This window comes from Cibotium barometz, chromosome 3 (genome assembly GCF_041138505.1).
Source record: "Cibotium barometz isolate CiBa-2024 chromosome 3, ASM4113850v1, whole genome shotgun sequence".
NCBI classification, from domain to species: Eukaryota; Viridiplantae; Streptophyta; class Polypodiopsida; order Cyatheales; family Cibotiaceae; genus Cibotium; species Cibotium barometz.
Window position 1 is genome coordinate 59539573 of NC_141048.1, and position 125447 is coordinate 59665019.

General features: G+C 44.5%; 1 protein-coding gene and 1 pseudogene across 1 annotated transcript; one reads left to right on the top strand and one right to left on the bottom strand.

Annotated features, from left to right (window-relative positions):
- Positions 1-35393: 35393 nt before the first annotated feature.
- LOC147640330 (RNA-binding KH domain-containing protein PEPPER-like) lies at positions 35394-114512 on the top strand. The gene is made up of 7 exons (XM_086779275.1): positions 35394-35821; positions 72984-73091; positions 73187-73414; positions 113323-113381; positions 113462-113756; positions 113858-113920; positions 114004-114512. Exons 1-7 carry the CDS (start codon positions 35474-35476, stop codon positions 114049-114051), a joined length of 1149 nt encoding a protein of 382 aa, XP_086635401.1. The 5' UTR covers positions 35394-35473; the 3' UTR covers positions 114052-114512.
- LOC147640331 (uncharacterized) lies at positions 82036-83140 on the bottom strand (annotated as a pseudogene).
- Positions 114513-125447: the final 10935 nt, after the last annotated feature.

Below are 125447 nucleotides of genomic sequence, written 5' to 3' on the forward strand. Positions count from 1 at the left end.
CAAAACACTCAAGAATACTAATTTATTAAATGGACTCCAAACAACATATTTACTAATTTTTTAACTCTTGGAATGGATTAATTGCTCCTAAACGAGAAAAACCAATCCATTAGTGAAGATTAGTCAATTCCAAGAGTTATTAAATATTTTTGAGAAATGTTTTGAGAGATTAAGCTACCCTAATTGATTGCTAACACACTTATGCAAACAAATCTAACAAAAAACATGAAAATCAAGCAAAAATTTACAATTTTCACTCTATGTTAAACTAAAAAAGAGAGCTAAAAATCACTAAAAATGCATTTTTTGATGCAATGGAAGTAAACAAAGCCTAATACACTATATGTGAAAGTCCTAGGAACATTAAAAACCAAATTAACAACAAGAAAAACAACGATTAAGTTAAAAATTAAGCAAAACAACATTATTTACAAAACAAAAAAAAAGAGAGCTATTCCTCACAAAATCACATACAAATCACCATCAAAACCACATCTTTTTCATGGTAAACCATGACTAAAGAAAATGGGCAATGGATAATGTGTAGATTAGAGAAATACGACGGATAAAGCCAAGGGATAGCTCTCCGGCACAGCGATGCCAAAAATGTTATGGGTTGCACAAACCCTCGTCGCAACATCCAATAAGAAGATTACCTAGCGAACCGCAAATATCATGGGGATCTTTTCGATGGCCGAGCTCGTAACCCTGGAGGTCTCCAAGCTTAACCACTCCTTGAGTAGCAATTTCAGCGTAGCCTCCCGCATGCGTTATCACCCCGCCCACATTGCACTAAGTGCACTCGTCCCTCCTTTCATCTCACTTCACTCACACACACTCACTAGCATGCATTAGAGAGAGATTAGCAAGAGGATTAGGAAGAGCCACACTCTATTGCACAATGGGAGAGTCCTCTGTATTATGAGAAATTTTCACTTATTATATACATGGCCATAAGTGTTCACACTCACTTAAACTATAGCCGACCAGGTACTTTAGGCTCATAAAAGGCATAGTGATATCACAATGACTACTCTCATATTATTTCCATGAAGTACATCACTTGGGACTTTATCCTAGCTTGCTATCACATGCTCTTGAAGCGGCAATCGCCCCCATAAGTATTCCGTTGGATGGGCGCCCGTCTAAGTTGTAGATTTGAACACCATTGCTTCATATCTTGAATGTATGACCTTTTGGTGTGTCTACCTTGACTCCTTGATGTAAGATAATGGCAGTAGCTCTTGTTAACCCTAGAAATGGGTTAACAACCACTAGTCTGCTTTGTTTTCTAAACAAAGACCAAATGCACAAATCTTGGTGGGGTCATCCATTCTTCCACAAGCTTCACAAACTTGTTCTATTTTTCAAGATATTGAAAAATTAGAACAAGTTTGTGATTAGAACAAGTTCTAATCTTGGTGGGGTCATCCATTCTTCCACAAGCTTCACAAACTTGTTTTAATTTTTCAAGATATTGAATTGGATCTCCGTTTCCATCAAATTTGTTCATTAGCTTAGAGATGTGGACTGGTCTTGTCCTGCCCTAGTCTTCGGCTCTTGGTAGGGGTGTTGTTTGCATGGCAACCCCTCTTTCTACTTCCCTTGCCATCATTAACATATCTTCTGTGCGACAGAGGTTCATAGGGACGTGGTTGCACATTACTCTCTACTCTTAGATTTATGGTCTCATACCCCATGGGGTTGGGTTGTTCTATTTCCAAGGGCATTGGTCCCATGTTTGAGAGACCTATGGACTGCATATTGGCATCTGATGTAGTCATCATGGGTTCTTGGGTGGGTTTCGTACAACATGGGGTTGGGTTGTGCTATTTCTAAGGGCATTGGTCCCATGTTTGAGAGACCTATGGATTGCGTATTGGTATCTGATACAATCATCATGGGTGCTTGGGTGGGTCTCATGCTAGCTTGAGGAATGAATTTAGTAGCTGTCTCTTTTCCCTTCCTCGTGTCCATTGTTCCTCATCCAAATGGATACGAACTACAAGTTTTTCTATATATATATATATATAACTCACATAAAATTAAATTAAATTAATCTAATACTAAAACTATGACTGAACTTATTTTTTTTAATTAATATTTAATTAACTATTTATTATTATGATTGTTATTTTTTAAGTAATCAAATATAAATGGAGTAAGAAATAATAATAATAGTAGTAGTAATTAAAAAATCAAGCTAATAAAATAATACTAAAATAAAAATTAAAAATAGAAAAAAGGCATGAGGGTGGTGGAGGGGTCGGGTAGGTTGCAAAACGCATGGAGGGGGGGGGGCGACATAGGTGGCAAGGGGTGTGGGGTCAATCCCTGGGACAAGAAGAATCAAATGAGAGATTTTTTGGAAAACCTAAGGGGATTATCTCTTCATCTTCTGTGAATTCTTGAGAATGCATCAAGACTCTCACCCATGCTCTAAAGTTAAGCACTATAGGATGAATTGGAACCACAAAGATGTCTTTAGCATTTCCCAGCTCTAGGCCATTGTGAAAAATGGCCATTACTAATGTAGGTGCATTGTGTCTAGACATCCTTTGGACCATCCACTCTATATCCTTATGTATAAGGGCAAACTCAAAATCAATTTCTTTTTCAGTGAGGGACAGAAGAAGAGGCGATGTGAAAAAGAATTGGGTTTGTACGCAGGTTTCTAGGTGCGACTGCTAGTGTAGCCATATGGCCTGCATGGTTTGCTATAGTATCTAGCAGCGTACCTTGGTCCCGTTCTCTTCGGGAGGACTCTCCTTTATTGAGTTCTGCTAGTCATAGCTGAGAGGACTCCAACTATTTGCTCTTTTCGTCTACTTCTGTTTTGAACCTGAGGCATTCCTTTTGTGCTTTTTCTAGTTAGGAAGAAAGTGCCTTTTGCTTCTCAATACTTCTCAGTACCACCTTCTTTTCTTCTTCTTGATGTTTTTGTAGTTGTGTGATGAAAGTTGTTTTTCCACTTCATCACAATGAGTAGTCAGTCTCTATGCGCTGAGTGATTACTTTGCTAACTTGGTTTCTGTCTCTTTGAGTTGTTGTTGAGAGATGCTTGCTGCCTAACTTCTTTCACTTACCCATTGCCTCTTTCTCTTTTGTCAATTTTGCATTTCTCCTTTCAAGTCGCTCCTTATCTCTTTTAAGTTTATTGCAATTTGTAGCCCATAATGTAGATGTTCTTTTTTCTTCTTCAAGATGTGCAAGGAGGTCAACTATGAGTTGATCCTGTTGTTTAGTCTCCTTTACCCTTGCTTCCAACTTGGTAATACGTTCCTCCTGCTGCATAATTTTATCTTTGTTGTCAACTTTCTGCTTGTAAAAGATTTCTGTAGTTTCCACTAAGGATTTCGTTAACCTTAATAGCTTTTTACTTGGATCCTCTTGTGAATCCTCGCTTTCCAATCCCAGCAAAGTTCAACCTATTCTTGAATCCTATCCACCTCAGGATCTTCACTATTTTCACTAGTCCTTAGCCTCTTCCAAGGTCTTGTAGAGGTTTTTGCTTCTTCAACCTATTGGGTGTCAAGCCTTTGTGTGTCCTCTGCTCCTCCTTTTTGCAAAGTTTATAAGATTGTTGTATCTTTTTCCACCTGTTTGCCCTTTCCTTTATCAATTGTAGCCTCTGTTTCCTTGTCCTATGGTGAATTTTCCTTAGAAAGTTCTCCTACTCAGCTTTCTTCATGTGTTGGATTTTCCATCGTGGGAGTTGGTATAACCTGCAGACCCCTTTCAGCAAGTGCCTTTGCTGCTCCAAAGATAAAAATCTTATGCAGTAAGAATGGATTTGCTATAGTATTCTTGTGTGCTCTACAGTAAGCTTGTAGATCCTTGTGAATTTGAAAACCCCAATCATCTTCTTTTCCAGCTGTTGCTAACATGTACAATGATCTTGGATTAATTATATTGTGTTTGTCTATGTACTTAACTTGCAAAAGCATGCATGGAGCCTGGCTTTCTTTTATCAGCATTGGATTTGTAATGACGTTAAAAGGTACTGATGCATTTGACCTTTGCCAATTCCTTAAGTACCTTTTTAAATCCAAGCTTTCCTTGTGAGTTTTATGTATCGGGGTGAAGTTGGCAATCGGATAAGTTCTCTATCAATGGTAACCTCCACTATGTGACCTCCCAATTCCACTATCCCCATATTCAACTCTGCATCATATATGTGCTGAGGAATTTCAAAATCTGAATAGGATCATAATCTTTTGTTGACCAAGAGCTTGCTAAATGTCCAAGTCCCGTGGCTTGAAGCTTCTCTTGTACTTTAGGTTCTTGTAGAATTGAGTAGCATACATATGAATAGTACACAAATACCCATTTTTGATGGTCAGGGCCGTATTTCATGAGTCACACTAGGACTCTTTCTCCATTTTCACCCACATCACCTAGCCAAGTTTTTAAATAGTTGTGTTGACAGCCCATCCTTCAGCATCCAAGGTAGATAGATCAGGGAACTCTGGCCTCCTCTTCTTCATAGTTTCTTTTGAGATTACCGCAGAGCTTTCGTGAGTCTTGGTAGACAGGACTTCTGCACTCACCAGTTTATGTCAGCAATTTGCTTGTTTTAATCATAGTGAGAAAGTACTAATATAATGAGATGTATCCCAAAAAGTGGTTTCTACCCCAAAACCCACAGAACTTGGACAAGGATTCTAAATAAAATTTGAAAAGTTTCCCACTTTTGTGGTGAGTTCTTAAGGCCCTTTACCCTTCTGATTGAAGGTAGTCAAAAATCTTGAGAGCTAGAGACTCACAAGATATCCATGCCCCCCCTGCCTAAACGTGTCACACTCTTACACGAGTGTGGAAGTAGATTGGGAATGAAGTATTTAGGTTGGGTTGTGAATTGAAAGTCTTTGGGAAACAATGGTAGTTCCAAAGCAGAAAGTAGTCAAAAAGATACTTTACCGACCAATTTCAGACGGAATTTTGGTCCAAAAATGATACTATCTAAAAATAGATAGTCAAAATTTTTACTTCGTAAACATCACCTCAGTGGTTTTGGACATGACACTCCAAATTATGTAAGATTTGTATATGAGTAGGAGCAAAAACTACTTGGTTTGGAAGTAAATAGTCAAAATGTCTAATATGGGTCCAAAAGGTGCTAAGTTTATGGGTCCCGGCCACCTAGTGTACAGTATAGAAAATGACCTTCAAAATAGGTATGAGATTTGGTAGGCCTGTGGAGGGTACTGAGACTTACATAAAAGTGATTTTACTTTGTGACCATCCCACATCATTTGTGTAATGCAGCTAAATCCGAATTTATGCAAAATAGCCTAATTTAGCACATAAAATGCTAAAAATAGCAAGTGAATGGTCTCAGATATAGACTAGGTTGTGCCTGCCTGTGTGGAATATGATAACGAACTGTCATTCCAAATCTTAAGTCATTCCGGCCATGAATCACTGGAATTTTTAAATTCTAGTGAATTCACATGCTTTCCCGAAATCTAAAAAATTTTAGCTCAACCTCCCCATATTTGCTATACATTATAATTATGATTAGAATATGTAAATGTAGGATCTACAAATTACATATACTTAATAATGACCAGCCACCATGAATTTGAGATCAAAACAGAGTAGTTATTGATGCAATTCATCTTATTTTTTGGGCAAAAAAAACATATTTTATGCATACAAATTTATAGAAAATAGCAAATCAAAGGCAACAGTAGATCGCAAAGCATAAGCAAGGCTAAAAATAAGCTGAGAATTGATAATTAATTTAGGTTTAGGTTCAACCCGAAAGCTTTGATTGAAATCAAGAGAAAATTTCAATTTTATGAGTAAAATATGTAAAAGAGAGCTTAAATCCAGCTAACCAACTTACTAGGTCCACAGTTTGATTCAATTTAGCAGTAGATTTAAAATTTGGGGTTGAAGAAAGTGAAGAAGCAAATTTATTTGTTCTATGCAGGCTATAGGTCGAGAATTTCCAAAATCACAGTATGCAGGCATGCATATTGTGTCGGCGGTCTACGAGAATTCCAGGCTCAATAGATGGAAGAAGATTTGAAATTCGGGGCTGAAGAAAGTGAAGAAGCAAATCGATTTGTTCTATGCAGGCTATAGGTTGAGAATCTTCAAAAATCACACTATGCAGGCATGCATATTGTGTCAGCGGTCTACGAGGATTCCAGGCTCAGTAGATGGAAGAATTCAAGTTTATGAGGGCAAAAAGTATGCAAATATGCATAGGTAGGGTGAAGGGAAGCAGTCGAGCTCTTTATGGCTAGTTTTATCATACAAATCTATATAGGCATCAAATGTATGTAGTGCCACGTAGTTGTAAACAAGGTTTTTTTTGCTTTCGGGGTAGTTTTCTTTGTTATCCTCCAAAGTAGGCTTTGTTACACTGAATTACTATTTATAGCAACTTCAGCTTGTCAGAATAGTTGAAGTTTTGACACAGTGTAACTATAGGATGCCCGGCACACTACTATCGGACCACATACCAAACTGACTTCATCTACATCCTCAAATGAGTAGGTGTGGACATCTGATGAGATAGTAAGAAGTAATTTGCCAATCTATGTCCGAAGCCTATATCAACAGCCCAGTTAAACATGTTATATATGTCCGTTTGACCCAATGTTTGATTTGTGGCTATATAAAGATCCAGCAGGTTAGAGGCCTACTGGAGCAAACTGACCTATATAAAGATCCAGCAGGTTAGAGGCCTGCAGAGCAAACTGACCTATAGAAGGTCCAACTTGTACCAAGCATGGACAGACTATTGGCCATGATGACTGATTTTCACTTTTTGCAGTTGTCTGATCCTAGACATGGCCCACGAAGTCGTTTGACTAACCCAGGTGCCCAGAATGCAACCAAACTTGGTAGGCCTATGAAATCTACATAGTTACATGGCTTTGTGTCTCAAACTAGCCAATTGTAAACAACTTTTGTGCTCATTGGTCAACCATGCAACTAGTTGCCAGATGGCATGCTCCCCATGTCTGAGAACATAGACAATATTGTCAGAAACTGAGAGGGTTTAGTATATAATAAGTCCATAGTACAATTTCAACATATCCTAGCTGACACTGCCAGTAGATGATGCCAAACGTTTCATTTGACCAGGCGTGGACAAGCAAATAGGCTTGTGTGCTTGAAATTTGTTCCCACTACCCATTTCACGAAAATATACTATTTAGGTCACCATACATTGTCAGATTGGCTCCTTATTTGGTATGCATGTAGTCCGAGAAGTTGTGGGCCTATGTACATGAGCATGCAACATTTCTCAGTGTGTGGAAGGGGTAGAAAATACCAAGCATGGGGACATCTATGTGCTTTTCCCAGCTTGAATGTGAAAACAGTGTCAGATACCCTTTGATCTGCTACTAGTTTAGACAACTGTCAATCAATGAATGAAGGCTTGCTATCATCTCACGTGCAAAAGGGCCTCTTTAGACCAAGTGTGGACATGCAGTTAGCCATGATTGCAGTTTTTGTCAAAATTCACCCCTAGCAGTATATTCACTTAGAGGCGAGTGAAACTTTGACACACATAGGGTCGTCCAAATTGGACAAGATTGGATATCCACATTGTATACCTGCTGTATGAGGTGTCTAGTGGTTCACAACACATATAAGTCATCAAGAGGCTTCCTACAGCCCAATTTTGAGAGAAATTTCCCTTTTAGTGGCTGAAAAACTATTCTTTCTATGTTTAGCATCCTACACCTATCCAAATGACTCAACACCGAAGTATCGGCTTCTATGTACTTGGTAGATGCTTTGTGTAAGATTTTACCTAATTCCATTAGTAGTAAGGATAGCAAACTACCATTTTGGAAAATCTTTTTATCTATGGCTAAAAATAGCATCTAAGCATATCCATTGCGACCAAAAGCTGATACGAGGCATCTCCCTGCATTGGGGAATAGAACTATGAAATCTCATGTGAATCTAACATGTGCCAGGAACAAAAATAGAATTTTTCTGCCTGAAACTTGACATCCTTTGTTTTGTGTGCTTATTCTGTGCTAAAGTATTCCTGTATCAAATCTTAACTCCATCTGAGCATGGGACCATCTAAAAATAGTAGACTACCAAAATAGTGCAATTTCATTGTATTTTGTTGTTAGCCTTGCCTACCAAGGGTAGCCCCTCGCTAGAGTTGTCTAAATGTCATGAGACTTGGTATGCCTTAGCTCCTTGATGGCTCTCCATTAGTATACAGGACACCATGATTGGGCACATTCAGGATGCCAAGTCCCCCAAGGAGGCGTGGGACACCTTAGTAAAACTCTATGAAACAAATACCAAGGCACATAAGATACAGTTGAAGAATGAACTTCATACTGTGGAGAAAAAGAGCATGTCTGTGAAAGAATGACTATGCATTGAAGATAAAGGGTATTGTGGAATCCCTTGCATCTATTGGTGTGTCAGTAGTAGATGATGATGATAAGGTGGAAGTCTGTCTACGTGGTCTCGGGCCATAATACAAGGCGTTCAAGATGTCTATTCAGACTCAGGAAAACATTCCCAACTTTACAGAACAAAAACAGTTCAGAGTAACAGGCCTTCTACACAAGTTCAGGTAGAGGACGAGGTAGAGGAGGCCGTGGACGCATCAAGGAGGTGGCCGAATAGGTAATCAGACTTATGGCCAGCAGCAGCAGCAACAACAACAACAGTCCCAGAATACACAACAACAACATCAACAATACACAAGTGGAAGAGGCAAATTCAGAGGACGTGGAAATTGGTAAAGGCAATATAATGATGCACGTGAATGCTTTTATTGTGGGTGGTAAGCTTGGACATGTGCAGGTAGAATGTTATAAGAAGCAGGCTAACATGCAAAATGGGAAAGTGTAGCAGAACAACTATGCATCCTCAAGTAGAAACAATGAGGATAATGAAAGGTTGTTTGTTATGCAGCATGTCGTGAATGCCATGTTAGAAAATGTTGAAGCAGCACAAAAAGATGATGTATGGTATGTGGATTCAGGTGCTTCGAACCACATGACAAGTCATGGGGAGTGATTCAAGGAGATGGAAAACCTTGAACGACCAGGTTTTGTGGAAACATGAGATAACACTACTCATCCAATTACCCATGTTGGAGATGTGCCATTGTCTATGCAGGATGGCAAAGTGAAGTACCTTGCAGATGTACTTCACGTTCCGAACATAACAAAGAATCTGGTTTCAGTTGGCCAGATGATTGAGTAGGGCTTGCAGGTTCGGTTTAACCCTGATGGTTGTTATGTTGAAGACTTTAAAGACAAGTGTAGGTTGAAGACTTTAAAGACAAGTGTAGGTTGGTTGCAAAAGGCAATAGAGTGGGCAGAATGTTTACATTGAATGTAGACATACCTGAAATGAGTGCTGCGATGTTTGCAAATGGTTCAGCAACTGTTGCAGACACAGACATTTGGCATAAAAGAATTGGACATGTGAATGTGCAGAGAATGAAGTCTATGCAGATTAAAGGAATTGTGACAGGGCTGCCAAAGTTTAAAGTGGAAGGTATGCAGAGAATATGTGAAGCATGCCAATTTGGAAAGCAAACAAAGCATGTATTTCCACGTAATAGATATGTGAGCAGCAAAAATGCACTAGATGTTGTGCATTCAGATGTATGGGGTCCTACGAAGACCATGTCTATGGGAGGCTGCAGGTATTATGTGACATTCATTGATGACCACACAAGGAAAGTGTGGGTATATTTCATGAAGAAGAAGAGTGAGGTGTTTACTCACTTTCAGATTGAAAAGCAAACAGGGAAATATGTAAAGTGCCTAAGGTCAGATGGAGGGGGAGAGTACTTCTCCAATGAGTTCTCTGAATTTTTGAAGAAGAATGGTATTCGGAGACAGTTTACATGCAGATACACTCCGCAGCAAAATGGAGTTGTTGAACGGAAAAACAGGCACATTGCTGAGATTGCGCGAGCATTGATGGAAGAGAAAAATATGCCGCATAGCTATTGGGCTGAGGCTGTTTCTACAGCAGTATACATCATGAACATGTCTCTAACTGCATCCATACATGATGTAACTCCAGAGGAGAGGTTTACTGGTAGAAAACCTGATTTGTCTCATCTGAAAGTCTTTGGATGCATTGCATATGTACATGTGCTAGATGAGTTGAGAACTAAGCTGGATCCAAAAGCTGAAAAATATGTGTTTATTGGATATTCCCTTGAGCAAAAGGGATGCAGGTGTTATAACCCTGCTACACGTGAGTTAAGGGTAAGCAGGGATGTTGTCTTTGATGAGATGAGCAGCTGGTATGCTGCTGAAAAAGAAGCTGTTGGGGCTGATGTGAGTGGAAGTGTGGTTGCACAGAATGCAGGTCAGCAATCACAGTCTTTGAGTGGACCAGGAGAGTCCTCATCTAGTGGGTCTGTTGATAGACCATGGAGTAGCAGGCTGCGTCGTAATACCAGTCCTGCAAATGTGATTAGTACATCACGTAAAGGAAAAGAGAAAGTGGTTGAGCCCCTTGGTATGCCTGATATTTCTGCAGGGCATTCTCATGTTGATGGAGAGTCTAGTGGCTTAGAGATGAGCCTTGATGAGGAGCTTGGGATCCCAGCTATGAGAACACCTGGTGTAAAGAAGGCTATGGAAGCCATGAATGAAAAGCTGCAAAGATCTGGGAGAGTGAAAAACCCTGTGCAGAGGTTTACCTATGATGGTTATGTGGCACATCACTATGCATATATGGCAAAGGTTGTGCAGGTTATAGAGCCCACATGCATTGATGAGGCTGTTGGAAATGTGTGTTGGGAGAAAGCTATGGATGAGGAGATGGACGCACTATATGGAAATGAAACTTGGGATTTAGTGCAATTGCCTGAAGGCAAGAAATCCATTGGATGCAAGTGGGTGTACAAAGTAAAACATAACAGTGATGGAAGTATAAACAGGCATAAGGCTAGATTGGTAGCCAAAGGGTATGCGCAGACGTATGGCATTGATTATGAGGAAACTTTCAGCCCAGTTGCCAAGATGGCAACAGTGAGAGTTGTGATAGCAGTGGCTGCGTCAAAGCAATGGTCTTTACATCAGATGGATGTAAAGAATGCATTCTTGCATGGGGATTTGCAAGAAGAGGTGTATATGTTGCAGCCACCTGGTTATGAGGATGTGAGTCACCCCGAGCATGTTTGCAGGTTGAAGAAAGCCTTGTATGGCTTAAAGCAAGCACCAAGAGCATGGTCTGACAAGATTTCTGAATATCTTGTCACTATTGGCTTTCATGTAGCCAATGCAGATTTCTCGTTGTATGTGAGACACGGTGATAGAGGGGTTGTGCTTGTTGTCATTTATGTAAATCATTACGGGGGACCATGATGCAGAGATCTTTGATGTAAAGATCTTGCTTAGACAGAAGTTTGAGATGAAGGATCTGGGGGAGCTCAGATATTTCTTGGGCATAGAGGTGATTAGGTCACCACATGGTATTGGATTACTGCAGAGACAGTATGGCTTGGACATGTTGTCCAAGGATGGTATGACAGGCTGTAAGCCTATTTCCATGCCATTGGATCAGAATGGCAAGTTGAGTGCAGATTCAGGAGAGATTTTGGAGGACCCTACTATGTATAGGCGCAAAGAAGGAAGCTTGATCTACATGACGATCACCAGACCAGATTTGAGCTATGCTGTTGGGTTGGTAAGTCAGTTTATGCAGGTTCCACGGAAACTGCATACTGAGGTATGTGAGGTCTCCTTTACATTGTGGACTATTCTATGAGACTGGGACATAGATATGTGTACATGGGTACATAGATGCTGATTGGGCTAGTAGTATCTCAGAAAAGAAGATCTACCAGTGGCTTCATGTTTTCTTTGGGGAGTGCTGCTGTGACTTGGAGCAGCAAGAAGCAGCCTACAGTTGCTCTATCCAGTACAGAGGCCGAGTACAGAGGAGCTGCTATTATGGCACCATGTGAGGTAGCTTGGTTGAGAAAGCTACTTGGAGATTTGGGTCTATCAGTGGATAGACAAGTTGTCATTTTCTGTGACAACATTAGCAGTATACAGTTGGCCAGGAACCCAATTTTTCATGCTCGCACGAAGCATATAGAGGTCCACTACCATTTCGTCAGAGAGAAGGTCTTGGCAGGAGACCTTGACCTTGTTTATGTCAGCACACAGGATCAAGTAGCTGATATCTTCACCAAAGCATTGGGTACAGAAAAGCTCTGTAGATTCAGAGCTTCACTTGGTGTACATGAGATGGAGTTGAGCTCGAGGGGGAGTGTTGAGATATCGAGCTCGTCTAGTGAGGCGGTGGACACTGATGACCCGCCTGGGGGATAGGCCCCACACTTACACCACTGGCATGGTTGGTGAGATCTTGGGTGATATGCGGCCAGTGGGATGATAGGCTGTGTGACAGCCATTCTAGAGATTGGCATAGTTATAGTGCCAGCTCATTTAGTTGGGTTCACACTATAGAGAACCCTCGTATGTATTGGTTGAGTACCTTTCATATTATGTGTACTCTTATCTTGTATATGGTGTGTTGAGTGTTGAGAGAAGCAGAAGAAGATTTTCAGCCTCTCACCTTGTGTGTTTACTATTAGGGTTTTGTGAGTGTGTGTGTGCTTGCAAGAGCTCAAGATCTCTTCCTCCCTGCATCTTTTCAAGAGATGCCCAAAAGTTTTGACACTACATGCACCACATCCCTCTATGATTGTGGGACTTGTAACAAGAGGAAGAATTGTATTTCAAAGCTAATCCATGAGAAGAGATAGAGCGGATGCATGTCTTAGGGGCAATTGATGCTCTCTCATTTGAACAAGGCACTCAATTGTTGACTCTGATGGTGGATACCCTCTCTTATGGTCCATTTTGTCTCTCTCATTCATAGTAAAGTAAGAACAAGCAAGAATCATCATGGGGAACTTCCCTTGCCTCTAAGCTTGGGTATTTTGAAGCCCTCCAAGCTCGACTAGTGGTAGCTCTCTCATACAAAAAATAGAAAGGAACATGCACTAAAAATTACTCTAGCTTCTACTCTCTCTCTCTCTCTCTCTCTCTCTCTCTCTCTCTCTCACCACTACGCACATATAAGAGCAAATAGATAACTTGAGAACTTGATAATCACAAAGGGGGATTGTGTTCTTTTATTATGAGAAAATGGTTATATACAATTGGTCCTTATTCACACCTAGGCACCTAAAACTCATAAGTTAACTAATTGAGCTTGGTCTCATGGCCAGCTTTCTCTAGAGTGTCTTTTCATGACACATATTACTAACTCTCATGTGTGGCGAAGAGTATCTAGTTAACCCAAAATGGGGTTAACATCCCCCCTACATGATAGAGATTTTTTCCTCGAAATATTTTCATAGCATGAGAGCGTGATCTCCAAGTTTGTATATGTAATGGTTACGGTGTTCTTGGAGCCTTTTAAGTGACCTTGTAAAGTAAGGTTATGGCATCCAAAAGCATATATCTACCATGTCTTCAAATTTTGCATGCATGTAAGATGGGAGACAATGAAGACAACGGTAGTAATGCATCATGACCACTTCATTGGGGCCTCGATTCATATCAAAATAAAGAACTTTGGGGTCGTAGGCCTCACAATGTTCCTTGGGTTGCTAGTCAATGAGTAGCACGATTAGCTTCATGAATCTACTTTGAAATTGGGTATTATTCTCGAAGCTCTAACTACAATAGTATTTATTGCCTTTACTCTTGGATGGCACTAAATGCGATGAAAAAAAATTGAATCTTTTGCTCTTTCTCTAGCAAACTCCAATGGTGTGCACCTTCTTCGTATAGGCATGTAAGTGGGATTGGGATTCAACTAAAGAACTAGAATTTCCCAATTGTAGAACTTACCATACTCTTCGATGTAGAGGAAATCCTTCTGCCATTCTAGCTATATTCCAAAAAATTCAATTCAGGGTTGTTGTGATATCATTTGATTCAATATTGACATAACCTCCCCTCTATGCACTAGATGTATCCTTTTCCTTCTCTTGAAACTGTGAATAATAATCTATGTGATCAAATGTATTTTTGATAAATCTTCAGGTTGGCTAACTTGGTGTGCTTGGCCATATTTTCCCAAAAGAGTGCCTGAACACCTACCATTAGCACCAACTCTATCACATCTACTAGCATGGGCGCTTTAATTAGATATGATGGCATCTACGATGTCTTCTATGTGGTGGTGTAATCTTGATCACTGGGGACTGATAGTGTTATTTCCATTTATTCCTTAAACATAAGCTTTGGCTTTAGTAGAGGATTATATATAATCTATGGCCTTATAAATTTTGATAACAATAGAGCATGTATTACTACTTGCCTGGGTTCTACACCTTTAGTAGAGTAGCTAGTGTGGAACTTCTAACATAAGGTACCAAAAAATGCTATTGCACTAGTAACTTTTCTGCATCTAGTGCATTACTAGAAAAGGTACCTAAACATGATGTAGTGCCGGTAATTCTTTGGGGTCTAGTGGTGTTAATCATCATGTGGAGGAGAGAAAGAAGTGTTAGTGTGTTGGTGTTTATTGGCATTGCTTGGTGATTGGGGAGTGGGGTAAGAAGGCAGTAATTTGGAGTTAAGGGGCGATTAATAGGGTAAGCATATTGGGGCATATAATTTAATATTGGCATTGCTTGGTGATTGGGGAGTGGGGTAAGAAGGCAGTAATTTGGAGTTAAGGGGCAATTAATAGGGTAAGCATATTGGGGCGATTAATAGGGTAAGCATATTGGGGCATATAATTTAAATCTTCCCCTTCATCTTTTTTAGGTGGTGGTGGTGCATTTTTGGATTGAAAATTGTTTCTTTGGCAACCCACTCACTTTGATTAATATGTGGATGATATTCAATATGCTCTAAGCCAAAATCATGGAATTAATGAAATAAGCATGGCCTCTAGATTATTATAAATGTATCAGTAGAGTTTAAGTATGCCACATGGGGGTAAAGGAGCTTTCATGAAGTTTAAGATATGTATGTGTATAATCGCATATATCTAACCACCCTAATGTTGTTTACTCAATACTAGCCTACATGATTTCACATGATTTTAAATTTGGTGGATGTTAAGTGAAGGTTATATGGGATGGGAAGATCTAAGAATTCCTCCCTAGTATCTAGTATGGTGGATTTTAGAATTACTCTACACCAAAATGCTAAAGTTAGTTACTATGGGATGAAGGGGGTAAGAGTATATAGCACTCTTATTAGATAGGTATAAATCTACATGAAATATAGACATTATAATAGTAGGATTGACATACCTCTATTTATTCTCCCTTATTAGAGAGGTATAAATCTACATGAAATATGGACATTATAATAGTAGGATTGACATACCTCTATTTATTCTCCCTTATTAAGGCTATATCCCTTAATGCAATGATGTCAATATTATATTGAATAAGAGAGAGTGATGAAAATATCAAGGGGATAGAGTTTGGGCGGTACCTTATGGGCAAGGTAGCAAGTGTGAAGGCTCTTTCAATGAACTTATTCATTCAGTCATTATTGGCATGTGTGGCTTTATATTTTATGTGCTATGTTGAAGCTGTGTAGACATTTGCTCATTATACTTTAGTATTTGAGTTATTGTTACCTCTGGAGTGGCCCGCGCTGCTTGTAACTTATCATATCTCTTATTGGTTGACTCAATATGCTGGGTGGATGCACGTATTTGTTTCCATTCCCACCCAACCATACAACACTTCCTAGCTATAGGCTAAACCACACCATGAGTATGCTTTTGCCCAAACTTGAGTGTCCCATACCACTAAGGCCCACCAATCTAGATGTGTGGCTCAAGCCATGGTCAAGGCCTCACTTGTATATTGATCCCTAAAGAGTCCTCCTTGGTGAGGATGTGCACTTATGAGCTAAATAGCTGAAAGGATTTGGTCCACTTTTTGTCCAGGTGTATACAAGTTTTTACCCTCAATGCCGATCTGTCAAATCTTTATCGAGTGGTCTTTTGTAGTGCTTCAAAAATATAGCAAACATACCCAAAATGAGCCAAGGTTTGGTATGCATCAAGCCAAGGTTTGGTATGCATCAAGCTTAGACATTGTTCTTGCCACATGTAACTCCTTGACTGCATATGCCATTGCTAGGCCCCTTTTTGAACCAAGTGTGGACATTTGTTTGGTCCTAGACACCTAAGTGCTCCAAAAACAGCCCCAACTTGTCGAGATCATAATTTGAGTTGTACAGCTTCGATCAGGGTGTTCTTGTAGTCTAAATTTATCTATTTATTCCAAGATTTCCATTGATCTAATCAGTTTGTAAAACTAGGCACTTTTACAAAAGTTATTGCTGTTCAGGGAAATTTATCCAAGATTTTGTGCTCAAAGGGCCCAATATGCAACATTTGTCAGGAGGGGGTTTTGAGGGCTTCGAAAATCTAGCAAACATACCCGAAATGAGACAAGGTTTGGTATGCATCAAAGCTTAGACATTCTTCTTGCCACATGGAACTTCTTGACTGCATTAGACATTGCAAAACCCCTTTTTGAACCAAGCATGGACATCTATTTGGTCCCAGACACCTGAGTGCTCTAGAAACAGCCCCAACTTGCCGAGATCATAACTTAAGTTGTACAGCTCCGATCGGGGCGTTCTTGTACTCTAAATTTATCTACTGATTCCAAGATTTCAATCGATGTAATCAGTTTGTAAAACTAGGCACTTTTGCAAAAGTTATTGCTGTTCAGGGAAATTTATCCAAGAATTTGTGCTTAGAGGAGGGCCCAGTATGCAACATTTGTTAAGAGGGGTTTTGAGGGCTTTGAAAATATGGTTCCCAGTGTTGTCTGATGACCATGGGGTTTGGTATGATTGAAGTACATACTATTGGTAACACACATGCTTAGCCTCATCTGATATTAACCTCATCTAGATTCTTAAACAACCAAGCAAGGACATCAGTTTGGCCCTAATAGAGCAAGGACATCAGTTTGGCCCTAATAGAGCAGTTTGTGAGAAAACTTGGCCAAGATACCCTAAACTTGCCTGGATCATAACTTTTGACTCACAACTCCGATTGAGGTGTTCTTGCAGTCAAAACTAATCTACAAATTCCAAGCTTTCCATTTCTGTAATTAGTTTACAAAACTGGGTTCTTTATCAAAAAAAGTTTCAGCTATTCAGGAAAATACAAGTTTTGTCTATATATCCAGTTAATTATAAAAGTACATTTAAGATTGTTTCTCTGATTTTAAGCATTGTATCTGCATTTGTGGTGCCCAGGCTACTGGTATTACACCTGGACTCATAGGATGGTTAGTTATACCAGAAGCTAGTGTAGCACTTGAGGGTAAGGCTTTTATCAGCTCTTCAATGACCTGTAAATTTGCCACAGCGAAAGTTATGTATCCAAAGCTCTTTTGCCTTTATCTTTTTGAACTGTGGCTATAGTTTTGTCTTTGTTAATCGAAAGCCATGTGGATCCACATGTCCTCTCTGTGGATCTCCATTGCGGGATCAGGTAATCTTCTCTCGGTCGGCCTATAGCCTTTTCTGCAGGGCAGCCACTTCCTTTCTCACTTCTAGCATGATTCCACTTTTGCTAACTGCATATAAGTCTACATCTGTGGGTTTCCATGTAGCTACATCTAACTTCCAAGTAGGCATCCACTTTAACACTGCCTTCCAATAGGTCTTGCTATTATTAGTGATATGTGTATTTTTAGTATAGCGAAGATCAGAGTTACTTTGTTGCCTCTTTTGATTTCTTTGAGGTTTCATTGCTAGAGGGCTCCATTCATCCTTTGCTGACAAGTGATGTACCTTCTTTTTGGGAACCCAAAAACAAGTTTTTTGCTTATGTGCAAAGCTAGATTCACTAAATGTTTTTGTGCCACCCATCAATATCCATTTACCATTGCATTAGACATATTTGCATTTAGAAAAACTGAGACTACAAGAGAGTCATTAGCAGAAACTTGGTCAAATTCCGGAAAGGTTTGAGCTTCAAGGGGCAACGATGTCGTCAAATATGGGTCTGGTTCTGTTATACTTATTATAAATTTTCCTTCTCTATCTAACATGTAGTGCTTAGGTTCCCTTCCTGAGCTGGACCATACTGTTGGTATATCATTAGTCAGATATATAGTGTTTACTCTAGAGGGGAGCATCATGTAGTGCTTAGGTTCCCTTCCTGAGCTGGACCATACTGTTGGTATATCATTAGTCAGATATATAGTGTTTACTCTAGAGGGGAGCATCATGCTCATGGTATGATCTTTCCAGTTAGGGTTGCATCTGAACTTGGCCATCCAGTTCCAACTTAGTATGATTTCTTCCGACATTTCACCTACATTCATAGCATAAAAACTACCTTCCAAAAGATCATTTGCAACATGGTAGAAAGTTGTTAATACACTCAAACATTTGGAATCATAACCATTAAATGAACTCAGAACAAGATTTGTTTCTTTAAGTTTTGGTTTTCCCATGTTTCGTAGGACATAACGTTTTTATTAGCTCCTGAATCTAGAAGACCCATGGCTAGGAAAAACTTACTTTGCGTTGGAAAACCTAACCAAAGGCATCTAGGAGCAACATACTCCTCATCATTATCGGGATTGTGAGTCAATCACTTAGCTTTATTTATATATATTCTATTTCTTAATTGTTTAACTTTTTCAGCTCGGCCTTGCTTCCAGTTGGGCTAGTCTTTTATTTCCTTTTTCTAGTAGTTTCCTTTGTTGGGTTTAATGCATTTCATTCAACATGGATTCAATTAGAGGTCCATAGAATTTACGCATTTTGCTTCCATTTACGAAGGAATCAAAGGGGATTCCAGCCTTTCTCAACCAAAGGTTGTAAATTCAGAAATTTGGAAAGGTCCCATACCCGTCAGTTTCAAATTTCGTTTTTTTAAATTCTTTTTTACTATGTACATAAGTACAAGATCACCTTCCTTAAATTCATGTTTAACCAGCAGTTTGTCAAACCAAGTCTTACAACGTAGTTTCTCGACATATAGGCCATATGCTGCTCTTAGCCTGATTTCATCTAGTTGCTTTAATTGGAACAGCCTATTTTGTAATTCATGCCCTTCAAGCTTTTCAGCGTGCTACCCTTAAAGATGGAATAATGAACTCCATAGGCATGATTGCTTCCAAACCATATACCAAGTGAAATGGTGTCATGCCAATAGTTGTTTTGTAAGCTGAACGATAAGCCCAAAGTGCAGCTGGAAGTCTATGTTCCCAATTGTTCCACTTTTCATTGACTATTTAAGTCATAATGGTATAAAGAATTTTGTTTGTGCTTTTACCCTATCCATTAGCTTGAGGATAATATGGAGAATATTTTCGATGCACAATCATGAATTCCCCCAAAAGGAAATTTACAACTTCATTTATGAAATGTGTTCCCCTATCACTCACTATTTCCAACGGGCAGCCATAGTAACGAGTAATAATATACTCATAGAACAATAGTTTGTGGGCCACAATGATATATCTAGCCCTTGTAGATTTTGTTGTTGGACTTATAGGACCAATAAAGTCCAAACCCCATTTTTGGAATATACCAAGAGACATGATAGCAATCAATGGCATTCTATCTTTGTTATTATGAGTGATGTCAAACCATTGGCATTCATCACATTGTTTAACAAATTCTGCAGCATCTCCAAATAGTGTAGGCCACCATAACCCAGCCTGAAAGAATTTATTAGCTGTGACTAAACCAATTTAGGCTCTTCACTAGGTTGAGCAAGATTTACTTGTTTGACCTCAAGAGGTCCTTCATATGAGGGTCCTGCTCTTTCTTCCTTGGTTCTCATAGCCTTTTCACCCCGTAAATAAAGTGTTCCCCTATGTTATAATTTATGAAATACTCAGGGATTTTGGACATGTCTTCTTCAAGCTGTTCCTCTTCCATATTTTTTGGTTTTGCTTATTTTTCAGCTTCTTTCAGAAACTTATTCTTCTTCTTTTTTTGGCACTTTGAGTCATCTTTTTGAAGGAGATCTATTCTGAAGATGTTTTTAGAAGGATCATTAGCCTCTCTGACTGACTCAAGGGTTTGATTAGGAGTGATTCGATTCAAATCCACTCCCAACGTTTGAACTAACTTATCATAGGATTGCACCGCACCTACATATTGTAAGAAATGATTTTCACTTTTAAGATCAAAGTGACGGCTTGGCCTAATCCTCAAAGGTTTGCTCCTAATTTTTCCTAATTTTTCCTAGTTTCTTTTTTGCTTTTCTTAACTTCTTATAAAGGAATTATTCACGATCACTTCTGCTTGAAGCTTCATCATCACTAGATATTTCCTTTATCAATAACGGAATTCATCATAAACAAATTAGCTTCCATGTTTTCATCTTTCCAGAATTTGGTTCCAATTTTTTGGGAAACTACATCCAATTTTCACACTATGTTGGATTTGGAATGGAGGCTATCTCATGGTTATGATTATTGATCTTCATTGCAATTTGGTTCAGATTAATGTCTGGGTCTCTATTTATAACATGTACTTTTTCAGTAAAAAATTTATTCACTAGACAATTAATATTTCCCTTGCACATAAGACATACACTAGTTATAGTGGATTCCCTTGAATGAGAAGTAGTATCAGAATCCAGATCTATTAGAGACCTAGTGATTGGGTGAGAATTATGATTAACCTTTGCTCTCCCTTAGGATTTGTTGGTGGAGGTAATTCGAGGATCACTCTGATTTTACCATCATCCGTGAAAATACCATTTTTATAGACTATATGTCCCAAGATCACTCCATGCTTTACCATGATTTGGAATTTCTCTGGATTCAAAGAGATTCTATAGAGTCTACATTTGAGAAACACCTTCCTTAAGCAGCTTAAGTGTTCATTCCAAAGTGATGCTACAGCCAAATCATCCATAAAGATTTCAAGAAATTCTCTTAAATAGTCTCGGAAAGCTGTACGCATCAGCCTCCCTTTGGAAGGTTGTTGGAGCGTTGGTCAAACCAAAAGGCATAACCTTGTAAGCAAAAGTTTCCCATACAGTAATGAAAGTTGTTTTATGTTTATCAACAGGATCAATTTGAACTTGATTGTAGCATGAGAAACCGTCTAGAAACCTAAAAGCCTCCTTTCTAGCTACCCTTTCCAATACATGTTCAGTGATTGAATGAAAAAGGATAATGGTCCTTAATTGTGGCGGCATTAACTTTCTTTAGGTCATCACACACAGTTGGTCCCATCTACTAGGATGGATTGCTTGGGAAGTTGGGGAATAGATGAAGAGATGATAGCCATGGAATCCTCCTCTTGAATTTATAGTGGAAAGGCTGCAACAAGTAGGTACCCGAAGGCTGCCCACTCCTCCCTAGATGCTAGCTAAGGTTAAAAAAAGATGTAGAACTATACTCCTTCCGTAGGTCAAGGGAAACGAGTGAAGATGGGAGGAGCCGATGCATGATGAATTAAGGGAGGGAGAGTCTAATGGATCAAGAACATGGTGCTACCACTAGTCTTGGGTAGGGACGGGATACAAAAAAATAGGGATACTACAGCGAGGGAGGGAGGGAGGGAGGGAAAAAAAACGCTAGCTATTAATCTTCTTATAGAGTGTAGAAGCAAATGCCTGAGAACCTCAATGCTCTGATACTATAAGAGAATAGTTAAAGGTAGCAAGTGAAAGTAGGGGAGAGACTTGGAGTAGCTAGCAATGATCCAACACTTGAGCAAAATGATGAATGAATTAAATGGCAAAAAGCCTATTCTTATACACATCATGAAGGGGCTGGCTAACCAGCATAAAAACCCATGACTGAGGACAAAGTCCATGACTAAGAAAAATGCCTAATAAAAGGAGAGAAAAATACCATAAAATATTAGATAAATATGTTGAATAAAAGGGGCATAAAAGGTATCAAACGAGGCTAAGATGATCATTCCAATAGTGCATTGATTAGATCTCATTTTTGACCTTAAAGGTGTAGTTTTCTATGAAATCTACATCCGACAAGACCATTGATGCAATCTTTAAATTGTGTGTTTTTTAAAGTGCTGCTATAATTGCGGGATGATAATGGATGGAGCCATCTCCTTGTTAAGAAATTGGATCCTCTTCTTTGTTACACCTCTTCTAGTTTGTCTAGTGAAATACTCATATGCTTTCCACTTTATAACCACCCCCACATCATTGACTTCACGCTGGGACAAGTCCCACATTCACCTAGCAAGCACTCTAACTTGCGCTACTTAGCCTCCTTTTCCTTTGCATAAACTATAGATGTCCACAACTCCCTCATTGTACCTTGCATACGTAGTTGTACATAGCCCTCATTAATTGGTAGGTACTACAGTTTGCTACATAGTTTTCTTCACTTGTGGGTCGACACACCTTGCATACGCAGTCGTACATGGCCCCATGTAGGGAGATTGCATCATATCTTATGGAGTTTACTACTGAATGAAATAAATCCACGCAAACATGGTACACACAGCAATAAGTGTTCCTCTCCTTCAGCTTCCTGATGAAGTATGGCTTCAAGATTTGGAAGGCATGAAAGCCAATGATGGAGGTTGGTGGATGTCCTTCTTTTGAAGTTCAAGTAGAACTCTACGTGCAACCATTCACATACAAATGATTATACAAAAGAGGCATAGATAGTTTGAAAAGTAAACCCATGAATGTGAACACAATAGAAGTCACCACTTAGAAATGTGTACTGTGTACAATCTACTGTTTGCTATGTACTATATAAAGTATTGTGTACACTGTGTACTATGCAAAGTATTGTGTACTATGTACGCAATACACAGTAGTCACACTGCCTACTTAAATAATACCATGGAAAATGAGTACGACAATCCAATTTGTAGATGTAATAAGAAATAAAATGACAAAGTACTATGACATGTGGACCCAAGAGTAGTGAGGTATTGTGTACTTAGGTAGTTGACATGTGGATTCTTAAGAGTAATAGGAGTACTAAGTAAAGATATACTACCATCATGAGGTAGTGTGTACCAAAATAGTACTATAGGGGTACTAGTAAAGATATACTACCATGCGGTATTGTGTACTAAAATAGTACTAGTATGGCAAGTAAAGTAGTATGTAATGTGTAGACAATACTATGTAGTGAAATAGTACCATGAGAAAATAAGATGGCAAAGTACTATGACATGCAGACCGAGGACTAGTGGCAGTACTATGTACCTTGACTATGTACCTTGACTGTATTTTCTCCTCAAATAGTACTATGGTAAAATGGTATGGCAAAGGATTCCCAAGAGTAGTGGGAGTATTGAGTAAAGACATATAACTCGAGGTTACTATTTTGCCTTGAAATATGGCATTAAAGTACTGAGTAAAGACATATTACTTGAGGTTACTATTTTGCCCTGAAATATGGCATTAAAGTATTGTGTAGATTCTCTTTTGTACCATGAATTGAAATAGTACAACTGCAAAAGTGCTATGGAAAACTAGTATATTTTTGAACTCTATAGCATAGGAGTTTTGTGTATTGAAATAGCATCAAGGGAAAGTAGTAAGAGAAAGGAGTATAACATATAACGTTTGTGAACCCGATAGCATAGGAGTTTTGTGTACTGAAATAGTAATAAGGGGAAAGTACTAAGAGAAAGGAGTATGACATATAAAGTATTGTTTACTAAGTACACTGAGTACACTATACTATGTGCTAAACTAGTCCTATGACACAATACTATGGCATATAAAGTATTGTTTAGTTACTGACTACATTGAGTACACTGTACTATGTGCTGAACTAGTCCTATGACACAATACTATGGCATATAAAGTATTGTTTACTGACTACATTTGTTGGAATTAGGGTTACAGGAAAGCACACAAAGCTTGGAGAAGAAGAAGCAAGAATGCACACAACACACAATGTATTAGATTGTGTCAATGTACAAAAGATAAGTTAGCCCTAGAATGATGGGCGTATATACAAGCCGGGGGAAAAAACCTCCTAAAGAGGGAAAAAGTACCCCGGCGGTCCTCAGTGTGTTCACACACATCACTACCTATATATATGGCAACAAATCCCCCCTGGGAGTGATGGTGTGAACGAGAGCTGGCACTCATGTATAGGGGAGTGCCATGCCCAAAGTAGATCAATCCACAAAGGGGAGCAAGCCCAAAGCTTTGCAGAAAGCTTCGAACTTCTCACGAGGAAGCGCCTTTGTGAAAAGATCGGTGAGGTTGTCCTGTGTTGGCACATAGGCCAAGCTGATCTCTCCTGCTGAGAGTCTCTCCCTGACATAGTGATAATGCACCTCAATGTGCTTTGTGCGAGCATGAAAAATTGGGTTTCTCACAACTGTCAATGCGCTCTGACTGTCCGTGAAGATAGAGGTGGCAGACTCCTGTCCAACACCCAAGTCAGCCATAAGCCGTCTGAGCCACACACACTCAACCGTAGCTATGAAAGCTGCCCTGTACTTAGCTTCACAACTAGAAGTGGCCACAGTAGGTTGCTTCTTGCTCAACCAAGATATGCATGAGCTACCGAGCATGAAACGAAAACCACTTGTGGACACTCTTATGTCATAGCAACCAGCCCAATCTGAGTCCGAATAAGCATGTAAATTTGGCGGGGGCAACGATCCCCCCCTTGGGATAAAACAACCCAAGATGTATGGTGCCACTCAAGTAGCGAAAGATGCGTTTAACTGCCTTCCAATGCTGAGACCCTAGGCTATGCATAAACCTGCTCACCTGTGAGACTGCAAACTGAATGTCCGGCCTCGTAATGCATACATAAATGAGGCAATTAACAGCTGTCTGATAGAGTGTGACATCAAAGTGATCTCCAGCATCATGAAGACTCAACTTCAAACCTGTCTCCATTGGAGTAGCAATAGGCTTGCAGTCTTCAAGGCCAAATCTTCGCAACAATGTCTCAATATACTTTGTCTGACACAAAGCAATACCTCCATCACACTGCTTAAATTGTATCCCCAAATAATGATGCAAATGCCCCAAATCTGACATCTCAAAAGAGGCATTCAAATCAGCCTTAAAATCAGCAATATGACTCTCATTTGGTCCTATGAGCAGCATGTCATCGACATAGAGAGCAATGATTAGATGTACACCATCCACACGTTTAACATACAAAGTGCTTTATGTTGGACTATTCTAAAACCCGTGTGCAATCAAATATGCATTTATCTTTTCATACCAAGCTCGTGGAGCTTGATTTAAACCATATAAAGCCTTTTTCAACCTGCACACTTTGTTTTCCTGCCCTCTTTGAACAAAACCACGAGGTTGCGATACATACACCTCCTCATGCAAATCTCCATTTAAGAACGCAGTCTTTATGTCCAGCTGATGTACATTCCAACCATTATGAGCTGCCAATGCACAAATGCTACAAATGGTAGTCATACGACAAGTGGGAGCAAAGGTCTCATCAAAATCAATGCCCTTTTCTTGAGCATAACCCTTTGCAACAAGTCTAGCCTTATAGCGATCAACAATGCCATCTGGCTTTCGTTTCAACTTAAAAACCCACTTACATCCAATGGCCTTTTTACCAATAGGCAAATTCACACAAAGACCATGTACCATTCTTCATTATAGCATCATATTCACTTTGCATTGCAGCCAACCAATTTTCTGATTTTTGTGCCTTATCAAATGAAAGAGGTTCTTTCTCTTCACACATACTAGACACAGCCAAAGCATAACAATCTGATGCATAAGAGGCATGCTGAAAACCTCAACGAGTACGGCTAGATATAGGTGTATCAATTTTACTATCACGCAAGGTTTACACCAACCATTTAGGCATACCTCTAGCCTGCTCATTTTCAGCCCTATCCTCAGAAATTACATCATGTAAACTTGCATCAGAAATAGGCTGATCTATGATGTCGTTTGATATCTGCATAGGTTGAATATTTGCCTCATTAGGACTTACATTTGAATTCCCACCTGTAAACAGAGGCAACAATGCATCAAATACATCCCGTGAGCTCACACCTGTCTCTTTGGTACATGATAACAAAGGCTGCACAGCATCTTCCACAAAAGCATCTCGACTAATCAAGATACGCTTTAACTGCGGATGATACAATCTGTAACCCTTGCTCTCAGCACTGTAACTAACAAAAATGCATTTGATAGCCTTATCATCCAATTTTCTGCATTGTTGCACAGGCACTAAAGCATAGACCAAGCAACCAAAGACACGCAAGTGACCAATAGAAGGCTTCCTGCCATGCCAAGCTTCGTATGGAGTAATAGACTCTTGACCATACATCATGCCATCTCCATAAGTGACCTGTTTTTCCTCTCAGCAACACCATTTTGCTGAGGGGTATACGGCACTGTACATTGGTGTTTTATCCCACGACTAGCCAGAAATGCATCAAACTCTTTAGACATGTACTCCCCCCCTTGATCAGAACGAAGGGTGCCCACAGTACAATTGGATACATTTTCAACCATAAGAAAAAACTGTTTGAAGCACAAAAACACTTCGGACTTTGCCTTCAGTGGATATACCCATGCATGCCTTGAGTAATCATCAATGAAAGTCATGAAGTACAAGTGAATGATGCAGTTTGCATAGGCCCACATACATCACTATGTACAAGTTGCAATTTGCAAGTGGCCCGCACAGAACCATCCTTTGGAAACGCAGAACGCTGCATTTTGCCCAAAATACAGCCTTCACAAACATGTTTCAATGGTGCCTCAAGAGGGGGCAATGAAGCAACCATATCAAGTTTCTGCAAACGTAGCAAACTAGCAAAGTTCAGATGACCAAAACGAGCATGCCATAGTTTTGCATCTGAAACTGCATTTGCTAAATCTTCCACACACTTGTCATAAGAATTGAGCCTATACAGCCCACGAAACAAGGTGCCAGATGCAATAATCGTATCACCAGAAGTCAAATCATGAACAGTACATCTGTCATCCACAAATTTGACTACAAATCCAAGTCTAGCAAGCGCAGAGACAGACAATAGATTCTTCTTTATCCCTGGCGCATACAAAGCATCTGAAAGTGTGAAAGTGCTACCATTTGCAGTAGTAAGCATAATTTTACCAACGCCCTTCACTGGGTAAGAAGCATTATTGGCACATGTGACAGTATTCCCATTAGAGACAGCCTCAACAAGACAAGTGAACATATCACGATGTGAGGTAATGTGCTTTGTAGCACCACTGTCAAAATACCACACATTAGCGTCAACAGAAACTGCCAAACATGCATCATGTACAGATGGGTCATATTGGCAATACATGCTAAACGCCCATTCTGTATCCTACACAACTTTTGCAGAATCTGCATTTGTAGAAGCATCCGCTATTGTGGCTGCATTTGACTCTTTCTTCTTTGCCTCTTTAGCCTTTAGCTTAGGGTAATTCTTAATGACATGATCATTTACCTTACAATAGTTGCACCTGGTCTTTTTCTTACCTTTATCAAGAGCCTTCTCAGACTTATTGTTGCTACCTGTGGTGGTGGAAGGAGAAGAAGTTGCAGACCTACTAATAGGAGAAGAAACAGTGGAGGGGGCTGCCTTACCACTTCTTCTCTGCTCTGCTGGGCAGCAATAAATGCTTGATCAACTGCACGTTGCCTGGCCCTGTTTTGCCTGGACTGCGCTTCTTGCAAGAGCTTGTTGACTAAAGTATCATACTTGACGGCATCAAGTCTGTCCTCAGCAAGAAGTCTCCATGTGGAAGCAAAAGCCTGATATGTCTCAGGTAAAGCATCAAGAACAGTCTGCACAAGAGAATGATCAGGAATAATCTCACCTGCAGAAATCAATTGTTCTTTGAGATCTTTAATCTCAGCAAGAAAAACATTCATGTCATCATCTCCCTGCATAATCTTCAATTCTAGCTCTTTACGCAGGTAAGAGATTTTTGCCTCGTTACGACCTGCATACAAACCAGCTAGAATATCCCAAGGCTGTTTTACTGTTTTAGCTGAACGAATATGTGGGGTGATGTTACGTTTGACATAAAGTGCAATCAAGGCATGAGCCTGCGCATCTTTACTGTCCCAACAAGCTTGTTCAGCAGTGGGTAAAACAGCAGCAACAGCAGAGCTGCTAGAACCTGCAACATCCTCAATAGATCCTACATCCAAAGAACTTGGACGTACATTCATACCCTGCACAATGTTCCACACTCCTTTTGCAACCAAAACATGCTGCATCATGTATGCCCAAAGTGGGTAGTTGCTGTCTCCATCCAGTTTGTCTTCAGCAGACAACATGCGAAATACATCATTGCTGCTATCAGCCATGGCCATGACTGAAACTGATGCAAAAGCTGCCTGTAATGAAGCAAAGACTGAACAGAAAAGAACTCGTGCTATGTAGCACGGTCCACAATAGAATATGTACGCTTGTTTTGCAGAAAACTGCACTGTCAAAATTTCTACAGAAAATGACGAAAACACTTGTACAGAACTTGCAATACAAAAACAGAGCCCGAAACGACCTCAGATGCGATTTCTGAGAATGCGGATCCCTACAGGCTAATTTGCAGAGTATAGGGACCTGCAAAAGCGATTGTGAAAGCTCACCTCAATCGGAGAACGTGAGTCGGAGGGTGCTGGCGGCGTAGCCCTGGGAGTCGATGTTTGCTCTGATACCAATTGTTGGAATTAGGGTTGCAGGAAAGCACACAAAGCTTGGAGAAGAAGAAGCAAGAATGCACACAACACACAATGTATTAGATTGTGTCAATGTACAAAAGATAAGTTAGCCTTAGAATGATGGGCGTATATACAAGCCGGGGGAAAAAACCTCCTAAAGAGGGAAAAAGTGCCCCGGCGGTCCTAAGTGTGTTCACACACATCACTGCCTATATGGCAACAACATTGAGTACACTGTACTATGTGCTGAACTAGTCCTATGACACAATAGTGTGGCTAAGTAGTATGCAAGTGAACCAATCTACAATAGGACTTTATAGTATTGTTTACTGAGTACACTGTGCTATGTGCTGAACTAATCCACTAACACGATACTGTGGCTAAGTAGTATGTAAGTGAACCAATCCACAATAAGACTTTATAGTATTAAATAGTACCCTTCTTATTGAGATAGCACCAAGGGAAAGTAATATAACAATGATGCATAGTAAACTATTGTGTCCACATTGTACTATGTACTATAATAGTGTTAAGACAAAGTAATATGGTGCATGTTGAACATGAATGTGCATAAGAAGCATTTAAAATGAGCTTCTTCTACATGTAGTAGTGCCTCTACACACATGTATTATTTTAAAAGTGCTATGTTATCTATTATACTATGTGGTGAAACTGTATTGTGTACTAAAATAGTACTATTGTTGTATTGTACTTACAAAGGAAACTATTCAATAGTAGAAACTAAAGGAAAATTATGATAGTAAATGAAATGCTTGAGAATATATATTAAGGATAGAGAAATTGGATATGCGTACCTCTGCCAGCTCTAGAAAGTGGATGGATGGGCTTCATATTGTTTTCTGGCAACCCACTTCCTGGAAATGTCTTTCTTATTTGGAGACACCTAGTATTGTGCTCCTAGAAATCCACCACACATTGCACAACCTCAGAGCTCAAACAGTCAATCCTTCATTTTCAACCATCTAAGGCCCACTTGAAATCCATGCTCTAAATGTCCACATGATGTTTCTTCAAATTCCTAGGCTGAATCTAAGAGCCTTTACACCCTTATTGTCACTTACTTGAACTGTGTTACTTGTGTTTGCAATCATGTGTAGTGCTACCCTCTTTGTTGCCAAATTGTCGTGACTATGTATGCCTTTGACAAGACTAAGAGACCTCTTCAAAGTATGAACAATCATGGTCGATACATCATGGACGGGAAGGATTGTTACATTCGTGTGTTGCATGTGTGGGTGATGCAAAAACTTTCCCAACACATCAACCTTTGTTACATTCATGCGTTGCATGTGTGGGTGATGCTGAAACTTTCCCAACACACCAACCTTTGTGTACAAGTCATGGTTGCACGTGACTTGTGTGAAATGCACACAAATGACAACGCCAAGTGCCACTTATTCCTATCAAAGCATATTAATTGCACACTACCATCTTGCTCCACTCCTACGTAAACACTTTTAAGCTTTGCCACTCCAGTCTCTACATTAATAACTAATTGAGAGCACAATCCACTTGACTTTGAGTGCTCCATCTTGCTTGCACAAAGGAAAATTTAAGAAAGTGCATGCGCACAACCCATCACCGCATAATCGGGACCATATAAGACCATAGAGGCCATGCGCACAACCCATCACCGCATAATAAGGACCATCTAGGCTATGCACACAATCCATCACCACATGTACTATATGGACCATATAGGCCATGCACACAACCCATCACCACACGATAAGGATCATATAGACCATATGGACTAGATAATGGTTATAATGAGCAACATTAACAACTACAATGAGCACTTGAAGAACTTCCATGCCATTTGAATCATACATGTGCTATATACACTATACAAACCATATGGGGACAGTAACAACTACATAAAGATTATATCCAACCTATTCCCACCTTATATGAACAATATATACCATATGGACCACATAGGAGCTATACTATAAGCATATACAGACCACATGGACCACATAGGAGCTATAAGCATATACAGACCACATGGACCATGCAACAAAGCACAATATGAGAAGAAAAAAAAAACATATAAACACCCATTCCAACCATATGTGGATCACATGGACTATACAGAGCACACCGGGGAAGACCAAGCATGTAAAGATCCCACACAACCCATTGCATAGATGATGTACAGACCACATGGACCATCCAAGGCCATTATCTATAGACGATATAACCCATTCCACTCATGTACGGACCATATGGACAATACTAAGATGTAAAGATTTCAAGTAGTCCATTCTAACCATTCTAACCATGTACGCATTGTAACCCACCATACAAGCCACACCAAGGTAACAACAAGCGTGTAAAGATCTCGAGAAGCTTGTTTCGAATATATGCGGATCACATGCATCATGCAGACCACATTGAGATGACATTAAGCATGTAAACATCTTAGTTAATCCATTTTGACCATGGATAGACCACATGGACCATGTAGAGCACACCGTGACAAGGCATACATAGATCACATAGAGCCCACTCCACCCATGTATGGGGACCTCATGGACCATGCAGAGCACACTGTAACAATAGAGAGAAGCATACATAGATCACATAGAGCCCACCCCACCCATGTATGGGACACATGGATCGTACAAACCACATCAAGATGACAATGAGCATGTAAAGACCTTGGGTAGCCCATTTTGACTATGTACATAGACCACGTAGACCACACAGAGTACACCGTAAGAAGACCAAACATATAGAGATCACATAGAGCCCATTCCAACCATATGCTTATCATATGGACTGTATAAAGCACATGTTAACAACACCTGAACCATATAAAGATCACATAATACAACCTATTCCCACCTTATATAGACCACATAAACCATGTGGATAACTACGCCATCCCAATCATACACATACAGATCACTTGTATGCCATCTCGATCATGGACGCTCTATATGGATCACTTTGAACACATATAAGCTATATCAAGCACATAAAGACCACATGTAGCCCATTGCCACTTTATGTAGACCATAAACACCATTGAGCTTGTCCACGTGCTACACTAACCACATTAAGATCACTAGTAGGCCATCATGATCATGATCATGCACATGTTATATGGATTATTTAGGCCATGTACGCACATATAAAGCCACACATACAGGACACATACAAACCATTTAGAGCATTTAAACGATACAAACAACACAAGGAATATATCAAGTAAATGTTACATGTATCCTATCCTAACCATACAGGCCTCACTACCCGTAACAATATTGAGCATGTGAAGATCTCGAGTGGCTTGTCTCGACCATGTACAACACATATGCACCATGCATATAACACCACGATGACACTGAGCATATAGAGATCACATCCATGTGCGGGACACATAGAGTGTTAGACCACACACCAAGACAACATCAAGCATATAGATATCACATAAAACCCATTTTGGTCATATGGACCATCCAAGGCCATGAACTATGACATTATGCATGGACATTATATAGATGATGTATGCATGTCCATGGTGCACATGATAGCATGTGTGTCCATGATGTGTATGTATGTCCATGATGCATGTATGTACATGCCATGTCACATTTTGACATGGACTCATCACATGTTGATATGGACACACAAGTGCCACATCATTAGGGTATTCCACATAAGCAAAACCCATGGAACCAAAGCTCACCAAAGAAAAGCTCGCTGCTAAATGATCATCAAATAAATTAACCCATAGATGTAAAATGTTGCTACATGTATTAAGAAGCTAAATGCTTACCAAATAAATTAACCCATAGATGTCAAATGCTGCTACATATATTTAGAAGCATTTTCTCATCATTGGGGTCGAGAAGGCTCCAAATAACCTGGCCTTTGTTTAAAACTCTTTATCATTGGGGTCGAGAAGGCTCCAAATAACCTGGCCTTTGTTTAAAACTCTTTATCATGCAAATGATAGTCAAGAGATTACATGAACAATACTTTACTCCAATGAACAATAGCATCAACATCTTAGAGAGGCTAAGGGAAGAACTAACTAGATTCCACCCAAAATTCTCAACTCATACTCTTCTCTCCCCTTCCTAATGATAATCTACAATGCTTATAAACTCAAATTCAAATTGCTAGCAAACGGGCATGAGTGCACTCTTCATAATATTGAGGATTGCTTATATCCTTAAGACATGCATAACCCCTTTAAAACGTAGTGACATAGAGCAAAAACTCTTACCCAAAAGATATTCTTACCAAACAACTGACTTTAAAGTACAGTGCTTTGGGATTTTCAAGACTTCTTCCACTATTTTTATGACATCTTATGGTTAGATGTTTTGGATCCCTTTGTCTTCTTCATTGCTCAATATGACTCTTCATAGTTGCCCCTTTGGTGGAGAATCAGATGTCGACTTCTCACAATACACCAAATTAATCCAACAACTTTTGTTGGAACTCGTACCTCCTTCTTATCTATGGATTTATCAATTGCCAATGGGTTTCTTAACATCATACCTCCTTCTTGATTTATCAATTGCGAATGGGTTTCTTTACACCAAGAAACATGATAAAGTTTCCAACCTCTCCTTCAAGGAATGTAAATTCATTCATAGGAGTAGCAATCACTCATCCTCGTGGGCTCATAAAGTCATCCTCTCCCAAATTTTGTACTACCATAATGAAACTCAATAGGCCTTTCTCTTCATCAAAACCCTTGTGTAAATGTTTTGTAACAATGGCTTTGAGAGTGCCACATTATAGACTGATCAAGTCCCTTCTCAAGTGAACCACTTTTCTTAGATGCATTGTTAATGTGCAACTTCTTCTAATAAAGGTATTGAGTTACAAAGGGCATTAGGTCCCCCCAATACATGGGGCCTAGTGCCCTTAGAACACTTGTATATGGATGACCCTTACTCAATGTGCGGGTTTGGATGGAGGTTTTTTCCACTGCTTCATGGATCTACTTATGTCCCCCCTCAACTATTAATTTTGATCTCGATGTTCTCTTGTCTATTTAAGTTATTAAAAGGAAATGTGGTTGGAAATATTTACAAACATGTCTCCTTAAAAACCCCTTGTATCTCTAACCAAACCACTCTTTAAGCTTTGTTGTATAACTATTGAAACCTTTACTTAAAAGCCATGGACATTAACCAAACACGTGGACCCTCACCATAGAACAAGTAACTACCCACCATGACCACACAGAAACAAGTGCAAGCACTTTGCATGATGGCTCACCACCTCCATTTAAAATGATCCTCGACTTAAGGTACCACTCGACTTGTAAGGACAATGGCCCCACAAAGATAACCTCCCATTAGTACACCTTTTGAGCAAGCCATCCCGTTCCAACATGGATAAAATGAAGCAAACAAGAGGAATGCATCATCCAAGAGAAGCTACTTTATCTCAACACTTCATGGTTGACAATCGGTGAGTGATTAAGCTTAATGGTATGATAAGCAAACTAGATACCCTCATTCAATCCTACAAGCTTCACTATTTCACTTTTTGTTGCTCTCGAATGGATGCAGGTACTAGGGGGATAGCTCACCTTTCAAACCCTAAATTTTTTTTGGGTATTTCTTAAACCTACCTAATCAATTCATCATTTTAATTTGAGCTCTCTCTCTTTGCCATTTCATTGTTACATTTTTTTTGTCATGTTTATGATAACACCCACTCTTTCACCCCCTTTGTGGAATGAGGGGGAGGGGTGGGCTAGACTCAAACCTACGTCCTTGGTGGAGAAGTGTGGTCCCTTAATCACCTAGCCATTGTCCCCAAAAAAGATGTTAAGCAAAACATTAATAAAATACTTTTTTGCGAATCAATTTAAAAAAGTAAGATGCTATGAGAGTTTAATGTGATGGCTTTTTCCTTCTCTTGAGTTTTTACACAATTCTAAGTTAAAATGCAAAATTATATATACTCTATGTAAATTGATGTTCTCAGAGCAATAGTGCTTGAAATCTATTGTTGTTTTTTATTGTGCTAACTTTAAATCCCCAAAAAAGATGTTAAGACAAGATATTAAAAAACTTATTTTTTATGGATTAATTTAAAAAAGTAAGATGCCACGAGAGTTCAATACAACAGCTTTTTCCTTTTGTCGAGTTCTTTAATGCCAAATTATATCCTTCTTTCATCAAATATTAAATCCGAAGTTGTAGATGTGTGTTGCACCCTTGACAATGATAAGGCATCGATTCGAAGCCTTGGTTGTTGATAGCAACCTTTGCTTGACACACTATCACTCTCATTGCATAAGATGGCTAGGACATGTATTGTTTGTTAGCAACAATGGAAGAGATAGCTCTTGAAAGCATTTAAAAAGTACATTGAGGATTTATACATAAATTTATTGTGCATCCAATTGGGCAAGGCTACACGCACTCTATGGCTGGGATGGTTCCCATAAGACGAGGGCAGCCCTATATGTGCAAAGGCAGTAAAATATATATAAAAAAAGAGAGCTAGGAGATGCTAGTACGTCCCCCCCAACCTACTGCTTGCTTTTTTCTTTTTTCTTTTTTCTTCTAAGAAAGAGAAACACACACATTCTTTCACCCCTTTGTGGAGTGAGGGGAAGGGTTGGGCCAAAAACAAAACCGCATTGCATGAGAAGGGTGCCACGTTAACTACTAGACCCCTTTATTCCCACTTTTAACTATTGTACCATAAGGCGGACTAATGTGAAACAGGTCGCACAAACACACACAAATAGGACGCTACTGCACCAGCCGGACGAATGTGAAACAGGTCGCACAAACAACAAACGATCCAAATGCTGCGCATCGCGGAACGCATTGCTGCTATCCAGACTCTGCATACATGGGCACATATGATCAGAGCATCCCTGCCTACATGGCCAACACATATGATCAGAGTATGTACATGGGTGCGTACGACAAGAGCCTCAACCCGGCTGTACAGTTCTTCCCCCGCCTGAACGCAATCCCGTCTCCAAAGGGCGTCTCCAGGAAGAGACCCTTGTCAGATCCTGATGGGGACAGTGGGCCCGGCCCTGCCAAGCGAGCTTCCACATCGCCTTCTGACATCGTCTACCGCCTCCTGGTTTCCTCTGGTAAAATTGGCAGAGTTATAGGCAAGCAGGGTGCCCGAATCCGTGAGCTGCGAGAAGCGTCCGGCGCTCAAATCAAAATCACAGACCCTCTGTCAGTAAGTCTGCCCAAACTTTGCTTTTGTTGATATAGCTGTACATATACATTTCTTGCTTTGGCATTTTTTGGGACATATGCACATATTTGTCATCATGCATACCATTCCTGCTGTCACGTATGTACTTGCCTATTTGGATTTTTCTATGTTGGATATAGGCTGCACATGCATAATACCATCATCACGCAGTTCATCTGACATACCTGCTTTGTCTAGCTGTGTACTAAATTTGGATATGTGGATGCATAGCATATCGTCCTCTGGCACATGAGATGGTAGCGGACTGCTGATTTGACAACATGGGCTGATCAATAAATAACCATTCTTGTCCACGTCGACACTGTTTGAGACCATTCAAACCCAAGTTCAAGAGAAATTGGTTTTCTGTCGGGTGAAGTTGTCCAAGCTCCCTCTACCCCCTCTTCCCACACAACCCCAAATCCCCCCAAAACCCCTTTCCAAACTTCTACCACCAGTGAGTCCTTGCTGCAGGGAACGTGTCTTGGAAGAGACTAGTGTTGGGATCAAGGTATTGCTTGCGTGTGTGTGTGAACCACCTCCTAGAGAGTGGTAGTGTCTTATCTGAGTGTGAACCACCTCTGAGAGGGGTATGAAATAATATCTAGATATTTGTGTGTGCTTGTCACCGAGGCAACCTTTGTAACTAGTCGTGTACTGTCTTCTCTCTCTAGCTCTCTTTCTCTCTCTATCTCAAACGACTGCTGCATCACAGTGCTAGTCGCTATCACTTGTGCACAACCTTTAGGAGAGCCACTCTGTTCGTATAACCTCCAGTCAACTACCTGCTGTTCATGATCAACTGGTTGTGCATGGAGTCATATTGCTGTCATGTCGATTCTAGCGCCGCCCGCCATTCTGTAGTAGATGCCTCTGTACAATTGTACCCCCCGTCACCTGCTGTGCGCCATCATTTGCATTGCATACTACTATTCGACATACCCTATGAGGTCTCACATGTTCATAGCCAAGTGTCAAATCCCGAGATCTCTTCGAGAGGGAAATCTGCAGAACAGCCATGAAAAGCAAGACAAAGCAACAAACCCTAACCCTAGAAGGCAAAGCGGAAGAGACATATCTGGGTGCAAGCATACTCGCCACCCAACCATGATAGCCGTGAGCGAGGCTCACAATCTTGGCCGTCCCCACCGAGCCACGAGCTAGAGCGGCATGCTCTCGTGAGTGCCCTGTCATCGTCCTCATCTGGTGTACTCTACCACCCGGGGTTGTCCCCCAAGGACGTCGGCCTCCCGCGCGATGGTGCTCCTACTCCACGCGCTATGCACTCCTGTGCTCCATCCATCGGTGTGTGCCCAACTGGTATCCCTCCCCCCAATAAATAGGGAAGGAACACCCAAAAAGCACACACTATCAATAGCGGACCAAAAAGCACATGTCCACCCACAACATATTACACTCTAGCTCGCTAATCTGCCTGCCCCTAGCGTGCACATGACATACTCCCCTTCCTCAAAAGAGCTCACTCTTGAGCTCAAGAAAAAGAACTCAAGGAGAAGTTGTCACACTCGCAACACTAGAGAAACACCCTCTATTGGTTGAAACCAATAGTCTCAAGGACAATCCGACTCAGAGGTCGACCTGCTCAAGTAACATGACATGAGCGTCAAGTCCTAGTGACAAAAGCCTAATCCGGAGCAAATGGATCATCTGAGTAACTCGAAGCTGACAATGCTACCAGTACCAAAGGTAAGCAACCATTGTCCTAAAGAGTTATCCAAAAACCAGAAGTATCTTCCATTTGACTACCATGCTTTCATCTTGATGTCCTCTATAATTCTGGTGAATGGTCTGGAAAAAAAAACACAAAACTGGGAAAACCTAGAACCTACTACTGAAGCCTGAACCAAGTGGAACACAACAGAAGTCTCTTCCCAAACAAGAGAAGAATCGATCTTCTAGAAAAGATCATCAATCTGTACTTCATCACCTCAGAAATCTAACTTCCCAAACAGATCTCAAAAGGTCTATGAGGACCTTGGACATGAAAGGAACAACTGTTCCAACAGACCTGGTTATGACAAGCTAGCATGTATCATAACTATCTGTATCAAAAGTAAAGTATCTATCCCTCAAAAATGTTGAGATAGCCTTGTGTTTGTAGGCGCAGAGTCTGAATAAAGGCTTGACAATTGGGTGTAGCCCCGTAACATGCGATGGATCATGGCGTCCCATACCACCATGATACACCCCATACCCGTGCTATGATTACTATAAAACACTAGTTTGTGGATCTGTCGCGATCTATCAGAAACAATAAATGCCAATGGCTGACCATGTGCCACAAATTGAAACCAGTTCTCAAAAGGAAGAACTCGGTCCAGGGATTAGACAACATCTGTGTACACAAAGAAGAACAACCTTGACCAGCATTGCAAGCAAAGCACCCAAAAAATCTTGGAAACCAAAACTTGCTTCCAAAACTTATGCGCATAGCGTAAATTTTTGAATAACCATGATTCAATAGTCTTGGTATAAGAATAGGCGGTTATACTTGGAATAGCGTGAATATCTGTACACACTCTTGCTATGGACATAAAATCAAAACCTTGAGGACTATAAGGCTGAAAATGTACATATTGGGTATTGTCGCATAACCGTCTTGTCATGCAATCTGACAGTGAAACTCAACAAGTAAACTTAATCTAGATGCCCTCTATCAAATATCGGTGTAGCCACAATGTCAATGTGTACTCAACTATTCCTCAATCTTACATATGTAGATAAGTCTTGCCTATGAAAGCCCAACAACGAAAACAATGGTCATTCCAATATCTGTAGGGTATTAGGTCTATGTCTTGCATGGTACAAGGCCATGACTAACTCTTGTATGTGTCTATAAAGTTCTTGGAGTAAAAACTCCCATGTGTACTCCAGAACAAACATGTGTACTTGCATAACACGGTACAACACTGTTGTTTTAGTGTTAAACCCTATCTTGCATGTGAAAAATAAACACATATCTCATAACACGCTGGTTCAATAACTAAGAACGAAACACGTGCCTCCGAAACTCGCAAGTACACCACAAAGTCCCTTTGTCCAGCTTTGTTCAAAAAATCATGCCATGCTTTGTTTTTTTATTATTATAAAAAAAACATCATGCTTTTTTCTTGTCGAGACTATCGAGCCATTCTTGGATCCACCAATGTGTATGCGGATTCGTACGTGAATCCCATGTATCACGAGCTTCTTGGAACCACTTGACAACTCCACGGTCATCGTTTGGTAAAGGCATGGAGCACCCATCAACTTTGGGTCTGATATCATCCGTAACGTGGGTAATGCCCTCCCGAGTATTGTAACATGTGGAAGCTTCGGGGGAGATCGGTAACTTCAATGCTCAGAAATCAGCACACTTTTTGCGACGGAATTAACGCACAAAACTGAATGAAGATGTGCAGAAAATAGAGAGAGAGAGCGAGAGAGGAGAGGACACAGTATTGGGTCCCAAATACCCTTTGTAGGGCCCCCACCACGAATGGTGTATTTGCTTTATTAGAATGATGTAAATCTGAAAAGAAAATACAGAAATCTTGACTTTTCTTGGCTGAGAAATCTCTGCCCTTGACCTGCAGTCCTTCACCCCTTTGCGTTAGCAACTCCTTGGCTTTTCTGGCCCTTGTTTGCCTTGGCTCTTGGTGAAATATGAGATAACACAAATGGTTTATGGCTCACCTATTTATATTACTTATAAACAGCAGTCGGCCATCTTTAGTTTCTGCCCACGACTGTAAATCCAGCATTAAATGCTAGAAAAAATCAATAAAAGGTTGCGCTTTTCTTCATGGCTGTTTGGGCATCATGCGCCTGAATCTATAGGGGCTGGGCACTGAATCTAGGCTGCTTTGGGGACTGGGCAGCTTGTATGGGCTGCCCCAAACTTGCCCTACAACCATCAGAATACTTGATGTGTTGTCGGCTGCCCCTGGCATGCCCCTAGGGCTGTCCTACAAGCTCTCCATGGCTGGTGGGTTCAGCCAGGGCCTTCCTGGCCCTCATGGGGTTGGTTTCACACTATCCCCATGCCCATACTAAGACTTGGGGTATGGCCCATGGGCTAGCCCCTTTTTCTAAAAGCAAACCCTAACTATCTACACAATGATCTGGCATCCGGTACCATACCAGATACACATAATCACTGACGTCATTCCAGAGGGAGACTCACAGCGCGGACTGGCACTCTTTTATGTGCAGGACAATGCACACCTGACCTTGGACTCCTATGCAGAACAATGCACACCTGATCTCGGACGACTGGGATGGATCCCTGGTTGACTCGTCCCGGACTGGGCTCACATGGGACCAGTTTACCATCCCAGGTCCTGCACCTTTTGTACAGATATGTCGATGTGGCATCCAAGTGCGGGATGCACGTGACATCCCCTTCTGCTTAACTTGACGGAAGCTGCATAGCCTCTAAATAATCTGTCAATAACGTCGGATAGTCTTCGAAAAACTCTTTGTCAAGCCATACTGCTTCATGGGTCCCTCGGTCCTGAAACTTCGTGAGGAACTGTCTTTGTCTTCGGCCTAAGCCATGCTTGAACGGTGCAGAAGGATTTGTTCTAGAACCATAACTTCTGCTTCATCAATAATATCTGGTTCCGCCTCGTCTTTGACTTCTGAAGGGATTTACGTGCATATGACTTTAACCAACTGACGTGAAACACATCGTGCATAGTCCAACTCGGAGGTAACTTTAACTGCATAGACACCTCATTAATCTTCTTCCTGATGGGAAAAGGTCCGAAGCTCATGAAAGACAACTTTGGGCATCGCTTGCCCACCTGCTTCAACCTTTGCTTCATAATCTGAAGATAAACCCAATCCCCTGTCGAAAACTTCATATCCCTTCTGTCTTTATTGGCGTGTCGAGTATAGGGCTCTTGCGCTTTAGCTAATTTATCTTTTACTGACTCTAAAATCTCCTGGTAAGACTTCGTCACTCTGCTCGCTTCAAGTACTAAAGACGAGGTCTTGGTGAACAATGACTGGAAAGGTCTTCCAAATGCTGCCTCATATGGAGCCCTGCCAATAGCTGAAGAAAAAGAATGATTCAAAACAGCTTGAACCAAAGGCAAATAAGATTCCCACTTACCTTGGTGATCGTGGACATAACACTTCAACACATCAAAGGCCAACTGGTTGTATATCTCTGTCTGGCCATTCGTCTGTGGGTGGAATGCATTGGAAAAATTCAATTTAGTACCAAAGTTATCAAACAATGCCCTCCAAAAATGATTGGTAAACTTGGCATCGTGGTCTGACACTATGATCCTAGGAATCCCGCCAATCGGGTACCAATGCCGAATGAACAATTGGGCAACATCCTCGGCGGTCACATTGGCCCTGCAAGGAATAAGCATAACAAATTTGCTAAATCTATCAACAATAGTTAAGCACTGCGTATTACACTTACTCGGATTGGGAGGCAGATTCGTAACAAAGTCCATTGAAATATCTTGGAAAGGACCCTCAGGAATTGGCAAGGGCTGTAACAACTCTATCTTCTTTCCACGAGGAGCTTTCACCTTTTGACAAATATCATAGCATTGTACATATGTAAACACATCTCGCCTCATCTTTGGCCAATAATATTGCCGTTCCAATTTCTCTAGAGTCGAATTTACGTCCTTATGACCACTAGTAATGGCGTCATGGGCATCATGGAGAAGAGCTGCCTTGAATGACTTCATGACACATAGTCGGCCTTTGTAGAAAAGCCAATCGTCGCATACCAGAAAGTGGCATGGTCCTGTGGCATCCAATGCTTGTTCCCACTATGTACCGAATTCCTTGGAATCCGCGTACGTGTGCTTCATGTCATCTAGTCCTGTACCAACAAGATTGAGTCTAGTGGTCTGAATTGAAGTTACTTGTTCCTTCCTGCTCAAAGCATCGGCCATTGGATTGGCCTTTCCTGGAAGGTACTCAATCATACCACCGAATTGTTGGAATATGTGGCTCCAGTGGTATTGTCGATCACTCCACTGTGCACTTGGCATTGTTTGAATCTAGCGTAATGCCTGATGGTTAGTGCTAACCTCAAAGTCACGGCCATAAAGAAAATGTTTCCAATGTTTCAAGGCCTGTATAACTGCAAGGAGTTACTCGATGTTTCAAGGCCTTTCATTAGTTATGTAAAAAAAAACGCCCGTAGGGCTACAAAAGAGATCTCTCCTGCTCCTAACAGAGAGAAGAGCAGAGAATACATCATGGCAGCCCGGGAGACTCTCCCTAGGTGCTGCAAAATACAAGCATCAGTCTAAAGGACTGAGTGGCTAAATCATACAATGGGGGGGGGGAAGAGCCAAACAGGTGGCCTGTAGTGCCAGCGGGGGGATCCCGTGTGCAGGGTGTAGAACGGGCCGCAGCGCCAAGTGGTATGAAAGGCCTGGCGCCGTAAAATCGCCTCATCCGAGTCTCCCCGGATGCGGTCGTACTGTCCTCGCAGGGTGTGGATCAACTCCTGCCAAATCCCCCGAACAGTCTCTGCTGGTGGCTCTAATCTCCCCTCAAAGGCCGTGAAGCACCGGGCCCTCCAGGTGAACCAGATGGTGAGGCTGCTGAGGAGCTCCCATCGTAAATCCCTCTCCTGTGTCCAGCTGTCGGACGAGAAATCCGGTGCCGGAACCAGGCGAGGCTGGCCCCTAATAAATCTGATGGCCTGACTGCCCTGCTCCATCTCATAGCCCATAGCAGGCCCTGACGAAGTCGACCAAGCAGCGGCACCCCACGTAAACATACCCTCTGGAGAGAGGGGGGCTAGAATACGCAGCATCCGCAGCCAAATCTGCTGTGCCTGAGGGCAATCCCAAAGGCAATGTCTCTGTGTCTCCATAGGGTGGCCGCATCGGACGCAGGCCGCCGGAAGACCGCTATAAACAAGCCAAGTGCCAACTGCTGAGCCCCTGTGGGCGACCAGCCACTGAAAAGCCGAGATCCTGCGGGCCTGTCGACTAGCCCAGAGTCGAGCCCAGAAATCCTCCAGGAACTCCTGTGATAGTCCCTGCAATCGCCAATGTCCCGCTGCCGCTGGAGAAACCGTCCTCCTCGCCGTCAAAATATGTCGTCCCAGCCGAACAGTATACTGGAAAAATGTGATCTCTGTGGCCTCAAGGGATGCATAAGGATCATGCCACTCGTACTCTCCGGGGTCCCACTGTAGCCGGGCCAAGGGGCGCGCTGCATATGCCCATATACGCCAATCCGGGAGCACGTCAGCAGGGTCGGGGTCAATATGCCACTTCCGAGAAGCGGCAGCCACTACCCGAATCCTCTGAAAGGTACACTCTGCAACCAAAGGCGACTCCACCTCCACTCTCTGGAGTCGGCCCTCATCCTGAATCTCATAATAGAGGCATCTGCCATCCTCAGTGCTAGCTCTGACAGCAATCAGGATCTCCAACTGTGTGAAGGCACCCATCCACCGTGGGGCCACTGGCTCGAGAGGTGTGAACCACTCCTCTGAAAGTGCCTCCTGAATATCATCCCTCATAATCAACCCCCCTCTGAAGTGACTCAGCCTCTCCACCTGGGTCTCCTCTGGTAGACTGCAGAAAGCCTGCCAGTCTCCAAAACTATGAGCTGGGCCTGCCGCTAAAGGTCCCCAGGCTAGACGAGGCCGAGAACCCAGCATATGACCCTGCTCTGTACGAACCGCTGGGCTCCAGATGAGCGGCTGCCTGGCCCGCTCCTCAACACAAGACGGAGGCCGCTGAGAGAGCCCCGGTCTCAGCAGCTCCCAAGCTCTCAGGATACTCAAAGCAAATCTGTCCTCCCATCCTCTACTGAGGCCTGTCCTCCTCATCTCTATGAATATCCAGCGAATCTCTGGTGCCCAAGTACCCCCTGCAGGAGGCGCCCGGGCCTGCAATCGCTGCAAGAGGAGCTCTTTCCAAGGCTCAGCGCCTGGAAGCAACCCCCGAACAATAAGCTTCCCTAATAAGGCTCTACTCTGATCGACTGGATCTATAATGCCCAAACCGCCCTGAGCCAGCGGGAGTGTAATAACTGCCCATGCAACCTTTGCCCGAGCTGGCTGACCGTCCCGCCCAGACCACAGAAAGTTCCTGATCAGCCTCTGTACCTGGCTGATGCAAGAGCTCGAAAAAATCCAGCAAGACGTAATGTACCACATGGTCGCTAACAACACCTGATTTGCCACCACCACCCTCCCAGCCAAGGATAGTCGAGCTGTACTCCAATACAATAGCTTCTTCCGAATGCTCAGAAGAAGCGGGGCAATCTGCTGCTCAGGTGACAAATCGAGGCCAATCTGGCATCCCAAATACCGCACTGCTGTGCCGGGAGGAATCCATCTAAAACCGGGGTCCGGACTCCATGCCGGAGTGGGAGCACTACTGATCCAAAAGGCCACTGTCTTGCGCCAATTGATCAATGCTCCCGAAGCTGCACTAAAAACCTGGAGCGACTGCTCTGCCCGAATAAGATTGGCCTCTTGGCCATGCAAAAATAAGCCCGTGTCGTCTGCAAACTCAGCATCAAGCAAATCCTCCCCCCGGACTGGGAGCTGAAGTCCTCTCAAACCAACCTCCTCTGCCGTCAAATACATACTCATAGCCTCCGCAAAGAAGAGAAAAAGGAAAGGGGCGAGAGGACACCCCTGACGGACTGATCTGGTCAGCTCAAAACTCGGCCCCCGACCTCCTGCAATCAGCACCTGGCTGCGAGCTGTGGAATACAAAGCTGCCACCCCTCTGATCCATCCTGGCTCAAAGCCCAGGCGTAGCATAGTGCCCTCTAAGAATCCCCAATCAACTCTATCGTATGCCTTCTCAAAATCGAGAAGCATCACGACCAAGTCCTCGCCAAGAAACCTAGCTCGGGCCGTCGCCTCCCAGAAAGTAAAGATGTTGTCAAGGATACTGCGCTCCTTGACAAATCCTGTCTGAGTAGCATGAATCAACTCCCCCAGGAAGGGCTGGATCCTCAAACTCAAGGCCTTTGCCAAGACCTTGTATACAGTATTGAGGATCGTAATAGGCCTCCAATGCCGAATGTCATCCGATACTCCCTCCCCCTTGGGGATAAGATAGATCAAGCCCTCTGAAAAGCTCTGCGGCATCACCCCAGTGTCCAATACATGCTGAAAGCCCCTGCGGAGGCCTGGCCCCAAAAGGTCCCAATAGCGCATAAAAAAGGCCGGCGTCAGTCCGTCCTCCCCTGGGCAACTATGTCGCGGCAGGACCCTCAAGGCCTCGGCAAGCTCAATCTCTGATAGAGGCGCACCTAGAACTGTGCGCATATGGTCTGTGACCCTCCTCTGCACATGGGCCCACACAGTCTGTCTGCATACATCTCGATCCTCAGTGGCTGGCTCCGCTGAAAGCAAGTCACGATAAAAAGCTGTGGCAATGGCTCTGATCTCCCCGAGCTCAGTAGCTATCGATCCATCCGGTCTAGCAAGCTGGCGAACCCCTGCTCGCGCATGACGGGGTCCAGTGATCTCAAAAAACTCCCCAGTCACTCTATCACCAAGCTGCGTCCACTGAGAGGCCTGACGACGATAGTAAAACTCATGTCTCTGCTCCTCTGCCTCTCTAACCTCCTGGCGTGCCTGGCTCAGCTGGGACGCCACCCACTCACATGCAGGCTGCTGCTCCTGAAGGCGCTGTAGCGAAGCAAGGCTGCGTCTCAGCCGTTGCTCCCGCTCGCGAATCTCTCCCAGTCGTGTCAAAGCTGCAGCGTGTAGAAAAGAGCTAAGATCAATGAGTCCCTGGGCACACTGGCCCGCTGCATCCTGGTCAGAGCACTGACTATCATGCCAGATCCTCTCAATGTCCTCAGCGAGACTGGGGTCTGCAAGTACCCTCTCTGGGATCCTCAACTGCAAGCTGGGCTCCCGTGTCCCCTCCTCCAAAGTCAGTATAACTGGCGCATGATCTGAAAATGAGGTGCCAGCAAGAATGCCGACGGAGCCCCCTCGCTCCCCCAACCAATCGCCCACATAAAAGCGATCAATCCGAGATAGATTAGTCCCTCCCTGCCGGCGATCCGACCGAGAGAAACTAAGACTGTCCTGAGACCGGGAGAAGGCCCCATGCTGCCATGCATCAGTGATCCTCAGCGTCATACAAAACCGGTCCCAAGCTGCAAGCTCCGTGCCGTGCACTGTAACATGACTGCCTCCCACCCTATCTGCCGGGTCCTCAAGCATGTTGAAGTCTCCCCCAACACACCAATGTGCGGCCTCTGGCAATGCATCTGTAACCTGAGTCCAGAACTCTGCTCTGGCACTAGCATGATTGGGCGCATAGATGTTGAGCACACCCAATAGCTCATCATGCATCCTCAGAATGACATACTGTGCTCTACCAGGCACAATGATCCCTCGGTCCACAATGGCCTGCCGCCATGCATCTGCAATAACCATGCATACTCCTCCCTGTCCACCCAACGGACCAAACCCTGCAGACCAGAAAGTGTCCCATCTACCAGGCATCACTGAACCATATCTCCGGATCCTGCTCTCACCCAAGTGGTGCTCCTGCATCATCAGAATGTCAATGCTGCCACCAACCAGACATCTCTGTAGCTCCTGCCTCAAGCAGCCTCGATAGCGTATAAAGTGTGCTCCGCCAAGGCCCTGTACATTCCATGAGATGATCCTCATGGATGTCCTACTGAGGTGGATGCTGTCTCAGCCGTACGGCGGGCCTTCGCAAGCGGCTTGGATGGAGAGTAGTCCCCATCCGAACGGCTGCGAGTCTGCCCACCCGGTGTACTGCAAGAATCCCGGATCAGGCGCCAGTGGCTGTGACCCATGGCGACTGCCTCCTGCTCTGACATAGTAACCTCGTGAATGCTCACATATCCTGGGTCGCGCGCCAAATCTGCAACTATGCGCACGACCAAATGCCGAATCCCGGATGTATCCACACCCCCGGGATCCAAGACAAAATGAGCCAACTCCCAAAGTCGGCCTAGCACATCTGTAACCTCCAAATCGCTCATGTGGTGAGAAAACTCAACTGCCTGAGTCTTCAACGTGCTGAGAGCGAGCTCTAGAGTCCACTCCCGGTCACAAGGTCCACATAGAGGAAACGAGAAGGCCACTGCTGAGTCTAGTGCCTCCTCCCCGCGGGCCGGAGGTATCACTACATGCACTCGGATGGGTGCTGGCTCATGGGGGCCCTCTGCTCCAAAAAGCCGTGTGAAGGTATAATCAAACGCCGCCGAGCGCTGTCGAATGCCGAGGCGACTCAGCCGACTACGAATAGATGAAATCCGTGAGGCCCTAATCGGCATAGGTCTCCTCTGTGATGCTCGAGCGAGGTCAGTGCTCAGCGCCCTCCGGACTGCAGGTGAGCGCCAGGGAGCTGCCAGGACCTCCCGGGAAGGCGAGGCGGGCGGAGGGGGAGGAGGGGGAGGCGAAGGAGGCGGAGAGGGAGTCGCTGCCGAGACCGGAGCGGAGGCGGGAGGAGGCGATGGTGGAAGCGAGGCGGTGGGAGGGGATGGGTGTGGGGGAGGTGAAGGAGGGGGAGCTGGCATCTCCTGGTCCTCGGTCGCTGCATGGGTCTCCTCCTGAAGGGGAGTAAATCTGTTCCTCACGGGAACCCAGTGAGGCTGAGACTGTGGCTGCTGCTGCAGCGGTACCTGAGCGTGCTGCTGTGGCTGTCTCCCTCGACGGCGCCCCTGTCCAGGCTGCCACTCCGAGGTCTCTGTGGCCTGAGCAGGTGTCCCTGAGGCATCCTGCCGAGCCGAATCTGTGGGCGGGCCATCCGTGGCCTGCTGCTGTGGTGAGGGCCGAGGTCTCCTGCGAGGGCAGGCCTTGGCCAAATGACCGACCTGTCTGCAAATGAAGCACTGGTTCGGGAGCCCCGAAAACTCCACTCTCTGATCTATCCACCCCCCCCCTATCCTAGGTAGCTGAATGACCTTAGGAAGGGAGGAGATGTCAGATACTAACACTCTGACCGAAGGTAGCCCAGCTGCTCTGGCCACCACTGAAGCTGCTGAGGGGCCCGTCTCAAGAACCGAGCCCACCAGTGCTCCAAGCCTGGAGAGGAGCGGAAGATACTCCCGGCGGAGACCAGGGAAACAAACTGTAATATGGAAGAGGCGCTCTCCCTGCTCCGCCGCAGCTGGGTCAAATCCATGCTGCCAAGGCCTGAAGAAAGCCCGAGCGCCCCTGATATCCAGAGGACTCATGGCAAGGACCTTGGCAACGCTCTGGGCGGCCTCGAACTCGATCTGATAATGTCCCCGGCCCAAGAGCTGTACATCAAGGATCTTGCCCACATCTGCAAGAAGGCGAGCCTGAAGTAGATCCCTGATCTCCCCTCTGCTGGGGCGAGTGCCGACTATACGGCAGATGGTGGAGTGAGCCTGAAGGCGTTCCACCTCTGCGGTGAGGCTCGCTTCCTCTTCCGGCGAAAGAGAAAGCCTGATGGGGAGGACCTCGGTGGCGGGCGAGGGGGCTGCGGAAGAGTCCCTCTGAGACGAGGCGGGAGGAGTCTCCATCAGAGTCTGAAGCTCAAGCGAAGGCGAGGCGAAAGCGAAAAACCTGCAAGAAGCGGGATGCACACCAAGAGGCGGAAGGACTGAAGACGAAGAGGGAAAAAAACCAAAAACCCCCAAGGGATGGGAAGCAACACGACAATGGAGGGAAGGGGGGGGCGGCGAAAAGAGGAGAGGCCCAGTGGGGGGGGGCGGCGAAAAAACGCGAGAAGGTGGGAGGCGGGGCGCTGCTGAAAGGAGGCGGCGAGAGCAGGCGAAGAGGGGGAGGGGCGACCAGGCGGCAGCGGGGGGGGGGGACTGGCGAACAGGCGGCAGCGGGGGGGTGAAGGCGGCAGCGGGGGGGTGAAGGCGAACAGGCGGCAGCGGGGGGGGGTGGCGGAATGGCGAAGAGGGGGCGCAGCGGTGAGGAAGGAGGGGGGGGCGGCGCAGCAGCGAGGAAAGAGAGGGGGGGCGCAGCGGCGAGCAGAGGGAAGCAAGCGGGGGGCGGAAGGAAAAAAACGCGAGGAGGGGGGGGGAGCGAGGGTGCGCAGCGCAGAGCAGGGTGAGGCGGGGAGCTTCAGCGAGCGAGCTATCCGATGCTGAAACGATTTATTTTGGAACAAAACGTTTCAACCACCTGCTTCAACCTTTGCTTCATAATCTGAAGATAAACCCAATCCCCTGTCGAAAACTTCATATCCCTTCTGTCTTTATTGGCGTGTCGAGTATAGGGCTCTTGCGCTTTAGCTAATTTATCTTTTACTGACTCTAAAATCTCCTGGTAAGACTTCGTCACTCTGCTCGCTTCAAGTACTAAAGACGAGGTCTTGGTGAACAATGACTGGAAAGGTCTTCCAAATGCTGCCTCATATGGAGCCCTGCCAATAGCTGAAGAAAAAGAATGATTCAAAACAGCTTGAACCAAAGGCAAATAAGATTCCCACTTACCTTGGTGATCGTGGACATAACACTTCAACACATCAAAGGCCAACTGGTTGTATATCTCTGTCTGGCCATTCGTCTGTGGGTGGAATGCATTGGAAAAATTCAATTTAGTACCAAAGTTATCAAACAATGCCCTCCAAAAATGATTGGTAAACTTGGCATCGTGGTCTGACACTATGATCCTAGGAATCCCGCCAATCGGGTACCAATGCCGAATGAACAATTGGGCAACATCCTCGGCGGTCACATTGGCCCTGCAAGGAATAAGCATAACAAATTTGCTAAATCTATCAACAATAGTTAAGCACTGCGTATTACACTTACTCGGATTGGGAGGCAGATTCGTAACAAAGTCCATTGAAATATCTTGGAAAGGACCCTCAGGAATTGGCAAGGGCTGTAACAACTCTATCTTCTTTCCACGAGGAGCTTTCACCTTTTGACAAATATCATAGCATTGTACATATGTAAACACATCTCGCCTCATCTTTGGCCAATAATATTGCCGTTCCAATTTCTCTAGAGTCGAATTTACGTCCTTATGACCACTAGTAATGGCGTCATGGGCATCATGGAGAAGAGCTGCCTTGAATGACTTCATGACACATAGTCGGCCTTTGTAGAAAAGCCAATCGTCGCATACCAGAAAGTGGCATGGTCCTGTGGCATCCAATGCTTGTTCCCACTATGTACCGAATTCCTTGGAATCCGCGTACGTGTGCTTCATGTCATCTAGTCCTGTACCAACAAGATTGAGTCTAGTGGTCTGAATTGAAGTTACTTGTTCCTTCCTGCTCAAAGCATCGGCCATTGGATTGGCCTTTCCTGGAAGGTACTCAATCATACCACCGAATTGTTGGAATATGTGGCTCCAGTGGTATTGTCGATCACTCCACTGTGCACTTGGCATTGTTTGAATCTAGCGTAATGCCTGATGGTTAGTGCTAACCTCAAAGTCACGGCCATAAAGAAAATGTTTCCAATGTTTCAAGGCCTGTATAACTGCAAGGAGTTACTCGATCGTAGATTGAGTAGTTTTTCTCTGCGGGCAGTAACTTACGAGACATGTAAGCTACTGGATGACTATTCTATTGTAACACACCACCAATTGCAATATTACTCGCATCGGTGATCACCTGAAATGGCTCGTCCCACGAGGCAAGTGCTAAACAAGGCACTTCTGACAAAGCCACCTTGAGGTTCTGGGATGCCTCTGACACTCGTGGAGTCATTCGAATCTTTTGCCTTCTTGTCTTCACACCCTTTAGCAGATCGGTGAGATTGGTCGAAAGATAAGAAAACTTGTCTATGTGGGTGGAGTATGCCTGGCATATACCCACAAAGGATCTGATGTCATAGGCTATCTGAGGTACTTCCCAGTTGACAATCTCGGCCACTTTTGCTGAATTAAGTCGAATGCCTTCTGCACTAATTATGTATTCCAAGTAATGCACCTGGAACAAATAAAATTCTGACTTCTTTTCATTGACGTAGAGCTCATTGCTTTCCAGCAACCTAAGGACTTTCTCCACATCAATGTCATGCTACTCAACCGTAGCTGAAAATACCAGTATGTCGTCCAAAAATATGAACACACACTTTCCAATAAATCCCGAAAAACACGCATCATCATGCGGTTGAAAGTAGCTGGGGCGTTCGTCAATCCAAATGGCATGACCATAAATTCATAGTGGGCCTGTTCCGTACGGAAGGCTGTCTTGGGGATGTTCCCCTCTACAATCCGTTACCTGGTGGTACCCTCTTTAAATCAATTTTCGAGAACACCTTTGTGCCATTCAGCCTCTCGAGAATATAATCAATTCGAGGCATCGGGAATCGACTCTTGATAATTAGTTTCTTGAGTGCACGATAATTGACACACAACCGAGAAGACCCATCTTTCTTCTTGACAAATAAGATCGGTGTTGCAAACGGCGACACGCTGGGCGGATGAAGCCAGATTGCAACAATTCTTGGAGTTGGCGGTCCAACTCCGATTCCATTGCCTTGGACAGGCGATACAGAAACTTGCTTGGGGGTTCCGAGCCTGGGAGGAGGTCAATCTTGTGGTCCTCCGGTCTGGATGGGGGGAGCTGGGGAGGGAGACTGTCCCGAAGAAAAATCTTCTGGAACTTTTCATGGAGAGCCGAGTACTTCTCGGAAGCACTGGCCACCGTCTGGGCTATCTGGATGTATATCATCGCACAATGTGTGCCTTTCCTTATTACTGCTCGCTTAGCCTGCAAGTGGCTTATGAGCGGAAAGTTCGGAATTCCTGGCTCACACTTAATGGTCACTGGGCGTTCGATACATTCCGATTGATCTGGAACGTGTGCTTGTCCGACTTGACATCAGGAAGAAACTTGTGAAACCACTGAATACCCAAAATTATGTCTGCTCCTACAAGAGGGGCAATCATAAAATCACGCACAAATTCTATGCCCTGATTAACTAATTTAGCACCTAGAGCTTTATACTTGACGCTCGTTGTCATGCCTGTGCTAAAACCCTCAATCTGTTTGTCCACCGAAGTCCGGACGAAACGGGCACGCCTAGCAGCCTATTCCGTGACCACATCCTCCATGCTGCCGCTGTCAAATAAGACAATGACTCTCAGGCCACCTATGTAGCCAAAGGACTCGATCAATTCGTTGCGCTCATACTCCTGGTCATGGGCGCCCTTCTGCTTATCTTCGAGCTCTCGACTAATAATTGCTCCAACTGAAGCATCGGGATTTGAAGAACTAGGGGAAGCCACTGGGGTCTGTGTGGGAGCTGAGCTCACCACGGAAGCTGTGGAGGTAGCGGCGGCAGGCTTTGGAGGCTTCTTAGGACACTCCCGAGAAGTATGTGCTTTTGTATGACACAAGAAACATCTATCCTCCTCCTTGTACTGAGAAAGCTCCTCAGCACTCAACTTGCCACCTGTCTTGCCTGCCTCCGCTTTCTAATATGGAGTAAGCTTAGACGCTTTTTGAGTTCTTGGAGCCAGAGGCTCCCAGGCTCTGTCCTGGAGAAGACCCCGTCTGGTTCTGGTCTTTTCCCCTTGAGGCAGTAGCCTTGGGAGTAGCCGGCTGGGAAGTCTTGGGCTTGCCACCATTATGCTTCATTTTTGCACTTTGCGCAAGCGAGAGTGCGTCTTCAAAGGTGGTTGGCCTAAACATACGCACCTCCCACTGGATTTGCGTGTCAAGGCCATACAAAAACTGCCCTTTCTTGTCCGAATCAGATAAGCCTAATTGCAAACATAAAGTCGAAGGACTGGTTGCGCGTTTTGACGCGCTCCCCTGAACTCGTCTTCGAGTCGCTCAAGGTAGTGGGGCGGTAGAAACCGCTGCTTAAGGTCGCGGACAAACTGGTCCCACACATAAGCTGCCATACCTAATCTGGTGTGGGCTTGAGCCCACTGAGTCCACCAAGGAATGGCCTCACCTTCCAAGTACCAACTGGCTAAGATCACTCTGTCAGTATCTGTCTTTCTAATGCGGCAAAGTAAGCTTCAAACTCATGCAACCATGAATAAAGAGTTGTGGGGTCGAGTTTACCATTATACTTACTGAAATTCATTTTCTCGGGAAAATGATTCGAGGGCGCCGCCGGTGTCAATTTGGCGTCCAAAGCTGCTAGGTAACGCTTGTGTTCCACGCGTCGCATGGCTTCGTCTTCACGTTGTCGGATCTCCAATGCACGCATCTGCAATTTAAGCAGAGAGCTCGGTTGTGGTCGTGACCCTGCGGGAGGGTCCCTCTGTCGAGAATCTGGAATCTGGGATACGGAAGGAGAGGGAGGAGGAGATGGAAAACGCGATGTTGGAGAACAAGTACGCTCTTCCAGAGCCAAAATCTGCACCTTCTGCTCTTCCAATTTGGTTGTTTGGTCTGCGATTGCTCGCATCATCTGCTAGAACATATCTGTAACACAAGCCTGGTGCCCTAGCTGGGCTGCTTGGTGCACTCTGGTCCCAAGGTTCTTGGTCTCTCTCGTCGTCGAAGCTGGCCATAGCAAGAAAACGCACTTCCTTTCTGGAGCGCAATCTGACCATCCACTATGTGTGTGGGAGACGTTCGAAGGCTTCCAGAGGCTGAAAACCAACCGTCCTTCGAGGGACGGGAGTCACTCCGAAAGGGGTAGTCCACCGGCGTCTGAAAACCAACCACACGAGCGAGAGAAAAAAAATTCTGGTTTCTTTGCTGAATCTTTGCACTTGAAGTAGGCTTTGATACCACTGGAACATGCGGAAGCTTCGGGGGAGATCGGTAACTTCAATGCTCAGAAATCAGCACACTTTTTGCGATGGAATTAACGCACAAAATTGAATGAAGATGTGCAAAAAATAGAGAGAGAGAGGGAGAGAGGAGAGGACACAGTATTGGGTCCCAAATACCTTTTGTAGGGCCCCCACCACGAATGGTGTATTTGCTTTATTAGAATGATGTAAATCTGAAAAGAAAATACAAAAATCTTGACCTTTCTTGGCTGAGAAATCTCTGCCCTTGACCTGCAGTCCTTCACCCCTTTGCGTTAGCAACTCCTTGGCTTTTCTGGCCCTTGTTTGCCTTGGCTCTTGGTGAAATATGAGATAACACAAATGGTTTATGGCTCACCCATTTATACTACTTATAAACAGCAGTCGGCCATCTTTAGTTTCTGCCCATGACTGTAAATGCAGCATTAAATGCTAGAAAAAATCAATAAAAGGTTCTTCATGGCTGGCTGGGCATTATGCGCCTGAATCTATAGGGGCTAGGCTGCTTTGGGGACTGGGCAGCTTGTATGGGCTGCCCCAAACTTGCCCTACAACCATCAGAATACTTGATGTGTTGTCGGCTGCCCCTGGCATGCCCCTAGGGCTGTCCTACAAGCTCTCCATGGCTGGTGGGTTCAGCCAGGGCCTTCCTGGCCCTCATGGGGTTGGTTTCACACTATCCCCATGCCTACACTAGGACTTGGGGTAGCCCTATGGGCTAGCCCCTTTTTCTAAAAGCAAACCCTAACTATCTACACAATGATTTGGCATCTGGTACCATACCTGATACATAGAATCATTGACATCATTCCAGAGGGAGACTCACAGCGCGGACTGGCACTCTTTCATGTGCAGGACAATGCACACTTGACCTTGGACTCTTGTGCAGGACAATGCACACCTGACCTCGGACAACTGGCATGGATCCCTGGTTGACTCGTCCCGGACTGGGCTCACATGGGACCAGTTTACCATCCCAGGTCCTGCACCTTCTGTACAGATATGTCGACGTGGCATCCAAGTGCGGGATGCACGTGACATGTGCTCCCGAGTATGTTTTAGCTTTTCGACTGGTAGTGGATAAAACGCAAGCCATCCCGGTGGTTTCACATGCCCGAAGTTATCTTTGTCGACCTACACCACGTCGTTACTACCAACAGACTCCATGTAAACACTATCCTCTGAATCCATATGTTCAAAGTGAACATCGTCGACCGACTCCATGTCATTATTGCCGATGGATTCCATATAAACACTATTATGTGAATCCATGAAGTTCCGCTTAAACTTGCGTACTTTTTTGGAAAAAGTGATAGTAAAGGCTTGCGGGTTGAGAAAAAGTGGTTTCTCTCTCCTTCTCTTGTGCTGTTTTTCTGCACTGTTCTTGCTCAAGTGTTTCCAGATTTTGTCATCATCTCCGCTGCGTATTTTGACATTGTATCACAGCCCTAGGCTCTTGATAGATCTTGGGAGTTGTGGGAGCAAGAGTGGGACTGTTGCGTTGCTAATTGGTGGATTGTTCGGAAAGAGGAGAAGCAAGAGGACGGCGGGCTGATTTGCTGGACAGCTGTCAAATCCCCATCGGATCTCCTCGTAGAACGCTCTTGATTCGAGACTCGAACCCTGCAAACAAACAAACAAACAAGAAGGGGATGCAGGCCTGACTCACCTCCCAACCATGACCAAGCCCACAGTCTTGGCTGTTCCCACCGAGCCACAAGCTGAGCTAACTAGGTTGACGTATTGACCAGCCTCTACCTCGTGACGTCCCATACCGCCACGAAGCTACCCTCGCGGGCCTCGAGACTGCTGTCGGCCTCGGCTGCATAAAGCAGGTGCACGTTTGCACTAGATCCAGGCTCCAGACCATAGAGCTCTCACAAACTCGCGAGACTCTCTGTATGACTAATGACTAACCTTGGCCACCCTTTTATAGGCTCTTGGCTGGTCATCGGGCGTCCATACTTGGGTGCCCGCCCGCTAGTCTATCCCTAACTCAGCTCTCCAATATGCCTGCCTAGCTCCAAGCTTCCCCAAACCTCGAAGCTAGTCTTGCGTGCGTGTAGCACACGGTAGATACACACTGTGTACATGACATACTCCCCTTCCTCTAAGAGCTCACTCCTGAGCTCACTAAAAAGCCAGGGTAATCTCTCTGAAGAGTAGTTAATGTCTCCCATGTAGCGTCCTCCTCAACACGATCCTTCTACTTGATCTTGTATTCCGTGATAAGCGTATTACGCAATCTTCTTTCACAAAATCCAAGAATCTTTTCAGGCTCGTGCGGAACAGATGTCATGTCCTCGACATGTATAATTTCTTGAGGAGTAACTCTGATCTGTTCCACCCAGTACTTCCTTAAGTCTACTGACATGAAATACAGGATGAACTTTCACATGAGAAGGCAAATCCAATTCATATGCAACTGAACCAATCCGTCGTGTAATACGAAATGGTCCACAGTATCTAGGGGATAATTTCGGAGATCGATGTGTCCGTAAAGTCTCGGAATCTTTCGAAACTCGCAAATACACCACTTCAGAGAACTCTCTGGGTGAACGATGTCTATTAGAATAAAATCTGTCTTGGTCTTGAGCACTTCTAAAAATTCCTTCGCAACTTGTAACATTTCTTGCATATCTTGCAAAAAATTACGTGCTGCATCATGCTGAAGTCCTGAGAATCCTATAGTAACAAGTAATCTAGGTTGAAAACCATACATAAGTATGAAAGGACTAAAACGTGTACTCGTATGCTTAGTACTGTTATATGCAAATTCTAACATAGGAAGATAATACTCCCATGAAATATGTCTTTTGGATACATATGCTCCAAGCATATCCTCCAAAATCTGATTCACTCTTTCAGTCTGGCCATCAGATTGAGGATGATCAGAGGAACTCAAATTCAAAGTTGTTTTCAACTTCTCAAAAACAAGTTTCCAAAAATCACTCGTAAACTTAGAGTCCCTATCACTGACTATGTCCTGCGGTAACCCGTACAGTCTAAACAATTGCTCGATAAACTGCCGTGCTAATTGCGTAGCTGTAATAATCTTCTGGGTCGGTAAAAATCTAGCCATTTTTGTCAAGCGATCTACCACAACCCAAATAGAATCGTGGCCTTGATGTGTTCTTGGCAATCCGGTAATAAAATCCATGGAAATACTTTCCCATTTATTACCTGGGATTTGCAAAGGATGCAACAACCCAGCCTGTCTAAAGCGTTCAGCTTTATTTGCCTGACAAATTTGACACTTGAGAACATAATCTTCTACATATCCTTTCATCTTTGGCCAATAAAAAGTGTGTTTCACTAACGATAGTGTCCTGTGTACCCCAGGGTGTCCAGCAGAAAGGGCCACGTGACACTCCTTAAGAATCTTGGACCTAATGTCCGGGATATGTGGTACACAAATTTTGTCATTACGGAATAGTAAACCATTCCGAATCATCCACTGGCCTCCTGCACAGTGCAGCCTGAATGGTAGACCGCTCAGTCATTGAGTCTTGGTCAATCAATGAGCTCTCGTCCTGGATCTTCTGCCAAAATGGACCAAAATAACTATCATTCCTGCAAAGCCCTCTCAATGACTGAAATAAGTCAATAGAAATCTCGGTGAACGACAAAGTATTCATCTCTCTAATTCGACTAAGCGCATCGTCAACACTATTCATGGACCCTTTCGGATAACGAATCTCAAAATCAAAATGTTGCATTAACTTAGCCCAACGAGCTCTCCTTTCTCTCAAATCATCCGCATCACACACATACTTGATTGACTGATGATCAGTCAATACCACAAACTTGGAGCCATATAAATTATGTCTCCAAACCTTGAGAGCATGAATCACAGCATAAAGCTCCTTCTCAAGGGTTGGCCAACGAGATTGAGTGTCGTCTAGCTTTTTACTTTCAAAAGCAACTGGTCTATCATCTTGAAATAGAGCAGCCCTGATAGCATAGTCACTGGCATCGGTTTCAAGAACATAAGGCCGACTAGGATCAGGTAATGCTAAGATAGGTGCTTCCTTGACTTTATCTTTCAAAAGTCTGAAGGCTATATCTAGATTTTTATTCCAAATGATAGGCTGATTTGACTTACGTCCACGACCTTTCAATAAGTCGGTCATCGGTAGTGTGAGCTGAGAGTACTCCCGTACATATTTCCGAAGAAAAACAACAAAACTGAGAAAAGAACGAAGTTGTTTCACTGCACGCGGTATAGGCCAGTCCAGAACATTTTGAACTCGATCATAGTCAATGCTTAATCCATCTCGAGTGATCTTGTGTCCCAAGTAAATGATGTCGGTCATAAAGAACTCACATTTACTTAATTTAGTATATAGTCGATTTTGTCTTAAAATAGATAAGACAATCGTGAGGTGTCTAACATGATCCTCAAGAGTACAACTATATATCAAAATATCATCCAGGAACACCACCACAAATTTTTCCAAATGTTCACGAAAAAGATCGTTCATCATTTACTGGACAGTGGCTGGAGCATTGGTTAACCCAAAAGGTAATACGAGAAACTCGTAATGGCCATACCTAGTCCGAAAGGTGGTCCTTTCGACACGCCTTTAATGAATATGTATCTGGTGATAGCCAGTACGTAAATCTATCTTCGTGAAATATTTCGCTCCGCTAACCGGTCAATTAGGTCATCTGATCTAGGGAGAGGATATCGGTTCTTAATTGTCAGCTTGTTCAATCTCTTTTAATCTATACACATTCTCCAAGTGTTGTCCTTCTTTCTCCTAAGCAACATAGGTGCATCCCAAGGTGATTTACTTGGACGGATCTGGCCCATCCTCAGATAATATTCGAGTTGTTTAGCCAACTCATCTTCCTCAGCTTGGCTCATCCGGTAAGGTGGAATACTGACAGGATGAGCACCAGGGATCAAGTCAATACAATGATCTACTGCCTGTTCTGTTGGGGTAAAGGCGTTATGCCCACCCTTATAGTGTGTACAAGCCCATAAGTTATAGTACATAGTACACTTAGTACTTTTAATGTACTAAGTGCACTATGTGTACTAGTGCAATATACATGTGTGATAGGGGAGTCACACACTCATGCCTCATGAGTTGACTTATCCCCACAACTCTCTCTCTCTCTCTCCCTTGTGCTTCTCTGTGTATGTCTCCCACATAACCTAACCCTAACTATCATCAGCATCATCAACTGGTATCAGAGCCCTTAGTGATCCCTCCCTTCCTCTTCTCCTTGATGGTAGCAAGGAGTCAGGCGCAGCAAGGCATCAGCACATTATTGTCGCTAGAGGGAGGGCCATCGCTGGTGAGCAAGGAGCACCTGGCAGAAGTGTCAACAGGCGTCGTATCATCAGCATCATCAACACAGTGTCATCATCAACTGCAGACGGAAGGTTGTAGACGAACAGCGCCATTCATAGCCTTAGCAAACATCCGACGTGAGCGAAGAAGCGTCATCAGTAAGTGAAGGCGCTAGGTGACGAAGGCACCCGAGTAGTCGACAAGCTTGTAGCGCTGGGCGTAGATGCGCTAGGCGAAAGCAACACAGGCGAAGGCTACTAATCAAGTCGTCAACAGGCTACTGGCGTAGAAGGCGAACAAGGCGCCGGCTGTGCGAACTCAGGCGAACCTGCGCGAACCCAACGCAAAGAGGATAAACCAATTCGAAGAGACCCTTTCTGGCGCCTCACGCCTCGCCAAGGTCCCTACTATCACCTTGTCCAGCACATACGGTGAGTACAACAGGGCAGTCGGGTACAGCACAGTAGCCTGTAGCGAAGTCGACTTGCCTGCAGAAGTTGATAAGCCAGGCTGCTGCAGCCAGGCGCCTCCTGTAAGGCCACGCTCTGCAGTCAGCCAGCAAAGAGGCGACTCAACAGCCACGTGTCCTCTACAGCACCAGCAGCAGCTAATTATCCACACGAATCAGCACTCAAATCAGAATTGCCCCTCAAATTCAGCCTGCAGACAGAGAAAAATCAGAAAATTACAAGGTATTTTCCTTAAATTTTTTTTTGGGATTTGCAATTGAGCAAGTACAATCAACAATTGAGCAGGTACAGGTGCCCAATTGCTCAATTTTGAGCAAAATTGGCAAAATTGGGTGACATTGGTCACAATCAGGATCAATTTGCAGGAAATTGGTCACAATCAGGATCAATTTGCAGGAAATTGGATGTTGAAATTTGGGGCTTTTGATGTAATTGTGCAATTAAGCACTCATACATGCTGTATGATGTGAAAAATCGCACATTTGGGCAAAATTGCAGCAAATTGCAGTGCAAATCAAGGGGCTTTTGTGCCGATTTGGTTGATTTGCATGCAGGCAATCGCATTTGATGCTGTGGATAATGTGTTGATGCCTTACAAGCACTCAATGTGCCTGTAAATCAAGGGGCTTTCATGTATTTGATGTGTATGTGGCCAGGGGGAAGCATCGTGAACACTCTGGATGCCTTCATGTGCGTCAATGTACCATGTATGATCAGAAATTGATCTTAAATCAAGGGGCTTTTCAAGTTTTTATGCTTGTTGAGCTTGGCAAAGCAGCAGGCAAGACATTTATGCCTTGAATCCTCAAAAATCAGCTTGCAGTCAAGGGGCTTTTGCCCAATTTCTGTTCGGGACTGTTGTATGCAGTGTTCGGGACTGTAAAAGTCTGATTTTCACTCATTTGGACAGCCAGGAGAGCATTTATTGCTATTGTACCTGTTGGTACAGATTTGGCATAGCTTTGTGCAAGTTTTGGCATGGCTGTACACTGTTTTGAGTGACCAAAAGGTTCAATTTCAGCTGCTGTACTTGCCGGTACAGGTTTGGTACATCATTGGTGAGCACTTGGTACTGCTGTACAGTACTTTGGAAGGGCAAAAGAGCACATTTAAGGTGCTGTCCAAAATCTGCAGCAACCAGATTTTGGTGATTTCATCACATAAAGCGGGAGAAAAGTTGCATTCTTGCTTCCGCAGTGGGAGATAAAGCTTGGGAGAACAACTGTGAGCACTTTGTGTGCTTTTGGTGCAGTGTTTGCACATTTGCAGGGAGTCAGGCATTGACAGGTTGCATTTTGCTATGGCAACCACAGGTGAGAGCTCTTCATTGCTTCACATCAAGAAGCTTGAAGGCTCGCATAATTATGATATTTGGCAAACCCAATGCTACAATGTGTTGCTCCAGAAAAAGCAGCACAAGCCTATCAAAGAAAGGGGTGTAATGCCCGCTTCTCTTACAGCTGAAGAGTGGGAAGATATGGATGAAGAGTGGGAAGATATGGATGAGCTGGCAAGATCTACTATCATGTTGTCTGTGTCAGACTCATTACTTTTCAGCATTCGTGAAGAGAAGACAGCTTGGGGAATGTGGTAGAGATTGCAGGACTTGTATGCCCAACAAAGTGCCTCAAGCAAAGTGTATTGGTTGAAGAAACTCATAGGCCTTCAGATGAAGGAAGGGGCTTCTATGACAGCCCATCTAAATGAGTTTAATGGTATTGTCAGCCAGGTCATTAATCAAAAGTTGGCAATGGACGATGAGTTCAAAGCCACTTTTTTGTTATGCACTTTGCCAGAGAGTTGGGACACATTCAGGACAGCCACTAGCAATTCGCATACTATGCTGTCATATGCAGATGTTGAGGGTGCTCTTCTTCAAGAAGAGATGAACAGGAAAAACAACTCTGTTGGAAAGTCCAATGCAATGAATGCACGTGGGAGATCCCAGCAAAGGGGAAAAAGCCAAGAAAGGGGAAGGAGCAAGTCTCGCTCCAAAAAGGATTTGGAATGCCATTATTGTGGCAAAAAGGGACACATTAAAAAGCAATGCTACAAATGGAAAAATGATCAAAAAGAAAAGGGAAAAGGCAAAGACAAAGAGAGAGATGAAGCCAAAGATGTAAAGCCAAAGGGCAAAAGTGGAGTCAAGATTGAAGAAATCAATGTGTCACATGCAGGTGGCAGTGAGGATGAGGTCCTCTTTACGTCTTCACTTGATGCCCATTCACTTCTTACAGGTGGTCATGGTATGCACTCATGGATCATTGATTCAGGTGCCTCCTTTCATGTCACAGGTTGCAGAGACTTGTTTGTCAGGTATACTGCTGGCAATGAAGGAGTGGTTTATTTGGGTGATAACCATGCATGCAAGATTCTTGGCAGAGGTGATGTGAGGCTTGTATTTTCAGATGGCTCACAGCTTATGCTCCATGATGTCAGGCATGTGCCTGAGATCAAGAAGAATCTGCTTTCTACTGGACAGCTTGATGATGCTGATTATGTTACCACATTTAGTAGTGGAAAGTGGAAAATTAGTAAGGGCTCACTGGTTGTTGCCAGAGGCTCTAAGGTGGACACTCTTTACTTTATGCATGCAGGTGTTTGTCACCATGCTAATGTAAATGCAACCGAGCTGCCGGAAATCTCTATGTGGCATAGCCGGTTGGGACACATGAGTGTCAAAGGAATGGAGCAATTGTCTCGTTTGGGTTACTTGCCTTCTCTTAAGTTTTCAAGTTTTCAGTTTTGTGAGCATTGTATATATGGTAGGCAACTACAGTGCCCCCACAAGAAAGCTCTTGGACAGAAAGATGCTGAGTTAGAGCTTGTGCATACAGATGTATGTGAGATGCCTCAGCTTTCTTTGGGAGGGGCAAAATACTTTGTGTCCTTTATAGATGATGCCACACGCAAGGTGTGGGTCTATCCTCTTCGTTTGAAGAGTGATACATTCTCAGTGTTCGAGAAGATTGTTGCTCATGTTGAGAATCAAACTGGCAAAACACTGAAGGCTTTGCGTTCCGACAATGGTGGAGAGTATATGTCCAAACAGTTTCAGGACTTTTGTGATGCTAAAGGCATCAAGAGGGAGCTCTCTACTCCTTGTGATCCTCCACAAAACGGGACAGCAGAGAGGATGAACAGGACCATACAGGAGAAGGTCCGTTCTATGTTGTCACATGCTGCATTACCTCATGGTTTTTGGGCTGAAGCTGTTATGACAGCCGTTCACCTTATAAACATGTCACCTAACACGAGGCTTGGTGGGAAAGTGCCAGAAGAAGTATGGACAGGGAAGCCTCCGTCATACAAGCACTTGAGAGTGTTTGGTTGCGTTGCGTACGTGCACATATGCAGGGAAATGCGCACCAAACTTGATCCTAAGTCTCACAAATGCATATTCCTAGGATATGGTGACAGAGGTGAAATGGGGTATAGACTTTGGGATCCCATGAATAGAAAGATTATACGCAGCAACGATGTCATTTTTGATGAAACATGCATGTATAAGGAGCCTGCAAGGCAACAGGAGCCTGGCAGAGTCATCTTTGATGATGATGGACATCATGGACAACAACAAAGGGCTGTAAATCAGCCATTACAGCAGGAAAACCAGCCCTTAAATGGTGCTGAAAATGGTCCAAATGGACAGCCAGACATGGCAGAAGATATCCCTATGGATATACCACAGTTGGAGGAGATACCGGGCATGATATTTCAGCCTTATGGCATGGAACAGGAGCCACCAATGGGTGATATGCAGGCTGGACAGCAACCTGCAAATGATGGTTATTGGGTACGGAGGTCCACAAGACCCTCCAGAGCCCCTGACAGGTTTGTTCCAAGGGTTGACTACTTGATGCTCACTGACTGTGGGGAGCCCTCATGTTATAAGGAGGCTTTACAGAGGGCAGACAAGGCTCTTTGGGAGCGTGCCATGAAGTCAGAGATGGATTCTCTGCATAAAAATGAAACATGGAAGTTGGTGCATTTGCCTGCAGGCAAGAAGGTTTTGCCATGCAAGTGGGTATACAGGCTCAAAGTTGCACCAGATGCAAAGCCAAGATACAAAGCCAGGTTAGTGGCTAAGGGCTTTAAGCAGGAATATGGTGTGGACTTTGATGAGATCTTCTCTCCAGTGGTCAAAATGACCACACTTAGAGCTGTGTTAGCTTTGGTTGCACATGATGATCTGGACTTGATTCAGATGGATGTGAAGACTGCTTTTCTTCACGGTGATCTCCATGAGGAGATATATATGCAGCAGCCAGAGGGTTATGCAGTGAGTGGAAAGGAGAAGCTTGTATGCAAGCTGAAAAAGAGTCTTTATGGGCTCAAACAGGCACCAAGAGAATGGTATCATAAATTTGATACATTCATGAAATCTCAGAAATTCAGGAGAAGTGACATAGATCACTGCTTGTACACCAAGAAAGCTTTGGATGGCAGTCTATTGATTCTCATCTTGTATGTTGATGATATGTTGATTGCCGGGAAATCTCGTAAGGAGATGGATACCTTGAAGCAGAGGCTGCATCAAACCTTTGATATGAAGGATTTGGGTGATGCAAATCACATTTTGGGTATGCGGATACTTCGGGACAGAAATCAGCATGTGTTGTATTTGTCTCAGAAGGAATACATTGGCAAAGTCTTGCAGAGGTTCAATATGGACGGGGGGAAGAAAGCTAGTACCATGACAGCCATGGGCAAGCCCACAGTCTTGGCTGTCCCCACCGCGTCACGAGCTGAGCTAATTAGGTTGACGTACCGACCATCCTCTACCTCGTGACGTCCCATACCGCCACGAAGCTACCCTCGCGGGCCTCGAGACTGCCGCCGGCCTCGGTTGCATAAAGCAGGTGCACGTCTGCACTAGATCCAGGCTCCAGACCATAGAGCTCTCACAAACTCGCGAGACTGTCTATATGACTAATGACTAACCTTGGCCACCCTTTTATAGGCTCTTGGCCGGTCATCGGGCGTCCATACTTGGGTGCCTGCCCGTTAGTCTATCCCTAACTCAGCTCACCAATCTGCCTGCCTAGCTCCAAGCTTCCCCAAACCTCGAAGCTAGTCTTGCGTGCGTGTAGCACACAGTAGATACACACTGTGCACATGAGAACAGCCACTTGTAGGTGTAAGTTCTTCTTTGTTCCCACCCACCTACCCTTTTTCAGTTACATCCCGGCGTACAGGTGGAGTTTGATGAGCATTTTGTTGCTCTCCGGGACAAGGCAACATGCCAGGTAGTTTGGGAAGGCAGAGTGGAGAATGGAGTTTACAAACTTTCAACACTCTCTCTCCCAGGTCCTCAGTTTTGTGATGAGTGGCAGTCTAGTAATGGCCACTTGAGTGTGGATACTATCTAAATAGATCTATGATGTTGTCCTAGATGAAGATCCTTCTCGGGATGAGATGGATGGGCTGAATGCTGATGCTGAGGACTGTTCCTTGCTCCAATGCTGAGGTCCACCCTTCGATGCCTACTTCCCTCTATGTAGGAGGTAGGAATGATGAACTATATGCTGAATATGCTGCCTATGGTGCTGAATATGCTGATTTGATGACTATATGCTGGATGAACTGTTGTCCCACTGACTTTCCCTTGTCTCCTAGGAAGGAAACACTGAAGGGAAGCTTGGACCTGATGTATGCTGAGAACGCTGATGAATTGATGCTCTCCTTGTTGCCTGGGAAGGAAACACTGAGGAGATGGATGATCTATGAACTGAACTGAGATATGATGGACTGAATGGATGCGCTTCTTATATATATGTGGGAATGATGCTGGTCGGCCAGCTATTAAGCTGTCCGCCAGCTCCTATATGCTCACGACTTGCCATAAATACCCTGAAGACTGTCGGCTGCCCATAATGTGCTGTTGGCTGGTCATCATGTGCTGTCGGCTGGTGCTAACAGCCCCGACCTGATGCAACTAAATGCCTTACATGCTCATGAAGACTAAGGTGCTGATGTTGGTGCTGAAACACCCCCATATACATGCTTATGTTGATATATGCCTGAATAATACTTAAATGTCCTGTTTAATGCTTGATGATGCCGTGCCGCTTGTGCGCCTGATGGGTGTGCACGTGACATTCCCCTCTGCTAAACTGTTGTTAGGTGGTATACCTGGCAACCTTTCGACTCCTCTGGTGATCCTTCTCCACTGAAACCACTGCCCCCTTCTGACTTCTTTTGCCGGGATTGAGGTCGACTGTAGGAGTTGAATCCTTTGAGCCAAAGACTTGTCTACTGCGGGAACTGAATGGCAAATGTTGCTAAAACTGCTTGGAAATACCTCAGTCACCCTTGACTTGTCTGTGGAATCCTTTCACCCACCATCTCCGTCGTTTTCCTGAACCTCTGAACTTCTTGAGGCAGTGTTGGAGCAAACTTCCGTCTTCTTCTTTGGAAGAGAACCCCCTGTTGTTGTCAGTTGAAGCCCAAAACTTTATGTACTCCTTTGATGATGGATGTCATTCTTCGCCAGAGAATTCATGGGTAAACATGTATGCCTTGCAGATGCAAGACTGACTGCTAAGATGTCTGCTATGCAAGCCATGTGAAACCCTATATGCTGTGCAAGAATGCAGATGGATGGGTTACTAATGCATGCCTAAGGGGAAATCCCTAAGGATGGCCTGCAAGATTTTGAGGAAGCGATTAACATGATGTCTGACTGAATGACTGATGGAATGAAAATGATCTAAGGCTGGTTACCCTGTAACGCTCTGATACCAATGTGACATGTGAGAGATTGACCGTCGTAAACACAACCTTAGGCTAACTAAACTTCACTTAATGATGCTTAAGAGATAGACAAATAGTGTCAATGCAATGCAATGTAGCTATATTAGATGAATGGGTTTACAATGAGATCTAAATAGATCTATGATGCTGTCCTAGATGAAGATCCTTCTCGGGATGAGATGGATGGGCTGAATGCTGATGCTGAGGACTGTTCCTTGCTCCAATGCTGAGGTCCACCCCTCGATGCCGGCTTCCCTCTATGTAGGAGGTAGGAATGATGAACTATATGCTGAATATGCTGCCTATGGTGCTGAATATGCTGATTTGATGACTATATGCTGGATGAACTGCTGTCCCACTGACTTTCCCTTGTCTCCTGGGAAGGAAACACTGAAGGGAAGCTTGGACCTGATGTATGCTGAAAGCGTTGATGAACTGATGCTGAACTAATGCTCTCCTTGTTGCCTGGGAAGGAAACGCTGAGGAGATGGATGATCTATGAACTGAACTGAGATATGATGGACTGAATGGATGCGCTTCTTATATATATGTGGGAATGATGCTGGTCGGCCAGCTATTAAGCTGTCCGCCAGCTCCTATATGCTCACGACTTGCCATAAATACCCTGAAGACTGTCGGCTGCCCATAATGTGCTGTTGGTTGGTCATCATGTGCTGTCGGCTGGTGCTAACAGCCCCGACCTGATGCAACTAAATGCCTTACATGCTCATGAAGACTAAGGTGCTGATGTTGGTGCTGAAACACCCCCATATACATGCTTATGTTGATATATGCCTGAATAATACTTAAATGTCCTGTTTAATGCTTGATGATGCCGTGCCGCTTGTGCGCCTGATGGGTGTGCACGTGACATTCCCCTCTGCTAAACTGTTGTTAGGTGGTATACCTGGCAACCTTTCGACTCCTCTGGTGATCCTTCTCCACTGAAACCACTGCCCCCTTCTGACTTCTTTTGCCGGGATTGAGGTCGACTATAGGAGTTGAATCCTTTGAGCCAAAGACTTGTCTACTGCGGGAACTGAATGGCAAATGTTGCTAAAACTGCTTGGAAATACCTCAGTCACCCTTGACTTGTCTGTGGAATCCTTTCACCCACCATCTCCGTCGTTTTCCTGAACCTCTGAACTTCTTGAGGCAGTGTTGGAGCAAACTTCCGTCTTCTTCTTTGGAAGAGAACCCCCTGTTGTTGTCAGTTGAAGCCCAAAACTTTATGTACTCCTTTGATGATGGATGTCATTCTTCGCCAGAGAATTCATGGGTAAACATGTATGCCTTGCAGATGCAAGACTGACTGCTAAGATGTCTGCTATGCAAGCCATGTGAAACCCTATATGCTGTGCAAGAATGCAGATGGATGGGTTACTAATGCATGCCTAAGGGGAAATCCCTAAGGATGGCCTGCAAGATTTTGAGGAAGCGATTAACATGATGTCTGACTGAATGACTGATGGAATGAAAATGATCTAAGGCTGGTTACCCTTTAACGCTCTGATACCAATGTGACATGTGAGAGATTGACCGTCGTAAACACAACCTTAGGCTAACTAAACTTCACTTAATGATGCTTAAGAGATAGACAAATAGTGTCAATGCAATGCAATGTAGCTATATTAGATGAATGGGTTTACAATGAGATCTAAATAGATCTATGATGCTGTCCTAGATGAAGATCCTTCTCGGGATGAGATGGATGGGCTGAATGCTGATGCTGAGGACTGTTCCTTGCTCCAATGCTGAGGTCCACCCCTCGATGCCGGCTTCCCTCTATGTAGGAGGTAGGAATGATGAACTATATGCTGAATATGCTGCCTATGGTGCTGAATATGCTGATTTGATGACTATATGCTGGATGAACTGCTGTCCCACTGACTTTCCCTTGTCTCCTGGGAAGGAAACACTGAAGGGAAGCTTGGACCTGATGTATGCTGAAAGCGTTGATGAACTGATGCTGAACTAATGCTCTCCTTGTTGCCTGGGAAGGAAACGCTGAGGAGATGGATGATCTATGAACTGAACTGAGATATGATGGACTGAATGGATGTGCTTCTTATATATATGTGGGAATGATGCTAGTCGGCCAGCTTGTGCTGTCGGCTGGTCGTCATGTGCTGTCGGCTGGTGCTAACATTCCTGACCTGATGCAACTAAATGCCTTACATGCTCATGAAGACTAAGGTGTTGATGCTGGTGCTAAAACACCCCCATATACATGCTTATGCTGATATATGCCTGAATAATACTTAAATGTCCTGTTTAACGCTTGATGACACTTGATGGGTGTGCACATGACATCTTTCCAAGGGGATCTATTGGAAAGCCAGGCAGGTGGCAGTTGATTACTTGCATAAGGAGGTGGATGTTGCACATTCTCTAGGCTTTGTGGTTCCGGATTCAGAGGGGGTGGTCAACAGGTTTCAGAAGGCCTTGCGTGGTCTTCAATAGGTTTCCAGGACTTTGCTTCCCACCGTAACAGGTGTTGATCCTTGTGATGAGCAGTGTGATGCCTCTTTGACTCGGAAGCAGAATGGTTCATTGATTTGGTTGATGGATACCAGATTGGACGGGAGCTTCCTGATGAGGCTGTTGAGCTCATGGTTTGCAGATGACTCTTTGGGAGGCAGGATTATGTATCTTGTGGTTTCTGCAGCATGCGAAGGATCATGGACTCTTTTACTCAGGAGGGGGATTGATGGATGGAGTCTGACTCCAAGGTTGGAGTTACTCAGATTGGGGAGAAGATCTAGACACGAGGAGCTCTACTTCAGGCCCAGGAGCAGTTTTATGGAGTCATCTATTGCCTTGTCGTCAACAGAGGCAGAGTACCGGGCTGCTTGTGGTGTTGCTTGTGAGGCGGTGAGGTTGTAGAGGTTGCATGGCAGGAATGGGCTTCCACTAAAGGAACCCACGGTCATGCAAAGGCACTTTGTTCGTGAGAAGATTGTTGCTGATGACATCTTGCTAGAGTTCTGCTCGACGGAGGACAGTACGGTGGACCTCTTCACGTAGTCGCTATCTCAGGCTTTGCTCAGGCGGCACTCCAGCTCCCTGTGGTTGGTTTCACAGCCTGGAACTGAGAGGGAGTGTTAGAAGTCATCTCCTGTCTTTACTGATACACCAGGGCCTCTGTTGTGGGTGTGCCTGCCCTTGTAGGTGTTTTCTCATTTTTCCTCACTCCCCGTATTTTTCCCCCATTTTTCTGTGGCTTGGGGGGCAGCCTTGAGGTGGCAGGAGGTCCTAGTTTTTGGTCGACTGCATTTGAGTGATTATTGGTGTTGGCCGATTCTATGTGGACACCTGGACACCTTCTTGATGTTGGTTGACAGTATACAGGGCTGGCCGACTGGGCATTATGCTGGTCGTGGAGATTGGACCCCTGTCGGCTGTCCTACGATAGGCCGACTGCTGTTTGGGGGCCATATAAAATGGCCCCACAGCCCTTGCCACATTTGTGTCTTGTACTGTGTTGTATTCCGGGATCTTCTTGTGTATATAGAGCAGAGTTACACGCCTCTATCTCTCTCCTTCTCTTGTGCTGTTTTTCTGCATTGTTCTTGCTCAAGTGTTTCCAGATTTTGTCATCATCTCCGCTGCGTATTCTGACAAAGCTATGGTATGTCCTCCTTGATTTAGGACAGTCCCAATGCAACTTCCGGATGCATCACACTCCACACAGAAAGGTTTTTGCAAGTCTGGGATGTCTTAACATAGGCCCACTCATAATGGCATCCTTGAGGCGAAAGTGTCTTTCTCATTAACCGTCCATTTGAAGACTGCCTTCTTCTTAGTGAGCTCATGCAATGGCGAAGCAATGCATGCAAAGTGCCTGATAAAATGCCTGTAATGAGCGTAAACCCAAAAAGCTTCGTACTTCATGTATGGAAGATAGCTCAGGACAATTCTGAATGGCTTCAATCTTTGCAAGATCTATCCTGACACCATCCTTTGATACCATGTGCCCCAAATAATGAATCTCTGGGAGGAAAAATTCACTCTTCTTTGCATTGATAAAGAGCTTGTGCTTATGAAGCTCTTCAAACACAATAGCCAAGTGCTGGCGATGTTCTTGCTTATTCTTGGAAAATACCATGATATCATCGAAAAACATACCTGTGAATTTCCGATGCTCACGAAGAGATTCATCATTCTTTTAAATGTGGCTGGGGCATACGGGAGACGAAGGGGGCTGTTTTGATCAGCAGGCGCATATCCCTTGGGCGGCTGCTCTCTCTCTCTCTCTCTCTCTCTCTCTCCATCTCCTCTCAACGCTGGCCGTACAGTTCTCTTTCTCTCTCCTACAGAATTGGCCGTAAAGCAGGCGCAGCTGGTGGTCTTGAGGCGCTGGCCATACAGTGCATATTCTCTCCTTATTTCTGTGCGCTGGCCGTACAGCTGACTGCAGGTGTTCCTTGTGATGCCGTACAGTAGCAGTGCTGCCCTCTTATCTGGTGGCTGTCCTCAGCTTGTTTTCTACAGAAGAGGCCATAGAGAATGGGCCGTACAGCTGCTGGTTTCTTCTCTCCATTCTGGCCGTGTTTGGGGATGATTATGTGACTGTTTTGGGACAGTTTTGGATGGCTTTTGGTGCTGTTTTTATCTTGGCACTGGATAGATATCTGGGCAAGAGTTTTGCTGATGCTTTGCAGAAAATCCGGTGCAAGTTTGCACCCGCACCTTGGTTTCTTTCAAAAGCTTTTGTTTGAACAACGAAGTTCTGGGGGGGGGGGGGGGTTTGCTCGATGTGGTGTGGTTCTTTTCGCTGTGTCGTAGCTCTGTTTGGTATATTTGAAGTGTCTGTCTATTGTTCCTGGCCCCCCTCCGGTTACAATTCCCTTGCACATCGGGAATGGCATGCACATTTGCCTTTTGCTGCTTCTCATTGTCCTTACTCTTACGCTTAGGATACTCATGAAACATGCAATCTTTGCTACCACATGAGAAGCATTTACCCTCCTTGGCATATTGCTCCCTTTGCTCAGGAGTGAGACTAAACTTGTGCTTTTTCTGAGAGGCATTCTTGGGCTGCATATTTTCAGCCTTCCCACCACTCTTTACATCTTTTACAAAAGGTTTAGCATGTTGTCCACTCGTTTGCTGGTTATGACCAGCCCTCTCTTTGCCCTTGAAAGCATGGTCTCCTTTGCCATAGCGCTGCAATTTATGCTCCAATTGCTCGGTGGCAAGAGCGGCTGCTATATAGTCCTGCAAGATAGCATTGTGGTGAGTATCAAGACTGGACTTGTAGACCGGTTGAAGTCCAGTTTTGAACTCCCTTTAATTGTCGGGTTCACCCACAAACAAGAATGGCGAGACCTCCAAGTAGATCCTCCAAAACTTGTTTACATATGTCTGCATGGACTCATTGTCCTTCTGCGCAATCTTATCCCACTTGCTCATGATCTTCTCCACGGCATTGGGAGGCAAGAATTGTCCATAAGATCTCTTTAAAGTCTTCCCATGTTTGAACGGGGTTGCTAGAGAGCTTTTCCGCCAATGGGCAGATGAGCCCTTTAGAAACATGCTTACATGGCGAATGTTGGATTTCTCAGAGAATTCCTCATCGCTGAAGGCAAGATCAAACTGGGCTATAAAAGCCATTGCCTTGGTTGCATCATAATCATGACGAGAGGCTTCAAACTTAACAGTTTTGTCATGTGCTTTGAATTCGCCTTAGTCTTGGCTCTGCAACCTTTGGCTCTCAATGCTTGAAATGACCCTTGACTTGCCTTGCATTCATATTCTGAACTACAAGGAATAATCATGTTTATGTGGCACAAGATTAAGGCGTGCATGTGACATCCCCTCGGAAACTCCTGTGGCATTGGTCTCATCCTCTTCCATATTGGATTTAGAGAGAGAGAGACCTGAATAGCTGGCATCCTCCTTGTTGTTTGAGATCAAATCCGGTACTCCCTTTGATTCTTCCACCGCTGACATCTCGGCACCTCCCATCGCTCTACACTCCTTAATTGAGGAAGTGTCGCTCGATCCACTTCAAGTTCTGGAAGCTCTTTGGTATCCTAGGAAACTTCCTCTTGATGAGTTTCAATCTCTGATGAATTCTCCACTTTCCACACCTTTGTTCACGGAAACTTTTGCAGCACTTGTCTCATCCTAGATTTGGTGGGCATACTTGAGCTTCCCTCGACCAAAACCTCACCCCAACAGGGGTACAAACGGGAAAAAGAAGAGAGTGAAGCCCGATACAAACGGGAAGTTGAAGAGCTTTGTTGATGAGAAGGAGAAGAACGACAAGCATGGCCGACCGGCAGAAGAGATTCGGAAAGAAATCTTTGAAGATGTTGGAGAATTAAGGCAGATTTCTGAAGCAGTTGGAGAGAATAATGGCAGTCATGAGGCCAAGTACAATCAAAGAATCAGTGATGGCAGTTAAAGTTGATAAGAGTGCTGCAGTTGAAGACCAAGAACAAAGGGATACCATAGGTACACAATGGACAGTGTCGGATCCACGTATCGAGGTTGACCAAGAGGTGCAATTATTCGATTCTACAAGGCCATTCGAAAGAGGCCGTTTCTTATGTAGGTTAGACCTAGGCTAAGACTTATGCAAGTCCGAGACTACATGCAATCTATGCGATATGCAAACATGGATTGAAACCCTATAAATGCAAACCCTGAGGTGTGCATCGGATTAAGGTGTGCACGTGACAGGCACATCGAAATGACTTCATATTAACATGATGCATTGCCACATCATCACTCTATGCTGATAGGGTCCAACTCCTCATAGTTCATCTCTAGTTAGAACTTAGGGTGTTTGTCTTACTAGGCTTTCTTATAGTGATGTCAAATTCTTGTTGATGGTGATTAGTCTCACAAGCCATCAAGTATATACTCTTTTCCTCCTCATCAGTCATGACTCATTAATCTTATTTTTTGCTTAAAAATTTTGTTTTGGGCAGAAAGGTGAGGACCGTGTGATAATGATTTCTTCAAAAGAAGCGGAAACAGCCGAATCATGCTCAGCTGCCGAGCACATGCTTGTTCGAGTGGCAAGTTTGATTGTTGACGTAAGGACAGTAGGCTTGTTCTCATTTTTGGTCTTTCAATTTGGTTGGGCTGTTTTGGTAGTTTACACGAGCTCATTGCTGTCTTATTTTAACAGGAACAGGATGAAAGCAGTGCATCTGCACCGATCGGACTACAACCACAGGGTGCTACTACTAACTTAACACGTCTTGTGATTGGTCGCTCTCAAGCTGGGTGTTTGATTGGTAAAGAAGGGTCAGTCATAAAAGAAATCAGGGAGAAGAGTGGAGCAGGCGTTCGGGTTATGCCTGCAGAGCAGACACCTTTTAGCTCCTGCATGTCGGATTCCGATCGACTTGTGCAGGTGCTTTTTTTTTTTAAAAATGAGCTTGCTTAGGTGTTTAAGAATCAATTGGTTAGTTTTTGTCGTTTGAGCATGTTAGCAAGAAGCTGTGGAGAATTTAGATTTTGGGTTTTGGTACCAATAACTGCTACTTGGGAGAACATAGAAGGGAGGACACATGAGTTCACATGGAAAGGTATTATGACCTTGGCCAAGCTGCAGGCTCTCTTGCAAATCCATTTCAGTTTGTTCAAACGCTGTCAGCCACTTATGCGAATCTTCTGAGACTAACTTGTTAAGAGTCCACTACTATTGTATGCTTGTGTATGCGTGCTGTGGATGCTACACGGCACAGGTCTCTCTCGTCGGGTTGGTCTTCTTCACAAGTTCCAGTGGCTCAGGCTCTAATATTTCCTCACAAAACTCACATAAAGACCATTGTGAATCCTTTAATGTCCGTGTTGATTTTCTTGTTGAACTTGAAAGCTCATATTATATACTAGATATCTTGAGATACATTGCCTCTTTTTCAGAATGCTTTTCGGAGATTTGCATTTTCAAACTTGATCGCCCTCCTTGAATGATTATACTTATTGGCAGACACTTTCTATTCTAAACCCTCAGGGTTGCCCTCTGTTTTTTGCGTAGCCCTGGAGCTGTCTTGAAGGGGCTTTCATTGGCCATGCAGGGTGTAGGTGAGGTCTGTCCATATGGTACGTACAAGCTCTGTTGTAGGTATGTATGCAAGGCTGTCAATGAGCTTTTTGGTGGGAAATGGTGCCAAGTGTAATGAGTATTTAACCGGCCTTCATGACTGTCATCCCATGATATGCCAGATGGAGTGGGCGTCACCTAGCCAAGCTGCTGCTTTCAAGCCAACTGGCAAATTGGGCCGAAGCCTTTACCAATGAACTTCAAGGCTCGTGCAGGAATTTGGCTGGCAAGGTACACCGTGCCCACATGCTTACAAAGATCCTTTGTCATGCCATCAACAAAGAGCTTCCCATATTTGTGGATTCTTTTTCATAAGGGGAAGCATAGGCACTCTTGCACTTGTGCACATCATCTAGGCACTCCTGTTCCTGTGCAACACTCCTGAAGTTTTGTGTTAGCTCACTCAGGTATACACCCTGTTTTTGGTATACTTTGGCGATTGCATCTTTCATTCCGTCCTATCCTGGTGCCTTGTGTGCACACTCCCGTACCTCTCCTCTTACTTTCTCGAGATCTCACATCGGGGGGCGGGAGGGGGGGGGGGGGGGGGGGGCTTTCCTATCCAGCTTTGGAAAATCCCGCATGTGAGGATGTTGCAAAGAGCTGTTGCCACTGATCTTTCTGGGTTTGGTGGGTTCATGACTGCCGAAGATTGGCTTGATGGCCCCAACTACTCACTATATGAAGAGTTTGCTACATAGTTGCATTCCGTACTGGTACGTATTGGTTTAGTCCGTACAGTATGTACCGTACGGAACAATTGGCATGGACGTTAAAAAATAAAAAATAAAAAAATCCCCAACGGGTCGTTTTTGCCGTGCGATAGGGTTTCATACCTTTTTTCCTGATTTTTCTTGTGTTTTGGGCCTTTGTCGCTTATCTCGGGACCCGTACTTGTACCTGCATCGTACTGTTACGCTTTCGGAATCCATACCAGGGCCAGCTGCTTGTTGTCGTACCTCCTAAGGTGTGGGCTGCCCCGTCTCTCTCTCTCTCTCTATCCTCTCTCTCTTGTCTCTCTTTCATTTCTCTCTCCCCCGTCTCTCTCCTCCTCCTCTCTCTCTCTCTCTCTCTCTCTCTCTCTCTCTCTCTCTCTCTCTCTTTACTTAGTACTCTTTCTCTCTCACATGAATGATGACACACACACACACAATACTTCTCTCAGAGTCCAGACTCTCTCTCTCAATCCTTAATTAAATTAATTTTAATATAGATTACCCCCAAATTAAGAAATTCCAATCATTCCCTCTATTTTCAATCATTCGGATTCATTCTCCCAATTTTCCGAAATTCCCTCTATTAATTATGTATTTTTTCCAACCATTCCCTCTATTTTTAGAAATTCAGTCCCTTGAACAATTCCTAATTTAATCCCTAATTTTTTAAATGTATTTCTCCAATCTTCATTTTCGAATCCCTCTATTTTCGAAAATTCAACCGCGAATGTGACTTCTAATATTGATTTTTGTAAATTTCAGCTTGTCCAAGATGCCAAAGGCACCGAATCTCTACTGGGCTGCACATACACCTATTGGACAGTCTTCTAGGCAATGCAACATTGATTACTCCTTGCACTCCATGTCATGGATCAAGGAGAGACAACGTAGGGTAGATATTAAGATAGAGCGTACTCTGATTGAGTGCAATATCTCTTTCAATGTGTTACGCACGGACTAGTGGAAGAGGATGATTGCCGTTGTTGTAGCTGTAGGCAATGTGGATGGATGGACAGGTTTAGAGTATAACAAGATGAGGGTCACCATGTTGGAAGAAGAGAAGGAAAGGATTGAGACTTCTCTCCAACCTATCAAAGAAGGTTGGAAGAAGTTTGGTTGCACTATCATTTCAGATGATTGGAGTGACACGAGGCGGCGCCACTTGGTCTCTTCATGTCTTGGCACCTATTTTTTGCGTGTAGTTGATGCAGGCAAGGCAGGGGAGCGGATCACAACTGATTTTATCTACCACCACATTTGTCAGGCTATTGTGAAGGTGGGAGGCTATTGTGAAGGTGGGGGTAGAGAATGTGGTGCAAGTGGTAACAGACAATGCCTCTAACTGCAAGAGGATGGGTGAGCTGATTGAGGAAGAGTTTCCAAGCATTGTGTGGATTCCTTGTGCTGTACACTACTTGGATCTTCTTATGGAGGATATTGGGAGCTTGAGTTGGGTGAAGCCCGTCATCGAGGATGCGACACGCATAGCTTCTTTCTTTAGAAAGAAGCACCATAAAGAAAGAAGCACCAGGCATTGGCTATTTTTTGCTCCCATAGTGTGAAAAATATCATACGACCCTCCAAGACCAAATTCGCTTATATGTATTTGGACTTGGAGCGTTTGTATGATGTTCGGGATGCTCTTCGTCAATCAGTGATTAATGCACCTTGGAGACAAATGCATAATGCAAATCATGAAGCCACAAGGGCTATCCAAAGAAAGGTGCTGGATGAGGAGTTCTGGACCAAAGCACATAGCATCACCGGGGTTTCTCTAAAAATAAGAGAAATTGACCTAATTGAAGCCTGCAATAGCCAAAAAAATTAGGGCTTTTGTAAAAATCAGCCCTCTATATTGACATTGAAGCCCCTGCAACAACAACATTATGGCTCTATCAACCATTGCAATCCACAGGTTCTCTGGTGATGGGTTCCCTACTTGGCAAACCAAGATTCAGCTTCACTTGATGAGGGAAGGTGTCCGGAGCATAATCTCTGGAGATGACGAATGCCCAGGAGCCAACGAGCTAGAAAAGCAAAAGCTGTGGCGACAACGCAACGAGAGAGCTATTGCACTGATCGGCCTCAATTTGAGAGACTCTCGTTCATCACGTAGACTTCACGCAAACCGCCAAGCAAATTTGGAACAAATTGGAGATTCTTTTTGGTAACAAAATCACAAATTCTAAGGTTTTCTTGAAGTTGAAGTTTTATATTTGAAAATGCTAAATAATGAAGGATTAAGTGATCACCTTGCCAAGTTCTACTCACTAGTTCAACAACTCACTAGCCTTAAGTGTGAGCTTGATGATGAGAACAAGGTGGTAGTTCTCACCAAAAGTATGCATGATGTTACCCGGTTTCAACAAACCATCGAAGTCATGCACATAGCTTCAACATCATTTGAAGATATGGTAGCCTTGCTGCTTGAAAAAGACAGAAGAAACAAGGAAAGTCAAGCAAGCAGCAGTGTGAACTATGACAAAGCTTTTGTAGGAGAATAGAAGTGGAGGACCAACAAGAAGATTCAGTGCAGGTATTGCAAGAGAATGGGGCATAAGGAGGCCAATTGCTTCAAAAAGCTGAAGAAAGAGCAAGAGAAACACCACACAAATCTTGCTGCTGAAGATGAAGAGGAAACTGCTAAAGAGGAGAACATATTTGCAGCAACCGCCCAAGTCTCCCTTGATGAGGTAGACGTTGAGTGGACATTCCAGCTGCCTTTATGTATGTGTGTGTCAAATAAGGGTTCTTTGCCTTGGGTAGTCTGATTGTATCTATATGTGTTAAATGCCTTCAGTTATAAAAGGCTTCTTTTTTTCTCTATCCTCGTTAGGAGCCAAGGGGGTGACTAAGTGATAGCCTCACTACCTCGGTCTTACTCTAACTACCATGGCACGGGAGGTGCAGATGGTGAGGTAGGGTGGATGGGGTAGGTGGTAGCAACTTCTTTTGCTTTGGAGTCTCACTACCTTCACTCCGAAGGGGGGATTGTTGGGATATATCAGAGCCTATATGTGTGTGAACAACCCCTTTAATGGCTGCAAGTGTGCTTTAGAGTATTCGCGTGTGAACCACTTCTTATAGGTGGATAAGCTCGCATTTAATAAGGGTCAAAGGGTTTGGTATACTGAAAGGGCTATATATGCAAAGGCCTGTGCTTCATTTTAGCATCTATCAATCAAATCATTAAAATCATCTTGAGTCGTAATCTTCTCTCTCTCTAGCATCTCATCAAGCTCTCTCTCTCTCTCTCTCTCTCTCTCTCTTCCACGATGGAATTTAGGCCTCCATAGCTCACTGCTCTCTAGCCCTAAGGCCTGTGGCCTTCATGCACGAGACACAATATTGGGACCCAATGGCTAGGACACCATTTCCCTCCCACCCCCCTCCTTTCCTTTCCTTTCCCCCTAGGCTCCTTCCTCCCCTCCTTGTGTAGAATTTACTTTTTTGATATAGAAATGGAAAATACAAACTACAACCAATACGTTAGGATGTGTTCTTGGACCGTTGCAAGCTTAGATCTTGCCAATCACTCGAAAATAAACTAATTGTTGCCACTCTCCGATCTCAACCTCCTATTTTGGAGGGTTAGGGGAGTCCTTTGCCAGCCCATATGCAGAATACAACCCTCACATGGGGATGTGTCCATTGGCTGCAGTAAGTTGCGATTGAACGCGATACCTCTTGCTCAAGGGTTGAGTCAACTACATTGCCAACATCCCTCCTTCACCACACATTCTGCAACCACTCTGCTCTCTGGAGAGTAATTCCTTGTTGTGCAGGGGCTGGGAGTGGGGTGGATCTCTGAAAAAATGTAGTAATCTGTGTGTGTCGTCCCCCCTGTGGAGCTGTTTGAGCCTGTAATGATGTCTCTCTGTGATGCTGTATGTCTAGAATGAATCTCCCCAGTATGCGCTGGTTTGTTGCCTCAAAGAGCTAGCGTAGGGAATGTGGCCCTCTGAATAAAATGGGATCTCTCTCTCTCATGGCTGTATATGCTCTGCATCTGCATACATAATGCTCCTCACTCTCCACCTCCTCTCTGCACAATCTGCATGCCCTCTTCTCTCGGGGGATCCGTACTGCTCTACCAGTCTCGATCTCCAATCGATGTGATGAGACTTTAAGCTGACCAATAGCTACTCGGGAGCCGTGTGGTAAAAAGTCCTCCATGTATCTAGGCCTCTCTATAAATACATCATCAGTGATACTCATGAAGTGATCTTTGTAGTACAGCATCTTCGGTGGAAGAGGCTGTGTAGGCGATATCCATGTCTCTCGTGTATAGAGCTGCCATAGGTCCTATCTCAATACTCTGTTCCTCTCACTATGAGAGAGACGGATATGTGGTGCATCCCTGTCATACTGGAATGGTGGTAGATGATCCATGTCTAGGCCATGCTGTGAGAACCAATGTGTGACCTGTGCATACCATGATCCTCTGTCTCCTGCCTCAGCCAGCTGTCTAGATGCCTCAAAAGCTCTGTATGACAATCTGTCCTGTGGCATCTCTCTGAATCTGTCTAGCAGGCATATAGTCTGGAATATGGCCTCTACCATCATAGGATGCGCAGCAAACTTTGCTCGGATAATGTCATGAGGTACTGACGGTTTGTTGCGTATCATGCATGCCATCATGAGGGCCTGTGGTCTCTCTACCTGTGTCCACCAATGGGTAGCAAGGCCTGGCGCCCATACCGCTGCTCCATACATCAGTGCCGGTGTGACTAATGTGTCAAATAGCCACCCCTTCGTTCGGGGCTCCTGAAAATGCGCCTGGTGGCACTGTCTCTCTAGCATAGCCAATGCTGCATATCCCTGTGTCAATCTAGCTCTGGCTGCTGAACCCATGGTGAAGCGCGTGGCTGCTGTAGAGAAGGTAACCCCTAGGTACATGTATGATGTCACCACCTCCACCTGGCGTCCTGCGAGAGTGAATGTTAGCTGACTCCTGCCCTGTCTCGATGTATGAAAGACCATAACCTTGGTTTTCCCAAGGTTCACAGTAAGACCCCTCTGTGTGCAGAAATCATTGAGTGCATGTAGATGCTGCTGTAGACCTCCTAGAGACTCAGACACTAATACAATATCATCAGCATAAAGCATAATATGTACTGAGGTACCTGCTAGATCAACTCCATCTCCGCCTCCCCGTGTAATGAAGTCAGCCACCTCATCAATGTATAACCCAAATAGCGTGGGGGAAAGTGGGCATCCTTGCTTCACACCAATGGTGCTAGCAATAGTCTCGGACATACCTCCTGGGCATTTGACTCGCCCAAAAACCTGCTCATATAATGCATAAATGCCCCCATGTCATGTCTGCTGGTATGCCAAGAGACTGCAGGCGCTGAAAGAGCCTCTCTCGTGGTACTGTGTCAAATGCCTTGCGGAAATCCACAAAGCAGCAATAGAGCTTTCTCTTCCTCACTCTGGCCTGATCAATCATACATCTCAAAGTGAATACATGGTCAGTGGAGAGAAAGCTCTCTCCTGAAGCCTGCCTGCCCTGATGAGCGTAAACCTGCTCGCTCAGCATATAAGCTAAGCTCCTGCTCCAGCACTGCACCATAGAGTTTGGCCAGCACGTGGCCAACCATAACCGTCCTGTAGTTGCTCGGATCGAGCATATCCCCTGTTTTTTGAATCGGCACAATGGTGTGCATCGTCCACTCCGCAGGCAAACCCTCTGCTAGTGCCCTGTTAAACAGGTGTGCAAGAAAAGGAGCTAAAGAATCTACTGCATATATGAGATGCTCACCCTGCAGGCCCATATGGTCGGCGGTCCGTCCATGCTGTAGGCGGCGGATAGCTTCCTGTACCATCGAGTGGGTAAAGAAGCTAGCTGTGGTAGGTCGAGGCTCCTGTGGCTGAGGTATAGGTGGCTGCTGTGGGGCATGGTATAGACCCTCTGCATATGTGTGCCATGTCTGTGGGTCTGCAATGGGTGTCGGTGTCCGGGGCTCTCTGAAGTGCCGCCATGAGATAGGGCCATGAAGAAATGTAAGATCTCTAGCTCCTGTATCTCTGCGAAGGCCCGCCTTTTGCGGCGAGTAAGTCTCCTCATTTCTCTCCTCGACTCCTGCTTTGTGATGGCTCCCAAGGCTCTCTGTATGCGGAACCGTGAGTATAGGGCTATGCACTCGTCATCATACCATCTGTTCTGGGGCATAGTCCAGATCTCACAGGCTCTCCTGAGTGGACACGATGTGGGAAGCTCTGTAATGCAGCCGTGTGTAGGAGTGATGCCAGCTGGGCTGTAATGGTATCCATAGGTGCCAGGGGATCCATGAGTAGGAGCCCATCCTCTACTCTGCTAGTGTGCGTTTCTGCCATGTCATGTGTGAAGTAGATGGTAGCGTGGCGTTGGTATGTGGGGGGGTGGTGATACTGGTGATCCGGCTAGTGAAAATGCCAAGTATGTATGATCCGCCCCAATAGGACGAGGTGGGATGGAGAATGAGGTGACAAGCTGTGATGCCTCCAAAGACCCCATAATGTAGTCTACCACCGTGCCTCCGGTACGTGTATGACCCCCATGTGGGAAGCATGTCAGCCCTCCTGATCCCAGCCACTGTAGCATCCCGTTATAAATAACGAGACGATGCCTGGCTCCCAACTCTAGTAAGTGGTCCCCTTAATGTCCTCTGTTCGGACCAATGTCCTCTGATGCCCGACTAGCCCCTATCTCCTCTTGATCCACAGGGTGGAGGATCTCCATGTCATCATAGTCATACACCTCACACTATCTGCTCTGTGTGTGGGCATTGAAGTCACCTGTAAGAAATACCTCCCCTAGTGTAGAATAATGCATAATCTCTTCTGACAGACAAGTGTATGGCGAGGCTCCTGTCTCCTCCTCTTGTGGCATGTCCTATGTAATGACATAGGAGGATCCTGATGGAGGAAAGTAACATAGGGCTATGTATATAACCCTGTCGTGTGAGAGCTGTAAGCTGATCCACATGTATCTGTCCTCCGGATCCTGTGCTACCACTCTTAGTCTCCCTTGTAGCTCCCGTCTGAATAGAATTGCTACTCCCCCTGACCCTCTTGAGGTACCCTCGCGTGTGGTCATCCTGTATGCTGACTCCCACTGGAATCCCTCTACTCGAGGTAGCCCTCTCTCTGGGCTCTGATGTGTCTCTGTCAGAAGTATGATGTCTCCTCTCACCGTAACATGCTCCAGTCGTTCAGGCTGCACCCATAGTGAACCATTACAGTTCCATACTGCCATGTGTAGCTCTGTCAGTGGTCTGGTCTGTGTCCCATAGGCCCCAAACCGCTAATCCATGGGCCGGCCATCAATGATGACCTGACCATCTCGATAGAAGGCCTTCTTGCCTTCTCTCCTTGCGTGTAAGACTCGTGGCATGCAAGCTCTCCTATGCTCTAGTTGCATCCTCGTGAGATCATCATCCAAGAAAATAGGAGCTCCCTCTAAGCCTCGTAGTATGACCCTCTTCCTCATGAAGATGGTGCGTGCCTCCACATCCTGAAACTGTATGATGAGAGCTCTCTTCTTTGTCATGTCTTTCCCGGCCCTCCAAGCTTTGAGGAAGGGGGGGTCCCTCATGTGAGTATCCAAGTCGTGTGCATAGTGTCCGCCCATCCCCCTCGGGGGTAGAGTCGGCTACCTCGGGAATCCCCGTGACTCTCACATTGAGTCTACGAGCATGTCGCATCCGCTCCTCCTCAATGGTGGTGTTGACGATTTGGAGCCCTTCTTTTTGGGCATCCTCTTCCACTTCCTCTTTGATCCTCTTCACAACTTCTACCCAAACCTCCCTTGTTGCCTCCATCTTACCTTCTAGGCTCTTGGTGATTGCCTTGGTGAGTTCCTCTTTGATGGCCTCTTTGTCAACTTCCACAATCTCCCCCTCCTCCCATGGTGGTCGGTCCCGTAGAGAGATCACCTCCACTTTGAGGATGTCGATTTCCTCCTTCATAGTGTCCCGTTCCTTCTTCCATCCCTCTTTCTCCTCTTTCCATGCTTCTTTCTCCTTCTTCCCTCCTTCCTTCTCTTTCTCCCTCTCCTTCTCCCAAGTCTCCTTCTCCCTTTTCCAAGCTTCCTTCTCTTTTTATAAAGCTTCGATCTCCTCCTCGACTTTGGAAAGTCGGTTGATGATGTTGTTGATGGCGGAGTCCGCCGTCTTCTTGTTTTCTCTGATGGAGATGTTCAGCTTATCCTCCATTTTGACTATCTCCTCTTTGCTTGCACCCTTGGCCATGTCGATGTACCTCGGAGAGATAGAACCTTAACACTTATGTTGCTGCCTTGGAGGCCTGAGCAAGGGTGGATGAGGAAAGGATAGCGAACATAACCTGGATTGGACTGGGGCTTCACATGGCGGTAGTAGCAGCACAGGCGGCGACCAAAACGAAGTGATGGGGAGGGGATGCGCAGGCGACGGGGAGAGAGAAAGCGTAGGCGACGGGGAGAGAGATGCGAAGGCGACGGGAGAGACAGAGAGAGAAAGAGAGGTGGGTAGCGGGGGGGGGGGGGGGGAGAGAGAGAGAGAGAGAGAGAGAGAGAGAGAGAGAGAGAGAGAGAGAGAGAGAGAGAGAGAGAGAGAGAGAGAGAGAGAGGGCAAGGGGGCTGGAGGGAGAGAGGGCGGGGGGGGGGGGGAGGGCTGGCGTAGAGGGGGTTGCTGGCGGGAGGGGGGGACAGAGGGGGCTGGCGGGAGGGGGCGTAGAGGGGGCTCGCGCAAAGGGGGGGGGGAGGGCGCAGAGGAGGGCTGGCGCGGAGAGAGAGAGAGAGAGAGAGAGAGAGAGAGAGAGAGAGAGTAGCCATCATTAGGGCAGCCTGTAACGGTGGTAGAGGCTAGTGTGCAGCAAGAGAGCCTCCATTAATGAAGAGAGAGGGCTCCAATTTATAGATTTGGGGCTCCCATGAGTGAAAATGGAAAGAGAAGGCTATGATGACAAGTGGAGAGCCACACAATAGATGGAGTGACAAGTGTGAGGCCACTTGTCTCACTTTGATTCACTTTCTGACAAGTGTGAGGCACCTGTCTCACTTTGATCTACTTTCTGACAAGTGTGAGGCACTTGTCTCACTTTGATCCACTTTCTTGCCACATGTCCCAATCTAAGAGATGGGTTCTCCCATAATCTTTACCTCTAAAAATATCCCAACTAGTAGACATTCTGTCATAGGCACTTTGCCAACTCTTGGTATCTGCTCAATTCCAGATGCAATGACGCGAACAGAATTTCCATCGGAGTCGGGCCAAAAATAGCAACTGTCACCAGGAGATGAAACTTTTTGTAGTTATTTTCCTTATTTACATTTCTTTATAAATATATATTTTTCTTTTCTTTCTCTTTGGTTGCTGTTGCTTTCCCCCGGGATCTCTTGGAAGGGCTTGGACCATTGCAATGTTAGAATGGGTCAACCAGTGGGACTTTGGACCAGTGGTTGGCTAAGCCTAAGAATTGCACTGAAAGATGAATGACAGTGTCCAGGACATGGCCACTGAATGAGGGTATAGGCGAGATTACACTAGTAAGTGGCTGCCATCGAAATGTGAATGTATCTTGAATTCTAAGCAAATTTTGAAGTGACCATAGTGGTCAAAGATGGTCAGGAGACCAGAAGGAATGCAGATGACATCATCCCTAAAATCTAGGGAACTGCTATTTTTGGCAGTGTCGGAATTGAAAAGTGTTCGCGTCAGTTTGTGCGGAATGTCAAGGGGACCAAAAGCTGACAAAGGACTGTTGTGAGAATGTGAACCAGTCAGGAGATTTTTAGCCTGGAAGATTGCATGTGGAAAAGGCTTAAAAATGTGCCAAGTGTCAAATTTATGTGCATTTTCCACATTGAGAAGAGGGAAGCGTGGGAATTTGGGCTGAATGAGGCTCATTTGCAGCCATTATGGTGGATTGTTGCAGGAAAACCAGCATTTGTGGTGCACTCCCTTGCCCTACAACTCATGAATTGAGGGTTGAGCTTGCTCCCCACAGCCTCTCTCTCTCTTTCTCTTTCTTGCAGACTATGGAAATGCTCTCATCAGATAAAATCAGGTACAGTTGTGTGAATTTCATGCTTATATGCAAAGGCTAGTTGCCTCCTTGAACAGGAACCGGTGTAGTTAGTTCCTACACCAAAGCAGGGACGGAAGAGGGTAATAACCTCTTCAATACAATGCTGTTTCAGCACTGTTTCGGTGCTGTTTTTGGGCTGTTTTGTTGCCCGGTTGATGCCAAAATGCAGTAGGACTTTGCTAAAGTCCTCCAGGACAGTACAAGGGTTATTTTGGGCTGAAAACAGAGCTGAAAACAGGTCTGTGCAGAAAATTACAGCAAGCTGAATTGTGATGTTTTGGACTTCATTGGGTAACTTGATGCCTATGGAAGTGAGCCTGTCAGTTGGGACTCATTCTGAGATGTTATGGAACAATTTTAGTGCAGTTATGCTGGCAAATTTCTCCCAGAATTTGTAAAACTCAGCTGATGCAAGTAGAGTGCTTTGTTGCACTCGTGCTTTGTATTTTCCAACTTTTTAACAATAAAGAAATACCGTAAGGGGCGCCGGACTTCGGGGCCAATGTGTTGTTGAGCGAGGGAGCGAGGATTCTGTGATTGTGTGTCTGAGTAAAACTCTCCTAAATTTTAGGAGTGTGGTCCTTTGTATTCTAGGATAATCCCCCATTCCCAAAGCTTGTACTTTCCAAATATTTAGACATCCTGGAGTCCACCAGACCCCTTTCATACTGGGAAATGTCCATGCTAGTGACAGTACATCACCTCAACGTTCACTGCTGGCCACACCGTGGGACAGCAGCCCACTCTCTGCTATGGGCCACACCGTGGGACAGCAGCCCTCTTTGCTACATTCAGTACATTAGCATTACATATTTGTTCATGGGACAACAGCCCTCTCTGCTACATAGAGCACTTCAACGTTTTTCCTCAGCTCAAACCATCGGGACAACAGCCCACTCTCTGCTACAGTACAGTTTATCATCGTTTTTCTTCTACAGTTTATCTCTAGGACAGCAGCCCACTCTCTGCTACATCACACCATCAAGACGACATCCCACTCTCTACTTATCTTCACCACCCCTTAGGTATGCAGCACCCCTGTCACTAGAGCTTGCACCCTTTAGGTATGCAGCACCCTTGTCACCAGAGCCTGCACCCTTCAGGTCTTGCAGCATCCTTGTCACTAGAGCTTGCATCACTACACCACCTGGGATGGCAAACCTCTTTGCTCTTCATCTACCACCTTAGGTACCGCAGCACCCTTGTCACCAGAGCCTGCATCACCTCATCTTCTGCTGCCACTACCATCTCAGAGTGCCTCTGCATCCACCGACGTGAGCCTTCGACACCGACCACCTCTCGGAGTGCTTTCCTCACATTGACGCGGGCCTTCGTCATCGACCATGCTTCAGCTCCAACATTATCTCTACTTCTGCAGTGGTCTTTCTACTCAGAGTCACATTAGAGGGCTCTTGTACATATGTTCACTCACCATTATATATAGACTGACTCACCTATTTCATGCTGTGTTGTTTTGCTTTGATCTCTTGTACATCTGGTCCTTTCGTCCTTTTGCCCTCACAATATGTGGTTTCTCTACGGAGTTTTTGCACTTATGTGTCATGTGTGTCCAAAGACACATTCCAAATCTCCAATTCAAAAGAGTTCGCTTCAAACACCAAACTCATCAATATCGTGGACAAATCTAGCCTGGGAAGATTCTTAGAGTTTGCCAAGTCATGGGTTTTTATCATCGGTATCTGCCGATAATCACAGAAAAGAAGAAAATCGCCTATTCAACCACGATGTGAAATGCTCTTTGGTCTTTTGTCTTTTAACCATCCCTAATCATACCAGGGATAAAAGGAGAACTACTAGGGACGCAGGATAGTATTCTTCACAAGTTAAATTGATCCTCGAAGTTACGGCATCTCCATCTAGAAGCTGGTCAAAAAATAGGTCCCACAAACACTCAACGCAAACTGGTAATCCGAATGGTCCTAAAGGTCCATGCGATCATTGACGAGGGAATCATTGAGTAAAGAGTATATTATCTCCTAGAATTCCTGTCTTAGGGAGTGGAAATTAAACTCATATAAAATAACCCTAGCATGGGAGAATGGAGGAACCGTTCAACTACTGAAGTATCATAAATTGCCTAATCTTTACAATCAATGTGAAAGAAAAGGACTGTGGTCTCGGGAGAAAGGAAAGAGCATGAAAAGCAGCTTTTTCCAAGTGTGCTTTTTTAGTAAATGTTAAAAAATAACACTAACAATTAACCAAAGTCATATTTTACATGTCCGTTCTTTTCCTATGCTTAAAAAAAAAAACTCTATGTATGTGTGCTTTTCATAAACATTTTTTTAAAATAAAAAGCCAAATATGTCCACACATGGACCAAACAGACCACATCCATGTCACTCATGCATGCTTAACCTGCCACCCAGCTTTGATGCATGCTCAACCTGCCACCATACACCTGCCGTATGAACAGAACTGCCATGTGGCCTGCACCACACGGTACACCTGTATGATCTTCTATATGGTCTGTACCATGGTCCAGCCTGCTTCCAGCCTACAAGGAAAATCATGCCCAATGTGATGCACCTAGAGTCCTGAATGGCCTGGATTCTGATGCACTTAGCAGCCCACAGCCAGCCCCATACACCAACCATATGAACAGAACTGCCATGTGGTATGTACCAACAATCTTCTATATGATCCGTACCAGGGCCAGCCTGCTTGCAGCTTACAACAAGCAAAATCATGGCCAATGTGATGCACCTAGAGTTCTGCATGGCCTGGATTCTCACGCACTTAGTAGCCCACAGCCTGTATGGCTTATTCCCATGGCTGTTCTGCCAGCCCTCTACGGCCAGCCCCTGAAGGGTCCATACTTGCTTTCCTGCATGGTTGCCTTCAAGTGTTTATAGTCTAAAACAGCCTCATAACTAGACACAGCGCTCGTGCATTACTAGATATGGTTGTTCCAGGACACACATACAACCATGCAAAAGCATCTAAATACATCTCTCTTCTGGGTATCATAGATGATGGTAATAGGGTTAGGGTTTACATAGGTGCAGGTAAGCTAAGGTGGATGAAATCTATTCATGGTGTGTGTGTGTGTGTGTGACAGAGAGAGAGATGTGAGAAAGCTCAAGAGATAGGGTATTGCACTCATTGTGGTATTAGGTTCAGGGTCACATAGGTGCAGGTAAGCTAAGGTGGATGGAAGCTATCCATGGTGTGTGTGTTTAGCGAAATAAAGAAAGAAATAAATTTATATTAAACGTCTTCAAAAGACCCAATGGGTCTGTGAGACCAAAAGTGATACAATAGTGTCCATGTAATCTCATCATAGTACAACAGAAAAAAAAGATGAACTATCAGTTGCGAATGTCAAATCCGAGCCATGAGAGAGCGAGAGAGAGAGAGAGAGAGAGAGAGAGAGAGAGAGAGACGTCTACTAGAGATCCAATGGGCCTATGAGACAAAACCTGTGAATACAATGTGTCCATGTCATAAACATCATGAAAAATGAAAAATGAAATGAAATAGCTAACCAATGATATACAACTCTGTAAATGTCTAGATGAGATGTAGACTAAGTAGCATGCTTTAGGGTGTACAATTATGAAATGCATCCTATCTCGTATCTCCATGTTGTGTCCACTGGGGAGTCGAGGATTGTCGAATCCCCATAGGATCTCCTCGTAGAACGCTCGTGGTACGAGACTCGGAACCTGCAAACAAACCAAACAAATCACCTCCCAACCACGACAGCCGTGGGCAAGCCCACAAACTTGGCTGTCCCCACCGAGCCACGAGTTGAGCTAACTAGATGGACGTACCGACCAATCTCTATCTCGTGATGTCCCATACTGCCACGAAGCTACCCTCGCGGGCCTCGGCTGCATGAAGCAGGTGCACGTCTGCATGACATCCAGGCTCCAGACCATAGAGCTCTCACAAATCACGCGAGACTCTATATCACTAATGACTAACCTTGGCCACCCTTTTACAGGCTCTTGGCCGGTCATCGGGCATCCACACTTGGCACCTGCCTGTCCATACTTGGGTGCCCGCCCGTTAGTCTATCCCTAACTCAACTCGTCAATCAGCCTGCCTAGCTCCAAGCTTCCCCAAACCTCAAAGCTAGTCTTCTGTGCGTGTAGCACACGGTAGATACACAGTGTGCACATGACATACTCCCCTTCCTCTAAGAGCTCACTCCTGAGCTCACTAAAAAGCGAGGGTAATCTCTCTGAAGAGTAGTCAATGTCTCCCATGCATAGCAGCCAGGGACGTATAATACGACAAAGTATAATACGTGTATTATACGTCTTTTTCGCGGGGCCAAAATAAAAAACGCCGTTTTTTTAAAGATAAAAAACACTAGTGTAATTACATTTGGTCGAGACATGTCACATACATGTTTAAAGTTGAAACTAGAGTTATAACTTATGAACTTATGAACGTTTAAACTTTAAACTTTAATTTTGAAAGACAAGGAGAGACTTGAGTTATGAATCATTATCATGCTTAAAGAGATTAGAGAATACAAGATAATCATGAAATGTATTGAGTACTCATGAATCTAAAATCACAAAATGGGAATCTTGAATCCTGAATCCTAACATAAATAAGGACGAAGCCCCAACATAATAACAATGAACATATGTCATACATAAAAATGAGCCACTAGTCTGTAGATACTGGAATGTGGCATACAAAATGTGACTCATGAGTCATTCATCAGAGTCAAGACTCGGACTCTGAGCTAGAATCATCCCCACCATGGTCACAGTCATGCTCATCCTCCTCACTAACACTCCAATCACTAATGCTGGCCTCTCCCTCTGGCTCGGCCTTTGCCTCTGTCTCAAGGCCCCTGCCCCTGGCTTTGTCTTTGCCCCTGCCTCTGCCTCTGCCTCTGTCTCTATCCCTACCTCTGCCCGTGCCTATGGTGCCGGTCCTCGTGCGAGTCTGATGTGCAAAAGAGGCTCTCTCTGCTGCAAGAAAAGCCCACACTTCATCTTCTTCGTCACGAGGGTGCACTAGCTCCTCCATGCGAATCTCAACCTTGAAAGTGTCGGGATTGATCTCATTGATTGCTTTCATTTTTTCCCTCTTTCGAAGAAGCTTTAGATTGGAATTGACAAAGACAAGACGCTTTAATTGTGCAAGCAACAAGCAATTTCTTTTCTTTGTGTGTATGGCCACAAACAAGCTCCAATTTCTCTCACAAGCGCCGGAGGAGCAATCTTGTGAGAGAACCCTCATAGCAATGCGCTGTAGCTCGGCACAGTCACCACCATACTTCTCCCACCAACTGATAGGTTTAAGCTGGGCATCTCGAAGACTAGCTCGTGGTGAGCCAAAATCAACATCATGCATGTCGCGAAACAGAAGAAGCTGGGTCTCGAGAAGATCTTGCGTTATTGGGTCTCTCTCCACTTTGGTGGTGTACTCTCTCCATCCCACATTTAGCTCGCGATCATGTCTCTGAGCATCTTGTCTCCAAAGTGGATGCAAGATGTGGCTAACAGCATGAATTTTAACGATGAAACCAATCCCATCGTGTTTGCCATATCTCCTTGATTTCATCCATCCTATTGACATAGAAGTTTAGAACAAAAGACAATAAATTAGAATCTAGAATACATTATAAGAAAAAAGACTCAAGAGTCAAAAGCAAAGAATGACTTACATCCTACAACTTGCAAGTAGCATACCTATCATCATCAAAGAGGTTGCTTGCATTGAAGGCCGCGCCCACCTTCTCCATGAACTCGTAGATGAGGCCCATGGTGCATCCCTCCGAGTCGCTAAGGCGTAGTGCTGCGATCAATGGCTCCATGAATGCTACAATGCACTCCGCATCATGTCAAAAGACTGCCTCATAGATGAGATCCTCAAATCTTTTGCCCTTTTCGGTGCGGCTACCATCCCATGAAATCCATCTGTCGTCCGTAATCATACGCCGCAAACCACGTCGACATTTTACCAATTTTTGGAGGACAATGAAGAGGTAGGCAAAGCGGGTACTTGAAGGCTTTGCGAGCTCCGTCTCACAATTTGCCCGATAGATACCAAGAGCTCGTTGCTTTCTCGTCACATAGTTTACCATAAACTCTGCCTTCTTCACCACATCCGCCACCCATGGTATGGCTCCCACATCTTCAATCAGAAGATCAATCGAATGCGAAGCACACAAGGAACCCAACTGATTTGTGGATAGTCTCTCTCCACTAGTGCGCCGGCAGCCTTGCAATTGGATGCATTATCTGTGACTACCGCAACCACATTCTCGCTTTCCACTTGTTCTATTGCTGCCTTTAGATGCCCATAGATAAATTCAGCTGTATGTGCCTCCCCGGAGCCATCTATGGTAGTCAAGAACATGGTGCCGAGACAACAAGAGACAAGGATATTTAAGAGAGGGCGGCGTTTGGTGTCTGACCACCCGTCACACATAATAGTACACCCATACCTTGCCCATGCCGCCTGTATTGGTGCTAGCTCCTTCTCAATGTCCATGACCTCTGCCTTCAATTCTTTGGTGCGAAGAATCTCATATGATGGAGGCTTGAATGCGGGCCCCGCATCCGCCACCGCACTAAGCATGTGTAGAAAAGCCGGCTTGCGAGCATGGTCAAAGGGCACTTTGCACTCGAAGAAGTATTGCCGAACTCTTCGTCTTGCATTCTCATGCTTGATTTTGGCCCAACTTTGTTGAAGAGACTTCTTTGGCACATTTGGAGGTGGAGGGCTTGTTGTGAAAGATGGATGTGCACCACCGCTATGTGGATGAGAAGAGGCTGGAGCTCGAGAAGAACCGACAACTGATGATGCAGGAACATCCCGTTGTGGTGAAGTCTGGGAGGAATCTATGATGGAAGGTGCCGTACCTTGAACCTGAACTCGGGCTCTCTTTCTGGCACGAACAACACTTGGATCTTCACCCAATTTCTGAATGACATCGTCGGGAATGTCGTTGGGACACACATCAATTCCCTGGCCAGTAATGTGGAGAAGGTGAGCTACACGCGGTGCACTGCTGGTGTAGACAATGTTGCAATGCTTGCACCGCCAATTTTTGTCAGCCTTGTTCTCGATCACTTCATCCCATACCGGTAATTTCTCTCTCCCCATGTAGCATCTCACACGAGTGCCGCCGCCCGCGTAGCCTGTAGGTAGTAATAAGTATGCGTGTGTGAGTGTGTGTGTAGATAGTATGTAATATGTATTGAGACGAGAGAGAGAGAGAGAGAGAGAGAGAGAGAGAGAGAGAGAGAGAGTATGTAAGAGTCAAGACTCAAGACAGAGAGAATCTTCAATCGAGAGAGAGAGAGAGAGAGAGAGAGAGAGAGAGAGAGAGAGAGAGAGAGTATGTACTATGTAACTTGTAAGACAGAGAGAGAGAGAGCTTCGCGAGAAACATGTACACAAGAGAGAGAGAGAGGGTGGAGGAGAGAGAGAAGAGATGAGAGAGGAGATGAGAGAGAAAGAGAATATATAAGAGAGAGAGAGAGAAAGAGAGTATATAAGAGAGAGAGAGAGAGAGAGCTTCGCGAGAAATGTGTGCACAAGAGAGAGAGAGAGAGAGAGAGAGAGAGAGGGAGGGAGAAGGGGAGAGAGAGGAGATGAGAGAGAGAGGGGGTGAAGGAGAGAGAGAGTACCGTGTGAGGTTGGGTGTGCAGGTTCGGGAAGCAACAGAGGGCACGCGGATCAAAAAAAGCCCAGGCGTAACGTTAAACGTTAGCCTGGCAAATTTTTTAATTAAAAAAAAAACCTCACGTTTTTTTTCAAAAGGACGTTTTTTATCCTAAAAAACGTCCCATTGAGTATTTTTTATAAAAAACGCGTTTTATAGCTGCTATGCTCCCATGTAGCGTCCTTCTCAACACGATCCTTCCACTTGATCTTGTATTTCGTGATAAACGTATTACGCAATCTTCTTTCACGAAATCCAAGAATCTTTTCAGGTTTGTGTGGAACAAATGTCATGTCCTCGACATCTATGATTTCTTGAGGAGTAACTAACTGGTCAGTTCCACCCAGTACTTCCTTAAGTCTACTGACATGAAATACAGGATGAACTTTCACATGAGAAGGCAAATCCAATTCATATGCAACTAAACCAATCCGTCGTGTAATACGAAATGGTCCACAGTATCTAGGGGATAATTTCAAAGATCGACCTGTCTGTAAAGTCTCAGAATCTTTCGGAACTCGCAATTACACCATCGTTTCTTCAGAGAACTCTCTGGGTGAACGATGTCTATTAGAATAAAATCTGTGTCGGTCTTGAGCACTTCTAATAGATTCCTTCGCAACTTGTAACATTTCTTGCATATCTTGCAAAAAATTACGTGCTGCATCATGCTGAAGTACTAAGAATCCTACTATAAAAGGTGATCTAGGTTGAAAACTATACATATGCATGAAAGGACTAAAACCTGTACTCGTATGTTGAGTACTGTTATATGCAAATTCTAACATAGGAAGATAATCCTCCCATGAACTCTGTCTTTTGGATACATATGTCCGAAGCATATCCTCCAAAATCTGATTCACTCTTTCAGTCTGGCCATGAGATTGAGGATGATCTGAGGAACTCAAATTCAAAGTTGTTTCCAACTTCTCAAAAACAACTTTACAAAAATCACTCGTAAACTTAGAGTCCCTATCACTGACTATGTCCTGCGGTAACCCGTACGGAATAGTAAACCATTCCGAATCATCCACTGGCCTCCTGCAGCCTGAATGGTAGGCTGTTCAGTCATCGAGTCTTGGTCAATCAATGAGCTCCCATCTTGGATCTTCTGCCAAAATGGACCAAAATAACTATCAGTCCTGCAAAGCCCTCTCAATGACTGAAATAAGTCAGTAGAAATCTCGGTGAACGACAAAGTATTCACCTCTCTAATTCGACTAAGCGCATCGGCAACACTATTCATGGACCCTTTCCGATAACGAATCTCAAAATCAAAATGTAGCATTAACTCAGCCCAACGAGCTTTCCTTCCTCTCAATTCATCCGCATCACACACATACTTGATTGACTGATGATCAGTCAATACCACAAACTTGGAGCCATAAAAATAATAATCTCCAAACCTTGAGAGCATGAATCACAGCATAAAGCTCTTTTTCAAGGGTTGGCCAACTAGATGGAGTGTCGTCTAGCTTTTTACTTTCAAAAGCAACAGGTCTACCATCTTGAAATAGAGCAGCCCCGATGTCATAGTCACTGGCATCAGTTTTAAGAATATAAGGCCGACTAGGATAAGGCAATGCTAAGATAGGTGCTTCGTTGACTTTATCTTTCAAAAGTCTGAAGGCCATATTCAAATCGTTATTCCAAGTGATAGGCTGATTTGACTTATATCCACGACCTTTCAACAAGTCGGTCATCGGTAGTGTGAGCTGACAGTACTCCCGCACAGATTTCCGAAGAAAAACAACAAAACCGAGAAAAGAACGAAGTTGTTTCACTGTTCTTGGTATAGGCCAGTCCAGAACCTTCTGAACTCGGTCATAGTCAATGCTGAATTCATCTCTAGTGATCTTGTGTCCCAAGTAAATGATGTCTGTCATAAAAAACTCACATTTACTTAATTTAGCATATAGTTGATTGTGTCTTAAAATAGATAAGACAATTGTGAGGTGTCTAACATGATCCTCAAGAGTACGACTATATATCAAAATATCATCCAGGAACACCACCATAAATTTTCCCAAATGTTCACGAAAAAGATCGTTCATCATTTGCTGGAAAGTGGCTGGAGCATTGGTTAACCCAAAAGGTAATACGAGAAACTCACAATGGCCATACCTAGTCCGAAAGGCGGTTCTTTTGACATGCCTTTCATGAATACGTATCTGGTGATAGCCAGCACGTAAATCTATCTTCGTGAAATATTTCGCTCCTACTAACCGATCAATCAGGTCATCTGATCTAGGGAGAGGATAACGGTTCTTAATTGTCAGCTTGTTCAATCTCTTGTAATCTATACACATTCTCCAGGTGTTGTCCTTCTTTCTTAATTGTCAGCTTGTTCAATCTCTTGTAATCTATACACATTCTCCAGGTATTGTCCTTCTTTCTTAATTGTCAGCTTGTTCTTAATTGTCAGCTTGTTCAATCTCTTGTAATCTATACACATTCTCCAGGTGTTGTCCTTCTTTCTTCTAAGCAACACAGGTGCACCCCAAGGTGATTTACTTGGACGGATCTGGCCCATCCTCAAATAATCTTTGAGTTGTTTAGCCAACTCATCTTCCTCAGCCTGGCTCATCCTATAAGGTGGAATACTGACAGGATGAGCACCAGGGATTAAGTCAATACGATGATCTACTGCCCTTTCAGGTAGTAAACGCGATGGCAGTTCCTTAGGAAATACATCTTAAACGAATCAAGTATCTTGTGTAATTCTTTGCTTCAAATACACTTAATTCATTGACATCCATGGAAGGCATGAGAAATGAAGAAAGTGGAATCAATACACAATGGAAAGCGATATACAAAGAAGAATCCATTATATTCCCAAAATCAACTGTATTTACAAGAGGTCCCTGAGAGGGATGTATACAATCACCTAAAATACTATACTGGGTGTTCCTATGCTGAAAAGAAAAAATATGACTAGACCAATCTATCTGGACTTGAAGAGTCTTAAACCACTCAATCCCTAATAACAAGTCTACATGTTCTAGGTGCATAATGTAGCATTCCAGAGTACCTTTGTAGTCCTGAATCCGGATTGGTAGCATCTCCACCTTTTGATCCCATACTTGCCAACCCGCAGGTAGGTGTACCTCATTAGATATGATCGTTGGGTGTCGAATCAAGACTCAATTTCTGCACAAGTTTGTAGTTAACAAAATTGTGTGAGCTGCCAGGGTCTAGAAGAATGTGGATTCTATGGCCATTCACTTCTCCATAAATTCAGAGAAGGTCATGCAAGCCAAAAACTTTAGAGTTGAACAGACAATCAGAACATGTACTAGGGCGAGAAAGTACAGTAACTGACATACCTGTCAAAGACAATTGGTTAGTTGTCTTTGGCTTGGGTCCTGCATTGGTCTTTCCACCCTTTTGCTTCGGGCACTCGATACGCATGTGTCCTTTTTCTTCATAGATAAAACAATGTCCCTCCTTCTTGAGCTTCAAAGCCTTAAGGAGTCGTTTCTTCTTCGCTGGTGTCGAACTTGAATTCTTTGAAGATTGGTCCGAAGACTTTCCTTCAGTCGTGCTAGCCATTGGTGCGGAGAACTTTCTTTTGTGCTTGTTCTCTTGCTCGGTAACAGATTTAGCCTTGGAAGAGACCATTGTATCATCATAGATACGAGTTGAATGAATGGCCTCGTCCAAAGTTTTGCATTTGTTATTTTTAACCTGTAAACGGTATGAGTCGGGTAAACCAGCTACGAAGAATCCTAAAAGAGTAGTGGGATCCATCTTTGTAGCTTTCATCTGCAAGTCCCTAAACTTCTGGATATAGGTCCAAATGATAGTTACTTTATCATAATCCTATTACAAAGTCTTATTCTTTTAGAAAATATTAAAAATTATCAGTAATAGCAGCAGAGCTATGGTAAAATTTTTAAAAATTAACACATAAATCATTTTTATGCATAATGTGAAAAGACGACTTCCTACCATATTCTAGGATTAGTCATCCTATGTTAAATGAATAATTCTCATCATATCCATGGAAATTTATTTTTTAATGTGTATGCATAAATAGTTAATTATTAGAGAAAAGGTGAAATTTTTTGTAATTTTATTTTTATGATAAAAGAGAAATTCCCATGATAATGGAGATCCATGTATTCCAATGGAGAAAGAGAAAATTTGGAATACTAAAATAATGGATATTTTATTTAAAATTAAAGAAGAATTTTAGATAAATTATTTTTAAGCATGAAAAATTTAAATGATGAAAGAGGAATTTCCATCATAATTGGAATTCAATCATTTAAATAGAAAAAGTGGAATTCTTGTCCTATTAGACCTAATAAGTGAGGTGTTGCGAGGTCATGGTCAAAGCGGTAAACCGGGCAACATCATAATCATCCCCTTTCTTGAGGAATTCCTTCTTGAAGACGTCTTTGAATTGTGTCCAAGTCGTTGGCTTAGGGTTGAGTTCCTTCCACCAAAGCAAAGCTTTACCTGAGAGGAAACCTGCTGCTAATTGGATCTTTTTTCCATCATCATATGGATGAAATTGAAAATGGACTCGCCACTTATGTAGCCAAGTGTCCACGATCTCCTTGGTACGTTGCTTTTGCTCGCCCCCAAACTATTCCGGAGTAATGTTGGGGCCTAAAGCAGAGGCCAAGGTATCCATACCCGAAAGAGTAGATAGGGTAGTTGTCAAAAGAGAGATGGAGTTCTGCAAAGCTTGCATCTGGGTGGCGATTTGTGCCTGACGTTCCGAAGAAGAAGCTTCGAGAGCTACTTTGAACTCTTGGAAATCAAATTTGGACACATAATCGCCAAAAAGATCGGCATCGGTATCTTCCGTAGCCTGCAAGCCTTCACGTTCGACAAGGGGCTTCGACATCGTGAGGAGGGCAAGTGGAGAGAAAATTCGATCTTGCACAAGAAAAGTACTAGAGAACTTGAGAGATGTGTGGCAAGAAGCCCACTTAAGGGGTTTATATAATCTTCTCCAAAAGCAACTTGAGCTTTTGCTTTTGTGTTTATATATATATATATATATATATATATATGGATATATATATATATTCTGTTTTCTAAAAAAAAAACACCTTTAAACCTTAGGGTGGGTCTTTAAACTCTCTTTAAAAAAAAGTTTAATCTAAAAAAAACGAAAGCAGCCCAAATCGGCGTTCGATTGCTTTTATTGTTTTTTTTCTCTCCCCCCTCCTGGATTTAGCGCCGCCGGCCTGCCATGTTGTCATCGTCTGCCTGGTTGCCGTCGCATGCTCTGCTGCCGGGTGTCCATGGCCGCCTGCGCCAGCTTGCCTGCATAGGAGTGGCCCCTATGTAGGCCTAGCCACACGCCGGTGTAGGCCTGGGCGCCTGCCAGCCTGGCCTGAGCGCCTGTCTGCGTAGGCATGGATGCCTGCCTGTGTAGGCCTGGCTGCCTACGCGCCTGCGCCTACAACAACCGACAGCAATGATTGTACCTGGCCAATAGTACGCGTAACGCGACCAGCACCCAGCTGCACATACAATCAGCCAACGTCTTTTCTCGCTCTCTCTCTCTTTCTCTTACAAACAGCCAACAAGCTTTTGCTTGTTTTTCTCTCTTCAAACTGTTCAAACAGTTGAAAACATCTAAGCCCTACTTCTTGCAAAGCAAACAACCCCTTCTAGACCACTTTCTTCATCATCACGGGTCTCTTCGATGAAAAAATAACATACTATCTGAAAAAACAGCAGTATGCATAAACAAAACATCAAGCTTCTTGAACACATACCTATCTTCGACCTCATCTTCTCTACCTACCGACTTGCTCGTTCATGAGGCATGCTCTAATACCACTGTCAAATCCCCATAGGATCTCCTCGTAGAATGCTCTTGGTACGAGACTCGAAACCTGCAAACAAACCAAACAAACAAGAAGGGGGTGCAGGCTTGACTCACCTCCCAACCACGATAGCCGTGGGCAAGCCCACAGACTTGGCTATCCCCACCGAGCCACGAGCTGAGCTAACTAGATGGACGTACCGACCAATCTCTACCTCGTGACGTCCCATACCGCAATGAAGCTACCCTCGTGGGCCTCGAGACTGCCGTCGGCCTCGGTTGCATGAAGCAGGTGCATGTCTGCACTAGATCCAGGCTCTAGACCATAGAGCTCTCACAAATCACGTGAGACTCTATATCACTAATGACTAACCTTGGCCACCCTTTTATAGGCTCTTGGCCGGTCATCGCACTTGGCGCCCGCCCGTCCATACTTGGGTGCCCGCCCGTTAGTCTATCCCTAACTCAGCTCGTCGATCAGCTTGCCTAGCTTCAAGCTTCCCCAAACCTCGAAGCTAGTCTTGTGTGCGTGTAGCACACGGTAGATACACACTGTGCACATGACAAGGATATCCATCATCGGAGAGGGAGCTAGGAAAGATCCGAGCTCCGCCATGGCAAAGCGAGGTCGTCCAATACTACCTCCGTAGCGCTCTGCTACCGTGCTAGAATCACATCAGTTTGGGTTTGATGTGGGTGTGGTGGTCTAGGGCCTGGTGGACGTGGTCTCCTTGCCGCTCTGAGCTCAGTGGGCCTCGAAATAGTGAGTCCCTTTTTCAGTCTCTGATGCTGTCGAGGGAGGGAGGGAGGGAGGGAGGGAGGGGGCGGGGGGGGGGGGGGAGTGTCTCCTCTTGATGTCTAAAGAAGCTGGTGATCTGAGACTGAGCAGAGCTCGGTCGTGGAACCTGTGCCTATAGTAGACTCTCTCTGTCTCCGAAGCTCCATGAGGAAGTAGCCCAAACATCTCTGATCCTAATAGTCCATCACTCGACTGAGGGTACCAAAACCCTCTTTGAAAAGGCAATGGTATCTTCCTCTAATCTCATAGTAGACAGGGCATCTACATACATAATGCTCCTCGGACCACCTTTGTGCGGCACCATCTATATAATCTGGCCTCCCTAGGTACTCTTGCTGTTCGTCCTGTGTCAATCTTGAGTGTGCGATGATACTCTGAGCTGGTCAGTGGTGACCCGCATCGCATGTGACATAAAAATATCCATCCTCTGTGAGCTGCAAGAAGTGCTGTCGGTAGTGCTCCATCGTGGTGGGCAAGCCCACCGAGGTCCATGTCTCGTATGTAGGTGTATGAGGTCAGATCTCAAAACCCGATTCTTGTCCACCTGGGATAGCCTGGTGTAAGGGGAAATCGGGTCATACTGGAAGGGGGGTAGGCTGTCCATCTAAAGCCCGTGTCCATCTAGCCAAGAAGTCACTGTCGCATACCAAGAGGGATGTCCACCCTGTGAGGTAATCCTCTGTGAAGACTCGAGGGCGTGACGAGGTAGTCTGTCTGGGTCCATGTGTCTGACTCTCTGTATAAAGGTGATGGTCTGAAAGAGGGCCTCCACTACCATGGGGGATGCAACAGACTCCGCACGTATAATCGAGTGTGGAACTGATGGTTTGCTGCGTTTCAACCATGATAGCACGAGGATCAAAGGTCGCTCAGTCCGTTGCCAATCTGCTGAAGAGAGACGAGGTGCCCATATGTGTCACATGCACTCTACACTCAGTGCATGGTGACAAACTGGCTCATCATCAGCAGTGCAACAGTTGTACAGTATTAGAACCTAGTAGGATGATATTTGTCGTACGCCGTGACCCCATTGTACATCCTCAGTCCAAGATAAGTCAGGCATGAGCTACGTAGGTCATTCCTCAGCCTTAGCGGGTCAGTCAGTCAGTCAAGTCCCTTAACCCACTTGGAGAGAATCATTCATGCATGTAGAGTCAGTAGAAGCCTTAGGGTTTGCATCAGAAAGCACTTTGCATCCTGCATAATATGCATTCATATGCCTGTGCATCATTTAGAACATCCCAGAAGCCTTAGGGAATTTACTAGGATTTATCTGGTATTTTTTCCATATTTTATGGTATTTATTTAGCATTTATTGTCATTTATAAATATAAACTTTATTAAATAAATGACCAATCAACTTGACCAGCCTCTAGTTAGTATAAATAGGCTTGCATAGGGCTTAGTTTCTCATTCAGTCTTCAGTGTGCTAAGAGCTTTCCTCCTCAGCCCTAGGAGTTCCCTTGCCTTCAGCACTAGACTAGTCTCATCCAGCCCTTGGAGTGCTTGAGTTTGCTTCAGCCAACCTTGGTTCTCCAACGCATGCAGTTCAGCAGTTCCTACAGCCATAAGCGCAGCCATATAGTACCTTTACAGCCCCAAATCAGCATATACACTTGCGTTTTTTTGCATGTGAACCAGCCGCCTGCAGTTCAGTTCCCTACAGGCTGCGCTTACAGATCTTCAGCCCCTTCAAGTCTGCGTTTCTGTCGAGCAGCAGCCTCTGCAGCTTGCGTTTCAGTCCAGCATCAGTCCTACGCCAGAAAACAGCTCTACAGCCCTGCGTTTGCAGATTTCCAGCAGTTCTTCCATGCGTTTTTCAGTCCTACAGCAGTTTACATCAGTAACCAGCCTTCAGTACATCATCCAGGCATACACCAGCCCTCTGGTAAAGGTAACCAAGCATTCATAAGCATTTACAGCATTCTAACATAGCTTAGAACAGTCCACCATCTCCTTTTCTTAGCCTTAGGTGTGCAGCCCTTCCTCATGTCCTTGGGAGGAGTGCATAGGCTCAAGATCAGTTCATCGAGGTGTTTCTACAGCCGTGTACAGTTCAGCCAGGCTTTCGATCCTCCGAGATCTTGCGTTTGGCTTATCTACAGTCCACAGTCATTCTCTCTAAAGAATTAAAGCAAATACTATCTCGTTATCGGGATAGGGGGCCCTTGAGTGGGTAGTTCGGGACTCAATCTGGTGTACAGTTCTCATATATCTCTCTCTCATCTCTTTAAAGCTTGAAGTATTGAAATGGATTGCTAAACTCTCGAAACTCAGGATACAGAAGACGGTGTGAGCATTTGTGTGACAGGATCTTCCAATACAAAGACTTCCGCTGCATATCACAATACGGGAGAAGCATACATCATCGCTGGTGCGACCAAGGTGTCAAAGAGTTACCCCTTGGTACGGGGTTCCTGAAAATGAGACTGATGGCACTGTCTGTCAATTAATGCTAAGGCAGCATACCCTCTGGTCAATTTGTCCTACGATGCTTGCCTCATGGAAAATCGTGCTCCTGTACTCATGAAGGTAATCCCCAAATACACATAAGAGCTTGTCATCTCGGCTCGATTGTTCCTGAAAGTAATCAGTCTGTCTTGCATCACCCTCGGTGAGGTATGGAATATCATCACCTTGGTTTTCCCAAGGTTCATTGTGAGTCCCCTCTGCGTAGGAAAGTCCTCTAATGCATGTGTCGCTGTAATCCCTCTTGTGAGTCGGCCAACAATACAATATCATGTGCATATAGCATTAAAGCCACAATGAAGCCGTGTAGAGAAGCCCTCCCCTGTCAATGAACTCAAAGATCTCGTCAATGTATAATCCAAACAAAGTCGAGGAAAGCTCAAGAGAGGGTATTGCACAGTTCAATGATGATTAGATTTATATATATATTTTTTTCGTAATGGAAGATATATTACCAAAAATTACTTTACAAATGGCCACATGGCCGCTAGGTGATGTACTAGCTTTCCCTCATTAATTACTCCGAACCACAGGTGCAGCTCTGAGTACCCTCATCCAATATATAGCCGTGTCATTCTCCACCAAATGAGTTGACCGCAAGGAAGAGACTTACCACAATAGTAGCCCTTTTATATGACCTATGTGAGCTGTAAAACCAACTTTTACATCAAATATGAAGGCATTCCTAGTTAACCAGATATACCACAAACGTGTCCACCTGAAAAAATGAAAGAAAATTGAATGTTTTGGGTTATCCGGCCCATTCGGAATCTTGCCAAAATTCCAGTCTTTTACCTTTACGGGTCTATCTATCAACGGAATCCATACACGAGAAAGGAAATCCCACACCTTCTTTGCCACCGGACATGAAATGAAAAGATGCGAGCATGTAGTACAAAACACACAATTACCAGAAGCAATCCGCTACTTTCGCAATTGGTCCCCCAATGGTAGGTCTCCAACTAGCATGCGCCATAGGAACACCTTCCGTTGATATGGAATCTTAAACCACTAGCCCTGTAAGATTACTTCCTTTCACCAGGCCCTACTTTTCGTGATGTTCCATATCCTATTAGCCTTCTCAGTGATCCAACGCTTATCTTCCACCATCATATGGTACACTTGATTTGTTGGTGTAAGTCCTGCTCTCACCTTCTTCCATAACTATACATATCCACGTGGAACCCGAAAATATTAACGGATTTTCTGAAAAGACAATAAGCTTCACTCAGTACAATGCTTTATAGTCTTAGAGGCTCATCTGAATGATATCATTGCTTATGTCAGATAGATATATATCTAGATATTATTCTAACCACTCTAAGAGTAGGTTCACACACTTACCCCCACATATAAGTGAGTGTTCACACACATACAACTTCCAATATCCAACAAATCCCCCTTTGGAGTGAAGGTGAAGATGCTTGAAATAACTTTCATTAGTCATCTCTAAATTGCAACGCGTGATACAAAAGATCACAGCGTGCCAATACATGAAACTCTCTTGTGAGGCTTGATATAAGAGCTTGACTTCACGAGTGTGCCTATATCAGTTCGCCAAAGAAGTGCCCTCTAAACCTAACTAGGGATATGTTGAAAACAAGGAGCCTTTTATAGAAAACAAGGCTAAAAAAGATGAAAAACACACACAAGATTATTTATCAAATTTTGGGAGACATCTCAGGCAGAGAACCCTTGACGCATACATAATAGGAATTGAGAAAGCCCAATCATAATCTTACTCTTCAAGAGAAAGACAGTCATAATTGTGAGAGCTTTCTCTAGTGCTGTGGATGTCTCTAGTATATCCTCGTCTTCTTCTTCTTCTACCAGATTCGCATGATCTTCAACTTGCTCCTTGGCCCTCCGATCGAAGCACATGTCTTTGGAGTGTAACTCGGAGAGGAATGGGCTCACAGGGGTTTCTCAAAACACTTGACCATTAATGCAATTAAACACTTAATTGGCACGTTTGACACCACATAGAGGCCAGAATGGGCCGACTCGCCCTGTTGGAGTATTCTATTACCCAAGGAAAAAATATCATGTACAAGTTTTGAGGGAGCACATGCCCCATATTTTTTTTTTCCGAGAAAAGATCCTTTCATTAGTTATATAAAAACGCCCGTAGGGCTACAAAAGATCGTTCCTGCTCCTAAGAAAGATAGAGCAGCGAATACATCATGGCAGCTCGGGAGACTCTCCCTAGGTGCTGCAAAATACAAGCATCAGTATAAAGAACTGAGCGGCTAAATCATACAATGGGGGGGGGGGAGAGCCAAACAGGTGGCCTGTAGTGCTAACGGGGGGATCCCGTGTGTAGGGTGTAGAAAGAGCCACAGCGCCAAGTGGTGTGAAAGGCCTGGCGCCGTAAGATCGCCTCATCCGAGTCTCCCCGGATGCGGTCGTACTGTCCTCGTCGCAGGGTGTGGATCAACTCCTGCCAAATCCCCCGTATAGTCTCTGCTGGTGGCTCCAATCTCCCCTCAAAGGCCGTGAAGCACCGGGCCCTCCAGGTGAACCAGATGGTGAGGCTGCTGAGGAGCTCCCATCGTAAATCCCTCTGCTGTGTCCAGCTGGCGGACGAGAAATCCGGTGCCGGAACCAGGCGAGGCTGGCCCCTAATAAATCTGATGGCCTGACTGCCCTCCTCCATCTCATAGCCCATAGCAGGCCTGACGAAGTCGACCAAGCAGCGGCACCCCACGTAAACATACCCTCTGGAGAGAGGGGGGCCAGAATACGCAGCATCCGCAGCCAAATCTGCTGTGCCTGAGGGCAGTCCCAAAGGCAATGTCTCTGTGTCTCCATAGGGTGGCCGCATCGGACGCAAGCCGCCGGAAGACCGCTGTAAACAAGCCAAGTGCCAACTGCTGAGCCCCTGTGGGCGACCAGCCACTGAAAAGCCGAGATCCTGCGGGCCTGCCGACTAGCCCAGAGCCGAGCCCAGAAATCCTCCAGGAAATCCTGTGAGAGTCCCTGTAGACGCCAATGCCCCGCTGCCACTGGAGAAACCGTCCTCCTCGCCGTCAAAATATGCCGTCCCAGCCGAACAGTATACTGGAAAAAGGTGATCTCTGTGGCCTCAAGGGATGCATAAGGATCATGCCACTCGTACTCCCCGGGGTCCCACTGTAGCCGGGCCAAGGGGCGCGCTGCATATGCCCAAATGCGCCAATCCGGGAGCACATCAGCAGGGTCGGGGTCAATATGCCACTACCCGAATCCTCTGAAAGGTGCACTCTGCAACCAAAGGCGACTTCACCTCCACTCTCTGGAGTCTGCCCTCATCCTGAATCTCATAGTAGAGGCATCTGCCATCCTCAGTGCTAGCTCTGACAGCAATCAGGATCTCCAACTGTGTAAAGGCTCCCATCCACCGTGGGGCCACTGGCTCGAGAGGCGTGAACCACTCCTCTGTGAGTGCCTCCTGTATATCATCCCTCATAATCAACCCCCCTCTGAAGTGACTCAGCCTCTCCACCTGGATCTCCTCTGGTAGACTGCAGAAAGCCTGCCAGTCTCCAAAACTACGAGCTGGGCCTGCCGCTAAAGGTCCCCAGGCTAGACGAGGCCGAGAACCCAGCATATGACCCTGCTCCGTGCGAACCGCTGGGCTCCAGATGAGCGGCTGTCTAGCCCGCTCCTCAACACAAGAAGGAGGCCGCTGAGAGAGCCCCGGTCTCAGCAGCTCCCAAGCTCTCAGGATACTCAAAGCAAATCTGTCCTCCCATCCTCTACTGAGGCCTGTCCTCCTCATCTCTATGAAGATCCAGCGAATCTCTGGTGCCCAAGTACCCCCTGCTGGGGGCGCCTGAGCCTGCAGTCGCTGCAAGAGGAGCTCTTTCCAAGGCTCAGCGCCTGGAAGCAACCCCCGAACAATAAGCTTCCCCAATAAGGCTCTACTCTGATCGATTGGATCTATAATGCCCAAACCGCCCTGAGCCAGCGGAAGTGTAATAACTGCCCATGCAACCTTTGCCCGAGCTGGCTGACCGTCCCTCCCGGACCACAGAAAGTTCCTGATCAGCCTCTGTACCTGGCTGATGCAAGAGCTCGAGAAAATCCAGCAAGACGTAATGTACCACATGGTCGCTAATAACACCTGATTTGCCACCACCACCCTCCCAGCCAAGGATAGTCGAGCTGTACTCCAATACAATAGCTTCTTCCGAATGCTCAGAAGAAGCGGGGCAATCTGCTGCTCAAGTGACAAATCTAGGCCAATCTGGCATCCCAAATACCGCACTGCTGTGCCTGGAGGAATCCATCTAAAACCGGGGTCCGAACTCCATGCCGGAGTGGGAGCGCTACTGATCCAAAAGGCCACTGTCTTACGCCAATTGATCAGTGCTCCCGAAACTGCACTAAAAACCTGGAGCGACTGCTCAGCCCGAATAAGATTGGCCTCATGGCCATGCAAAAATAAGCCCGTGTCGTCTGCAAACTCAGCATCAAGCAGGTCCTCCCCCCGGACTGGGAGCTGCAGTCCTCGCAAACCAACCTCTTCTGCCGTCAAATACATACTCATAGCCTCCGCAAAGAAGAGAAAAAGGAAAGGGGCGAGAGGACACCCCTGACGGACTGATCTGGTCAGCTCAAAACTCGGCCCCCGTCCTCCTGCAATCAGCACCTGGCTGCGAGCTGTGGAATACAGAGCTGCCACCCCTCTGATCCATCCTGGCTCAAAGCCCAGGCGAAGCATAGTGCCCTCTAAGAAACCCCAATCAACTCTATCGTATGCCTTCTCAAAATCGAGAAGCATCACGACCAAGTCCTCGCCAAGAAATCTAGCTCGGGCCGTCGCCTCCCAGAAAGTAAAGATGTTGTCAAGGGTACTGTGCTCCTTGACAAATCCTGTCTGAGTGGCATGAATCAACTCCCCCAGGAAGGGCTGGATCCTCAAGCTCAAGGCCTTTGCTAAGACCTTGTAGACAGTATTGAGGATCGTAATAGGCCTCCAATGCCGAATGTCATCTGATACTCCCTCCCCCTTGGGGATAAGATAGATCAAGCCCTCTGAAAAGCTCTGCGGCATCACCCCAGTGTCCAAAACATGCTGAAAGCCCCTGCGGAGGCCTGGCCCCAAAAGGTCCCAATAGCGCATAAAAAAGGCCGGCGTCAGTCCGTCCTCCCCTGGGCAACTATGTCGCGGCAGGACCCTCAAGGCCTCGGCAAGCTCAATCTCTGACAGAGGCGCGCCTAGAACTGTACGCATATGGTCTGTGACCCTCCTCTGCACATGGGCCCACACAGTCTGTCTGCAAACATCTCGATCCTCAGTGGCTGGCTCCGCTGAAAGCAGGTCACTATAAAATGCAGTAGCAATGGCTCTGATCTCCCCGAGCTCAGTAGCTACCGATCCATCCGGTCTACCAAGCTGGCGGACTCCTCCTCGCGCATGACGGGGTCCAGTGATCTCAAAAAACTCTCCAGTCACTCTATCACCAAGCTGCGTCCACTGAGAGGCCTGACGACGATAGTAAAACTCATGTCTCTGCTCCTCTACCTCTCTAACCTTCTGGCGTGCCTGGCTCAGCTGGGACGCCACCCACTCACATGCAGGCTGCTGCTCCTGAAGGCGCTGTAGCGAGGCAAGGCTGCGTCTCAGCCGTTGCTCCCGCTCGCGAATCTCTCCCAGTCGTGTCAAAGCTACAGCGTGAAGAAAAGAGCTAAGATCAATGAGTCCCTGGGCACACTGGCCCGCTGCATCCTGGTCAGAGCACTGACTATCATGCCAGATCCTCTCAATGTCCTCAGCGAGACTGGGATCTGTAAGTACCCTCTCTGGGATCCTCAACTGCAAGCTGGGCTCCCATGTCCCCTCCTCCAATGTCAGTATAACTGGCGCATGATCTGAAAATGAGGTGCCAGCGAGAATGCCGACGGAGCCCCCTCGCTCCCCTAACCAGTCGCCCACATAAAAGCGATCAATCCGTGATAGATTAGTCCCTCCCTGCCGGCGATCCGACCGAGAGAAACTAAGGCTGTCCTGAGACCGGGAGAAAGCCCCATGCTGCCATGCATCAGTGATCCTCAGTGACATGCAAAACCGGTCCCAAGCTGCAAGCTCCGTGCCGTGCACTGTAACATGATTGCCTCCCACCCTATCTGCCGGGTCCTCAAGCATGTTGAAGTCTCCCCCAACACACCAATGTGCGGCCTCTGGCAATGCATCTGTAACCTGAGTCCAGAACTCTGCTCTGGCACTAGCATGATTGGGCGCATAGATGTTGAGCACACCCAATAGCTCATCATGCATCCTCAGAATGACATACTGTGCTCTACCAGGCACAATGATCCCTCGATCCACAATGGCCTGCCGCCATACATCTGCAATAACCATGCATACTCCTCCCTGTCCACCCAAAGGACCAAACCCTGCAGACCAAAAAGTGTCCCATCTACCAGGCATCACTGAACCATATCTCCGGATCCTGCTCTCACCCAAGTGGTGCTCCTGCATCATCAAAATATCAATGCTGCCACCAACCAAGCATCTTTGAAGCTCCTGCCTCAAGCAACCTCGATAGCGTATAAAGTGTGCTCCGCCAAGGCCCTGTACATTCCATGAGATGATCCTCATGGATGCCCTGCTGAGGTGGATGCTGTCTCAGCCGTTCGGCGGGCCTTCGCAAGCGGCTTGGATGGAGAGTAGTCCCCATCCGAACGGCTGCGAATCTGCCCACCCGGTGTACTGCAAGAATTCCGGATCAGGCGCCAGTGGCTGTGGCCAATGGCGACTGCCTCCTGCTCTGACAGAGCAACCTCGTGTATACTCACATATCCAGGGTCGCGTGCCAAGTCTGCCACTATGTGCACGACCAAATGCCGAATCCCTGAGGTATCCGCACTCCCGGGATCCAAGAAAAAATGAGCCAACTCCCAAAGTCGGCCTATCACATCTGTAACCTCCAGATCGCTCATGTGATGAGAAAACTCAACTGCCTGAGTCTTCAAAGTGCTGAGAGCGAGCTCTAGAGTCCACTCCCGGTCACAAGGTCCACATAGAGGGAACGAGAAGGCCATCGCTGAGTCTAGTGCCTCCTCCCCGCGGGCCAGAGGTATCACTACATGAACTCGGATGGGTGCTGGCTCATGGGGGCCCTCTGCACCAAAAAGCCGTGTGAAGGTATAATCAAAAGCCTCCGAGCGCTGTCTAATGCCAAGGCGACTCAGCCGACTGCGGATAGATGAAATCCGTGAGGCCCTAATCGGCATAGGTCTCCTCTGTGATGCTCGAGCGAGGTCAGTGCTCAGCGCTCTCCGCACTGCAAGTGAGCGCCAGGGAACTGCCAGGGCCTCCTGGGAAGGTGAGGTGGGCGGAGGGGGAGGAGGGGGAGGCGAGGGAGGTGGAGAGGGAGCCGCTGCCGAAACCGGATCGGAGACGGGAGGAGGCGAAGGTGGAAGCGAGGCGGTGGGAGGGGACGGGGGTGGGGGGGGGTGAAGGAGGGGGTGCTGGCATCTCCTGGTCCTCAGTCGCTGCAGGGGTCTCCTCCTGAAGGGGAGCAAAGCTGTTCCTCACGGGAACCCAGTGAGGCTGAGACTGTGGCTGCTGCTGCAGCGGTCTCTGGGCGTGCTGCTGTGGCTGTCTCCCTCGGCGGCGCCCCTGTCCAGGCTGCCACTCCGAGGTCTCTGTGGCCTGAGCAGGTGTCCCGGAGGCAGCCTGCCGAGCCGAATCTGTGGGCGGGCCATCAATAGCCTGCTGCTGTGGTGAGGGTCGAGGTCTCCTGCGAGGGCAGGCCTTGGCCAGATGACCGACCTGCCTGCAAATGAAGCACTGGTTCGGGAGCCCCGAGAACTCCACTCTCTGATCTATCCACCCCCCCCCCCTATCCTAGGTAGCTGAATGACCTTAGGAAGGGAGGAGATGTCAGACACCAACACTCTGACCGAAGGTAGCCCAGCTGCTCTGGCCACCACTGAAGCTGCTGAGGGGCCCGTCTCTAGTACCGAGCCCACCAATGCTCCGAGCCTGGAGAGGAGCGGAAGATACTCCCGGCGGAGACCAGGGAAACAAACTGTAATATGGAAGAGGCGCTCTCCCTGCTCTGCCGCTGCTGGGTCAAATCCATGCTGCCAAGGTCTGAAGAAAGCCCGAGCCCCCCTGATGTCCAGACGACTCATGGCAAGGACCTTGGCAACGCTCTGGGCGGCCTCGAACTCGATCTGATAATGGCCCCGGCCCAGGAGCTGTACATCCAGGATCTTGCCCACATCTGCAAGAAGGCGAGCCTGAAGAAGATCCATGATCTCCCCTCTTGCTGGGGCGAGTGCCGACTATACGGCAGATGGTGGAATGAGCCTGAAGGCGTTCCACCTCTGCGGTGAGGCTCGCTTCCTCTTCCGGCGAAAGAGAAAGCCTGATGGGGATGTCCTCGGGGGCGGGCGAGGGGGCTGCGGATGAGTCCCTCTGAGGCGAGGCGGGAGGAGTCTCCATCAGAGTCTGAAGCTCAGGCGAAGGCGAGGCGAAAGCGGAAATCCTGCAAGAAACGGGCTGCACACAAAGAGGCGAAAAACCGGATGAAAATGAAAAAACAAAACCCCCTGGGGGTGAAAAACACAGCATGAAAGAGGAGAGAGGGGGCGAAAAAACGAAGGAGAAGCCCGGGGGGGGGGGGGGGCGAACAGGCGAAGAGGGAGGGGGGGGGGGCGAACAGACGAAGAGGCTAGGAGGGGGGAGACCAGAAGGCGAGGAGGGGGGAGGCGCAGTAGCGAGGAAGGAGGGGCTCAACGGCGAGAAGGGGGGAGGCACAGAAACGATGGCAGGCGGGGGGTGGAAGGAACGCGAGGGAGGGAAGGCGAAGGGCGCGCAGCGCAGGGTGGAGGCGGGAGCTTCAGCGAGCTACTCGTTCGAGATCTCCACATGCCCCATATTTATTCACATACAACCATGAATAGTTCATATACATGGGCTATCATCAAAAAGCCCCATGAAAATACCAAGAATATGTATATTTCGTGTGAATACCTGCCAACATAGCTTATCCAATAGTCCATAAACCCATATGGCCGAATCATAAGCCCATAAAACTGTCCATGTATCCATATGGCTGAATCATTAGCCCTAAACCCTTCCATGTACCCATATGGCTAAATCATAGGCCCATAAAGCTTTCCATAAGCCAATATGGCCGAGATACATTACCCCATGGCAATAGCAAGTGTCCAATGGCTCCCAATGGCAATATCAAGTGTCCAATTGCTGTTCATATATAACCAATCAAGAAGACAAGTGCCCAATGCCTGAAAATCATAATACAATGATTAAATACCCTTGCCTTCAATATTTCTTCACGATGGAAGTCTTCAAAATAGTCCCCAACAGTCAGTATACTTCTAGGACAGCCTGAGAGAGAGAGAGAGAGAGAGAGAGAGAGAGAGAGAGAGAGAGAAGAGCCATCATTAGGGCAGCCTGTAGCGGTGGTAGAGAGCCATACCCTTGGAGTGGAGAACACAAGAATAGAGAAGAGTTACCAACATGGTAGAAGAGGCTAGTTTGCAACAATAGAGCTTGCTCAAATGAAGAGAGAGGGCTTCAATTTATAAATTTGGGCTTCCCATGAGCTAGAATGGCATGCAAATGCTATTATGACAAGTGTAGAGCTGAGGTGACAAGTGCGAGGCGACTTGTCTCACTTTGATCCACTGTCTTACCACATGTCCCAATTTAAGAGAGAAATTCCCCCCATAAACTTCATCTCTAAAAATATCTCAACTCATAGGCATTCTGTCAAAGATGCTGCAGCAGGTCTCCCCATTTGTCTAGCTTACGGACATAACGACGCGAACGGAATTTTTGCTGGGGGTTGCCCATAAATAGTAATCTTGCTAGTTTTAGGAGTGTGATCCTTTATATTCAACCTTATTGGAAATGTATGTGAGCACCATATAGAACCATGTTTCAATACTAGATCTCTCCTAAATCTTCGGAAGCTCGCCATACATACTTTCCAATGCCCACTTACACTCCGTGTTGGTACTTTGACCACACACCTTGGAGCAAAGGTGGACTCAAGTTCACTTTACCACTTACACTCAATGTAACTCGGAGAGGAATGGGCCCGCAAGGGTTTCTCAAAACCATAGTCACAAGGAAACTCCGTTTCGGGGCCTATCGGATCGGAAACTCCGTTTCCCATGTCACCCGTTTCTCGTTTCCTTTGTGCCGTTTCTTGATGAAACTCTTAAGGTTACATACAAAATATAACTATGTTGTTTCAAAGAAGACATTTCTTATCCGTTTCCATTTCCAAGATTAAGTCGTTTCTGTTTCCGATAGCCTTGTCGTTCTTGTTCCGTTTCCCGTTTCATGTGACTATGCTCAAAACACTTCACCATTAATGCAATTAAACACTTAAATTGGCCACAACCTTAAAACATATGCTACTTAATTTCACAAAACTGTACAAGAGAGATGACACCACATAGAGGTTGAAGTGGGCTGACCCCTCTCCCTCTTTTGGAGTATTTTATTACCAAGGAGGAAAATATCATGTAGAAGTTGTGAGGGATAACAACGCCATGTCACTTCAAAAAATAATAATAATAAAATATTTTTGGGATTTTTGTTTTTTTGTGCATTGCGTTTTTGCAAATTAGGAACTTGTATTTTGATGCTTCGGGGACATCCCCCAACTTATGAAACAAGTGTCCTCAACTATTAGGTCTTGCTTTTCTCTGCTTTTTTCTTGTTGTGGACTTAGCTCTTCTCTCTCTGGCTTTTGAGACATGGTTCTTCATGCGGAATGTTCTCCTCTTCTCTTGTGCTTGGCTTTTGGGCAGCATCTTGCCCTCATGGTTTTTCCCTTCACATAAAGTGACCTTTGGTTTGATCTCTCTGGCAGATACTCCCACCCCTTGCACCTCCAGAGTTGCCCTTAGGTAGGAGTTTCCCAGTATGATTCTCTTCCTATCAAGATCAACACACACCCGTTATATGTCAGAAGACACAAACACATGTACACATGCTCGTTCTTGGGTTTAATCGAGCGTCCCTGACCCTTGATACACATACACAAATATGTTCACAAGCATAAATGAAATAAAAAAATGATGCACAAAGAGTTCCTTGGTTTTGACACCAATTTCTTGGTTTTTACACTAGTTTCTATCGGAGTCCAACTACCCATGTCAATGTCTGACTATGATAGACTAATAGTATTCATATCCATGTACTTAGTTTTGATTTCCTTCATTGATAAACAATGTCTCCATGAGACGGCTAGTCCCATGACTCCTGCACAAAAGATTTAGTGTTGTTGAGTCTCAGAGTTACTCCTTTTCGATACAACTTGGACAACAACCCTCGAGTTCTAGAATACTCAATTCCTTGCAGTGGAATATAAACCTTGAGCATTCTCCTTTTCAATACTTCTAGAACCTGTGTGAAGGGGTGTAATGATGACAGTCTTGGTGAAAAAAAGCAGTGTTTCTGCATTAAAATGATTGCATGGGATAAGGATCTTGTAGCTAGCCTGAGCATTAATATGTCATACCTGTCTGTCACAACTTTGACAACCATGGGCACCGGTGGGAGCTTCTTGATACCATGCAAGTTAGTGGAGCCTACCCAAACTGCTACCCCTTCTTGCTTTTACTCAAAAGAAAAATGTAAAAATCACGTTGATGAATATCTGATTCTATTACTAAAAATAAATAAATCAATGGCAGAGACATTAATGAAAGTTATTGACTAGGGATTTTTTTGCTTTGTACTTTCAGATCTCTGGTGAACTTCCCCAAGTCCAAGAGGCCTTAAAGTTGGTCGCTAAGAAGCTCAGGTATGCGATTTTATCAGTATGTTTACAATCGTTGCTCTGAGTGAGCCAGATTCGCTGAGCGATTTTTGAAATCTTTTCAGGGAAAACCCTCCTAAAGAATCTGTCACCTTAAAACCCTCTTACCATCAGCAGCTAATGAGGTATGCTCAAGCGGCCTACCCTGCTGGCTTTGGCATACAGTATAGTGCAAACAGCAACCTTCCAGCTGTTCATGGAAGCTTAGATTTTCAACCTGGTGGTGCTGCTGCCACAATCTCAATAATGCCTAAAGTCAGCTCGGAGATGAATGTTCCGAGTGCTTTAATGGGTGGCATCATTGGAAGGGGAGGTGCCAATATCACTCATGTTCGTTCCCTGTCTGGCTGTGCCATAAAGGTGAGTTTAATTTTTGACAAGCAAGCTGATTACTGCTGAGATGTGTATGTCTGAGGTGTGCTGTATATGTTTATTATTGAACGCAAACTTTTACTGCACAGGTCCACAGCCAAGAAGATGGCAAAACAGAACGGCGTATCACATTTGAAGGCACTGCAGAGCAGGTTGGGCTCACTCCTTTTACCACTTGCTCATATGATCCCCAGACAAACTTTACTTAAAAGTTCTTTCCGATGTTAATCTGCAGGTATCTGCAGCACAAAGTCTTGTGCAAGCATTCATGAGTGCTCAGTAATGGATTGCTCGGCGTCCCTGGTTCTAGCTAGTTATACAGCATTGGAATGGATTCTGTGTTGACACGTGAAAAACTGTGGTAGAGCCTGTGTTCCTTCGGATCAATTTACTATACGGAGTTGCGGTTTTGCTTGTGAATCTGTTGGTAAGGAGCTGGACTACCATACACGTTGTGAAGCAATCTTTTTTCATGGAGCTCTGTTTAAAGCACTGCTGCATCATGCTTTATCTGTTTCCCTTGATTGGTGCTGTATTGAGGCTTTGCGGGTTCTCCTTGATGAGTTTTCATCAGCTCCCTGGCAATAAGTGGGCTCGTTATAACACCACTCTTGAAGAACTGTGGTACCAATGGTGATGCACTGGTTTAGTAGGAACCTATGCAGCTTTGTTGCTCATGTCTCATATGCTTGTCACATTGGGTGCTTGGCTTTGTTGAAAATAGATCAAATTTTAGGTTTTTAAGTTTGTCCTCTTGGTTGTTTTCTCGCACTGTAAACTACCTATTCAAGCTGTAATAATCGAGCTGCTAGGTAGAGATGACCTACTTGTCATCAGCCTGAAGCTGAAGGCCTTGTATTTGTCAACAAGGTCTTGTATCGATGTTATGTTGGCGGTCCAGTCACAACCAACCCCTTTTCGTTTCTTTTGTTTTTGAGACATTGCAGCAAATGAGGTACTCCATAGACTGGTGTGCTCTTTCCTTTTTCTTCGATAATGCTGCTGGGCCAACAAATGCGGCGGTGAGGCTCGAGGGATATCTAGCAAGCAGTTTATGAGAACAGTGATTGACCATGGACATACTTTCATTGCCCTAGTGGTTACCCATTTGTGGTGTTATGCTAGCCTGTTTTTTCTCATCAGCTGTTGTGTATTCTGGCTGCCAGTTTTTTTTACCAATTCAAGGGGTCTCACATTGAATAAAATTTGCTTGCTAGGTGAAAAGCATCATAAATTGAAAAAGCACATCATGGCTGAATAACAACAGAAGCTGCACCATTTTAGTAAAGAACATTCATGTATAACAAAGACATTTTAGTAAAGAGCAATCATGTAGAACAAAACATTTTGAACAAGAGAAGTTTGCCCCTGGCGCGCCGCGGGGGGGCGGGGGGGGGGGGTGGCCTTGTGGTGGGAGATGCATAGGGCATCCCCTAAACAAATTGCAAAACAGATGGAACATGTGATGTATACTGAGAAGATATTGATGGACGATGTTTCAACATCTTGTCGGAGATGAACATGAGGGGGATCCAAACTCATGGATCGCCATAAGATCAAAAATGGTTTTTTTCGTGGAGGAGTGTGTTCTGGTGTAGGTGGTCTCTCTGTTGGACTTGGGTACTTTTGTGCTGTCACCGAGTGGTGTCTAACAATAGCTATATGTGTGGATGTCAAGATGGGAACTTATGGCTGTAATCTCTATATGTGTGCCCTGCAATTGTCTCCTCGTCATCTAGCACTTGGGCTCGGCATTGTCCAATGCTTTGGGAGAAAGAGCCAAGGAGTGTCTTGACACTTGTGAGATTCTTCTTGCCTCATTTGTCCCTTCATGGGTGTCTCTGTGTCGTTTTGTCTCATGCACAAGGATTGCCACACCTTCGGTCCTCGTACTCTTTAAGACTTCATGATGAGGACGGAGTTCCTCTTTGAATAGGTGATGAAAGTGACCTTAAAGTCTCATGGTATGCTTGTCATTGAAGGATGGTATGTTGGTGCCAACCTCATGCATCACATACAATGAATAAACGTACCTTACCTTACCACCGGATTTGCACAAGAAGCCAGAGCTCCAGTGAAGCTAGATTGTCGGTGTGAAATGGTGATCGCTCAAGCTTTGGGAAAGCCTTTCGCTTGCCGGTGATCGCTTCCTTAAAGACCCCGAAAAATGAATGTTCGAGCAGATTCAATGCTACGTTTCATTGACTCGAAAGAAAGCCAGCATGAATGTTCACAGCTTTCGGTCCTCGTGTTGCTCTCTGTCTTGTATTTATGGAGTTTCCGTTGGGATGGATGTGTAATTGGGAGTCGAGAGGGCTTTCCTAGCATTTGAGGTGGCTAATATGAAAGGATTAGAGAATGCCTAAAGGCATTAATTGAATGATTGTTATGGAAGGTCCATAAAGGGGTTTAAGTCTTCGAGTAATATGTGGCAAGTGTTGGGTGAGGGGGGGGGTGCGTGCAGGGGTGGCCTAGCATGTGAAGAAGCCTCAATTTTCCCATCTCTTTGTTCCTATAATTTTTGTCCTCACTTTCTTCTCCCTAGGCCCCATACGTCTCTCCCTTGCTCAATATATTTATCAAATTTCTCTACAATTCATGGGAGAAGGGATTGGGAGAATTGTACCTCTTGAAATTTTGATGAAAAGTTACATTTCTTGCAAGCAAAAGAAGAGAGAAATTACCACCAATTTCTTCATTGGATCTTTAACAAGCAAACTCAATGAAGAAGGAACCCACCAAGCACTTAAGAAGAGGGTTTGATAACTAGCTTCAATAATTATAGCAACTAGCAACCTTTTGATTTTGAGAAATTAACCACCTAATCACCCAAATTGAAGGCCCCAATTGTGATAAGAATCAAGATCTATGATTGTAGATGATGTTCAGCCCCCTAATCATTATGATTAACTTCACCAAAATGAAGCTTTTTCTGCCATCACAAGGAGGGGAAATTGGTGCATTTTTCCATGCAAAGGAGAAGTAAATAAAAGTGCACAAAAAAATGGTAATCTATGAGAAGAGGTAGGTGAAATTAGCATGTGGGAGGGAGTTGCCAAGTGGGAGGTCAAGAAGTGGGTAATTCGACACTTGCCATCACCCTACTTCACTTGCCTTATTTGATTTATTTAGGCATTTAAACATTGTATTTTCTCATTAAAATTCTACCCATTAATTAAACCATAGTTCATTGGTTACAAAAATCCCAAGCTTGATCTAATTTCAAATATAAATTCCCAAAATTAAGGTTCAACCATATTCATATTAACTTGTATTTCGATAAAAGATTATGAGATAGATTCTTGCGGAGATGCACAATGGACCATAGAACTTATGCTCTTGTAAGGAAGAGTTGGGAGTAATGAAGAAGGATATATTGAATTATATCAAACGGTGATTAGTTTGTCGAAGAGTTGAGGGGGAAAGAGTCAAACTACCAGGAACCCTTCAACCCTTAGATATACCTCAGATGAAGTGGTATCAATATGGATTTTGTCATAGGACTCCCTAAAGTTTAAGGAGGGTATGGTGCAATTATGGTGGTAGTTGATAAATTGATTAAGGTAGCTCACCTTAAACCGGCGAAGAAGGATTTCACATCCATTGATATTGCTAGGGTTTCTCAAGGAAATAGTTTGACTCTAGGGTCTCTCTCATGACGTCCCCACCACCGATCTCCAAAACCCACAAGCCACAGAGTGTAGTACACCTTTGTCTCAATAAAAACAACTATTGATTCAAGAAGTTGTGTTGTGGACCCTATGTAGCTAGAAAAGAAGGAGAACACACTTAAGACTCATGTCTTAGATGATGAAGTTGTAGAGTTTGTAAGTCAAACTGAGCTCCACATGAAACCCGAGAGAATTTTGGATATTCAGGAGTCAAATTGAGTTCCACATGAAATCCAAGAGAATTTTGGATATTCATGGGAAGCCTTTGTGAAACATGGTACTCTCATCTAGTGGAAGTATTATCCAATGGAGAATGCTACTTGTTTGGGAGAGACTTGATGAGATCCTCTGAGACTTTTCTTTTTTCTCGAGTTGACGTGAACACGATTTTTTTAGTGGTGGGAGAGCCGGTAAGGTGATCCTTACATGTACCCTCTTACCAATAGGAAAATTTATGAGATACTAGTATTGCTTATCAATTTGAAATACTAAATCTTTGAATTAATCCAAATACAAAATGGAGAGTTGATTTAATTTTTGTGTGTGGTCTAGGTTCACCCAAAGGGGATTGAACCCTTGGGTCAAGTTACATCAAATGGGAAAGGAGATGATGACTGTTTTTCCCTGTAGTTGACTTAAAACTAATATATTTAGTAAATTGCTATTTTTAGCAAGGTTTGGGATTTTCCTTCTAAACTATAACCATCCAATTTGGGTTGTTTATTTTTGTGCATTAACTTTGTAATGATAGAGCCAAAATACAAATCTCTAGCTACGCTCCTCCTAATCAATTAGAAAGGGAGCTAGATAGCATAGAAATTGCAGACACTGAGGCTCTCCCACTGAAGGCATTTGCAGCTACATTTTCCTTTCCTGGTCTAAACTTAGTTTCAAAATCATACTCTTGAAGTATTTGAATACACCTTTTCTATCTCATGTTCAGTTCCGATTGAGTGAAGATCCATTTGTTGAGACTCTTATGATCTGTCACAAGCTAAAATTTATGTCCTAGTAAATAGTGTCTCCAAATCTTGAGAGCATGAATCAATGCTAATAATTCCACGCGAAATCAAAGTTTCTTAGACTCATATGCCACTAGATGTCCTGCTCTTGCACACTAGAATTCCACCTTGGCTTAACCACTATCATCCACCACTACTTCAAATAGTTGGGAGAAATCTAGAAGCTTTAAAACATGATAGGCTACTAAAATGATCTTCAACTTATCAAAAGTTATCAATAATCCAAATAAAATAGTAATAACATCAATAAAAACAACTATTGATTTAATTTTTGCACACATGACTAAATCACATTTATAATAAAAAGATGTACAAGATAGGGAAGCAAAACATACCATAACAAAACAACATAAATCCTAACAAGATGGAGATGTCTCCATTTCTATGTTATTCATTGATTCTTTTGCACAGATTGGAGTCTACAAAAATGATTGAAGAGAAAGACAAATATGTGGTTTCAACTAAATGACACCAAATAATCAACATACCCTTCAATTTCTCCGTTTTGGTAGAGAAGAACTCCTAAGATTGAGAAGACCAGTCATTAATGCAGTTTAGGGGGGAAAGGAAGCTTTTAAGCATAGTTATTGAAGGAAACAAATAGAGGTTTGAAATTTCTATATACAAAGGAGGGAAAGTGAAAAAAAACTAAAGCACTTCATTCTAAAAATGAAGAGAAGTCGCTAAACGAGGGAAAAGTTCATAAAACCCATAATACTCAATAAAAAATGACTAAAAAGAATAGCCACACTTTCATAGCAGAGAGCTAGCCATGGATTTAAAAATTTTCAAAATGTGATGTCTACATTAAATTATCTTGTTTTTTAGCTTCTCCCATTTTGAAAAATAGAAATACAACCTATTTTGATGTATTTAGAAGTTGAAAATTCATATGGATATTTAAAAATGACACATCTTACATACTGCACGTTTTTAAGAGTAAATACAATAGTATATTTTATTCATTTTGGACTTTGAGAAGATGCGGTCTTAACTAGTGGGCAAGGACGCAATCAAAATAAAATAGTAATATATCTTTTATAAAAATACTTAAAAAACCTCCTTGATTGCACAAGACACAATATTAATATTATAATGATATTTTTTAGAGAGAGAAGTGAGAAACTTTTTAAGGAAAAACCTGGAGAGTCCATATTTCACCTAATGTTGGTAGTAAATCTACTCACTTATTTAGTCTAGCATTAGTAAGGCCAAAAAATCTCCTCTCAACTATTTAGACCACCAGTAGTGGCAATAGGCTTAGCCCCAAGGCTAGTCCCAAGGCTAGCCCCAAGGCTAGCCCTAGCTAATTCCTCAAGCAGGACGCCCACATTTATTTCCACAAGTAGTGGCAATAGGCTAGTCCCAAGGCTAGCCCTAGCTAATTCCTCAAGCAGGACTCCCACATTTATTTCCACAAGTAGTGGCAATAGGCTAGTCCCAAGGCTAGCCCTAGCTAATTCCTCAAGCAGGACTCCCACATTTATTTCCACAAAGAGAGATGGTTTGGTGTGCAATTTTCCACCAAACCATACAAGCAAAGAGTGTCTTCAAAGGCCTAGACAATAATAGCATTCTTCTCATTGCGAATGCCATGGAACCACAGTACCAGAGAAACCTAGCACCACAACCTATGCTCTCGTTGTCAAAGCCCAATGCTAAAGCCACACTTGCCCTACTGCCCATACAAAATGGTTCTCAGTTGTTGCTAACACATAATCTAGTGCCCATTTATCAAAATCCTTTTACTGAGATGTATGTACAGACTGCCACCACTGATGCTATACCCACCTCTAGTATTACCACCCCAACCGGTTCCTCTTGGAAATGAACCTGTACAACAATACTGAATAATATTATTGACTTTTTGAGCCCAGAACATGAGAGAGAGCTAGGAGTTATATGAGCAATTTGATCCACATGGATATTGAGAAAAACCCCCAACCATTAATTATGTATCCTTGTTTGAAGCTACGGTGCAACAAAGAGTGAGAGACTTCAGTAATATGTTACGTGGGCCACCTTTCTAGTGTTTCCATAAGAAGGGATCACACCGTGTTGTTAAGTGTCCTTATCATAGAGCCATTGCACCAATTACCCCAACTCTTTGCCATAATATAGTGCCAAACCCAAATGTCATTCCATACGGAGGCACGTGTTACAAGTGTGGATTCAAATATGCTTTCAAGGATTATCTCAAGAGAGTGATAATCACCCCAATGGCAAGAGCATCAACCACTTTGGCAAGCCTTAACTTGTTAAGTGTACAAGGACAACTTATTTATACAGTCCCCCTTAATGCTATATGCTTTCAAGGATTATCTCAAGAGAGTGATAATCACCCCAATGGCAAGAGCATCAACCACTTTGGCAAGCCTTAACTTGTTAAGTGTACAAGGATAACTTATTTATACAGCCCCCCTTAATGCTATCACAAGGCACCAAACCAAGTCGAGGGCAATTGTTGCGAAGGAAACATCCAACGTAGCAAAAAAGCAAAAAGCTCAAGCTTTAACCTTGAAACCAGAAGCCAAACATCTTGAGGTGCAAGCTCCAAAGGCTATAGTAGCCCTTGAAAGGACTGAAAGAAGAGGTCCAAAATAAGAAAACCTCCCATTGAAGAGTCAATCATAGAACTAGTAAGGGAACCTTAGAGTGTGCCAAAGGCCATGGCTGAACCCATGACCATTCTTAAGGAGCCACAAAAAGGGCTAGTTCTAGAGCCTTTGCCTTTGGAACCAATCCACATTGCTAGAGGCAATGAAGGAGGACTCAGTGGGGGAGGTAAAAATTGGCCTTCCATGGGTCATCATAATCTCACCACAATATGTTCTCTGATGTAATAGGTGGCGACTTCATTTTGACCCCACCAAAGGCACTACCTCCTAGGGAAGGATCAACATGCATCCCCTACAAATTGGCAAAGGTCCAAGTGCACTTCGAGTGAGTATGAGCCAAGGGAGCACGAATATCGCACGAGGGAGATATTAGGGCGCTCAAAACCTTCTTATCCTCGGAAGACCGAGTCCCAATAAGTTCTTTCTTACAAGGAAGCTCTCAACTTTCTTACAAGGAAGCTCTCAACTTTTGAGGGATTACTGGGAACCCTAAGAGCCCACACATCTGAACGTCAAGAGGAGAAAGATGAGCTGTGCAACATTCTCCCCTTTCATATCCAAGGATAGCCAAAAGTGCTCATGAGTGACCAAGCTGGGACACTACCTCAAAAGCAATAAAATGAACATTGTGTTACTTGCCATTTATAAAGGCATGACAATCTCTGTACTCTTCGCAATGCTAGTGTTAACATAATCACCAAGGAAAAAGTGCTCATGAACAAGCTAGGACACTACCTTGACAGTAATGAAATAAACGACGTCTTACATGTCATTTTTAAAGACATCAAGATCTCTGCAATCTTGGATGGTGGTGCTGGTGTTTATATAATCACCAATAATATAAATGTGGTCTTACCTATTGTTTTTAAAGGAATGACGATCTCTGTAACCTTGGCAATGCTAGTGTTAACATAATCACCAAGGCAAAAGTGCTCATGAACAAGCTAGGACACTACATTGAAAGTAATGAAGTAAACGTTATCTTACCTGTCATTTTTAAAGACATCACGATCTCTGCAATCCTGAATGGTGCTGCTAGTGTTAATATAATCACCGAGGAAGAAGAACTAGAAATTCCGGATGATTCTATAATAAGCCCCTCTGGAAAGTGGGACTCCTACTTGCACAATGTGTGCTTGTTGTTGTATGTTTTGAGGAACACTTCTCTAATTGTACATGTTCCGAGAAATGTTTTGATTTCCAGAACTATGCTTGTTGAGCTGCTTGGTGGTCATGGTCACAGATTGGGATAATCCCAAATCATGATCAACATTAAATGTTTGAGACATTGTGGTGTCCGACATGGTTTGACCACTTCCTGAGAGAGTGAACCTTCAAGTTATTGGTCTTATGCATGCTCCTTTACTGGAAACATGGTTTGACCACTTCCTGAGGGATTGAACCTTCATGTTCCTCATCCTACTCCCGTTCCTTCATTGGACTTTCGCCTACAAATAGGGTGATTTAATGCTCTTTACGGTGGCGATGTTTATAGAACCACTTGGTGAATCTGGAGCTCAAAGAACCATGGTGGCTCCTATTTTCGGTGTTCCATTGTTCCTCCACTCACATTTGTGTTTAATTGGCTTATTTTGTCTCAAACTAAAGGATTTTTGCCTTCTTAACTAGGAAGTTCTTTTGCTGGGATTGAAGGCTAGGTGGGTTTGAGGAAGAATGGTTTGATGCACTATAGTCAATTCCATAATCTTTTCTAATAATTAGTTTAGATCGGGTTTGCATCAAGGGTTTCACTATGGTGAACCATTCTTAAACCATATTTTAGACATGTTTGTTCTAATCAAGCTACAAAAATACGTTTTTTTCACACATTTTTTGAGTTTTGAGTTTTTATTTTATTTTTTAACTTTATTTTTCTAGGCCAACGTGTGTTGACACGGGTCTGTTAACTCACGTATGTTGACTCATGCCTCCAAACTCTAGTCTCTAGGCACACACATGTGTAAGGTCATGTCTATTGACTCACGCCACCAGACTCACATCTTTAGGCTCATGTGTGTTGAATCACGTATGGAGGCTCATGCCTTTTTTTAATGGACTAGGCTGACATACTTTATTTTTATGAAATAGGTCTACCTAGGGGCACATATTTATATGTTGTAGGCCTATGACATGGCTAGTGTGCAATCATTGGATGATAATTGTACTTGAATGTTCTATTAATAACAAAGAACAAGGTAGGGCACATCTTTTTATGTTCTAGGGTAATAATGGTACTTGAATGTCCCATTAATTGCAAAAGATAAGGTAGGGCACATATTTTTTTGTTCTAGGTCTATGCCAGGGTTGGTGTGCAATTATTGGGCTAAGAATTGTACTTCGATGCCTCACTAATTACAAAGGGCGAGATCTTTCCTTGGAAATTGTAGCTAGAATAGATTGAATGACCATAAAATTCTTAAAGGACATGAGTAGGCATGTTCTTACACCTCCTTAAGGCAGTAATAATTGGTTGGTACAATATTAGGTATGACTCACATCTAGTTGAGTCACATCTCGAGAATCATGGCTCACGTATCCAGACTCACTGCTCACATCTCAAGGCTCATGTGTGGTGTTCACCCACGTATTTAACTCATATACGACTCTGGGCTCACATCTCCCAACCCGACAACTCATTTGGCATGGTTTTGGGAGTTTCTCAAAATTTTTAAACTTGATAAGGATCCTAATCTTAGGTAATGGTTGTTATACAAGTACTTAAAAGTTGTTGATTATTTTTTGTTAGATTTGCATGATTTTAAGCTACCAACTCAAACAATGCATGAAAAACTATGAAATACATGAAGGAAAGTAGATGGTGGAGGGGATACGAATGTACTTCAAGACCATTAATCTACTAGCTAGATTTTGTTGACATCCTTTCCATCTAAACCTTTCTCAGGACCCATTGTCATCTTTAGTTGATTGAGACTCCAAATCCTATAGGGATTCTAAGCAGTTTGAAGATAGAACCTTCTGGGATAATTCTGCATCCTTGTTCTAGAAGCTAGGTAGGTAGGGGGTTCTCTGAAAAGAGTTTTGATACTATTCTTGCTATGGTTGATGGCATATCTAGATGCAACACATAAGGTGGAGAGGCAACTCCAAAAGGAGGATATGGATTTTTTATCATTGTGGACTATGTTGTTGGTGTTATCCAACAAATTGTTGAAGGCAGAGTTGGCATGCATTGTTGGGGAGGTGGATACCATGAGGGAGCCTAACTCAATAGCATCATCCACTAGCCATGATAGACCATTAATGGCAAACATGAGAGGAGCATGAGGGAATCCTTGCCTAATTGATCTCTAGCTTATCTATGCCAAGTCACACATGTCCCACTTGTTTTTCAGTGAATTTATCTTAGCTTTGAAAGTGGTCCTCCTCCTTGATCAGGATTCTAACCCTTGAGAATGAACGAGCTACACTAACTCGAACCAATGCTTAAATTTGAAGCCTTTTGAGGGCATCAAAGCTCTTCAAACCTTCTAGAGAAGGCCTCTTAGAAAATAGGGTTACAAAATAAGGTCACTATTTTGAAAACTTCTCTAAATTTTACACATAATCATATATATTTTTGAAGTTCAAGCTAGTTTATGGCCTTCAAATTGAAGGTTAGGGTCATACAAACACATATGCACCTCACGTGGTTTCATCATATGAAAAAAATACATTTTTTACCATATTAATAATTGAAAAAATCTTGAACATGCATCAACTGTTTAAGTGAGGTCAAAAATCTTAAAACATGCTAAACTAGGAGAGAGGAAATTGAAGTAGTCATCCGAGATAAATACATATAGCTAGACACAAATGCACATACTACCTCAGAAACCATATGTGAAAACATGCACTTACAAGTATACCTTAAACAACAAGGCCACCCACATAGGTTCTTGTCTCTCTCATGTTTTACTATACTCCTAGTATACCTATGTACACGCTCGTGGCCTTATAGTTCCATCTTTAAGGTTTACCTCTATAATTGGTTGATTTGGACTTAATCCAACGATAGCCTTACAAACCCTTATTCGGTAAAAACCATATCTATTTTGGTTTGCTCAATAATTGATTGACTTAGACTTATTCCAACAATAATGTTACAAACCCTTATTCGATAAAAACCATAACTTGGTATGTGCATGGCTCGATACTCTATAATCAAGGGATTGAATTCAATTATCCATGGATACCCTATGATCGATGAATTGAATTCAACTATATCATTGAATTATTGAGTCTTTCTTTTATAAAAATTTGGAGGTGGCGCATGAAATAAAGTGTGATTGAAAAAAAAAACTTAAGGATTTATGTGGAGCTGAAATGACATTCCACTCTCATAATCACATTATCTATTAGATTTTTGCA

What these genes read in the sequence shown, in the direction of transcription:
- LOC147640330 (XM_086779275.1), top strand. Translation starts at nt 35,474, where the DNA reads ATGGGCACATATGATCAGAGCATCCCTGCCTACATGGCCAACACATAT. An exon ending in AAATCACAGACCCTCTGTCA is followed by an intron (nt 35,822 to 72,983) that starts GTAAGTCTGCCC and finishes TGTTTTGGGCAG; the next exon opens with AAAGGTGAGGACCGTGTGAT. An exon ending in TTGGTCGCTAAGAAGCTCAG is followed by an intron (nt 113,382 to 113,461) that starts GTATGCGATTTT and finishes AAATCTTTTCAG; the next exon opens with GGAAAACCCTCCTAAAGAAT.